Genomic DNA, 128,008 nt, shown 5'->3' with positions numbered 1-128,008 from the left:
AGTCAGTTGGTACAGTGGATAGAGCACTGGCCCTGGAGTCAGGAGGACCTGAGTTCAAATGCAGCCTCAGACACTTAATAATTGCCTAGCCATGTAACCTTGGGCAAGTCACTTAGCTCCATTGCCTTCAATAAATAAAATTTTAAAAAATGGTCAGAAACTGTCATTGGAAAAGTGTCAATTTTGCAAAACCTCTGTTAAAGATCTCAATAAGGTTTTAGTGTTGACCCAAAGAATGAAGACTCCTGAATTGGCCAAGCCCCCAGAATATTCATGAGCTAAGAATTTTTCTAGAATTTTGCAGTTATCTGCACACATTTGTTAGGAACTAAGATGCTATTGCTGAATGACCCCAAAATTCATATGTACTTGACATAAAACCCAGAAGCAAGGAGGCAAGAAGTGTCAAATTGCTTATAAAACTTAAGCCATTTGAAAGTCATTGGATAGACAATTATGAACAAGCTTGGAAAACTATCTCAGACATAAACTAATGTAGATCTAAACAAACCTTTTGTTCAATACACTGATGCCAACCTGGAAGTTTTAGGAGCTGTCTGGTATCCAAAGACCTAAGGTGAATAGAGTGACAGTTAAGACTTACCACCCCATACACAAACAGGAGTTCTTGGTTTTGAAGAGGGCTGTCATTAAAGAGTTTGCAGGTTATGTATATGAAACAAATTACAACTACAGATGGAAACAATCTACCGAACTAGATTTTGACAAGTACCAAATTAAATGTTGCTTGCCAGCAATGAGTAGGTGGAGCACTGTGAATCCAACATATACTACTGCCCAGGGAAGAATATGTAGACAATAGTTCGCATAATGTACATCACCACTCATTCCTAGAGTATGACAATAAGCTTTTGGTTGGTCTCCTTGCCTCAAGTCTCTCTCCACTCCAATCCATTATCCACTCAGTTGTCAAGATGACCTTCCTATAGCACAGATCTACGCATATCACTCTCTACTCAAGCAATTCTAGTTGTTCTCTATCTCTTTGGGGATAAAGCATAAAATCTTCTGTGTATTAGTCAATTAGTCAAAGACTTTCATAACCTATCCCCTCCAGCCTTTTCAGTCTTTTTTGCTCCCCCTACCTGGAGCACTCTGTGATCAAGTAATATTGGCCTCTTTGCTTTTATTCAAATAAAATAATTCATCTCTTGTGGGCATTTGCATTGACTATCCTTCAAGCTTGGAATGCTCTCCTTCATCTCTGCTTCCTGGATCTTTTTGACTTTCTTTAAGAACCAGTAAAAGTCTCACCTTCTTTCACAATCATTTTGATGCTAGTGCCTTTCCCTCTGTAGATTATCTCCAATTTTTTCCTGGCTATATCTTATTTATCCATGGTGGTTTGTATGTTGTTTTGCCCAGTGAACTGCAAGTTCCTTGAAAGCAGGGATGTCTTTTGCTTTACTTTGCAATTGCAGGCCTTAGCATAGTGTTTGGCACATAGTAGTCACTTAATAAATACTGGTTGTAATTGAGAAAAAAAATAAAAAGGCTGGTTCATGATGCCAGGTCCTGAAGGCTGTCACCAGAACCATGATGACAATGAAAGAAATTCTGAAAGCTGTGTGAGATGTACAAAGAACTGGATTATGATCAAGTATAACTGCAAGCTTGGTTCTCCCAACAGATGGCATGCCAGCAGTATATGAAAACCAGGATTCATTGAACCAACCTTCTTTGTTTCAGTTATCTATGGAGTACAGGCAATGTGAACAGATGGCTGAGGAAAGCCAAGGAGCAAGGAAGTGATGCTAAAGGACTCAATTTCCATTGCTAAGAAGGCCCCCTACTATTGAGACAAATTGGGAGTTATGCAAAGTTTTCATATTATACCTGATCCCATGAAGAGTACCAGGAAGCAGATGATGATACCTAGAGCACAGCACTCTATTGCCATGATAACAATGCAGGAAGATTTTAGACATAGGAGTCAAGAGACAATCCTGGAGCTAGTAAGAAAGAGAACTTACTAGCTCAATATGACTGTTGATATCACTAAGAATGTGGGACTTATATAAAAAGAAAAATGTGTATGTAGAGAATAGAAAACTAGCAAACAATGTTAGCCTTCTAATTCCATCAATAGGCCCTCTGGTATAACTAAGTCAAGGTCTTTTGACTCTCCTTTTGTTGGAATGGGTCTCCCTCCTACCCCCCATTCCTCTCCAGCCTCTCCCTGGGTTCCTTCCACCTCTTCTGCATCTGTACCACCCCTGCATCCTATTTGGAGGGCCTTACCCTTCTTTGGACAAGAGGTAACATTTCAAGTACCGGCCCTGGAGTTACCTCTTGTCCCAAGAAGGGTAAGGCCCTCCAAATAGGACACTTAATAATTACCTAGCTGTGTGGCCTTGGGCAAGCCACTTAACCCTGTTTGCCTTGCAAAGACCTGAAAAAAAAAAGAGGTAACATTTCAAATCACACTTTCTGATGGACAAGCTTATTTAAGTCAAGTGTAGATACTCATTGGTGGAGGGCTAGCTCTCTGGCCAGGCCCTCCCACAAAAACTGCTAAAAGGTTGAAATTTAGAGTTGATTAACCCAATTTTGAATTGTTTTGTTCCTCCTTAAGGCCAATACTTCTGGTAATGTTTGTCCCTAATTAAGACAAAACTTGGATAGTTAACATATTTATTACAACAAATCAAAACTGCAGTTGAAGACCCATCTTATTTGGGATTTCTTTTACAGTACCATATTTCCCCATGTAAAAGATGCACCTTAATTTTGGGGCCCAAAATTTGAAAAAAATATATTACATAAAGTTATTTAATTCAAATTTTATTCATCATAAAATTCATATAACTCCTCATCACTATCAAAACTCCCATCCATTAGCTTTTCATCTGTGTTTGATGATGAATCACTGTCTTAGGAGAGGCTCTGACTGCTATCCTGTCTGTGCTCTGGTCTGTGGTTGACCACAAGAACTCCCTGGGCAAGTCTGGTGCATGGACACATGCTTAGTCCATTCCATTTCATGAACCTGAAGCACCAATAGTATCATCCTTTGAAATCAGTAACTTCTTTTTCATCAGCAGTTCTTGCCTCATGCTAAACCTTCTTTGTAGACACAGGGATTCCAACTGCCCTTTGCTCTTCAATCCAGATCTTTAATTCCCTCTCTAAATCAGACCATTTTGCTGACTTGCCTCTCTCATGGCCTTCTTCTGCCGTGGCATTGTCAATAGGGTTTCTTCTTCCTGTAGCCAGTCTCAGATTGTTTTCTCAGTTGGAGGAGGACCAAACTGATGTTCAGCAGCACGATTTCTATTCACTTTTGCAAACTGTAGCACTTTTAACTTGAATTCAGCATTGTAAGAAAATCTTTTCTGAACCATTTCTAGGCAGAATATGGCAGAATGTAATCTAATATACTGGTAACAAATGTGAAAGAATAAGCACAAAGACAAGAAGTGTGGAAAAAAACAGGAAATGCAAGTAAAAAAAATCTATAACTACTGTGTAAGACACTCCCAGTTTTTAGACCCCAAATTTTTCAAAAAAGGGTACACACACACACACACACACACACACACACACACACACACACATACATATATATATATATATATATATATATATATATATATATATATATATATATATATGTATATATATGGTGATCTCCTTTGAGGGCAGGGACTTGTTTTTACTTTTTTTGTTTTTACTTTTTTCTATCCCAGCACTTAACACATTTCTGACTCATGGTAAACCTTAATAAAACTAATAAATCTTAGGAATTTGTTGACATTTTATGACATTTGATTCAAGATTTTATATCTGGAAGGAGATAGCAAGAACATAAATTTTTATTTAGGGGTGATTATTTCACCAGGATATGTATAGATATACCTTGCCCTCCCCCATCATACCACCCCACTCCCCAAACACAGACAACTCAAAGAAATAAAGCTAGCTTTTCAAGCATCAAAAAATTGAAAACTATACCCTGTTGTCCTTAGGGGAAGCCAGAGCCTGCCTGAGTGCTTCAGTCACATACTGATAAACATGTTAGAAACACTAAGATCAAAACAAAAATTGCAATTGAGTCATTAAAACATAGCATTTTTGGTTCACATATACAGCTCTACCTAGAATGATGCTGAAAGCTTTATACCATACTTGCTACTTGTACTTTGGAGTCTCAGAAGATAGAGAGGATCAAATATTCACAATTACATCTTTCTGCTGAGAGATCTTAAGGAAGTCTACTAACTAGACACAGTCAGCTCAGAAGAACTCTGACAGGACCAAACAATAGTATGATGACAGATTTCATTTTCAAAATCTTCAACAAGAAGATGAAGTTTTGCTGAAGAAACTTGGTATTCAAAAGATATACACATTAGCAGGTCATCGGAAAGCTCCTCCAAACTAAGTAATTGAGAAATGAGGCAATTTGCTTTTTTATAGAATAGTCCTAGAGAGTGATGGGGCTCTGTAAAGCAAATTTACTGCCACCTATTGCCCACAGGACAGTGAATTGGATTCTCTGATGAGTAGAAGGAAAGAAGTAATTGACACTTACCTCAATGTACTTCAAAAGAGACTACCCATCAATAATATAAAGATTATCTGAACCAGACACTGGCTTAGAAAGTGAGGAACATGTTGTATAACATAACCCAACAATCTTCTTTCTGATTGAGGTCAAACTTAGCTCAGGAAGAGAGGGCTGAATCCAAAGGCAGAATCTTTCCAGTCTAGAACTTCAGGTGTTAAAACTTATAGGTCTGGGGTGTCCAACCTTTTAGCTCCTCTGGGCTAAAAGCCCAACAAAAATCCATCAAGAGCAGCACACAGAATTCGATACTCATTCAGGAATACAAAGTAACTCACACTACCAACCCAGAACAACAACAACAAATGGATATGGGTCAATGAAAAGGCTTCCTGTTAGGGCTGCTGTCAAGTTGGATATATCTGCTCAAGGATAAAGAAACTAAACAAAGAACCTAGAAATCTTGATAGCTAAGCCTAGATTCTCAACATGCTTGGTTTTAGGAATGTAGGCCTATAAATTTGATGATGACCATCAAACCATACTATTAATAAGTACTACTAATAATACTGCAAATATAAGAACAAAAAGGTCAGCAGGTTCCAAGGAAAATTATCTGACCTGTGACCAGAGTAATGTGATATTGCAGGTGAACCTAGAGAAGTGGTTACATTATTTCAAGTGCTGAAACTATTTGGAAAACTCCCCCAAAAGGATTGGCTTTAAAGAAGACAAAAAACCAAATTAGGTTAAAATCCCATTTCCTGATAGTCTAGACCTTCAGCCTGGGGAAGCCTTGCTGAGGGCCGAACTTCTTGATTGATAGACCTTTACTCTGAATTTAAATATTGCCAATCTATCATCTTTAGCTTGTCCAACCAAAGACCAACACAATTCACAAGGTAAGATGGGGAAGCAAGGTACAGAAGGAGCAGAGGGAATCCCAAGAACTAGGAAGGTGGGGGGGATGGAGGTGGGAGACAATTCAGTGAAAGGAAGGGTCCTAAGACCCAACCACAAAATCTACCTCCAGGGCCTATAGAGTTGAGCTTCTGTTTTGTTTTATACTCTTTAGAGAGTTGTCTCTAAGCACCCTTTTCAAATGCTAATTAGCTGGTATCTTGATTGGACCTCCTTACTCCTCTGATGCCTGATTTGATCTAGGGAGGTTAACATGTGTTACAGAAACTAAATTCAGGACTTTTCTGACTACATAAAATGATTGACATGGTTGCACTAAACTTCCAGTTAGGTTTTCAGTCCTAGAGGCTAGTATGTTGGTGTGGATTAATGAGAGGAACAAATAAGAGATATGAAGGTTTCTTACTGCCTTTCCTCTGCTCACCCAAGGGAAAGCAGTTCCTCCTACTGATAGCAAATCCTCCTTTTTCATTTGTACTAAACTGCTCTTAGTATCTTCTGGCAGATTAGAGGATAAGATGAAAAAGTGTCAGCTCCCTTATTTCACTTTCAAGTTTGTATTCTCTAAATGATCACATAATTTTATGTCCATTAATATCGATCCTACTTAGTTGTTAAATGCATAGCTTAAAAGAAAGAGGTGGTTTTTTTTCCTTTTAACAGAAAACATTTGTTCTGCTGCAAGCTGAGGAGGATGTCGGGGAGAGAGTAGGTAGACAGGTTAGAGACATATAGAGATAAAGAAACAGAGAAATAAGAGAGACAGAAAGGCTGATTATTTTTTCCTCATTAAACCAGCCATGAGTTCCTATAGAGATACTTTAAGACTCCAAACTGTCAGTTCAGGTAGCTGCATGCTTTAGTCTGCGAGGCTTTGGGTTGGTCACTGGTTTCTCTCTACTACAAAGTCATGCTCCTAAGAGGAGGGAGAATATGTTGTAATAGACATGGGGTAGCTCTAGAGAGTCTGGGGACATGTGACCTAGTGAGTACCCCTTGGTGGTTTCTAAAGAAAATTTAATTGAATCAAATGTTTTTTTTTTCCAAATGAGGTCACAGTAGTTTGTCAGAAAGATTTACTTTTCATTACATTTTTCCAGATAAACAAGAAATGACAGGCTATAGAAATCTAAGTATTCCTAATACTATATTTTTTTAACTGGGTGGGTGCCTGGTTCCCTGGACACATTTATTTTGAGAACCAAATTCTTCTGGAAGTCTATGTGTGAATTTAGAAGCTTTAAGCACACTCAATTGAACAGAATGGAAAATTTGTGGGAGGAAAGAACTAAGAATGAGTTAGGTAAGCAAGGTGGCATGAGATCCTGGTCCTGGTGAGGTCCTGATGTTAGAAGCTGTAATGCTCAGCCTCCTTCAAATACTGAAGCTCAGTATATTCAAGAAACTGAGCAGAGAGTGCTTCCAGATACTAGCCTCTAACTGAAAATCCTACCAGGACTTTCAATCAACTATTTCATAAATTAATCAACAAATCTTTTTTAAGCATTAATATGAGCCAGAGTAGGTACTGAAGATACAAAGACAAAAATAGTACCCAAGGAGTTTAAGTGTTATTGGAGAAAAGTAACATGTAAACATGTGAGTAGATACAAAGTAAATACAAGGTAATTTCCAAGGAAGGCAAGAAGAACTAGTTGATTAAGAAAGGGTGTAGGTGAACTTGAATTAATTTGTGTAAGAGACCAGAAATTCTAAGGGATTAAGGTGAAGGAGGAATACATTGTTATTTTAGCAAAAGTAATGGCCTGTGTCAGCTAGAAATAAACCACAAGGCCAGTTTGGCCATAATGATGGGGTCCCAATTAATGAGCTCCCCCACCCCCAACATTCAGATCTACTCTGAGTGTCCTTCCTTAGTCCTTGTTAGAACTAGGAATTCTAGCTATAGTCCCTACCTCTGCTTTTGCCCAAAACATTTTTTTCTGGTTTCCTGTTATCAGTGCCCACTGCTTAGGGTCATCCTTGTCCTTTAAGCTTTCATGTGAAGATCAGGGATCTGATCTGCCTAGAGACTTAATCACTTATCAGCACCTAGGGTCTCTGATATTCAAAAGTCCTTCTTACACACATTTTATAACTTAATTATAAGTTCTGTCTCTTCTATCACTTGAGGTTGTAAACTTCTGACTCACTTCAAACAGATAATTTTTTAAATCGAGATCTTTTCTTCCTTCTCTCCCTATATGAGAATATGTCTAATCCCTTTTTGCTTCAGTATCTCCCAATTCTCAGCCACTGTGCCACCACAGTGCCCAATAAAATGCCAACTTGTCTGGGAGACAAGCCCACATCTCATAAATTCTTTCTCAGATATCCAATGCCAAACTTCAACATTTGGGAGGGTGTGAACCCCACCATAATATAGAACACATGAAGGAAAGTAATATAACAAAACAAGAAAGGTAAGTTGGGGGCAGATAGGGTAGGGAGCAGAATGTCAAACTGAACTATTTTGGAGATGAACTTTTTAAATTTTTTTTCCAATTACATGTAAAGATAGTTTTTAATAGTTATTTTTTCTAAGATTTTGAGCTCCATGTTTTTCTACCTCCCTCTGTTCACTCCTCCCTATGACTGAGAGAAATCGGTTATAGGCCATTGGTATATGCTCTTATTTTTTATTTTTATTTTATTTTATTTTATTTTTTTGGTTTTTGTAAAGGCAAATGGGGTTAAGTGGCTTGCCCAAGGCCACACAGCTAGGTAATTATTAAGTGTCTAAGACCGGATTTGAACCCAGGTACTCCTGACCCCAGGGCTAGTACTTTATCCACTATGCCACCTAGCTGCCCCGGTATATGCTCTTTAAAGAAATAGGGAGCCCCTAGAATTTCTTGAGCAGGAGAATAACGGGGTCAGATCTGAACTTTAGGAGTATCATTTTGGTATTTGACAACTAGGTGGTACAATGGATAGAATGCTGGATCTGGAGATAGGAAGGCTTCCAGAGTTCATATCAGGCCTCAAGACACTAGCTGTATTACCTTGAGAAAGTCTGACTCAGGCGGGTCCTCCTCTATAAAATGAGCTAGAGAAGAAAATGGCAAACCATTCCTACGTCTTTGCTAAGAAGACCCAAAATGGCTGATAAAACTCAAGCACAACACCATTTGTTTGGGGTATAGATTAGAAAGGGGGAATTCTTAAAGTAGGAAAAAAAACAATTAGGAGGCTATGGCAATAGTCCAGGCAAGAGTCAATCAGGCCCTGAACAAAGCCGGTGGCATCCATTAGAGAGAAGGTTTAGGCCTAAGGTATACTCGGAATTTTTACTTGTGTTAATTTGATGGGAAGGCAGCAGCAACCTATCATTTATGGGCAGCAGAATAGCTCTTTCCGGCCCCACCCCCACTTCCTTTGTTGTTCATCCTGCTCTGTGCTTTGATAGACTTACTTTATGGGATTTTTGTGCTTCTAACAGATGTCTATGAGAAGGTTATGGATAAGCTCCTGAGTGGAGGATTGATTGATTGCTAGCTACAAACTTAGTAACTGTTTCAGAGCCTGGAGCTGAGCTTAGAGTGGGCTCCATACTGATTATCACTGAAAAAGAATTATTTCTTTTCCTGACTGTAACTTTTCCCCTACAGCTCTGGAGTAGTCCTAAGCCCTCGTTTCCCCGAAATTCCCCTCCAAGGATGCCCATCCCCTTGGTGAGTGTGGAAAGCCCGGGCAGCCCTCTTTTACTGTGGCAGCGGATCATTTCAGATCAGTCCTGAAGCCAGACTCGCCTTTGGTAGTTACCAAACTAGGCATCTGATCCGAAAATGCTTCCAAATTTAAAACTGCGGCTTAAAATAGCTCCTTCTTCGTGTAAAACTTCACACCGTTCCAATACCACTATCTGGAGCAGGAGAGTTCCGGGACGCGTTTCTGGGCTGCATTTTTAAGAGTTGGGATTTGGCCCGGCCCTGGCACCTCAAGCCTTCGCCCCCCAACCCGCCCTCCACGCGACCCCCTCGCTAGGGCCCGCCTCTTCCGTCCGCCGGCCTCCACCTTCTGCTCTCGGGCTGCGGGTCAAAGGTCTCGGGGCACAGGCGCACCGAGGCCGGGCCCAGGCAGGCGTCGGGCGGGAGGGGCCCCGCGGGGCGGGGCGGGCGGGGCGGGGCGGGCACACGCTCCCTGGGCTGACGCCATGACGTCGTGACGCCGGGCCGGTGTTTGTCCGCCTGTGTGTATGTGTGTGTGTGTGTGAGTGTGAGTGTGCGCGCTCTGCGTGTTTGTATGTGTGTCCGCCCGGCAGGTCCCGGATGTTGCGGACAGTATGAGGTGAGCGCACGGGGACGGGGACCAGCAGCTGTCGCGGCCGCTCTCAGGTGAGTGGGGGGAGGAGAGAGAGGGGGCTGTCCAGTCGGAGGGGGGGCGCCTTCCTGAGGGGCTGTCCAGAACCCCCCCCCAAGACTCTCTCTCTCTCTCACACACACACACACCCTTCCTTCTCTGCCCCACTTCGGACGATGGCGTGAATCTGGCGCCTCCTCAGCCATCCGTTCCTTGCCTCCACTCTGGCACTGAATTCCCGGACTCCGGGCCCTCCCTCTTCTCCGTCCCCTTCTCCCATTCACTCCCTTTGCCCCATCCCCCCCATGCCAAATAGTGAGCTGTCGCCGGAGGCGAGGGGAGAAGGCTATACGCATGCGCGAGCGCTACCAAGGCGGGGTATGTGTTCCTTCGCTGTCTCAGGGACGCATGCGCAGCACCGTGCTGCGGGGACCTGCTGGATAAAGATCCCCTTTACCCCACGTAGCCAGACCGTGGCTCAACCTGCTTGCTGCCAGATAGTGAGCTGCTCGTGCTATCCAGAGAAGAGAAGTTGGGTTGCTTGAGGTGGTGAAGGGACAAAGCATTAGTTCTCCACTGGTGCTGCGGAGGAGGCCTCCGGGGTTACACAAGCACCAATTCTAGGGGCCAAGTCTTCTCCACCACCTGGACTTACCTGCCATTGCAGTTACTGATGGTAATGTCACCTCCCCACCAACAAAATGCTACACCTTTTGAAGTCATTACTTTGACCCTTGCCAACGTTCAGTAAATACCATTGGATGCAACTCTAGGTTGACCAGTTACAGAAGGGGGCCAGGCCAACCTGTCTCCTCTGGGAATGAAGGCAGATGTTATAAATCATGACACTATGAAATAGGTTTTCCCCTGACATAAAGTGCTTTCTTTTCTGTCTCTACACAAAGTGTGGCGTAATGGTTAGAACGGGAAGTCTGAGTCAGGCCATCTGAGCTGTTTTGTGTGCCTATCCATAACAGAATCTCCACATAAGACTTCCCTTTTAATAGTATATTGTTGATGCTTAATAAACATGAAATGATGTAGCAATTAGATTATTCATTCAAAGTCTTTTGTTTCAGTTTCATTTTTAAATTGGGAAAATGTTTTTCCACTTGTAGACTAGAGATTAAAATAGTTAAATCTCAGTGGCCTATTTCTCCTGTTAAGGAATCATTAAAACCCCCTTTTCCTTTCTGCTTGGCTATGACTGTTTTTTCCATTAACCACAAAGTAGAGTTGAACAGTGAGAGGTAAAGTAGATGAAACTTAAACTGGTCAGTGATCACTTTTTAGTAGTTACAGTAAAAAGATCTGTGAAAGTAGAGAGTGGAACACTTGACTGAAATAACTGAAAGAGGAGACAGGGCATTCTTGGTGGATTTCAGTTATCCATGTTAACTTTTCTCTCATCAGAGTTAACCTTTAGCCATACTTTCAATCCCCTGTATATTTTGCCTCCTGCCTTCTCCTATTCATTTCTTTACGATTCAATTGAAGGTAGTAGAGAGACCTTTTACCCTATTCTAGACACTGAAATTCTAATATCATATCCTTGAGCGTTGACTTATTGTTTTCTAACTTTTCTGTGTAACCTTCTCTACTCTTTGCATAGTTGACCTTCCTTTAGCACTGTTACCCATCCCCATGGTTACAGTTAGAACTGAAAGGTAAAGTCATAGAGAAAAACTGAGGGCCGCTTGGTAGAAACATCACCTGGTAGTGGCAAGCATTCCATCATTCATGGGAAAAAATTTGGGAAAAGCACCTCTCCATATATAGACACAGGGTTTTACTTTGTGATATTTTGATAGCGTAGGAAAGGATGGTATCAGAAATTTGCTTCCCTTTAAATGATTCTTCTAGAGGTCTGAATAAGATTAGATGATATTTGATGTCAATCTTCTACAGATTTACATCAGGTAATGGTTAAAAACTTTAAATGGAAAAGATAGATCTGAACCTCAATGGAGAGGTATTAAATGACCATTCTCCTTTGCAGAATTTTTCACATGCTTGCTCCTTTAAGTTGATTATACACACACATACACACACACACACGTATATATAACTATACGTAAAAATATGAAATTTTTTATTTCAATTTTCCAAGTGCTTTGTGTAGCCTGTTTTAGCTAATGTTACTAAAATTGGTAAAATTCATGGTACTTTGGATTTGTAGATAAATATTATCATTGCTTTGCAGATGGGGGAGACTGAAGCAAAAAGAGATAAAGTTATCTTCCCTGGATCACAGAACAAGTCTTTGACAGAGTTGGAAAGACATTACAGATGCCCTGAATTCCAGTTCTGCAATATAACATCTACACTGTGGTTCCTCCATGTGAATTCTTGTAAGACTAATGTTTATAATAATTTTCGGATATACAGATTTGTAATCATTTTATGGAAAACTTAGACTGGTTAATAACATTTATTAACTATTTGTGTGGAGAATACTGTTCCAAATGTTGTGTCAGGACACAGTAGAAAAAACTGATATAAATCTTTGCCTTTAAGAAGCTTAGAGTCTGCTTATATGAGACAGACATATTGAATTTTGGTGCAGCAATGAGAACAATTACAAAGCAACAGGCAAAATAATAGACTCTGAGAGCTTCCTGAATAAAGTGAATTAAGTTCTAGTTTTGAAGGAGGTGATGAATTTAAGTTGATGTAAAGAGTATGGAGATAGGTATTAGGAGGTTACAGGAGCAAAAATAGGGAAGTTTGTCATGTGGGGGGGTTGGCTATAGGAAGTGATTGAGAGGTATGGGAAGAGTAGTTTTTGGAGATTTTTGACTGAGAAATTGAGATTTAATATTGTGGGTAAAGTGGGATTCCTTTAGCTTTGAGTTATTGGATGACTTAATGAAAATGACTTTTGATAAATATATTCTTTTTAAAAATAGGCTTTTTTGATCTTTTTTGTTTTTACATTATGATTCCCCCTTGAATGCTTCCTTCTCCGCTCACCCCCCCAAGCTACTCCTTAAGTTAGACAATTTTTTTAAATAAGAGAAAGAAGAAAAAAATTGACAAAGCCAATCAATACACTAACAGAATATAACATTATATTCAATATTCCATACCTCTGAACACCCCTTTCATATTCCCACCCATACCCCTTTTGCATGGGTATGAAAAAGTATTTTTGCTCATGTCTTTTCTTTGGGGCTAAGATTGTTCTTTACAATTTCACAGTATTCATTTTGATTGTTTTGTGATGATTGTTCTTGAAAGAAGATAAATTGGAATAGACAGATTGAGCAAGAGAGAGACTTAAAGCAACAAGATCAACTAGTGGGAAAAAATCTTGGAATGAGATATTAAGAACAAATTCTTTAACTATCTTCCAGCCCCTCCCCCTTCTTTGAGAAGGCAATTTGATATTTATTATATAGGTGAAGATATGCAAAACATTTCCATATTAGTCATGTTGTAAAAAAAACTCCATAAATAAAATGAAAATAAAAGAAATATGCTTCATTTTGCAATGAGTTCACCAATCAGTTCTATCTCTGGAGGTGGATGGCATCTTTCATCATGGATATGAAGGCATTTTTTTTTTTAGGTTTTTGCAAGGCAAATGGGGTTAAGTGGCTTGCCCAAGGCCACACAGCTAGGTAATTATTAAGTGTCTGAGACCGGATTTGAACCCAGGTACTCCTGACTCCAGGGCCGGTGCTCTATCCACTGCGCCACCTAGCCACCCTGAAGGCATTTTTAAAGAGAGAAATGTTTGAATATGGTGGCAAATGAGAAGTTGCATTAAAATGACTTCAGAGTTTTGAGTTTAGAACATTAAGACTAGACAATAACTGAAAAGTATCCAAAAGGTAGTGTTTTGAGAGAGATTATAAATGTTTCTACATATTAGGTTTCAGATTAAATTAGAATATTCAAATAGCTAGCTGAAGACAAGTAAGTAGTCAGGATTGGAAATGATCTGGTAGTCCTCAGTATATTGATGATGTTTGAATTTAAAAGTGAATGAGGGCGGCTAGGTGGCCCAGTGGATAGAGCACCGGCCCTGGAGTCAGGAGTACCTGAGTTCAAATCCTGCCTCAGACACTTAATAATTACCTAGCTGTGTGGCCTTGGGCAAGCCACTTAACCCCATTTGCCTTGGGAAAAAAAAATCTAAAAAAAAAGTGAATGAACTGTCCTTGAGAAAAACAGGAGATCAAGGACTGAGCTTTGGGTCAGCAATCAAACTCAAGCACAAAAATAATCACAGATGCAAACAGGAAAAGAATTTTTAGGAATAGTATCAAGAGAGTTTAGTGTTACTCTCAGACTGATTAAAGAGAATGTTTCAAGAAGGAAAAGAGTGGGCAATGTTGTCAAAGGCAACTGATGCCTTTTAAAGGATGTTATTAAAAGATACGGGGGCGGCTAAGAGCAGTGGATAGAGCAGCAGTCCTGGGGTCAGGAGTACCTGAGTTCAAATCCGGCCTCAGACACTTAAAATTACCTAGCTGTGTGGCTTTGGGTAAGTCACTTAACCCCATTTGCCTTGCAAAAACTTAAAAAAAAAGATATATCAGTTTTTTTCTATTTCCCTTTATATAAAAAATTCAGTATGACTCCTTTTGGAACTAAATAAGCCTATAGTGAAAAATTTTGCTCAGGGTGGTAATGATGAATAGTCTTTTCAGGCTAGCAGTGTAAACTGAAAAAATCAAGGTTTAAAACTTTATATTGAGGCTATAAATCTGATGGACCTTTGAATCGTTTTCATTCTTATTTGAGGAATGAGATTACAAATATTAAAATTAATCTTGGCTCATGTTTCTGTTAAGTGTTAAACATATTTTTGTGCAGTTCAACTGATGGTTTGGACTATAAAGCTCAGATTCTCTGTATGACTCTTGAAATAAAGGCAACATCTTAAGGAAAGTATTATTTTGCTTCCTTCCCCTTTTAGACACCCTTTTCTCATCTCTTTCCTTCCTCCTTCCTTTTTATTTTTTTTGGTGTTTGCAAGGCAGTGGGGGTAAGTGTCTTGCCCAAGGCCACACAGCTAGGTAATTATTATGTGTCTGAGGTCGGATTTGAACTCAGGTACTCCTTACTCCAGGGCCGGTGCTCTATCCACTGCGCCACCTAGCTGCCCCGCCTCCTTCCTTTTTAATTCTTTCAGTTTTAATTCAGAAATGGCAGGGAAGTCTTGCCAGTCTTTTAGAAAGTAACAGTGGTGTTTTTGAGTGGAAAGGTACTCATGATGAAATTTAAAGATATATAGTGTGTTTGGAAGCTTTTGGGGAAAGTGGTTTAGGTTTTTTTGGGTCTTTGTAAGAACAGCTCTGTGTGTTTGTGTGTGTGTGTGTGTGTGTGTGTGTGTGTTTCTATATTTCCATCTCTTTCTTTTTTCTCTCTCTCTACACAACTAGAATGTTATGTAAGACCGTGCTGACAATTTTTTTTTAATACCAATAGTAGATTTTTCTAATGAAAGAAGAATGAACTTGAAATTGTTCTTAATTGGGAATTACTATATTTAGACCATAAGCTGTCATGTATATTTTACCTGATCAGGTGTTTGGAACAGTGCTGAATGCTACCATTTTCTAGTACATACTATGTGAACTCAGAGAATTTTGGTGCATCCAAGTTGTATTCTGAAAATTCACCACACTGTAGAAGAGAAGCAAAACTGAGCCTTCCTTTGTATTGGTATTAGGGGGGACAATATTGTCCTGGACCATGGCTTAATCTCTTTTATAGCTTTTGTATGCACAGTAGTTATACTTTGGGTGGTTTCTCTGACTTAATCTGAGATCAGACATGTCTACATGATAATGAACTGTATCATTACAGATTTTTACTGTATATGTTTGTGACTCATATTTGCTTACTTGGCCATTTCATTGTTTTACTTCTGGGCTTTCTAAGGTTCTTTATATACTGGTTTTATAACAATATTAGTCCCATATTAAATTCCATATATTTTCATTTATCCTTAAGCTTTCTTCTTTGTTTTAGAGGGCAAGAGGAAATATTATAGGAATTCTTTATGTTTAATAAATAAGATTGGATTAATGAAGTAATTGATAAAAAAGTTGAGAGATTATTCTGACTATTTCTCTATCCTCCTTTTCTTCTTTTTTAAAAAAAGTTCTCAGTACAGGAAAACAATTCCAAAACACAAGAATCTTTAAGGAAAGCTTTAGACCTTCATTCTTCTAGGACAAATATTTAAATAAAACTGGCAGGAGTGGCCCAGTTTGGAGTTGGTAGAACAGCCTTGGGAAGGTTGGGTTAAGTTAAATGCTAACCTCATAGTGGGAATTAAGCATTCAAATATTAACTCTTACCTGACTTTGCAACCTGCTATTCTCTTAGCTGATGCTTTAAAAGGGTATTAGTTGTTTTTTGCTGGCATAATTTTAATTATACTAATTGTTTCAAGGAAGAACATGAGGCATTTCATGCAAACCTTGAGCTACTTATGTGGTTTTTAGTGAATATATGTCTGCCATTACTTAATTTGGAATCTATGTGATATTCATTCCTTGGTCTTTAGAAGTGGCTAGGATATTAACTTAGCCATGCAGAACTATGCTTTTGATAAGGATAACATCTCATATGTAGAATAATGTAGAAATCAGTTTATTCTTTTTATTCTGGCTGTAGCATATTCCATTTTAGTTGCTGTTTGTGTTTTATTCAAATCCAACAAGAAAACTAAATTCAGGGGCGGCTAGGTGGTGTAGTGGATAAAGCACCCGCCTTGGAGTCAGGAGTACCTGGGTTCAAATCTGGTCTCAGACACTTAATAATTACCTAGCTGTGTGGCCTTGGGCAAGCCACTTAACCCCATTTGCCTTGCAAAAACCTAAAAACAAAAAAACCCCCACTAAATTCAAACGAAAACCTAACCAGTTGTATTAAATTTTCATCTTATGAATTTGACAAAGATAACTATTTATGTGTGTATATTCACATGTATACATACTCATGATTACTCTTAAATGAGTAATCAGATTTTAATGAAAATAAATATTTGCAGTAAAAAAATGTACTAATATATGATATTGGCCCCATCCCCAAATTAATTCCTTGAATGAGAAACTTCTTATGGAATCAAGCTGCTCTTTTGATTCTGAAAATCCCAACAAATATTCAGCCACCAGACTCTTTTAAGAGTCATCCAAACCCAATGCAGTGTAGGACAATCTTTTTTCTTATACTTTTGTCTGGGGAGAGGGGCTCTTGTTTTTGACATTTTTTTTTTTTAGTAAGGTTTTAGTAGATTAAGGGAGAACATAGAAATGTAGATCAGGAGTCAAGAAGCTCTAAGAGCACACTGGGCCTCAGACACTCCCTAGCTGGGTAATCATGGACAAGTCATTTCACCTTGGTCTCCCTGTTTCCTCATGGAGATAATACTAGCACCTCCCTCCCAGGGTCATTGTAAGGATCAAATAAGATAATAATTGTAAATCACATCACAGTGCCTGGCACAGGATAATTGCATATAAATATTAAATATCACCACTGTCATCCTTATTAAATAAGGACACGTTTTACACTAATGAAGTGGGATATCTCATTAGGAATTAAAATTATTCTTCAAACTCCAAAATTTATGTTCTTCTAGTTTTTCAACAATCTACAGACTCTGTAGTTGGATAGTAATTGCAAGATGGCACCTGCATTAATAAAATTAAACTAATGAGATGTTCATTTAAGTCACAGCAGATACAAATTTAAAAATCCTGGGCAGTTATATATAAGTTTGAAATTGGGGCCCTTCTGGGCAGAAATTTTCATCTTCAACTCCTCCAGAGGTGGAAGAGTTTGGTAGTTTGGCAGACAATCTCACTCTTGTGACTTAGTGATATCTATTTTAGCAGATACTATGTTGATGGCAGACCTGAAGTGGCTCAGGGGGAGCACATCCTTCCCAGCGTCAAGCAAATTATCTTCTGCAAAGAGGGGAGAAAAACAGGAAAAGATTTCTTGGAGCCTATTTAACTTCACATAAGAACTCTATTATTATCATCAACAATCATGTGCAAAATGCTGGTCACATTTTACAGATGCTTACAAGAAGAGCATATTTGCTAGAAGCAGTAGATCAACAATTCACTTATATTATACAAGCAAATCAATTTAAAAACATTAAGTAGTTGGGCTTTTCTTGAATAGTTAAATACCCAGTATCCATTTTTCCCTTATTAGGAAGCCATCCATGTGGAGAAAAAATTATTGACTTAAGTAGAATTGAAAGAATATTGCATTTGAAACTAGTGATCCTAGTTTCAATACCCAGCTCTGTCAAAGCCACCTGTGTGACCTTGGGGCAAGTCAAACTCTCTGGTTCTCAATTTTCTTACTTTTATTATGAGGGCTTGGACTACATGACCTCCAAGAATCCCCTTGTAGCTTTATATCTATTATTATAATTTCATGAGTGTAGCATAAAAGCATTAAAAAATTGAAGCAAATTTTGACATTGAAATGTGCTTAAGAACAACCAAATCTTCAATATTTTCCATGATCTACCTTTCATGTTATTAGTAATAGTATAGATTTCTTAATGTACATAAAATAGATGTTTTTAAAGTATGTTAATAGTATTTGTAAATCAAATTTTAAATGTATGAGGAAAGTCAAGATTTAAAGGACCTCTGATGTAGATTAGAGAATAGAAGTTTATCAAGTACTTACTAGATGCTGGGCACTCTATTATATTTTTGAAAATAAAAAGAATGTAAGATATGATCCTTACTCTTAAGGAACTTAAGAGTCCAGTGGGGGAAATAAAATACATACACATAAAAAAGAGTAATTAACAATGTGTCAGTTTCTGATAATGCCAAGTGAATGTAAGAACTTGAATGAGTTCAGAAGGAAAAGATCAGTGAGTTAGCATGGTTTTTTTTTGAGTGGATTTTATTTTATTTTTTTAATGTCTTAATTTTTTATTTATTTTATTTTTTAATTTATTTTTTATTCTCATTTTGTACAAATGTTTTTTTACATTAATAAAATATTCTTGTTTACAAGTAAACAAAATACCCCTCCTCCCCCATGAATATAGATAGACTTGCTTGGGCGAAAAAAGTAAAGGGGAGAGAAAAAAATTAAAATAAAAAAAATAATAGTAATAATTGTAGGTATGGCCAGGTGGCGCAATGGACGAAGCATCAGCCCTGGAGCCACGAGCACCTGAGCCCATATCCAGCCTTGTAAACCCAACAATCACCCAGCCCTGTGACATGCAAACCACCTGATCCCCACTGCCCTGCAAAAACCAAAAAAAGAAAACAAAAGACCCAAAATAAAATAAAATAGTAATGATAGTAGGGGTGGCTGGGTGGCAGACAGAGCATTGGCCCTTGAGCCAGGAGCACCTGGGTCCCAATCCAGCCCCAGACACCCAAAGATCACCCCGCTATGTGGCCCCAGGCAGGCCATCCAGCCCCACTTGCCCTGCACCCTCCCCCAAATAATAATAACAAAAAATGTGCTTGAGTCTTTGTTCCAACACCAACAACTCTGTCATGGGTGGATCCCATTCTTTATGATAAGTCCATCACAAAAGTTATTTCCATATTTTTCCACCGTTGCCGTTGCTGATCACAACTCCCTCCTTTCTTATTTCTCCACTACCATGTACTCTATTTTCTCTCTCCTTTCACTCTGACTCTGCTGTAGCGTCGCTGAGTGGCTCAGCAGACAGATCCCTGGTCCTGGGGCCAAGAAGCCCTGAGCCCCCATAGCACCCCTTAGGCCCAGAATCCACCTGGCCCTATGGTCCTGGGCAGGCCTTCCAATCTCAGCCCCTTGCAAGAAGTAAGAAAGAAAATGTGTTATATCTGACCACTCTCCCCCCATGGTCCATCCTCTCCTCCTTTATTCACATCCCCACCCCTTCCCCCTGCTCCCCCCACTTCTTATTCCAGATGTCTATACCCCATTGAGTATATATGCTGTTTCCTCTCCTAGCCATCTCTGATGAGAGCAAAGGTTCCCTCATTCCCCCTTGCCTCCCCCCTTCCATATCATTGCAATAGCTCATTGTAATAAAAAAAAATCTTATGTGAAATATCTTGGACTATTCCCCCTCTCCTTTTTCTTTCTCCCATTCCATCTCCCTTTTTTTTCTATTGACTCCATTTTTACACCATATTTTATCTTCAAATTCAGCTTTCTCCTGTGCTTCAACTATAAAAGCTCTCTCTACCTGCTCTATTAACTGAGAAAGTTCATATGAGTATTATCAGTGTCATTTTATTATGCAGGAATACATGCAGTTCATCCTCATTAAGTCCCTCATATTTCCCCCCTCTCCTCCAATTTCCATGCTTCACTTGAGTCCTGTATCTGAAGATCAAACCTTCTGTTCAGCTCTGGCCATTCCAAAAGGAACCTTTGAAATTTCCCTGGTTCATTGAAAGTCCATCTTTTTCCCTGGAAGAGGACATTCAGCCTTGCTGGGTAGTTCATTCTTGGCTGCATTCTAAGCTCTCTTGCTTTCCAGTATATGGTATTCCAAGCCCTATGAGCTTCCAATGTAGCTGCTGCTAAGTCCTGTGTGATCCTGACTGCAGCTCCACGATATTTGAACTGTGTCCTTCTGGCTGCTTGTAATATTTTCTCTTTGACTTGGGAGTTCTGGAACTTGGCTAGAATATTCCTAGGGGTTGGTTTTTTGGGATCTCTTTCTTGGGGGGATTGGTGGATTCTCTCTATTTCTATTTTGCCCTCTTCTTCTAGAATATCAGGGCAATTTTCCTGTAGTAATTCTTTGAAAATGATGTCAAGGCTCTTTTCCTGATCATGACTTTCAGGTATTCCAATAATTTTTAAATTATCTTTCCTAAGTCTGTTTTCCGTATCAGTTGTTTTTTCAATGAGATATTTCACATTTTCTTCTAATTTTTCATTTTTTTGGTTTTGAAGTATTGATTCCTGATTTCTGGTAAATTCATCAATCTCCCTGAATTCTATTCTTTGTCTGAAGGATTTGTTCTCCTTAGAGAGTTTTCTTATCTCTTTTTCCATCTGGCCAATTTTGCTTTTTAAATCATTCTTCTCCTCAATAACTTTTTGAACTGTTTTATCCATTTGACCTAAGCTGGTTTTTAGCATGCTATTTTCTTAAGCATTTTTTTTTGGATTTCCTTGACTAAGCTGCTGACTTCATTTTCATGTTTTTCCTGCATCTCTCTCCTTTCTTTTCCCAGTTTTTCTTCCAACTCCCTCATTTGATTTTCAAAGTCTTTTTTGAGCTCTATCATATCCTGAGCCCAATTTCTGTTTTTCTTGGAGTCTTTAGATGCAGGAGCTTGTGCTTCCTCATCTTTAGACCGAGTATTTTGATCCTTCTTGGGCTCATTTACAAAATATTTCTCAATAGTCTTCTTTTTGTTTCTCTGCTTGCTCATTTTCCCAGCCTGGGCCTGGTTTGGGGTGCTTCCTGAGCTTTTGGGACACTCCCACAAGGGTCTCAGTGTGTGAGGCTCTGTCCTCCCTCCTGGTCTGTGAATGACCATATGCTCCCCCCTCTGCCACAGGGCTGAGGTGGGGGGGGCCTAGACTGCGATCAGGATCTGAATGTGGTCAGAGCCCCAGAGTCCTGTTCCAGGGGCAGAGGAGCTCGAAGTTTCTCTTCACTCCCCTCCCTCAGCTCAATGGGCTCATGCCCTGGAGCCTCCTTCTTACCAGCTCCACCTGCTTCTGGGCTGCAGAAAGACCAAGCTGCTCCCTGTGTGCCCTGAGGGTTGGGCTTCACGTGCTCCCTCTAGCAGAGGTCCCCAGCTGTTCCCCCACTTTGTGCCTGATGCTCCCCGGGGTGCAGCTCAGGAGACTCCCCCGCTGCTGTGAGCCGAGGCTCCTAGCGCCCTGGGGCTGCCTCCAGGAGGCTGAAGTTCTTTGGCTCTGGCCGGCCACCCCTCTGGCAGGCCACCTCTCCAATCCCGGGGAGCAGAGCCTTTCTGCTCCTTTCCAGGTTACCTTGAGTAGGAGAACTGCTTCACTGGGTCCCTTTGTGGGTTCTGTCTCTCGAAAGTTTAGAGTCCTTAGCTGATGAGTTTTATCAGAGAGCTCCTAAGACCTGATCCCTTCTTGTAGCCATCTTGGCTCCGCCCCCAAGTTAGCATGGTTAAAGAAGGCTTCTTGGAAAAAAATGGAACTTGGGGGGAACCTTGAAAGATATGTCACATTCAGGGAAGAGCAGTGGAGGGAAACAAAGAGAAGGTGGTTATAGGGAATGACAGAAATGAGAAATAAAGAAGCAGGAATGTGCCAGACTTTTGTTGAGGAACAATGAATGGGTAATCTTTTTGTCTGTTGGTGTAGAAAGTTCTTACAAGAGCAAAATGGAAAATAAAATTGCAAAGATATCTTGGAGCTAGTTTGTGGATGCTTTTTGAATGTGAAGTCAAAGAGTTTGGAAAGTAAAGGAAAAGGAGAGGAGAGTCTTTGATTAGTCCTTAAAAGTTTAAGGGGAATGATATTGAAAATATTGTTGTTTGTCCTTTGTTCTCAAAGAAGATCATGACATCAGGGAGGTGATGCCATGACAAACAAGTAAATTGAATTGGAGTGAGGGGGTTCTGTGCTTAGTCAGCAGCCTCACTTTCTCTTCTGGAATCAGTGGCCAGATATGAATCAGGATAACTGGAGATGGCCCAGGATATGAGGCAATCAGGATTAAATCTTGCTGAAAATAATATTTTATTTATAGTAGCATATAGAACGTATTACAATCATGGATACTAGTTAAAAACTACTGAATAATCTGTGGGTTTTATTATGGCTCTCAGGGTAGTGGCAGAGGAAATGAAAAGGACACATTCTAAAATTGTTAGAAATAAATTTGACTTTTGGAGACTGATCAAATAGAGGTGACAAAGATACAATAATTAAAGATAGTTCTCAAGATGACTAATTACATTGATGTCATTCACAAAAATTAATATGTCAGAAGAGGAAGTTTTTGTTTTTGTTCTTTTGTGAAATAAGGATCATGAGTTAGTTTTCAGCATCATAAGTCTGAGGGATGTTGGCACATGCAGGTGAATATCTATTCTAGCAGGTAATTCTAGATGTTGAATTAGAAGTTAGGAAGAAAGATCAGGACATTTTCTTGTAGATTTGAACTGTCTGTCTAAAGGTGAAAGTTGGAATTGGAGAGTGCATGAGATCCTTTAGCAAATACATAAAGAGATGAAAAGATGAATGAGGACTGAACCTTAGAATGTGCTCACATTTCAGGGGCTAGAGAAAGAAGAAGAATTAGAGAAAATAACTGAAGAAGTGATAAGGATAGTAGGAGAGAATTAGGAAAGTAATATCTTGAAAATTTGAAAAGGAAAGAAATCAGAACGTGCTAACATAAAGAAAAAATTCTTGAATATTTCAGCATAAAGAGAATGATTTTACTATATAACATTTAGGTGAATTGGAGATAAGGAAATGGAAGAAACTTAAGATATTTGGCAATTAGATGAAAGGGAATTAATTTTTTAAAAGAATTTTAAAAAATACAAATGATAGTTTATTAATTTTTGTGCTTATAAATTCAGATTATCTAGTATATCAGATTTACTTAGAATAGGGTATAGCACTATTATAGTGAAATAATTTTAATGCTTGTCTTGGGAACTGAACTAAAATAGAGTATAATTTTATGTAATATGGTTATAATTATGGATAGATTCTTGCCCTCAATGTATTTATGAAATAAAGACCCATATTATATCACAGATTTATCATTATGCCTTACTTCAAACAAATATATTAAAAAAAAATTTTAGTTGCAGTGATTTTTTTTTACTTCACTTTAAAGGTTTACATTAGGGTCCCTTTAAATCAGACATTCTTAAACTTTTTGTGTGTCATTAATCTTTTTAGCTGTCTAGTGAAGCCTAATGAGCACTTCTTTAAATGTTTTTAGATGAATAAAACCATATATATATATATATATATATATATATATATATAATTACAAGGAAACCAATTATATTGGAAATAATTATGAAAATATTTAAAAAAACCAAATTCATGGACCCTGGTTTAAGACCTACTTTAGATAGCTCATTTAGTACCTTTAAAACATTGTTTGTAAAAGTTTTACATAAGAGGCAGCTCGGTGAGGCAGTGGATAGAGCACTGGCCCTGGAGTCAGGAGTACCTGAGTTCAAATGTGGCCTCAGACACTTAATAAACCTAGCTGTGTGGCCTTGGGCAAGCTATTTAAACCCCATTTGCCTTGCAAAAACCTAAAAAAAAAAGTTTTATATAACCTTTTATAGAATCATGGATTTTACAAGGAATCAAATTAGAAGAAATCTCTGAAGCCATTTAATCCAAACTCTTTGTTTTACAGAGGAGGAAACTGAGGCCCATGGAGATTAAGTAACTTGGAAGTTATCAAGTATATTTGTGGAAGGATTTGAAACTAGCTATCCTCTTGAACCCAGATCCTCCTACTTCAAAGTCAGTACTCTTTCTCTAAATTATATAGCTCAAGAACACTCATTATACTGTAAAATAACATATAAATCTTCTACTTTAACCTTTCAGGTGCTTGATACAATATCCTCCATATATCTTTTTTAAGGATCTGAGAAAATGTGAGAGCTGAGAATTAAGTAGGGAGCCAAATTTGGTTCCTTCCTTCTAATGTCTATAAAACGTGATATTTCATAGGCAAGGCATATTTTATAGATTTATTTCCTTATTCTTATTTAATTCTTATATTTTGTCCCATGGTACTAAATTTTTAATAATTTTTAATTAATTTTTTTTAATAATTTAAAAATTTAGCTGAAATGGGACTCCATAAGAATCTTATAAAGGGGAAATATTAAAGAAGTAGGGAATCAGGTTGCTGGGGAGACTTAAGTCATTCAGAATCACATGACCAATAAGATGGAGGACTAGATATTTTCTTTGATCCTCATGATTTCTCAGCCCTCTCTAAAATAGAAATTATATGCAAGAGATAACGCAGTTTCAGCTGTCTTGGATGCTAAGAACCCAAATGAGGTAAAAACCTGATGAGCTAACAATAGAGAAAACTATTGATCCATAAACCCTAATGTACTTACTCACTGAGCACCCCCTTTCCTGCTGCTATCAAATTGCAAGCTTGCAACAGAAATCAGCTTTAAACCTGCCCTTCTTCCATCTTTCTCCACTTGCTTCAGAGATTCAAAGTATCAGACTGATAAAACCATTGCAGCTGCTTGTCAGTACTCTGCCACAATAGAACTCAACCAGAGAACTAAGAAACAGGATTCTAGCAGGACATGTGTATATGGCTATGTGGCATTCCACTACAGGTCAACCAGTATTTATTGCAGGACTAAATTATAGCATGGGAGGGTACATAAAATGAGAGAATGAAGAAAGAAGTTAGTGGAGGAATATGTGATGACCCTAATCAAAGCAAACATTTAACAATTAAGGAAAAATATCTCCTGTAATCCCTCAGAAAGAAGAGAGTTTATAGGAGAATGGGTAAGAGACCAAGAAGCAAGGATTGAAAAAAGGAGCAAATCTTGTTTCAGTGGTAGGGAGGGAAGTACCATTGCTGAATGCTTCTATGGAGAAGAGTTAAGTTCTATAAAGAGAATTCAGGACCTTACAATAGGCATAGTCTGCAGAGATTTGCTGCCTAGAGAGATCACTCATCCTGTTTTAGAAGAAGAATCAAAACTCCAGGGGTAGTTGATACTTAGAAGAGAAGGAGGGAATGCAAGCATGAAGGAAATTTTGGGGCAAATTTGGTGGGGAGGGATGGCCAAGAGGAGATCAGTGGTCAATAATGAACTGCACAATCAAGAAAGTAGGAAAATTCCTGTCATGGGGGGGATATGTGTCTAATAGCAGCAGAACTTAGAATTTCTAAGGGTGAGATACACAGAAAATAGGGGTGTAGGGGGACAATATCTACAAGACCAATAACAAAAAATGATTTAGAAAAAGGAACCCCAAATGAGTACTTGAAAAGCTTTAATTTCACAAATAGTATAAAGACTTAAGAAGGACTAAATAAAGATAGGGATTATGAAAGAAAGGGAAGATAAGAGAATGATGGACAAAAAAAATAAAATGTTAAACTTAAAGCAAGTTGAAGGGAAAGTGAAGAAAGTGAGTTTTATTTTACTACTTAACTGAGAGGGGGGGAAAGGGGGAAAGAATTCAATAACTGGTTAAGAGCAAGAAGAAAAAGAATTTAATAAGCAAAACTCCAAAACTAGGAAAAGGTGTAACAAATGGGGAAAGGAGTAAAGTTAAATATGAGGGGAAGAGAGCCAGTGAGAATAGACTTGCTTTAAAAGAGATTAAGCTAAGATAACCAAGGAGACATAATATTGTGTCTATAGAGAAAGATAGGCAGGAATCCTAATTTTTTTTTTTTTTTTAGTTTTTTTGCAAGGCAATGGGGTTAAGTGGCTTGCCCAAGGCCACACAGCTAGGTAATTATTAAGTGTCTGAGACTGGATTTGAACCCAGGTACTCCAAGGCTGGTGCTTTATCCACTACGCAACCTAGCCACCCCTAAACATGTTCTTTTAAAAAGACAAAATACACTTTTAGCCAATATGATAAAAAAAGAATAAAGCAAGAAAATCAAATTAGCGGAGCAAATGAGTAAGGTGAAATCAGCAAAGCTGCAGGCCTCAGAATATAAACCCTTAAAAATCATCTGCATATCCATATAGTAATAACAAAATTCAAGAGACAGTAATAGAAAGGGAAATTCCATTTCAAATAACTACAAAATGCATAAAGCATCTGAGAATCAATCTACTAAAGCTCACACAAGATAATTGTGTAGATTCAAATATGTTATTCTCCTTTAAGAAATAAAGAGCTACTTAAATAGTTGGCTTGCATATACAGTGCTCATGAATATCTTGTCCTAGTATAAAAAAATTACAGTACTACCGCAGTTAATTTGCACTTTTAATGTTATACCAATCAAATTATCTAAGAATACTTTATAGAGTATGATTAAAGAACATCAAAATTCATTTGGAAAAACAGAAAATATGTATTATCAAGGGAAATGATGGAAAAGAGATATTAGTGAAGGGTGATTAGCTCTTCTAGACTATTATATTATAAAGCAGTAGTCATTAAAACCATTTGATATTGGTTAAAAAAAGAGAGGTAGATCAGTGGAACAAACTGAATAAGGGAGAATCAGAAACAATGAAACTCAATAACCCAGTGTTCAATAAACAAGGAAACTGCTGGGAAAACTGGAGAGCAGTCTGGCATAAATTAGATTTGGACCAACACTTTTTACCATAATGTACAATACATTCTAAATAAATATATTAAGCTTATTAATAAAGATCATGCCATAAAAAATTAGAGGAGTAAATAATATATTTCTCATAACTTTGGGTAAGAGATATATTCTTAACCAAAGGACAGAGGGTAATTACAAAAGATGAACTATTTGACTTAAATTACATGAAATCTGTATAAATAAAATTAACACACCCAGCATAAGAAGGGAAATGGCTGAATGAGAAAAAAAATCTTTGATCAAATTTCTTTGATTGTAATTTAGTTTCTCCAATATATAAGTAATTAACATATGTGTATGTCTGTGTATATATGTGTGTATGTGACTGTTTTTCTATATAAATACATACAAATACCCCAAATGCCATTTTCTAGTAGATAAGTAATCAAAGGATATGGACCATTTTCAAAAGAATTGCAAACTATTAACAACCACATGAAAGAATGCTCCAAAGTACTAATAAGAAAAGTACAAATCAACACAACATACAAAGGAGGTAGATAAGATCAGGGGAATTATATATCAACTAAATAAAAAATACCTTAATCTATGGAAAAGTATTCTTCTGCTTTGATACTTGATTTTTTTTGATCAATAAAACAGTAAATACTCCCATCTAATCTTTTCATGAGTCCTCTGCCACTAGTTTTTAGAGAAAAGAATTGGAATGAATAAGTTTTTAATACTAGAATTATAAAAGCATTATCTTCAGTATAAAATGAAACCAAAATGTAGAGTCCAATAAATTTTATATTAAAATAAATTTATTGTCAACGGATTATAAATTCAAAGATGGAAATGAGCTTAGAGTTCACCTCACATAGCCCCACATTTTACAGATACATTATGAAAGTCATCCATGAATGGTAGACATTAGAGATACAAGTCAAAACTTTCAGTTTTCAGTTTAGTGACTTAAGTTTTGACAGTTGGGAAGCCAGTTATGAAGGCATTATTTGCATATGTAATCTTATTGGTTAACAATAAAAAAAATAATGAGTTTGGGTGGTACCTGGATAGCCAATGAATATATAGTTCTTGAACACAAGACTGTCTTCAGCCAATCATAAGTTATTGTTCTCTTTTATGTCATAGAAGTAGTTTGGCCCTTAACTTAGCAACCCAACCAAACAACCTTTCAGTTTGCTCTTGATCACAAAGAGCAAGTGAATTGTTAAATTGACTGTCTGGATTTATTAGATTAGATTTTAAGTAATTTTTTTTCTAATATTTTTCTGTTCCACTGCATCGGTTCAAGAATGTGTGATGCTCAAGTTTAAGAAGCAGAGCAACAAACATTTAGAGAACAGTGTGAGTTTTCAAGAACTTAAATTATCTCATTGTAACTGAAATGATTTGCTTACCTCTTTAGTTATGTGACTGTAGTATTTGTCACTGATGCTTTAGAGTTTTGTTTCTAGGTTAGGCTTTGATCTGTTAAATTCAGTCTAATAAGTGTCTTTTTTCTTCTTCCTGGAATCCATTAGGCAGAATTTGCCAGAATTGGAAGACTGTTGAATTTTTTATTTGAATTGCATTCCATCTTAAAGGGTCACTTACCAGGATCATATGTCTGCCTGGTAAGGGTGTTTTCTTTTAAAGTGCTCCTATTAATCTCTTCTGTTTTGGTTCTTGATGCTTGGTGTTAGAAATTATTTCTCTACTAAATCTTGGAGCTAAAACTGATAATTTCTACAGTCACAGAAATAAATGATTTAGACCCAAGGTCTCTTCCTGCCCCTGGCAATGTGGAAATTGGAGAAAGGACAGGAATGAGAAACCAAATTAATCCACTTTGATTGGAATGTAAATATATGTGAAGGGGAGTAGTAAGAGTCAGCCAGGCAAAACCTTGACAGGTGAAACCCTAATTTGCTCTCACCTCTCACTTAGATCAATCCTAATTCATCATTATATTCATTTATTAAGCACCTACGTGTGTGTGTGTGTGTGTGTGTGTGTGTGTGTGTATGTGTGTGTGTGTGTCTGTCTGTCTCACTGCTAGGGTTACACAGACAAATATCTCATATACCTTGAAGATGCTTAGAGTTTATTAGAGGAAAGGTTGTATACATATGCCCACTCTAAAGCTGAAAGGAGGGAGGGAAAGAAGTAAAAAGAGAGATCCAGGCAAAGTGCAGTGAAAATTTGAAAAGAGAAAGGACACTTTTACTTGAAGTCAAATAAGGTTTCCTTCCTGAAAGAGTTGGCAACCTGAATTGAACCTTGGGAGCCAAGGGATCTCTTTGGGAGGGATTTCAGTAGATACTGATTGGATGGTCCATTTCAGGTATGGAAACTAGCTGACTGTGATTTAGGACAACAAGAGCAGAGGACTAGGAGTAGTTGTTTGACTGAAGGTAGGGTGCACAAAAGGGGAAATAAGGATGAGAAAAACCTGTTAGAGCTAAATAGTTTGGACATTGTCTATCTTCCTTTACCAAGGCTTTTAACCCTTGTAAGCTAAAAACTAGTGAAAAAAACTTGAGTAGCCTCTGCAAAGATCTGAAAGCCTCCAACCTTTTGGATATACTACTTGTGGAGTTTGCACTTATATAAGTCTGTTCGTTATTGGAATGTTTGTTTCCTATTAATAACATTTTATTTAATCATTTTGTAATGTCTGCAAATTTGTGGTGCCACAATTCAATTCTTAATTTTTTTTAATAAATGATTTTGGGGTAATGTTAAATCATACTTTGCCTAAACCTACCTTTTTAACCAAAGTTCTCAATATTTTCTTATACTCTGCTTAATAGAGAAGATTTTAGTGGTTGTGATTTGTTCACTTGCCAACCACTAGTGGTTTATTTTAACTGCTGCCTGATGTCTTCAATGGAGACTGTTAGCTTATAAAAAGTTTTTGGAGAGTTTGATAAGATATAGATCTTTGCAGATAACTGGTTACCAGGGTAACTAGGCTTGTCAGTTGGTAGTTTCAGGAAGAAGTGAGAACAAGATATCACAGGACTGCCCAAATTTTGTGAGTTTGAGAGGTGTTGCTTTTTAGTGTAGATTTTTGTCTGAATCCACAAATTTAAGTATAGAATTCCATAATAGTAATTTGATCATCATATAGCAACAAACTCCAAAGTTCCATGGGGGGGGGGGGGTTGTGGTATTATTGGCTTCTCTACTATAAATTTTTATTTGGTCTACATAGGATAATAATCTAGAGAGTAGGCAGTATTTTATTTGACTCTATTGAGAGAGGCAAAGACTTCAGTTAGAGATAGTAGAAAAATTGATTGTTTGGCAGAAGGATTCGTTTTCTTGATGGGAAGCTTTCACTTTTTGAGAAGTACTAGTAAGGAAGTCTCTTACTTTTTATCAAGCCTTTTCATATATTCTCAAGGTCAAAATAATTTTTTCCTCTTACAGAGGTAATGGTGACATTTGGCAATAAGTCATTGGGATTGACCACCCAAACTCTTTTCTTAGTGGAATTTGCTTTATTCTGTGGAACTACTTTGAAATGTTACAGTTATGCTAAGCTTGTGTAGTATCCATGCCAATAGTTTCGTTACCTTATAATCTTGTAACCAGTTTCCCTCTTCAATAGAATATTATAGTTTTATTTTTTCAGACATATTGATTAAATGAACATTTGGATGTTGAGTATATGTTCTCTGAACCTCTTAAGGAAATGATTAAAAAAATTCAAATTCCACTCGAGAGAGAATTCTATTTGTGTTTTTAGGACTTATTTAAAGGGAAATCTCTTGAAGCCAGATGACCATGAAATTCACAAGACCTCTTTAGACCAAGAGAAGAAATTGATCAACTTATGTGGTGGCCTTGAACTACCTCTCAAAATGCTTTCTGGGAATAATTTCTTCTTGGATGTATAAAAGTGTCACATCATATATGCAAAATGTGTAAATTTAAAAGTTCTGAGCAAAAAGAGGAAAAATAGCAAATTGCATAGTTCCAGTGATTATATGACTCATTGGTTTCTCTGTCAGTCTTGGTTTTTGGATGCCTATTTATAGTGTGAATACTTTGCTGTGACATAGCTTGATTCTAGAATCTTGTCATCATGCTGTTGACAAAACAATCATTTCTAATTAGCATTGTAGAGCTAATAAGGACCACTATAGTTGACCTTTCTAACATTCCTTGAGCTTAGTTAAAAGGCTCCCATAGTGTATACTTTGATGTCTGTCCTCTCTTGCATGATAAAATAGGAAGATATATTTAATTTGGCAATATACTGTAATATAAAAGATCAGTGTACTGAAAAATAAAACATTTTTCTTTTCCGTATCAGTCATCTTAGATCCATTCATTCATCTGCTTTGATTCAGGTTTCCATCTTTTACCTCTAGACTTTTCCTAACAATAACTGTTCAAAATTCAGTCAAGAAGCATTTTAAAACTCTTTTCTAGACTTTGTGATGCAGATCTGTGAATACAGGTAAAAAGCAAAAAATATTCCCTGCTCTCAAGAAGCTTATACTTTAATAGAAGAGAATGTGTATTTCAAGATATATACAAAATAGATGCAAAGTAACCTTAGAAGAGAAGGCCATAGTAGCTGAGAATACTGGAAAAGATCTGCTTCATGAGATGTGGTGGCAAGTAAGCTAGGTCTTGAAGGAAACTAGAGATTCTTAGAGACAGAGGTTGAAAAGGAGGAACAGGGAGAAGGGAGATGAGGAAGAGAGGGAGAGAATCAGAAATTTGGAATTCCTGTACAAAGGCACAAAGATAGATATAAAATGTGTGATAACACAGAGAATAGACCAGTAACTGTTGAAGTGCATAAAGAGGAGGAATGTTTTAAAAGACAAAAAAGACAGATTATCAAAGATAACAAAAGATGGAATTGTCAGTGTTGAAAGAATTATACAAAAATAGGCATACTATTTGTTATTGAAACTATGAATAAGTGCCACCATTTTGGAAAGGATTTTGGAATTCTATAAAGTGACTAAAATACTCTTTGACCCAGAAATTACACTAGAACTTTATCCCTTTACCCCAAGGAAAGATCAGGGATAAGAAACCCAACATATATATGCATATATATGTATATACATTAAAATATTTTTAGTAGCATTTTTGTAGCAAAGAATTGGCAACAAAGTTGATGCTGCATTATCAGTTGGGGAATTGCTAACAAATTAGTACATGGATATGATAGAATATAACTAATTGTAAGAAATATGAAATAGGATGAATACAGGAAAGCATGGAAAGATATGAACTGGTACAAATTGAAGTAATCAAAGCTAAGAAAACAATATATACATTGATGATAGCTATGCAAATTCAAAGAACTACCACTATAAAATTATTAAAAATGAATACTGCAAAATTTCAAAGAATAGTTATGACCCCAAAGAAGAGATACAAAAAAATACTGCACCCTAGTTTTTTGCCAAGGTGTGAGATCTGTAAGTATGGAATATTGCATTTTTTTGACATATTGATCAATTTTACTAATAGTTTTCCTTTTTTTATTTAAAAATATTATCATTAAATGATACCATGCTCTGGAAGATGGAAATAAACAGGGGAGAGATGCTGGAAAGAAATTTAACCAAAGTAAAAACAAACTTTCAATAAAAATATGTTTAAAAAACTCAATCAATAAAAGCTCCACAGGACAGTTGAGAAGAAGGTTTGGGTGTATTTATATACAAATTACATAGTCTCTACTTTTGACAATTTTAGGGAGATATTCCTCCCTTCTCTTCCCCAGGCCCTCCTTCCCCAAGCTCTGCTATGATATTTTTTATTATGGAAATCCACTTTTAAAAAATCATATGGGGAGCATGGGACTGGAATGATTGGAAAGGACCAGGTTGTAGAGAATTTTAAGTGCCAAACAGAAGAGCTTATATTTGAGCCAAAAGGGGAGACAGAATGTTATTAATGGGAGGAAGAATGGATTTGGAGTCAAAGGACCTGGGTTCAAATCTTGGCTCTCACATGTACTACCTTGTGTGATCTTTGATAAGTCACTGAATCTTAGTTTCTTCCTCTGAAAAAGGAAGTTTCAAAGATCTCATTGAGCTCTTGATACTCAAAGGAAAATATTGGAGTTTGAGTAGGGGAGTGAACATAATTAGATAAAGCTTCAAGAAAATCACTTTGGCTGCTATCTGGAGCACAGGTTACATTAGGGAAAGACTAAAACAGGGAATCTAATTAAATGACTATTTCAGTAAAATAAGTGAGAGATGATTAAGCTCTGAGCTTGGGGTGATGACTGTGAGTGGAAAGAAGGGAATGTATTTAAAAAATAAAGACAAAGAATAGCATTAACTTTTATGAGCTTGAATGACTAGAGGTTTATTGATGACTAAGAGATAAAAAAAATTGGGAAGAAAGGAAAGATAATGACTTGCAGTCATGTTGATATTGAGATAATACCTATAGAATACCCAATTGTCACAAGTGGAACTGGAGCTTAGAAGAGAAGAGTAAAGCTGGATAAATAGATCTAGGAATCATCTACCTAGAGATAATTGAATTGATGGGAAATGATTAAGTTATTAAATGAGAAAATATGGAAAGAATAGGAAGAAGACCTAGAACAGAGTTTGAAGAATATTCATAGATATTACAAATGAAGATCCAGCAGAGTAAACTGAGGAAAAGTCAGACTAGAGAACCAAGAGGGAACAGTCATGAAAACTCAGAGGGGAAAGAGTATCCTGAAGAAGGTGGTCAACAATATCAAAACATGCAGATAAGATGCCATTATATTTGACCAGTTCAGTGAACATTGATAATTTTGGAAAGCCTAGTTTCAGTTCAGGGAAAAAGTTTGGAAACTAGATTCAAGAATCATATAGAAGAAGGTGAAAATTGAAAAGAGACTGAGATAAATAACTTTTTCAAGATTAGCTGATATGGTCACTGAGATTTTCCTAAAACTTAGGTCTTATCATGTTACCCCCTATTGAATAAACTCCATGCTGCCTCCAGAATCTAATATTAAATGCTTTGCTTAGCATTTCAGAGTCCTTCAAAAACATAAACTGTTTCTCTCACTTTTATATAACTAGCATTTAGTGTAGTGCCTGACATAGCAGGTACTTAATAAATGTTTATTGATTGAAAAGGAAAATGAGCATGATATGATCTTAAGAGAGCTTTTTTAATGGAAATAACTTGGACATATTTGTGGACAGCAGAGGAGAAATCAGTAATTAAGGAGAAACTGAAGATTAGAGAGTATGATGATATATAAGTGATTTGAAATACATTCTTTTTATTTTTTATTTTTTATTTTTTTGCAAGGCAGTGGGGTTAAGTGGCTTGCCCAAGGCCACATAGCTAGGTAATTATTAAGTGTCTGAGGCTAGATTTGAACTCAGATATTCCTGACTCCAGGGTGGGGTGCTTTATCCACTGTACCACCTAGCTGCCTGAAATACATTCTTTTTAAAAAAATTTTTAAATATAAATTTTACTGTTGTCTTTCATTTTTAAATGTCACATTTTCCACTATATCCTTTTCTCCACCTCTTCTCAGAGATTCATTCCATAGAACAGGGGCAGGAACATATCTTTGCCCAATGACCGTATAAGACCTGAGAAATTATTTGGTTTGGTGCTGCCCTGGCAACCATAGGCGGCACTCGAAATTCAATAAATCTTAGGAACTTTTTAGGGGTGAATTAAATGTTTGACCAAATATCAAATGCCAATGTTGTTTATAAGTATTCAAATGATGCTTTGGCAGAAAAAAAAAGTTTGCTCATCTTTGTCATAGGATAAAGAATAAAAAGGAGGTAGAAAAAGTTCTCCCAAATTTATCAGCATATTTTAAGTCTGATGGTGTTCTACATCATGGACCTTTTCACTTCACACCTTGAAGAAAGGAGTGGAGGAAATAGGAAGGTATCTTTCATCTTCAACCAACCTAAGAAATTTTTAAGGATAGTTGGTTTTTGGTTTTTTTTTTTTTTTAGGTTTTTGCAAGGCAAATGGGGTTAAGTGGCTTGCCCAAGGCCACACAGCTAGGTAATTATTAAGTGTCTGAGACCGGATTTGAACCCAAGTACTCCTGACTCCAGGGCCGGTGCTTTATCTACTACCCCACCTAGCCGCCCCCTTAAGGATAGTTTTAACCAAAGATTATATTTCACTTCTGTGCTTTAACTACAGAGCCTATATCCCCATTCTTATACTCCCAAGATAGGAGTTTCTTTCTTCAACCCAAGCTGTAAACACAAAGCAAAAAAATTATCTTTCTTCCAAATCAACTCCCTCTCCTTAATTTCATTCTTTCTTTGATAATAGCATTTGGTCATTTGAATGAAAACCTTTGTCTCTCTTCTCCAGATCCATTCAGCCACCAACATATTTTGAATGTTCCTTAAATCCATTCCTTCCTTTCCTACTCTTGTTTAAAATCCATAGACTTCTTGTCTATGACTACTTAATTTACAAGTCTCCCTTGCTTTTGATCCATATTTCCTCTAAATCTATTGTATTTGAAGTCAAAATATGTCATGAACCTCTAATTTTGTTGTAGAAATTCTTTCCACTGTCTAATTTGGACCATAGATGAGAATGATGGAGGGCAGTTCCATATCAATCAGTTCTTATATAACTTAATAAGTTTTAGCCACTGCCAAAAGTGTGACATGACTTTTCTCAAATCTGTTAAAGCATTCTGCTAAATGTTGATGGGAACATAATATAGATGTAAACATCTCAGATTACTTGGTTGCTCAAAAACTTTGAACTCCCCTTCTTGGCTTCCTTCTCATCAGATCCAAATTTCTAAGACCCTCTGATCTATCTTCAACTTTCTTCTTCCAACCCTAGACTCTAGCTAACCTATTATATATCATTGTTATTTAAAGGGGTTCTCACCTTTGCTCATTGCTAAGTAGAATCCATAGGCCAACTTAAAGAGATGCAATCAAACGAACAACAGGCTTTATAAAGCAGTCACTTGAGACCAGCCAGGTGCTAGCTAGTTCCCAGAGTATAAGTCAAACTGAAATAGCTTGTGGCATCAAAGATCTTACATTCTATTGGGGGGCAATAAACAGGACACATCCAGATATATAAAAAATACATATACTAAAAGACTTGGTAGTTTGGAGAGGAGGAGGCAATAGCTATCCCAAGATTTAGGAAAGACCTTATAAAGAAAACTTAGGTTATCTAGGCTAGCCAACCACTACTTGAACAGGAATTGCTTTTTCTTTGTATCTCCAAGTCTTGGTACACAGTGCCTGGCAAAGACTGCTTAATATGTTTATTGATATATTGATTATAGCATTCCTGACTCCACTTGAAGACTTCCAGTGAGCGCACTCTGCTTATCAGTTTAAGATAGAGGGCAGTTATTGTCATTATTATATGTGGCATAAAATGCCTCTTAACAGTCTTTGGACCTTTGGGGTCAAACAAATCAATTTGACTGGAATGTCATTGCCTCTTCTCTCTAGGGAACCTTCTCTAACCCAGATCACAGTGATTTTTCCTTAAAATTTTTTAAAATTTAAATTAACTGTCATGAATATTTCTGTATTCAAAAGTGAGAGAAAAAATACAAAATACAAATAATCAAGTTCAGCATGATATATACTATAGTGTTGCTTTGCTTCTCTACCACCTGAATATTTCTTCCTGTTCCTTTTTGAACCTATTAAAAAATTTTTCCCCCAAATTTAGCAAACCCAACAAGAACATTTACATATATAGATACAAAAATAGTAGTATATATGAAAATATGTACCTAATATATTCAGGTTGCTTTTTTGAACTCAGATTCTGCTAACACCAGGGCTGGTGCTCTATCCACTGCGCCACCTAGGTGCCCCCTCAGGTTGCTTTTTTGAAAAACAAGTGTAGGGGCGGCTAGGTGGCGCAGTGGATAAAGCACCGGCCCTGGAGTCAGGAGTACCTGGGTTCAAATCCGGTCTCAGACACTTAATAATTACCTAGCCGTGTGGTCTCGGGCAAGCCACTTAACCCCATTTGCCTTACAAAATACTTAAGAAGAAAAAGAAACAAGTGTATAACAAATTCAACATGTTAAATTCAAAGCTATCATTTTTGTGTTCATTCTTAGATATTTGAATCAATTTCTTTTGTTTTATATATGGGATTTGCTTCAGAGAAACTAACTGTAAAGACTTCTGATTTTGACTTTTGATTTTATTTAATCGAAAGTGTCCTTTTTATCTTTTATCTTCTCTGAATCTGCTTGGTGGTTTTCTCTTGCCTATAGGAAAGTTTTTTTCTTGTTTCTCCAATTTGCTTATGATGTGAACCAAATGATATGAATTAGGTCATATACCCATTTTTAGATTATTGTGGTCCATGTTACGAAGTAAACCATCCTGGAAAACTGTTTGGAACTATGTCTTCCAAATGATTAAATTTTGCATATCTTTTAATTCCATTGATAGTATAACTAAACCTATATAATAATTGTACATATTTAATATAATAAGCTTTGTTTATAGAATGTTTTATAAATATTAACCTTACCACAACCTTAGAAAGTAGATATTATTTTAATTTTACAGATTAGGAAATTGAGGCAAATAGAGATTAAGTAATATACCCAGGGTCCCACAGCTGATAAATATCTGAGACTGGTCTCTGGGTTTCTTGACTCCATGTTCAACTCTTAATATTCTTTGCTAACTATCAAGAAGCTTAAGAGATAATCAAAGAAGGAAGAAAAAATATACACATATACACAGTATTTAATAGGAGTTCTTACTATGGTGGCAAAGAACAGGAAACTAAGGGAATATTTGTCAGTTTGGGGAATAGTTTTGTAGTACAAAAAGTGAAGAAAATGCTTTCAGAGAAACCTGGGAAAACCTGTATGGACTAATGCCGAGTCAAAATGAGCAGAACCAGAAAAACAACTTATACTACATCATAAACTTTGTAAAGACAAATAAGTTTGAAAGACTTAAGAAATCTGATTCCAGAGGACTGATGATGAATAATGTCCACCTTCTGACAGAGAGGTGATGGACTAATATGCAGAAGAGACACATTTTTAAATGTGATCAAGATGGGAATTTGTTTTGCTTGACTATGCTTATTTGAAGTTTCTTTTTTTCTTCTTCCTCCAGGGAAGGATCACACACACACAAAAAAAGAAATTGTGATAGTTGAAAAATTAAAATCTCATTATAGAATAAAAAGAAAAGAGGGAAATCTTGGTTTAATTTGTTAGACTCCCATCCATTTTTCCCAGCAGTTTTTTTTAATCAAATAGTCTTTATCTCAGGAGCTGCAAATCTTTAGGTTTAATAAACACTAGTCTACTGAGGTTTGCTTGCTTTTGTATCTTGTGTACTTAGTCTGTTTCATTGATCAACCTCTGTATTTAAAAATTAGTGCCAAATTGGATGATGTAGTATGATTTGAGAACTGATACTGCCAGGACCCTTCCTTTCCACTTTTTGTCCATTATTTCCCTTGAGCTTCTTGGCCTTTAGTACTTCCATACAAAATTTTTTATTTTTTTCCTAGTTCTGTGAAGTGTTACTTTGGTCTCATGTGATTTTTATTGTCAATTTTCCTAAGTCTCCAATGTTCTTTTCTTTGTGCTCCCTTTGACATGTTCAGTCTTAAATACTCTTTCAAGGTTTTTGTTTTACTGTTTACTCCTAGTTCTAGCAGATTGATCTTTTCAGTTTTATTTTGTTGGCTTATCAAGTCATATTCATTAACTATGGATGTATTTCTCAAGGTGCTGATCTAAGCTCTTTTTTTTTTTAAATGCTATTTGTTTTGGTGATCTCATCAGCCCTCTTCAGCTCTATTATCAGGACTCTGCAGGTGAATCTGAGATTTATATATCCAGTCCTAACTTATCTCCTGAGCTCCAGTGTCTCATTCCTTTTTCTTGAACATCTCAAAACTCATTCTCTTTTTCCCCAAACTCTCTTCCCCTCTTCCTAACTTCCCTGTCATTGTTAGGGACACTACTGCCTTCTCAGTCTCCCTGACTTCCTCACTTTCTCTAACACTATATACCTAATCTGTTGCTAAGTCTTTTTATTTCTACCTTCAAAATGTCTCTCTCCTCCCTCTCAGTCTCTCTGTCTCATTTTCTTTGTCTCTCTTTTTTCATCCCCCCCCCCCCCAGCTTCCCCTCCTTCCCACCTTTTATATATCTTGTACTTCAATTTTTTGCATTTCATATAACCAATTAGAAGGTGAGCTCTTTAAGGGCTGGAACCAAGTTTTTGCCTTGCCTGGCTTCAAGTTCCAACAAAAATCTCATTTCCTGTAGGAAATTTTTCTCAACTCCTTTTAATTCTAATGTTTTTCATTTTCTATTTGTTCTTTATATAGCTTTCTTTGTTTCTATTTGCTTGCATGTTGTCTCCTTCCTTAGACTGTAAGCTTGTTGAGAGCAGAGACTATCTTTTGTTTCTTTTTGTATCTCTAGTACACTTAGCTTGGTCCCAAGGTACATGTTAGGTACTCAGTAAATGTTTTTTGATTGATTGATTACCCTTCTTTGTATTCCCTGTGATTACCTTAGTGCCTGGCATATTTTAAGCACTTTGTAAATACTTGTTGATAAAAATTTGGAAAAAAGAATGTTAAAAAATTTTTTATGTAATTGGAAAAAATAGAAAAAAAATGCTTCTTGATTGATTGGGCAGGTGTGTCCCTACATATTAAGCAATTATGTTAGGATTTCTAAACTGTAAAATAAATCCCCATATTCATATTTTTTATATTGAGCCTTATTTATCATCCTAGCAATTTGTTTTGTTAACCTCAAGTAAAGTCTAATCCCAAGTGTGTAGTAGAATTCTGGAGATAGTTTTGAAAGGGGCCATAGAAGCTATCTAGTCCCAAGAAGGTTGTTAACAATTTATTAATATACATATAAAACAGGAGGCGCAGTTTAACATTCAGAAAGTTTGAGAGTCATAGGACCTGGGTTCTAGCCCTAGCTCCACTGAAAATCCTAGTCTTGTGAACTTGAGTAAGTCACTTCTTTTCTATAGAGGTTCATTTCTTCTTCTATTGGAATGAAAATTTCTTGAAAGCAAGGGATGACTGTTATGTCTTTGACTTTGCATATCCCCAATTTCTTATATAGTCCCTAGTATGTGGGAAGAACTTAATAAATGCATCTTGATTGATTTATCTGTAAAACGAAGGAATTAGACTGATTTCTGAGGTTCCTTCAGTTCCAATGCTATTCTATATCTGAAGTATTTCAATTAACAGAGGTTTATTTTTGAACAGAAATATGATGGTTAAATAATTTAGAGGGTTGAATGGCTTAGAACCTAAGCACATAGATACTTTAATCATTTATGTTGTAATTATTAACTGGTATTGACAGTGTGCAAGACATTAAAGTACTTATTCTCCCTCTAACTGACATAATGACTGATCACTAATTTGCATACTGACTTCACTAGAATACCAGGAGGAAAACTATATAAGACAGATACTAGTTTAGTTGATTGAATATATTTTCAGTGACTTAAATTTCTTCTTAACCTTTCTTCAGGAAATAGTCATCAAAAGGGGAGAGAAAATACCTAGTAATTCAGATAAGAACATAAATATTTTTGGACTGAAGCCATCCTCTGGGTTAGGCCAAAAACTCCTAGGATCATATCACAGCCTTAAAAAGACATTTTGATTTCCTTCCTGAAATAGACATTTTTTAAAATAATTCTTTATGAAGTTTTCATATATTGATTTGCCTAAGCCTGTTTTTGAAGCTGTATCTATTTTTGGTTAATCTCACCTTTTGTAGTAATATTGAATTCTATGAATTTAGTACCTGTTAAGATAAAGTGGTTCAGTATTCCTTTTATTTCTTCTAAATTTGCCTTATTTCTGTTTTCCAGAACTGCTTCCCCGGTATATTGGGATCTAGTTAATCTGTCATTGTTAGCCTGACCATCATCACCATTTTTCATTCTATAGATTGTACCCTAGTTTTTCTTCTCTGTTTTTCAGTCCCTCCTCTCCTCCCACCCCGAATTTGCCATCTTCCTGTCACATCACCCATTCTACTGACCACTGGATCATTTAACTTGTTTTTCTATTTTGCTCTGAACCAAAATGCATATATTACTAGTATGATTTGTGTATGAATAGTATAATATTCGTTTTGTTTCTAGTATCCTTCTGGATAATGCCCTATTTTTTATCAGTATATTTGATTTCAGCAGCACATTGCTCATATCTTCAGGAGTCAGTCTCTCTCCCTTTCTGGTTGTCTCTTCTTATTGTAACATATGAAGCCCCATAATCTTTCAAGAGTTCAGTTTAGTTTTTCCCTACATATATTACCTTAGGTTTTGCAGTTCTTTGAGGTATTATTGAAGCATATGGGCTGCTACATGGAACATTGGATAAAGTACTGGGCTTGGAGTCAGAAAACCTGAATTCCAATCCAGCCTCAAATACTTGCATGGCAAGTCACTGAACCCTGTTTACCTCAATTCCTAAATCTGTAAAATGAATTGTAAATGGATATGGCAAACTGCTTCTAGTATCTTTAACAAGAAATCCCCAAATGGCATTACATTTATTTGGATATGATTGAAATGACTCAACACAAACAACATGGTGAAGTATACCCATTATTGCTTCAGTTTTGTTTTTGTTTTTTTGGCATGCGTGCATGCGTGTGTGTATATACTTCTAGACTTTTAATATGAAAAAAAAAACAGGTACAAAAAGAAATTATGCAACTTGCCCAGCCAATTAAGTGGGATTAGGAATTGAACCCAGGTCTCATTTCAAAACGAACATTCTCTCCACTGCTCTACTCTGAATACAGTATGGAATACTAGGACTAAATACTGTATAGAATGCTAGGAGTGAGCCTGCAGAAACTAAGATATATGTAATTTGATATTATATATTTGTGATTTTGTTGAAGTTAATAGTATAACTCATACACACTTTCTTGTTTAGAGCATAACTGGTATTCTATGGCAGGGGCTCTCAACCTGACTTCTTATGAACTTCCTAAAATATTTTGATAACTATTTCAGTATAATTTATTTCCTTTGTGATTGTATGAATATTATGGATTTCAAAACTGTATTCTGAGAAGGGATCTATTAGCTTCACCCTGACATACACACAAAGAAAAATTAACCCCTATTTTAAAGGATTGTGCCTTGAAATTGAAACCAGAATGGACTTTAATGCCTTCTTATATATGTGCATGCAATAAGAATACCTAGAGAGTAAGAATCCACCCATACTCAGAAATTATAACATTTCTTTTTTTGGATAGAAAGCTCAAAAGGCCTTAAAACTGGAAAAAGATTCTAAGTTAAACTAAAGAAGTAAGTGGATGGGGAGTTACCATGGTTCATTACTTTGTGTGATTTCAGAGATTGTAATGCTGTGTAACTTTCTATGCACCTATTTTGTGAAAGGCAAGTATGCTATATTCTGAAGGGAATGCAAAAACAAATTAAGAAATTCCTGTCCTCAAAATTTAAAATCTTGAGTCAAGCTAGTTATTTGATGATATATTTATAATACATTTTATTCTTTTCCATCATCCCTACCAGTAATTACCAATTGAAAGCCACCCCTTAAAATATGAAAGGATGAAATGAGTTTGGTTTTGTACTTCTTATTTGGTGATTAATAATTTGTTATTCGTAATCATTATGTTAAAATTAAGGAAATAAGACCATTTTTCAACACTATTTTTAACCTTGGGGTTTTACTTTGTGCTATTGAAATCTTGTTTTAAAGACCCATTTTCTTTAATGTTAACTTCTTGTTACCAGTGCTAGAAGCTCAGTGACAGTTGAAAGCGACAGTTGGTCAGTAAGAGGGAAGAATAGAAAGAAAAAGACACCACAAAATAGAATGAGTTAGGGATAGAAAAGGTAATGAATTTTGAAGAGGAAAAAAAGCTAGATCAATTTTCAAATAGACCTAAAATTCAGTTAAGTTGTATTTTTATTATATCCTTAGGGACCTATTATGAATAAGTAAACTTTGATAGAGGAAAGGAAGTTTGAGAGGATGCCAAAATGAGATTAATAGAACCACATTAGGGAAAAGAGGGAGAACTAGTATATTTTAAAGGATTAAAAAGGTAAAATTAGAATAAAAAGATTCAAAAAGAGATGCTATACAGATATGCCTTTATAATTTCTGTTCCATTAGTGTGCTATCTTGTTCTTTTCACTTATTTCCTTACAGTTGAAATCTCAGACATGGATCTCATATATTCTAACTTATTCCAGTATATTTTAAAGCAAATTCAAAGTTAATGCATATGGTATACGTGTTAATGGATTTTTCCCTGTCCCTTTTGTCTAAGTAGCAGCTATTTCTGAGTAGTAATGCCATCTAATCAGAGAATATATTTACTAACAAAAAGCCAGGACTTTAATAGTTTGTGCTCTTTGCAGAATTCCCTGGAATTCTAGATTTGAGTTATACTCTGATTACTATTATACATATGTATATATATATCTATACTTATATACATAATTTGTATATGTGCATGTTGTACATATGTATATTATAAATATGAGGATTATTGGATAGTGCCCAAGAATGACCTCAAATATGAATTCTCGTTTACTTCATAACCTTTGACATTTCCCATTAACAGTGGAAGGGGGGATGTAGAAAACTTTATATACTTGAAATTCAATGGCTACCAAATTTCAGTTCCCTAAAGAACTCAAAACTTGACAAAATTTGGCAGCCTCTTAATTGAATTTTTATGTTGTACATTCCTCTCATTTATTATCAATAGCCATTTTCAGCTTCATTAACTCCAAACATTCACCCTTTTGCCTCTCTTCTCCCCTTGCATCTTTTGGCTCTAAAAAGTCTTCCCATTAAAGCATATTCATTGATTTCCAGGCCACATTTAGGGATTTTTTTTTTTTTAGGTTTTTTTGCAAGGCAAATGGGGTTAAGTGGCTTGCCCAAGGCCACACAGCTAGGTAATAATATTAAGTGTCTGAGACCAGATTTGAACTCCTAACTCCAAGGCCGGAGCTTTTTCCATTACGCCACCTAGCCGCCCCTAGGCATTGATTATTTGACTTTAAAAAATATAACATGATCCTTAGTTGAATTTTTCTAAAATGGTTTATGCTGTAACTCAGTAGAATTAGGCATTTAAAAAAATTAACATCTGCATTGTTATCAAACTAGAATAGGGGGAAATATATGTTGCTCAGAGCCCATATATTTTATTGTCTAATGATTTACAATTCTTTTTGTTTTAATTAGGTTGTTTTTTTGAGATCTTTTAATTCAAAACATTAGCACAAGCTTAGTAATAATATATTTAAAACTAAATAAGGTCTTTGGTATACTTTTCATTTTTTCATTTGTTTTTCTTATAACCAAAATCCTCTTCAGATCTTTGAGCACTTGGAAATCTTCAAGTGTCACAGATAAAAATTGTTATTTTTCTAATATGCCATTTGAATTGGACTTTCTTTCTTTTCATTTAGACAACCACTTGCCTAGTGAATGCACTGACAACCTTTCAGAGTCAGTTTTGTGCTCAGTATATGGGTTCCTTTTATTTATCAGAAAAGATCTTGAAATTGAAATTAGAGTAATATATGTAGCAGCGGTAGAATAACTAGTGCCCATATATTTGTTGTATTCATAGACCATTAAAATTTATTCAGTTCTTCCTCAGTCCAAGTCCTTGCAGTGAGTTTGATAGTGTCATCTTTTATGTTAAAGTTTCTAATTTTAGCAGTTATCTTATGAAAGCTATGTAATATGTTCTCCTGCCTTTATGATGCCAGTGTTGCAGAATAGCATTGATTTCTTTTTTAAAATTTATTTCTTTTTAATTTTGCAATTCCCCCCTCTAATCTCAATTCCCCCCCCCCCCCAGAAGTCAGTCTGTTAGTTCTTACATTTTTCCCATGGTATATATTGATCTAAGTTGAATGTGATGAGATAGAAATCGAATACTTAAGGGGGAAAAAAAGTACAAAGAGATAGCAAAATTACAAATAATGAGTAGTCTTTGGCCCTTGTTCAAACTCCAAAATTCTTTCTCTCGATACAGATGGTATTTTCCATTACAGATATCCCAAAATTGTCCCTGATTGTTGCACTGATGGAATGAGCAAATCCATTAAAGTTGATCATCAGCCCCATGTTGCTGTTGGGGTGTACAATGCTCTTCTGGTTCTGCTCATCTTGCTCAGCATCAGTTCATGCAAATCCTTCCAAGCTTCCCTGAATTACCATCCCTCCTGGTTTCTAATAGAATAATAGTGTTCCATCACATAAATATACCACATTTTATTAAGCCATTTCCCCATTTGATGGACATTGACTCAATTTCCACTTCTTTGCCACCACAAACAGGGCTGCCATAAATATTTTTGCACAAGTGAGATTCTTACCCTTTTTCATTATGTCTTCAGAGTATAGACCCAGTAGTGGTATTGCTAGTTCAAAGGGTATGCACATTTTTGTTGCCCCTTGGATGTAATTCCAAATTCCTCTTCAGAAAGGTTGGATGAGTTCACAGCTCCATCAACAATGTATTAGTGAGGGGCAGCTAGGTGGCGTAGTGGATAAAGCACAGGCCCTAGACTCAGGAGTACCTAGGTTCAAATCCAGTCTCAGACACTTAATAATTACCGAGCTGTGTGGCCTTGGGCAAGCCACTTAACCCCATTTGTCTTGCAAAAACCTAAAAAAAAAACCCCAATGTATTAGTGTCCCAGATTTCCCACATCCCTTTCAACATTGATCATTGTCTTTTCTGGTCAAGTTGGCCAGTCTGAGAGGTGTGAGGTGGTACCTCAGAGATGCTTTAATTTGCATTTCTCTAATAAGTAGTGATTTAGAGCAATTTTTCATATGACTATGGATTGCTTTGATTTCTTCACCTGTAAATTGCCTTTGCATATCCTTTGACCATTTATCAATTGGGGAATGGCTTTTTTTTTTAATTTGACTCAGTTCTCTGTATTTTTTAGAAATGAGTCCTTCATCAGAAATACTAGTTGTAAAAATTGTTGCCCAATTTACTACATTTCTTTTGATCTTGGTTACAGTGGTTTTGTAATCGAAATTAATCTAGTTTGTATTTAATGGTGCTCTCCATCTCTTCCTTTGTCATAAATTGCTTCCCTTTCCATAGATCTGACAGATAAACTAGAATAGCATCAATTTTGATAATAGTTTCCTCATTTGTAGTCTTAATTTTTATGTCTATTTTGACCTCATTCTGCTCTTTTTTTTTTCAATTTTCTCAATTTGTATGTAGTTATAATCAGTTAGCAATAATAACTGGGGAAAAAATATTGAAACTATTCTCTGAAAAAAGACCTCATTACTCAAACGGAAAACAGTCAAATTTATAAAAAAAAAAAAGAACCATTCTCCAGTTGATAAATGATCAAGATATATGAACAGTTTTCAGATGAGGTTATCAATGTGATCTATTTAAATCATTTTTTTAAAATATCCTAACTCACTATTGATAGGAGTAATTGGTTGCAACAATTCTGAGGTATACTACCTTATACCTATTAGATTGGCTCATATGACAGGAGAAAAAGACATGTTGGAAGGGATGGAGGGAAATTGAGACATTGATACACTGTTGAAGGAATTGTGAAATGATTAAACAATTCTGTAGAACAATTTGGAACTGTGCCCAAGCAGTTATAAAATCATGCCTACCCTTTGACCTAGCAATGTCACTGCTAGGTCTATATTTCAAAAGAAATGGAATACGGGAAGAAAAGAACCTGTATGTATAGGGATATTTATAGCAGCTCTCTTCTGGCATTGGAGAGGTGGAGATTGAGGGAATGCCCAATGGTTGGGGTATGGCTGAACAAATTATGATTGAGGTGAAATGCTGTTATATTACAGGAAATGATGAACAGGATGCTCTCAGTAAAAAACTTACATTAGTAGATGAAATAGAAAATGTTCTGTATACAAAGTAACAGCAATATTATTGCAGGATGATTGGCTGTGAATGACTTATCTTTTCTTAGCAATGCTGTGACCCAAGAGAATTCTGAAGGACTTAGAATAAAGAATACCCAAAGACAGAGCTGATGGTATCTGAAAACATTGAAGCCTACTTTTTTTTAACTTTATTTTTCTTGAGGTCTCTCTTTTCTTCTGGGTGGGGGTTATGTTTACTCTTAAACAAGACTATTGTGGTAATGTTTTTCATGACTGCACGTTTTTAACTTATATCAAGTAACTTGTTTTCTCATGGGGGGGGTCAGGTGGGAGGAAGGGAGAACTTCCTCCTCCCTTGGAACTCAAGGTTTTGGAAGTGAATGTTGAGGCATGTTTTTGCATGTAACTGGGGAGGAAATAAAGAGAAAAAAATGTGTATGTAGTTAAAAGAATTATGAATTTTTATAAGGTGGAAGGTAATGTGGCATAGTGGAGGTAGTCCTGGATTTATCATATATCCTAGCTTTGATGCATGTTGTATTTTCCGTGGAGAAATCATTTCATCTCTGAGTTTTACTTTCCTTACCTATATAAAATGAGGAGAATAAATACTAAACTGTTGTTATGAGAAAGTATTTTTAAAATTTAGTATGTGTATATGTGTGTGTGTGTGTGTGTGTGTGTGTGTACATAACATATAGGAACATTTATTAGATATCACTAGGAAAATGTATCCAGAGGTTTTTTTAGAGATTGATATTCAGTTCTTAAGACAAAATACAGCTTTTCTAACTATAGCCACCCCTATGTTCTAACTTGGATCTTCCTGGATGTGATTGTATTTTTCCCTTCTGTAATTTGATTTTTTGATGGTGAGACATAATACACATTGACTTTTATAATAAAATATAAGAGCCCTTTTGGCTCAGGGTTCAAAAAAAATCAAATCTTGAAGGCAAAGACTAGACAAAAAAGTGACATAAATGGGGGAAATTTTACTTTTTGGTAGTCATATTCATAAGATTGCCATTGGGAATAGGCAGACTGGCAATCAGGTTGAAAAATGGGCTTTGCCACAGGTATAAAATTTAAAGAGCCCCCAAGGTATATGGGATTGTCTAAAGCCCAAGTTCTTAAGAGGGAGGAAAGGAGGATGGACAGTATTCTGTACTCTTTCCCTCCATTCTGGTCTAGGAGTATAAGAGAGTAGTATCCTTTTTCTTCAGGTTACTTTGTTTATAGTACTGTGAGAGTTTCTCACCAAAGTGAACACTAGGGACAGAAAGTTGAGGTGTATTTAAATCTTCCCACTAGGAATGAACTGGCTACCTGGGTACAGTGAAGAAGGAAGGAGAAAAAGCATATAAAGGGATGAATCTGAAGGAATTGGGAAGCCAGGATCTGCAGAATGTGGATATTTAATTCCTACACTTTCCCTTCCACTTTTATGACACTGTGGTCAATACAATACAGTTTCCCCAGACTGATAGACAATGTAAGATCCTACCCATCCACCCATTGTTTAGGTGAGACTATTTAGTCCCCTAGGTTTAGCCTGGGATCAGGTCATCTGATAAATTCCCATTGCTTTTTTGTTTTTCTTGGGATCCTGGCTCATTACCATCCCATGCTGAGATTAAAACTTAACCATTCTAAGTTTGAGCAAAAAATGGACCCCAGAAATAACCCATTATTTAAAATATAAAGTTGTCATTTTATATTCTTTCTTTTACAAAACCAGATTCTTAGAAAAAGCCATATGTACTGGAGGCCATTCTAAGTTTGAGCAAAAAATGGACCCCAGAAATAACCCATTATTTAAAATATAAAGTTGTCATTTTATATTCTTTCTTTTACAAAACCAGATTCTTAGAAAAAGCCATATGTACTGGGCCTCCATTTCTTCTCCTCCCACTTACTTCTACTTACTCTTACTTATTATCCTTTCCTGTGTGGTTTCTGACCTCTCCAGTCAACTGAAACTGCTTTCTCTTGAGGTTCTCAAGGCTCTATTATTTGCTAAATCCAGCAATATTTTCTCAGTCTTTATCTTTCTTGACCCCTTATAACTTTAAAACTAATTATTATGAATTTGACAAATATCAACAAACATGAATATATCTATATACAAAGTACAGAAAAAGGATTATATAAGATTGTGAGACTATATACTACCTGCTTAACAAAAAATATATAGATTAAATTTAACAGTTATATTAATATGACCTTTTGTGTGTATCCCTTTCTGAACTTACTGCTTTCTCTTGGGTATTTTTAGTGTTTCATTGATACTAATTTCTCAGCCTCACTATCAGTATCTCCTTGGGCCCCCTACACAATACCCTTAACTCTATCTTCTCCCATTCTCTGGAGCTTTTGATCCTATTGATTTCATGATGTTGCTCTCTCTTGGTTCTCCTCAGTTTCCTTTTCTGTATATGTGTCCCACCACCAATCATGGGAATCACTTGGACTGTGTACTGGACCATTTCATATCACTATATCTTCTTTTTTGGGGGAAATATCATTCATTCTCCTAGGTTCATCTATTATCTTTTATACAGGTGACACCCAGATTCATCCCTAATCACTCTTCTGAATTCCAGCCTTACAAACTAACCTTTTTTGGTGTCTCCAATTTGATACCTCAAACTCCACATGTCCACAATAAAACACATTAGTCATACATCCCCTCCCAAACTGCACTCTCTCTCCAAACTTACCTATTTCTGTTGAGGGTTTTTCTATCATTCCAGTTAGCCTAGTTTTCAGTCTCATTCAAATACAGCTATTTCTTTTCATTCATCTGTCATATTCAAGCAGTTGCTGAGTTTTGCAGATTCTAACTCCATGACATCTCTCATATTCATTTTTCATGTGTCTACCATTCTTGTCCAGGTCATTGTAACATTTCATCTAAGTTTATTTTGGTAGCCTTCTAGCTAGGTAACTATTAAATGTCTGAAGCCAGATTTGAACTCAGGTACTCCTGACTCCAGGGCCAGTGCTCTATCCACTGTGCCACCTGGTTGCCCCCATTTTGGTAGCCTCTTAATTGAATTTGTGTCTTCCATTTTATCTTCTATACTCCATCTGGTACATGTTGCCAAAATAATTTCCATAAAGCACACTTAACTATTTTACTGCCTTGCTCAAGAACCTGTCATAACTCTTTATTGTCTCCAAAAAACAAGTCTCTCGATACTTTAGGACCTACAAAATCTAGTTTCAGTCAAGTTTTCTAACTTTATTTTGAATTACTGCCTTCTTTCCATTCTACATTTTAGCCAAACTATCCCACTAGCTATTTTCTGAACTTAACATTCCATTTCCCCATCCCTTTTCCTTTTCAAAAACTGGCCCCTATGCCTTAAATGCACTCTCTCTCATCTCTACTCCTTAGAAACATTGCTTCCCTTGAGGCTCCTACAGGAGGTTTTTTCTGATGTTTCTTGGATGTTCACTGTTTTCTCCAGCCACAAATTATCTTATGTACTTAACTATTTCCATGTTGTATCCTCCCAATAAAATAAAAGATCTGAGGGAGTTTACATTAGATTACATTTTAATGAATATTTATTAATTGGTTGGGAACTCCTGAATGGTCTATAGTTTTATATAGGGTCAACTTCTCCTACCTCCTATTGGTATCGTAAGATCTCCATTCTCCTTGCTTCTCTGCCAACCTCCCTTTGAATTGGGGTTAACTTTCTTAATTCTACATTAGGATATAGAACTTCCTAGTTATGACACTGCCAGTACTTGAATTTCAGATCAGGCCATGATCCTGGGATTACATTAATAAAAGGTCTTTCAAAATCACTCTTTGCTCTCCTTATTTTTTTAAATTTTTTTAAAATCATGTTGAATACCCAGGAGAAAGGAGAAAGTATCTAGTAATGACTAGAACTAATGTTATTGCTTAATCAATCTCTCTCTCTCTCTCTCTCTCTCTCTCTCTCTCTCTCTCTCTCTCTATATATATATATATATATATATATATATACCATCTGTGTTTCAACAGAAATCCTTCCCTCTTCTTGCCTTGCATTAATTTTTCACTAATCCATTCATAATCATATTTATTTAATAATGATCACATAAAGATCTTCCCCATTAGCTATATATTAGCAGCCATAGGGAATCTGACTTTCCCTAAGTATATACTACTTGAATACTTGTAAGGTAGATGGCAAAGGGGATAATTTCATTTCTCTTTTGCAGATGGATTAAAATTTGGGCTAACCTTTTTTGCTTTACTCACAGACCAACTTCTAAGTCTAAACTTAATGTATCCCTGAGCCATGCAATTCTGAAAACTGATAAACAGATCATAAGACTGGCAAAATGGACCTGTTTAATGTATAGAAGCAAATAGGAGCAACTGTAGTAATTTGAACCAATAAATCCCAGGATGCCTTTTGTGAAAATTTCCCCTTTTATTTCAAAGAAGTTCAGATTTCAGTTGTCTTATTCATTTCTATTTTTTTTTTGTTTTGTTTTGGTGAGGCAATTGGGGTTAAGTGTTTCTCATTTCCATTTCTAACAGCTTGTTTTAGATCCTTCTGAGAAAGTTCAACATATGAAAATAATTAGATTTTTGTTTTAATCAAATTTCAGAATTAGTGTAACTGTAAGGGCAAAAAAAATGAAGTGCATAGAAACTGTTAATGGTCTCAAAAAGTGGCATAGTGGAAGGAACACTGAATTTTAATTTAGACCAGGTAGGGTCTGCTGCTTTTACTAGTGTGAACTTCTGGAAGTCATTTACCTCCCATACCCAACTCCTTCCCATTTCCCCACTGCTTCTTCATCTGTAAAATAATGTCACTGGTTTAGATGATCTCTAAGGTCACATTCAACCCAAAACTTAATATAAAATAAAATGTCGCTTATACTCCAGTTTACATAATAATGCATGTCATATTTCCAAACATTGCAGATAGTACACAGGATGTTTTGATAACAAAGAAGGATGTATTTTAAATATTTTTCTGTCTTAGCCTAGAACTTGTTTTTAGTGGGGGGAGAGAGGGAAAGAGCAAAGAGGACAGAAAAAAGTTTGATAGAAGAAATCATTGTTTTTATTTCAATTTTCAGTTGATGACAATACATGTTATTGGAGACCTTGGAGTAAAAACTATTTTTCTCACAGAGTAACTCTATAAATGGAAATGCTACCTTAAAACAATTCATGTGTTTCATTCTGCTCTATAAAAAGAGTTTGACTAAGTAGATTGCCTTATTTGTATGTTTGACTTACAGCCTCAGCTCTCTCTGTGGCCTGTGTAGTACTTGGCATCTTGATTTTACTTGTGATGAAAAGAGGCTTTTGCTTAAAAATTGTATGCAGATTTTCGTAATTGCATTGGATGAAGTATGTGTTACTGTCTCTTAATCTTTTAAACTCTTTTCAAACTAACAGAAGTCAGGAAATTCAGTTAATAACCGATGTGCTGCCTTTACTTTCCCTAGTTTGTATATTGAATTTTGTAATGAATATTTTTGTAGTGAATTGTCCCTACATTTAACATTAGAAAACTAATATTAACCCCTTCCCTCCTATACTTTCTGGTTTTTTGTTTTTTTTGCAAGGCAAAAATGGGGTTAAGTGACTTGCCCAAGGCCACACAGCTGGGTAATTATTAAGTGTCTGAGGTCAAATTTGAATTTAGATCCTGAATCCAGGGCTGGTGATCTACCGCACCACCTAGCCCCACCTTCTCCTATATCTTTAAAAACAAAACTCCAAACTTTTTGTAGAAAAAGAAATGGAAACTTCATTAATGGTGTTTTCCTAGCTATTGGGAGTTTGTATATAGCTGCCAGATTTCTATGGTTTAAAGAAGGAAACCTTATGGTTTAGTATATAGAACAGATTAAAGCCACATAGAGATCTGATGTTTTCTTTTTCTATAAAAGAAAGTTCAGGTGTCTTAAGCAAAAAAAAAATCCTTCTGGGGATTATTAACTTCTATCCTTTAATGTATTTGTAGATAATACTAAATCATAATTCATTATCCAAGTGGCATAATGGGTCCTAGAGAGAGGACGTCAATATTTCAAAAATAGCAAATTGTAAGTAATAGAGATTCTGTAGTAGAAACTCAGCCGAAACTCAGTGTCTCTCTTGAGATGAAATCATAGGGACCTTGTCCAACATAGTTAAATTGTATTAGCAAGAAATAGTATTTAAGCATAATTTGATCAAGGACCAGAAAGACTATTGCATTTGGCATCTTTAGATCTCAAAGGACTCAAGAGATTATGCAACCTCTGTGTTTTTGTTGCAGTGAAATGACTTTTATATTTTCTAATCTCTTTCACCTTGGACACATTTACATAATGTTAGGGCCCAAATATTGAATCTTTTTGTCATTTAGAATTTCTGAGAACCCATATGAACTTGGTTTAGTAGAAAGGAGACTTTTGATTGAATCACCTCTCTACTCTCAAAAGAATCTTTGGCCTATAATAATTGTAAGATGAATAAGACCTTTTCTGTTGAGGAAGTTTTTTTCTTTGCTTCTTTTCCAGCTCTTATTTTGAATTAAGTGACTTTTTTTTTAGGTTTTTTTGCAAGGCAAATGGGGTTAAGTGGCTTGCCCAAGGCCACACAGCTAGGTAATTATTAAGTGTCTGAGACCGGATTTGAACCTAGGTACTCCTGACTCCAGGCTTTATACACTACACCACCTAGCCGCCCCTAAGTGACCTTTCTTAACCCAGAAAAAGGAATTCTGTCAATGTGTGGGATGTATTAAAAATTTTCTTTCAAAAATTTTTAATTCCTTGTTGTCAATGTAGGATTTTGAAGACCAGTCATTCTTGTAGAATCTACATGCAGTTGCAATTTTGAAAAAAACTGATGGAATGTAGTTTGCACTTTTTAACTTCAAGCATTCAGAGAACTCATTCACCTTTTAATGAGAAATATATGACTCCTTTTACATCCAGGGTATTTCTTTGACCAAATATTTTATTTCAGATGCTTCACCTGCAGTGGATTCTAAAACTGATGTTTTCAAATATTAATTTGAAATATTAATTTTATAAGTGCTTCAGATTGGCTTTTATTTTTTCCACCTGTCAGAGTTTTTTTCCCTAGATTTCTGGTATAAAAAAGCAGCAGGTCATATACTGGACATTGTTCACAGAGACCCTGGGAATAAAGCCTTTGCTATTGCATCACTAGATGCTTCCAAGTGGATGTTTTAAAAAATTTATTTAGCTTAGTTATTAAGAAAGCTTAGAATAAAAGTAAAAAAAAATTAAGCCACAGGTTTAAGATTTGTAAGGTTCAAACTGAGTAAATATCACTGAGCTTCAAAGTACTAGAGTAGTACCACTAGAGTGGTACAAGAGGACCCAGAGCAAACCCCTTCTTTATTAATTTACTATTGGAGAAACCTTGGACAATTCACTTCAGCCAATCTATCAGAAAGTACTTCACCTAATATGTTATAGGCTCTCTGCTAGGCACTGGACAAAATGAAAATTCCTGCTTGTAAAAAAACTTATATTTTCTAGGCCTCATTTTCTCATCTATAAAATAAAGAGTTGCTTTAAATGGTCTTGGGAGGAACTCTTCCTACTCTTAAATCTGTGGTCCTCTAATTTTCTGCCTTGTGATGTTGTGAACCTTCATATTTAAAAGCTAAGTGTTACATTATCCCTGTGTATATTTTTGGGGTCAGGGAGCTGTGCCAGTGTATTTAGATTGACAGCTAGTTTGTGCTGGGTAATCCAAAAGGAAAAGAATGATTCTGAGACAAACATAAAAAGATGACCATTTCCCTTTAAATTGCAATAAAAGTTTTTTTTCCAAGTTTTCTTTGTTTTGTGATGGGAAAAAAGTTTGTCTCTTAAGGTGAGAATTATTTCATATTTTAACTTTTGAGCTGAATGCTAAGGTCCCTTTAGGGACAAGGGCTATTTGCAGTTATTTATATTCTTGAGAGAAGGGCACTAAGTCTATAAACAGCTGGCTCACACATAGACTTTAGGAAGCACTGTGGAGTGTTCTGTTGCTAATCCCTCCTGACTTCCGTGGTTTGGGATTTCTTCATGTACCTTCTTATATTATATTCTGGTTTTGTCAGGAAGAGCCTTGCTGCCCAGACTACTTCTATAAAACTGTATTATTCTTGGATTGGAAGTGAAAAGTAACCTGAAGATTACCCAGACTTCTTTGTTCTCTGAGTTTCGGAATCCAGGCTTAGAAGAAAATAGCTGCAAGCTTGGGGAGAAAACTTCTTTAGTACTGACATATGCAAGTAACCATGTACTTGTTTTGAAATTTTCCTTATGTTTGACAAGAACAATTTAATTCTAATAACTGAATATAGATCTGATCATATAAGGATGGAAATTTGTCCAAGGCTATTATCTTGATTTAACTTTGGAAAAATTCAGCAATATGATATGTGTGTGTATGTGTGTCTTTTCCACAGTGTTTTGTCAAAGCAAAGAATAATGGAATGGTACATTCCATGGGTTGGTTTTAAAGGCCAATGGATATGGAAATTACAGATCAAATTCCAGTGCAGTAAACTCAGGGTTTGCCAAATTTTTGCATTATACTGGAATTTTATTGCTTTGACTGTGACTTGAAAATGGTCATTGACTGGTTCTTTATTCTTATTGATTGTAAATCATATTTTTTTGTTAAAGGATGTGACTTGTAATATATATATTAGATATTATACATATACTTAAATATATAATATATATACACACACACTATGAAGTTTTGACAGTATTTCTTGTATATTTGTGGGCAGGATATTTCCACATATCTCTGTAAATTTTTCTTAGAACATTCCTCTTCCCATTTTCTTTTATGACATGGATTATTCTAATTGCCTCATTTATCCTCATTGTCTTTTTTTTTTAATTTAAGGCAGTGGGATTAAGAGTGACTTGCTCAAGGTCACACAGCTAGGTAGTTATTAAGTGTCTGAGGTCACATTTGAACTTAGATCCTCCTGACTCTAGGGCCGGTGCTCTATCCACTACTCCACCTAGCTGCCCCCTGTCCTCATTCTCTTAGCAGAATGATGTAGAAATAGAATCTGTTATAGTTAAAGTTAAGAGTTAGATAATTTAGTTCAAGTTCATAATTTTCTTTCAGGGGTTCCCATAGTATTAAAATTACCTATTATAGCCATGAGGCAAGAACCTACTATGTTAACTTAAATCTCATTGAGGAAATATACTACTTCAAATGTATCATATTTGAACCACTTTGTAATGTCTCTTTTATCAGATGATCATAAATTATCCCAAATTTTAAAAGAAGCAGCCATCCTTAACTAGAACTGTGTGTATATATATCTATATCTATATCTATATCTATATATCTATATATCTATATATATATATATAATTTTTTTTTGCAAGGCAATGGGATTAAGTGACTTGTACAAGGCCACACAGCTAGGTAATTATTAAGTGTCTGAGGCCAGATTTGAACTCAGGTATTCCTGACTCCAGGGCCAGTGCCTCTATCCACTGTGCCACCTAGCCACCCCTTAGAACTGTATATTCATATACAAACAATAGTACATCATTCACAAAAAGTGTACTTACTTGATTACTAGTACTAAAGTAAAAAACTAGTTCAAAATCTTCTGTTATCCACTTCACTATTTTATCCTGTATTGATAAGTTATGTGATTGTCCTCAGTTTCATTTTAAGAGGTGTCTGAATTTTAAAAATACTGTTTTCTGTAAAAAGAATCCATTAGGCTGGGTTGAACTGCCAAAAGTTTGCCCTTAAAAGTCAGATGAGCTTTTCAACAAAGGAAGTCAGTGTGACCTGTAATAATCTGTCCTTGGGGATAATGAGAAGGAAGTTATTGCACCCTGGACTATATTATTGAGTACATACAAATAAAAGAACAAAGAAAACTCTGTAGGTCATATTAATCCTTAAGTATTATGGTTTGTCTTCTTCCATGTCTTCTGTTTTTCTTTATCAACCATCTTTTTGGCATCTTCTGTTTTGAGAAATGTGTCTCTCAGTTTTAAAATAGTTATGACACTGGAATTTTTCCTTACTTGAAAACTGAACCATATTTTAAGCCCAGACCAAGAAAGTGCTATCTTTTTTAAAAGGAGAAAAAAAATCCCCAATACTGAAGATAGCTGTAGGAATATATTTCAGACCATGCATTTCAGTTTGTACACTGATTCCATAGTTTCATTAATCTGGATTTTTAAGACTGACTCTAGTATAAAGATCACTTATTCAGAAATCTAATAAGTTTTGCCAGTCAGTAGAGTTTTAGATTCCAAGGATGAATGATTTGAATTGTGGGGAGTTCACTCAGGAAATAAAATGAAAGACAAAAATGACTGCAAAATCTGTCTGCAATACTTTGCAAAGATTGGTCTAGCCCAGCTATGACCACTGCAGGAAAAACTACTGGTACTTTATTCCTTCTTGTATAACATTCTTTTGCCCCAGAAAGAATCTCTAAGCTCAGACTCATTTCCTGATTTATACTAGGAGTTGAACTCCTTGGGTCTTCAAGTGAAGCAAGTTATAGTATCTCTGTAATTATCACCATCTTTTTTTAAATTTTTCATTTTTAGCAAGGCAGATGGGGTTAAGTGGCTTGCCCAAGGCCACACAGCTAGGTAATTATTAAGTGTCTGAGACCGGATTTGAACCCAGGTACTCCTGACTCCAAGGCCCGTGCTTTATCCACTACACCACCTAGCCGCCCCCTATCACCATCTTTTCAATCCTCTCAGCATTAAGGCAAGTATTCCTTCATAATTAATAACTCAACATAGCTCTGGCAGTTAAAACTTTAGGGGCCAAAATGGCATCAAGGCCTAGTATACATCAAGTATACATCTCATCCATTGTCAGAGTCCAAAGAGCCTGTGATAAGAATTTGAAGTAAAAACAAGAGAAAATGAGTTTGAACAGAATTTGATATTTCGTAAACTATACAAGTTTCTTTGAAAATACATTTTGGATCAGGAAAAAGTTAGTTTAAATTTTTCAACTACTCCTTTATCCTAATAACTAGAGTTAGAATTCATATGACAATATTCCTTTTTTCATCTTAGTGTCAATCTAACTTGAACTGTTACAATACTATGTTTTCATATATCACCATGTAGGCATTTTGGAGGAACATATGGGGATTGCTATTAACCCTTTGAAAATGTCTTCACATTGGATAGCTACCCACACTGCAGTGTCCCTAGAAACAGAAGTAAAAGAGATAATAGTGAGGGCCTAGCTATGAGAAATTCTCCAATGTTGAAATATTTAAAACATTTTTAAAAATTTCAAATAAAATTTAAAAAGCATTTAAATATATTTTAATTATCTTTCACCAGAGAGAACTTTGATCTTTTTTAAATGTTTGAAGCCAGTAATATATTTTACTGTTTCCTAAAGTTCTTAAAAAGATGCACCGTTCCCCCCCCCCCCCCCAAACAGATCTCTTTATTTTAAAATTGTTTCTCCACTGGGCATCTGTGGCAACTGGCATGGTATGCTAGAGAGTTCATGTAGCACCAGGATTCTGCACTGATGAAGCACTTTACCGATGGTCCCTGCTATGAGTGAAATTAATTAGATCTGTGCTATCCTACTCAATTTCCCTCTCAGCAGGCATTGTGGAAAAAGCTCATCATTGTGGGAGGCAAAGTCTAGTTCAGCCAGCTGCTGTATTGGACATGAAAAGAAAGAGAAGAGTAGTGAGTAAAGGAGGACAGGGCAACAAGCAAGAAGAATCTAAAAAGAATTGAAAAAAATTCAAAGAAACATCCACAATAGAATTTCTTCAATTTTTATGTATGTACCTTAACTTTAGATTTAAGTAGATGAGTTTTAGGAATTTGCCATTTTATTATCTTCAAAAGTTATTTAGTTGTTAAATGAATTTGGTTTTTTACTTCCAAATAACTTTGGACTAACATACAAAAAGCCTGACCAGTTAGTTGGATACAGTTTTAGTCTGCGCTATTCTGTTAATCTAATACATGAAGAAGTTGCAGCAATGTAGGCTACTACTTCTGGATAGTTCTGTTTCAGGATTATACTTGCAAGTTCTTTTGCTTCAAGGATTAGAGAATATCCCTGAAGATAAATAATTTTGGGGAATGCTTTTACTGAGTGGTTAAATTTGTTTTTTTTTTTATAGCTTTTTCTTGTAGACTTGAAACGAAACACTTTTGACTTAAATTAGTATCCTTTTGAGAATAAAATGGGTAATTCTAAATATACACTGAAATTGATATTGTCATATTTTATAATTGTAACAGAAAATTAGTTTTAAAAAATGTTAGTTTTCCATGTCCAAGTAATTCCTGTTCATCTCTTTGCTCCAAATGAATGCTATTTTTAATTAAAATTTCTGACATAGGTGATGCTGGTACCAAATAACTTAGTTGTAGAGCTCATGGTATGGGATAGCAGTCAAAAAAACTTCATGCATAGGTCTGGTCATGTCACTCATTAACAATAGTCCTTTTGTCTCTAGGATAAAATATCACTTCTTAGCTTGGCATTTAAAGCACTTCCCAGTCTGGTTTTAGCCTGTCTTTCCATGCTTATTTCACCTTACTCTCCTTCTGTGTGCACTCTCCTTTCAAGCAAGGCCTACTTGCTGTTCCCTAAATTTGGAGTTCTATTGCCTGTCTCCATGCCTTTGCATAGGCTGATATCTTCTTCATGCCTAGAATGTACTCTTTTCTCACATTTATCTCTTAGAAACTTTAGAATAATCAACTTTTACTGACCATCCTTTCATTTTACAGATGAGCAAACAGGTTCAAAAAATTGTGATGTATCCAAGGCAATAGTTTGTGTCAGAGGTCAAATTTGAATCCAGATCTTCTGATAGAACCACTTCTCTTGCCTCCACCCCCATCTCTGTACTAGTATAGACCTCTTTTTACTATGTTATTGCTGTTCTCATTTCAATCAAAGCACAGCCACACCACCTAGAGCACTTTCCCTGCTTTCTCAAGTGGTTAGTGCTTTTTTTCCTTCTCAGATAGTCATGTATAAATCAATCATTTCTAACTCCTTCCCCCAAACTATCAACTTTCAAGGGTCTTAAAGAGGGGGAGAGACTTTGTTTTGTATTTATCTTTAAGCTCTAGCACAGTGCCTGGCACATAGTAGGCAGCTGTTGTATTTAAATTTAATTAGCAGCTAAATTGTACTATGTGGATGCATTTCACAGGAAATGCAAGCTGTCTTCCTCTTCTTGGTCATAAGAACATCAGATCAAAGAATTTTGAGTTGGAAGAGACATTAGAAATCATCTGTTCTATCACTTTCATTTTATAGATAAGGGAACTAAAGTCCAGAGGACATACAACTAGTAATTATCAGAAATAGGATAGTAATCATAGACAGGCATCCTATTCTCTTTATGATAATATAATTATAAATTATAGAAACCAGAAAGGCCCTCAAAATCACTATGTTGAAGAAAACAGTATAGGTTAGCCTTTGGCTGGTATAATTGGGATAGATAACCAAGTTTTACAATTGTATTATTTCTTGGAATGTATATTTGTATACACGTGAAAGGTAGACTTAATTTTTTGTTTTATATAATTCTTAGCATCCTATAGGAACAATATTTAGTTTCATACATTAAAGGTAATGTATGTAACTCATCAAGTGAATGTTTTTTCATTTATTTACTTATGAGAAGGGTCTTATCCTCTTTGAAGGCAGCCTCAAAGGCATTGCTACAGCTAAAAAATAAGTCTTTTCTCTGAGACCCATTCTTTTCAGTGTAAAGTTGTCATCCCTGTCCTTGCCTTATTTAACTAAGATAGGTGCTGTCTTCTAAGGAGTAGCATTTTAACTTTTTCTGTAGTTTTATTTCCAAATTGACCTTCATGTTGGCCTCATTCCTTTATAGGAATAGTCTCTGATGAGGTCAGAATTAACATTGAAAATATATTGAAATTTAACCCATCAACTAACTACCATGCTTTCTCAGGACCTCCAATATATCTAAAATCTTTGTGGCAAAGTCCAGACTCTATAAGGTGCTTCCTGGGGCCATCTAGGAGAAAAGAGATGAGACAACATTGTCTTTTTCTTTTTTTAATCTTTCCCCAGTTTCTTCATCTATAAAATTAGAGTGCTGGATTTAGTGACCTCTAAGATCCTTCTAGCCCTAAAGCCATAAACCTATTGAAAAGGGAACCTTAGCTAAGTATAGGCTTTTTTTCCTATTTTATTTATTTCAGGCAATGGGGTTAAGTGACTTGCCCAAGGTCACACAGCTAGGAAATTACTAAATGTCTAAGGCTGGATCCAAACCCAGGTCCTCCAGATTCCAGGGCCAGTGCTTCATCCATTTAACCAACCTGGCTGCCTCCAGTGTAGACTTTCTTCAGGGAGATCCCTTTTTGTTTACACTTTGCCACCAAACCTCATTTCTAACAACCCCAAAAAAGTGCCTGAACCCATTTTAGCAAAACCTATTTTTTTATTTTAGTGCCATTTGACCAGTAAAAATCCAACTTTTTTATTATTGTACTTAGAAAAGTAAAATAATATGGGAAAATGAAGCCCCAAGAAGTGGGATTTAGCCTCATTGGATATTTAAGCCCAGCTGGAAGTAGTTACATGGTATCCATAAAACTATTATAGTGGTTAGTGCTTTTCAGGATCAGTGTTTAGTGAATATGTCATTAACTGCTTAGTGTGAAAGCATTTGTTATCTTCTCTTTGAAAGTCACACTTTTTAAAAATTGATGTAAATTAATTAAATGGAAGAGTCTGCTCAATGTTCTTTTTGTATCTCTAGCATATGTACGGTTTAGTGGGAGAAGATCTAAAGTTTAATTCAAAAAATAAGTTTCCTGCTTTCAGGGTCTAAGACAGATAATAAGGAATGTTCTGGAGTTTTAGTTAATCTTGTTTCTTTGGATTGACAGAGTGAAGACTGAAATAGAAAGGTCGTTTGTTTTTTCTTCTAAACTTGGAAATCGATTTTAACCTTCAAACTGGCGATGTCAAGGGTCCCGAGTCCTCCTCCTCCGGCAGAAATGTCGAGTGGCCCTGTAGCTGAGAGCTGGTGCTACACACAGGTAAATTAATTTTTTTATAGGTTGATCTGAGAGGATTTTAGGAAGTAAGAAATGTGAAATTCTTTCCTATCCTGAGACTTAAAATTTTAGTCCTTAAAGGGAAGGGATTATGCCAGGAAATGTAAAGAGAAAAAATATGCCTGCTACCATGATCTTTTCAACTTTCCAGACAGTTGTGTCACACAGCAGAATCTGCTTGAATGTTTTAAACTTGATTCTACAAACACAGCACAAACTGTTTGGAGAAAAGGCAAAGAGTTTAATGGGTAGATGCTTCATTTACTTCATTCTTTTGCCTCAGTGTTTTTCTCACTTTCAAACAAGTGTTTCAGGTATTCTTGAAAAATGTTGTAAAAGCGATCAGTAGATGTTCTCTGCATGTTGAGGCTGCCCTCAACTCTACTTACTTTCTCCCTCGTTTTACCACATGGCTGTACCTTGAAGTAGGCATTAAAAACAGAATAAAGAGGGAATATCTGAGCTTCTTGTATTTGACAATTTTTCACTGATTTGCTTTCTGACTTTCTGTCTATAGATCAAGGTAGTGAAATTCTCCTACATGTGGACCATCAATAACTTTAGCTTCTGTCGGGAAGAAATGGGTGAGGTCATTAAAAGTTCAACCTTTTCATCAGGAGCCAACGATAAACTAAAATGGTAAGGAACACATATCAGCATAATGTAACTTTTAAGAATTGTTTTCAGCTTGTCCATTATTAGGGTTTATTCAATACAGATACTGGAGAATGCAGTCTTTAAAAAGTCTTTAATAGGTATCTACTCTGTGCATAGGACTGTATAAGTGCTTAGAGAAATGTTTGTTCCTTGGCATTTTATTCAAATTCATGCTCTGGCAGAGTATGTGCTTATGATTTGGGTAGCATATAGTCACTGTGAAAAGAGGCATAGGGTTAGGCTCCTGGCCAGGAAGAGGTGCTATAACTCTGGCATGGCCTAGAGGGTACATATGGCTTATAGACTGAATGTGGTAGGAGCAGTGCTTGAATTCACATGGTATGGATTCAACTTGTGACATTTACACTTTAGATAGAATCATAACTCTCCAAATAATTTTTGTTTTAATTCATCTATGGATTTGCATCACTAGTTATCTTTGTAAATCCAATTAGACACCATATCTATAAAATCATTTTCAGAGGAAATGTAATAAATTCCCTGTAATCTGAATTACCTTCCCTACCCCTCCTCCCTCAAAAAAATCTTTTAAAAAGGCATTCATGGGGGCAGCTAGGTGGTTCAGTGGATAGAACACTGGCCCTGGAGTCAGGAGTACTTGAGTTCAAATCAGGCCTCAGACACTTAATAATTACCTAGCTGTGTGGCCTTGGGCAAGCCACCTAACCCCACTGCCTTGCAAAAACTTAAAAAAAAAGTATTCATAATCAGATTTGGTAAATTTGTCAAATTATTAAATACTTGATATATTTCTGAAAGTGGAATTTTTTTCTATCTCCTGTCCAGATCTACCAAGAAAATCCCCAAACATGTATTAAGCCCTCGTTGTATACAGATAATTGTGCCAGGCAATGGGACAGATGTTTATATCAAACACAGATCTTAACAGGGAGGAATTGGAAGGAGGGCTTGGCACAGAGTACTAAGAAACCAATAAACAAAAATAGCTGTAATACATATTACATAAATGCATTGGATAAAAGATGAAGTGATCTAAAATTAAATCTCATCTACTAGAGAGATTCAAAGAAAACTTCTTAGAAATGATATTAAAAATGTGCTTTAAATGTTGGTAATTCAATAGGCAAAAATGAGAAGGGAGAGAATTCCAGACAGAAGGAACAACCTTAGAAAAGGTGGAAAATCTTAGTGAATATTCAGAGTGTGGAGAGTTTCATTTTGGTTTGAGCATATGGAAGGCAATTATGAGAGATAAGACTGAAAAGGGAGTGTGGGAACCAGGTTGTGATCTTGAACCAGAAAAGTCACTGAAGAACTTTGAGGAGGGGATTGACATGACCAGGTCTCTGCAAATGTAAAATCCTGGTGGTGGTAATGAGGGTCTAGGCTAGGGGATTGGTATTGAAGGCAGAAATAAGAGGACAGATGTGAATATGCTATGGAAACAAGTGACATGACACTTTGAGTATATTTGAGAAGTTAAGGGGTTAAGGAAGAATCTAAGATGACCTCAAGATGTTAACAAGCATTAGAAAATGGACTTTACAATAGAAGTTAAGTCAGTAGGGCCAGAGTTTTAAGGTAAGATGGAGCAGTTGGAGATGCTATAACTCAGGAAAAAAAGAGAGAAAGAGTTCAGTGTCCTCTATAAGGTGATAGATAAACCATGAGAAGATTGATATAATTAAGATTGATATAATAGAAAAATATGAAAGAAGCAGGAGACAGCAGAAAAATCACTGGGAGTAGAAGAGAAGAGAGGGAATATTTGAAATAGTCATCATGGAGGAGTAGTTCACAGATAAACAGTTCTCAAAATAGAATTGCTGCTTCTCTGAAGCTATAGAAAAATGTTTGCAGTAGAATAGAGATGGTCTTTAGTGTTAGACTCTGAAGAAAGGCTAAGAGTTACTAAAAAAGACCAATGGATTTGGTGATTAGATCATCATATAGCAGTTTTGATAGAAATGATGTCAAAAACTTAATTCCAGGGGGATTGAAAAAGAGTGAATATGAAGTATCATCTATTAGGTAACTTTTTAAAGAAGTTTAGTAATGAAAGGGAATTAGAATGGTGTTTGGATGGTGTTATTTTTAAAGATTAAGGAGATCTGAACATGTTTAGAAAGATGAAGACTACTCTAGGAAAAATGGGAGACACATGAGAGAGGAGTTGATGACTATAGGAGCAAGATAGAATTGGAATTGGGGCACAGGATTAGGCTTCGAGTAGAGTTTAGATTGAGAAATAAGAATATCCTATTTGTGGCTATAAGGAGGGAAGAGAATAAAGGGACAGTGGTGATGTTTGAAGAGTAAAGAAAGGGACCTGAGGGAGTCAACAATCAGTTAACTTCTTGGTAAAATAGGCTGATCCTCCAAGAGTGTGTTGGTGGTGCTGGTGGTGGAAAGACAGTATAATTGCATGTAAGAGAGGAGAGGAAAAGTTTGAAATAGTCTTTGGGGGGAAGGAATAGTTCACAGACATCCAATTTGCAAAATAAAAGAATTGCTTATTTTGCATCTAGATACTCCCCTTAAGGAGTGCTTTTTTGTTTGTTTTGTTTTGTCGTTGTGGGGAGACATCTTATACCTGTGATATCATTGATGTAGAAGATTCCTTCCCCTGATCCTTTCCAACATTGTGAGGTTAAGTGATATTAATCAGAGAGAGATAGGACCTGAATCTAGAAATCCTCATGACTCTTGAGGCCATGACTATTTCCACCAGCTGTAGTTAAATACCAGCAGTAGCCTTCCCAAGGATAGAAAAAATTAATTGGTCTAAAACAGTGAGATATTTAGTGGAAAAAAAGAGGAGAAACAAGTGATTTTGGAGGATTATGGAAAAAAGGAAAAGGAAAAATTCAACTACTAAATGAGAATTAGGACAATCAAAAAAGCCCCTCCTCCATATTTTATTAATAAATGAATAGATGGGCTATGGTCCTCAAGGGAATGTTCCAAGTTACAGCTTGAAATGAGAGCCATGAGAACACAGCCACTTTTAACTTCATATCTTGTCTGTTCTGGGTAGGTGTTTGCGGGTGAATCCAAAAGGGCTAGATGAAGAAAGCAAAGATTACTTGTCACTATACCTGTTATTGGTCAGCTGTCCAAAGAGTGAAGTTAGGGCAAAGTTCAAATTCTCCATCCTGAATGCCAAAGGGGAAGAAACAAAGGCAATGGGTAAGTCTACTCTTCTTGGGTTGTTTCAGTGCTTTGGCCTTAGTGACTCCCTCTGCAGTTAAGTTACAACTTCAGACTATATTTTTGAATCACCTTCTTGATGTCTTTTTGTAGAGAGCCAGAGAGCATATCGGTTTGTCCAAGGCAAGGACTGGGGATTCAAGAAGTTCATTCGTAGAGATTTTCTTTTGGATGAGGCCAATGGTCTCCTTCCTGATGATAAACTCACACTCTTTTGTGAGGTAAGTCCACTGTGAGTCTGGCTATTTCTAGAACTGGCTAGAATTCTTGGGAAACCACTTGATTCATATTGGAGAAGAAAAAAGGGGGACTCTTAAAGGGGGTAATGCCTTTGATTAGAATTGGAATGAGAGAGGCAGCTAGGTGGATATAGCACTGGGCCCTGGAGTCAGGAGGACCTGAGTTCAAATTCAGCCTCAAGACACTTAATTACTTAGCTGTGTGATGACCTTGTGCAAGTCACTTAACTCCATTGCCTTGCAAAAACCAAAAATAAAAAATAAATCAAAATAATTCTCATAAAAAAATTTTAAAAAAGAATTGGAATGAGAGGATCTGGGTTTAAATTTCACCTATGTGACCTTGTGGCAAGTCACTTCACCTCTGGGTTTGCCTGTCTATAAAATGAAGACGTTGGATTAGATGATCTCTAAATTATATTCTAGCTCTATGATTTTATAAAACTCTGGTTTATGGAATCAATTTCAAGGCTTCTGGACTGAAATGCCCATTCTTGCAAAATTTAAAAGCAGGGACTTTATTGGTATTTATAATGGCTATATTCTTTGCCTCAGCATCCTGAGACTTTTCATTGAAACCCTTTTTAGGCATCCTTTTGAAGGGACTATCACTGACAATAAGCACCCTCATTTGTTTATAGAAATTTAAGGGTCTTATTTCAAGGATGTGTATGTATGTATGTATGTATGAGTGTATATACATGTGTATGTATATACACACAGGCACATTTTTGCACATGTACACATACACAAAACATATATGCTTGTATAATTACAAACAGTTGCTTGCTCTCCTTTTTTGTACCCCAGGATTCTAGTTAGGATTTGAGTACTTAATAGTTTATGCTGTTTAGGAACATCTGTAAGGTGGGAAGGTGAGAAACAGTTCTGATAAAAGAGATGCTCTAGGGTGCCACTTAACCTGTGCTAAGAGATGCCAGCTGTCACCTACTAGGAAAGAAGTCCTTAGACTTCAGTACTTATATTTTTCTCTGTCACGTGGTCTGTGAGTCAGTTTCTGAGGCATGTGAAGCTGCTGTGACACCTTGATGATGACTTCTTATATGCAGATAGTTTCCCAACTCCTCATATGAGAACTGTGCAGTGGCAAGATCCAGTCTTGAATTAGAGGTATCTGGTGGCTCAGTGGTTAGAAAACTAGCCCTGGAGTCTAAAAGATAAAAGACTTCAAGAATTCAAATCCAGCCTTAGACACACACTAATTGTGTAACCCTAGGCATTTTACTTTAACCTCTGTCTCAGTTTCCTCATCTTTAAAATGGAGATTAACAGCTATATTGAGATAAGGATTGTATAAATGATAGTTCTTATTAAGTTAATGTTCTCATCTGGTCAGTAGGTAAGGAAACCTTGCCTCTAGTGATCTATTTGAGCAACAGAGATCAAAGCAGCAGTACCTATTTTGTTTTCCTTATCACAACTGTCCTTATTCTTCTAAGGAAAATTTGATGTCCAGTATAAAATTTGGGGAAAAATATTTTTGACTGTTCTGCTTATATAAGTGTGGTTTTATGGGATAGTTATTTCCTCTTCCTTTTATTGCTGGGGCAAAGGAGGAGGAGACAGTCCAGAGAGAAGGGGGGGGGTCTAATTTTGGAGAATGTAGAAGTTGCTCTATATCGGCTGTTTTATGAAATTTGAATTCCATGTATGTCCAGCTGGTCACAGATCACACTCAGTTGGCTACAAGGAGGAAGTGGGGGAAACAATCAGGTAGTTTATTGTGAGGTTGGATGTAATTAAAAAAAAAAAGCCCATGCTCAGGCTTTCAGTTTGTGTGGTTACACAATCTAATCCAAGGAAATTATGCTTAAAAAAATCTTTCCCTATCTTGGAGCTTTTTATTTCAAAAGCAACTAGAAATGGTAGAAGAGTTTAATCCTACTGGAAATGAAAGCAACTCACTGAACCCTTTGTTTTTTGAAGAGAAACAATCTTCTTAAGTGTCAACTCCTGTTTTTTTAATTGGCATTTTTAGACAATGCCATAGCCATTATTTGCAACATTCCAGAATTTCTCAGTGGAATAACAGCATTTTCTCTCCCCATCCATAGGTGCAACCTCTACACATTTTCATTTTTCCTAAACCCATTCCAGTTGCTTTCAGCTTGCCTTGTTGTTGACAGTCTTGATTAGGAAACCAGTTTGCCTAAATCCTCACGTGGCCACCTATTTTTCTGCTTTTGGGTCCATGGCTGTTCTCCAAATTAAAATTCTCTTTGCCCTCACTTTTCCATATAAGTTTCCCTCAGGAGGAAAAACCTTATGGTTAAGTTTAGCTTTGCTTTTGCTAACTTGGGAGGGAGGCGAGATTACACTTTGGGAGTTGGAAGATGTTGAGCTGGGAAACGTCTGCTGGATTCTGCTGACGCCATCAGTTTCTTCCCATCAAACCAGGTGTGCCATATGTTCCTCTCACACTTTTTAGTTGGCCACAGGTGCAGAGCTCTGTTTCTTGCTTTTGGATTTGTGCCCAGTGAGACTTGTTTCCTGTTCCAAAGCTCTCTATGGACTTTATAACATTCATCATTGCAAGACGGTAGTATGTTCATCCTTGGGTTTAAATTCCAACTCTGAGATCATTGCAGTTTCCTACTGCAGTTTCCTTCCTTACATGGAATTTTTATTTACATCTATAATGTTTATTCATATTCATATTTAATTTATATTGAGTGACCCTTATTAGATTGTAATACTATACTGAATACTTGTGGTCCCATTGCCAGTTTACTGCTTTGTTCCTATCTCTGGATTACAGACCTACTGGTTTATCATGGTATCTATAATGCTTTCATGGTGACTTTGTCACATCTAGAATCTACCAGAAAAATCTCAAGGTGAAAGATTGAGAAAACTGATCACTTTTGTTTGTACATTTTGGAGTATTTGTAGTGGAGTTTAGATAAATTATAAAATCTTAAGGCATGTGAATAAACTGTGTTGTCTTTGCACATAAAGGTATAGAATCTACTTTTGATGGTTAAATAAAAAAAAATCATTCCTTTTGTGTGAAGAAATGCAGAGACCTTAATTGAGGAGTAGGTTTTCCTTTCATTTTACTTGGCCTAGTTCATTTCATTATTATAAACATTCATGTAGCATTCTAAAGGTCACTTTGCAAGAATCATGAGAGTTCTATTTCTTTTTTATGGGTGAGAAATAGTGCCTGGAGAAGTCAGCATGCTTAGTATCATACCAAAAATCATGTTATGGAGCTGTGATTAGAATTCATAGCCTTCTGGTTTTTCATTTGTTAGTCAAAGTTAATGTTAACTGACATTGGGACAATGAAGGAGGGAAATAAGGAGCTGTACCTTCCATTTGCCCTTTTGTTTTTGTTTATTAAAATTTATTGATTTTTTTGTTTTAATAATATATAATGAAGCCTAAAAAAAGAGGAAAAGGGAAAAAAAGGTAAACTAAAGTCATAAACCTCTAACATAATATATAGTGGTTGAGACCCATAGTATTATCACTACTACAAAGAAGCTAGGGACAGCCTTCTTATAACTCTTGTTCAGAGGGGAGCTTGGACATGTTAATTGCACAACCTTTGATTGTTTTTTGCTTCTGTTCTTTCAATATCCATTGTTGTAGTCATTAATATAATATTAACTTCCTGGCTCTATTTTATTCTTTCAGTTCTAGTGTGTCCTCTCCTACCTTCTTTCCCCACCACCAGCTCCTCTTTATTAATTGTATTCACCGTTTCTTACTTGACAGTGATATTCCATTGCATTCATTATATTCTCTTAGCTATTCCCCCCAGTCAATTTTCCTGAATTTTGAACCTTAGAAAACACAGATAAAATCATGGTTTGACTCCTGAATGTTTTTGCTTGTGTTGATCAGTGTTTCTGCTACTGCAAGCTTCTTAATGTTGAAAAACAAGCAACTACTAGCAATGAAGATACATGTTTTTCTGCCTGCTAGATTTGTGTCTTTGAAATGAGAAGTTTTAGTATGTACTTTGCAGTGTTGTGATTAAGATTAAGGTGACCATCAGTCTATTTCCAGGAGCTTTTAAATTCTTTTAAAACATTGCTTTTGGCTTTAGATATAACATATCCCTTCTTAATTATTCTGCTCAAATTTGAAATCTTGCCCATTTTTTTCTCTAGATTGTATTTAAACACAGATATTAAACAAAATTTAACTTTGTTGAGGTTTTTTAACTCAAGAAAAATATTTTCAATGTGGCAGACTATGCTTTTTAATGAAAAGTGGAATATATTTTTGAAAAGAAACTCTTACAACTTTAAATTTAGGTTTACACAACCTCAATGAGATATTTCATGGAGCCGTTTATAAGAAAGAAAATGTTACATTTGTGTTAGGTTTACTGCTATAATTTGAATCTCTATAGTTGATTTTATGGGCATTGGGGGAAAAAAAACCTTTGCTTATCCCCAAATTGCCTTTTTATCATTTGAAAAGAGAAAAATGCTTTTTAAAATGAAAGATTTGGATTCTTTTAAAATTCTTGTTAAATATCATTTAAAATTTATTTTTATTTAATTGGATTTAATGATAGTAAAAGATACTAGATCTGAGAGACCCTGGTGATTGTAACCATCTAAATTGCTACAGAACAAATCCAGTCTAGGTGCCCATACTACAAAATAGCTTTGACTATTGTCTTGCTTTCTGAAATTCAGTGGTGACTTCTCCGGTTCATTTCACCCAATCTATTAAATACTACATAGTATTAATGATTGTGATTTGCTGCCAACTTAGTTTAATTTAAACTGATAATCCAGTTACCAGATCTCCAGTCTCTTTGTCCTCAGCCCCATAAAGCTTCTATTTCTACTCATGTAGAAGTTTGGTTAAATTGATTTTTTTCAATCCAGTCTCCTTTCTCATCAGTGTTTTTGGTGCTATAACTGGAAACAGACGATGTCAGGTGTTTGGCATTTAATGTCAAAGGACAAGAACTGTTACCATGCTTATGCACAGGTCAAGAGGGAAGTCTCCATGGGGTAGATTTAACTGTGCCCCTGGCTATCAAAATAATGCTATAATCTTTTCTGATTAATGTGCTGCTAAGCACATCCATAATTTATTAACTTGGCTGCCTCACTGCCCAAGACCATAATGACTAGTTTAAAACAAATGAATAAATTTCCAGACATGACAGTAAATATCCCTCTCTTGCACAAAAGAGACTAAGGGTGAATTGGATGAAACATTAATTTTGCTTCTGGGTTTACAGCAGGATTCAGTGGATGACTTGATTTTAAAAAGCAAGTTGGGTATTGGGGGTATCTCTGAGCTGTCTATTCCATACTACTAGAATTGGAAAGAGAAAAAAGTGGAGAAGTAGAAATTAGACTTCAAATTCTGTTTTCATCTAAATAGGGATGACTCTTTAGTAAGTGGCTTCATCTTACAGCATCTATTTTCTCATTTCTTTAAATGGTGATGACCACATTTATTACCTGATTGTTTAAGAGGTATTGCTGGAGACTGGCTATCAACAAGAGTAGAGCTGCAAAACCCTAGTGTCTATTGTCAATTGATTGGCATTTATTAAACACCTCCTATGTACTAGGCTAGGAAGATACAGAGAGGCAAAAAGCAGTCCCTTGATCTCAAGGAACTTCAAGTCTTTTGCAGGAGTCAACATGTAGAGCATTGTGTACATAGGCTATAGACAGGATAAAGTGGGAATAATCAAAAGAACAAAGGCACAAGCATTGAGAAGATGGAAAAGTAGCTTATAGAAAATGGTATTAGAGTTGGACTAACGCTTGCAAGCAAGCAGTGAGTTAGTCCTATTCACCTTTTGTACGCTCAGGGATTTACCAAAATTTCTTAAACTAATCTTGGAAAAAAACCTTTACTTTATTGTCAGTGTCTAGTTAGCTTAACTTAGATGTTTATTTTTTTAACTAAGATATTTAAAGCATGCTGTTATTAAAGAAGACTTAGTCCTGATCTTGATTTTACTACAAATTGATTATTTTCATATTATTCCAGTCAGCCATCTTGCAAAGGTGTGCCATTTAGTACATGTACTGGTCAAGAGAGTGAAAATGGTTCAGCATAATGCAATTACCTTACTTTAATGAAAAAAAAAACTTCAATCCATTTACCCTGCATGTAAAGGATAAATCTTTAATACATTTGCCCTGAGTCTGTAATGTCAGCTTCCTTTATGGAAGAATGGTACATTTTATTTTCCTTATTCTAGATCCTGAATTAGATAGGATATCCTTGGGACACTGCCTTTAGGTTAAGAAATTAGTATCAATTCTACCAAGGCATCTGATTCAAGCATAGTCTTTGCAGGAGCTCGTGGTTCTGATATTTTGCTCAAGGCACCATAAGGTGGGTGCTAATTTTTTTTTCTGTCATGTTTACCTTGTCCCCCCCCCCCCCCGATTCTTTGCAGAACTTAAAAATCATTGAAAAGGTCTTGACTAAGATTAAGTTTCTAGACAGTATGAAGAGTTCAACTTAGGAAATAGAGGGAGAAGGCACTGTCCCACAAGAGGAAAAACAAGAGTTAAATTTGTTTTTGAAATTATTTGATTCAAAAAGGTAGAAAGGGTAGGGCTGATTTCAGAAGAATATAGTGAGTCCATATTATCATGTCATTGCCGTCCAAAAGCTTAACTCCCGTTTCTCCAAAAAGAAAATTGACAGAAAAAGCTTTAATGTTCATTTCCTACCTCTCACAGGTGAGTGTGGTACAGGATTCAGTCAACATTTCTGGCCAGAATACCATGAATATGGTGAAAGTTCCTGAATGCCGGTTGGCAGATGAATTGGGAGGACTCTGGGAAAATTCCCGCTTCACAGATTGCTGCTTGTGTGTAGCTGGCCAAGAGTTCCAAGCTCACAAAGCTATCTTAGCAGGTTGGTATTAATTCCAGGGGTGAGCTTTAGTTACAAGGTAAGATCTTGAATATGGCCAGGTAACCTTCTAACTTTTGGAATTCACTTCAAGAAGCATTTATTTAATGTCTGCTTTGTGCAAGGAACTATATAAGCACTGAGAGTAATATAGAAATGAATAAGGTATAGGCCCTTTCTTCAAGCCCCTTAGTGCTATCAGGGGGGTGGAGATGAGATGTTAGGGGTGGAAAACAAAGGCATAAACAAACATAGCACAATGAAAAAATAGAAAAGATACAAAAATACAAGAATTCAAAGGCAAGGTTGTCCTGTTTCTGCTAGTTGGAAACAAAAGCAGGGTGATCAGAAAGGCTTTGATAAGTGAGCTGATCCAAAGGGCTAGTAGGTGATAAAACAGCATTCCAGGCAAAGGATGAGAAAAAGCCCAGGGGTGGGGAAGCATACACTGACTTGGGAAAGGGCAAGTAGATGATTTTATATCATTTACTTTATGACTTTATGCGTGACCCCTGAATATCTGGCATGCTTCATTTTTCTCAACTTAATAGAAAACAATCCTTAAGGTTTATTCCAACTCTGTTATGCTGTGAATCTCCAATCTTTAGAAAAATTTTGTACTGTATTCATTTATTTGTTTTTAGGAACATTTATCATCTCTCTCATTCCTCCATATTGAACAATGCCAAAAAAAACAAAACAAATCCTCAGAGTCTAGCAAAACAAATTTTCATACTGGTCATGTCTAAACATAGAGGTCTCATTGTGGATTTTAAGTCCATCACCTCTTTGATTTTATAGCTTGATTTATTTTTTAGCCTTCTGGACTTATGATTATATTGAGTTCTAGAGTCTTTCAAAGTTGTTTTTCTCTGTAATATTATTGGCATGTGTAATTATTTTCCTAGTTCTGCCTGCTTTATTCTTCATCTGATCAAAAAAGTCTTCCCAGGTTCTTCTAATGCTGTCCATTTCATCATTTCTTTTGGCATCATATTATTCCCTTCATATACTGCAGCGTTTTTAGCCTTTTCCAGTAAATGGGTACACTCCCCCTCTCCTTAGTTTCCAATTTGTGGCTACTTTATAAAGATTACTGCTCTAAATATTTTTTTACATAGGGTTCTTTTTCCTCTTTTTTTTGATCACATTGGAATATGGATGAGTCTAGTATTAGTAACTTTTTGAGCCCAGTTTCAATTTAGTTTCCAGAAGGACTGGACTGATTTTTTAGCCTAGGATTCCCCTTTAGGAGACAGGCTGGAAGCCACCAAAGCTTTTTGAGCAAGGCGTGACCTCATCAGACTTGTGTATTTCAAGGATGAATTATGGCCAATGTTAGCCAGATGGATTAGAGCAGAGATGAAGTTGAGTTATTCCTTTTAAGAATCTTTTAGTGATCCAGGCATGAGAATAAGAACTTATATGAAGAGATTGCGGTGGAATTGGGGAGAAAGGGATAATTGGAGTGAGATTGAGAAGGTAAACCAGAATAGGACGATAAGGATGTGAGGGAGAAGGAGGCATCTAAAACTTTAGTTTGAGGAATGTATGACCAAATGTATTTTTATAGCATGGGTTGGCCCTGTTGCTTAACTTCTTTCAAAGATCAACTTTCTTAGTACCAGGAAAAGAAGCCTTTCCTGATTCCTCTTATTGTTAATGTCTCTTCCCTCTCAAAGTATCTTAAATACAATTATCTGTGTAATTTTATTTTTTTCCTATGCCAAAATGGGAGTTTTTTGATGACAGAGATTTGTTTTGTCTATGTATCCTTAGCACTTAGTCCATTCTAGTGCCTCATATACTTAACAAATGCTTCTTGAATTGAACTGAATTGTTTCTTCAGGGTTGATGATGACAGAAATTCCACTTTCTTATTTATACCTCTGGTTCAGGACATTTTTCTGAGGTGCAAATGAAAAAAAATGGTTTTTAGGCCTTTGAGAGATTGTAAAAGTACATGGAATCTGATTTAATTTAATATCAAAATATTTTAAGTTTTTCAGAGCTGTATTGCTTTGCAATGCAGTATGAATTTAATAAATGTTTGATTTTGAATTTTTTTTAAAACAGGTGGTACAGTGGATAGAGCACCAACCCTAGAGTCAGGAAGACCTGAGTTCAAATTTGGCCTCAGATTTACTTGTGTGACTTGGGGCAAGTCATTTAACCCCATTACCTTGCCAAAAAAAAACCCAAGACCATAAAACAATATACTAATAACCAGGTCCATTAGTTGTTTGAGTCTACTATAATGGGTTCTTAAACCTAGTGTCCATGAACTTTAAAAAACTTCGAAGATAACTGCATTTCAATGTAATTGGTTTCCTTTGTAATCTTAGGTATTTTATGCACTTAACAACACGTTCTGAGAAGGCATTCATAGTTGCCAAAGCCAATCAGGACACACAAAATGTTCTAGATTATTAGTTTCTTGAGTGCAGAGATCTTGTTTGTATCTTCCTAGAAGTGCCTAGCACTCTGCCTCTCTACACAATCTAATAAATTTTTATTAGACTTTCAGTTTTTGAAGTGACAGTAATGAGAGATGAGCATAATCATAATAGCATTATAGAAGATCATCTACTCCATTTCCATCATTTTATGGCAAAAACAGGTTCAGAAAGATCAAATGAGTTGCCCCAAGTCACAAGCTTGTTGGAACCCAGGTCTTTGTACCACCTTTCCACAAGGCAGCTTTGGTCGTGTTTGGGGCCGAGATTATTAGTAACTTAAATTCCTTTTCTTTGACAGTAACACAGGAAGCAGATTACATGTTTTGTCATCACTGGATATAGAACAAAGCATTTCAGTGCTTATAGGTTAACTTTCTATTCTCTTTCACCATAGCTCGTTCTCCTGTTTTCAGTGCTATGTTTGAGCATGAGATGGAAGAGAGCAAAAAGGTATGTGCCTGATGAGATGCGGAAGCATTATTTTAGACAGGTGACTAAATCTCACATCATCTGCTCAGCTTTCAATTATCTTTGTCAATGGATGAGATAACCCAGGATCTCTTAACATTTATTTAGAAATGCAGGAGAAGGGGTGTCTAGGTGATGCAGTGGACAGAGCACGAGCCCTGGAGTCAGGAGTCCCTGAATTCAAATCCAGCCTCAGACACTTAATAATTACCTAGCTGTGTGGCCTTGGGCAAGCCACCTAACCCCATTTGCCTTGCAAAAACCTAAAAACAAACAACAGAAAGACATTCAGGAGATTTACCTTCCTAAATTCTATTTGTTGGCTTAATATGAAAATTCTTCCATCAGAGTTCTCCTTGCATATGTGTCATTTTGGTGTGAGGTTACTCATTATTTTCCAAGACTATGTCATTGTAGCACAAGATCCTATGAAACTGGGAAGGTTTAGTTTGTGCCTAGGGATAAACTCTGTGCCTGTCTTGTATCAGCCAAGCTAACTTCAGAGAGACTCTTCTCCTGGGAATTTGGACAGAGCCAAGTTATTTTTGACCATAAATATTCAGGAATTTAAATCACAGATTCTCAAAGCATTGAAATATATTAAAATTTGTTCAAATATCCATACATAGTAATTTGAGATCTGACCCTTTTTAGAGGTTATCTGGGAACTACTTTACAAATTGTTTTGCTATTCATCATGTTTCAGAGAGTACTAAGGGACTCATATTACAAATCTCTTTGAATTTAGAATTAATAATGAAAGTAGCTGATGAATTGTTCTGTTGAATTCTCTTCTCTGTTTGGAATGTAGAACCGGGTGGAAATCAATGATGTGGAGCCAGAAGTTTTCAAGGAAATGATGTGTTTCATTTACACTGGCAAGGCCCCCAACCTAGACAAAATGGCTGATGATCTTCTAGCAGCTGCAGATAAGGTGAGGCTGGTATCTTAGAGGCTCAAGTGTACTCTGATTTCAATGGAAGACCTTTGTTTTTTGCATTATCAGGAGAGAAGCATGAGTTTGATGTTCCATACCTTTCCTACTCTGCCTCCATTCCCAAACAGAACCATATGAAATTAACTATCCAGAAGAACCTCAAAAGGTGGCGGTGGGGGTGGGGGGAGAAGTTGGTGAGAGATGAACAGAATCATTATAACATTTAGAAAATCAACTACTCTATTCCCATCATTTTATGGCAAAAACAGATTCAGAAAGTTCAGATGAGTTGCCCCAAATCACAAGCTTGTTTCTTAGGTGGCATTTCAGGATTTTCTTAAGTAGTCGAAATATTTGCCAAATAATCTAAGGCATCTTGAATATACTAAGGGCATACTTCTTGAACTTCTCCCATAATAGCTATCTATTAGTTCATGAAAGTGGGATTCCAGGAGGAATGACTGGTGAAGAAATAAAGAGTAGCCCTTTATTGTTTGCTATCCTGAAAATAATTCTATTTATGGAGGAATTTAAAGGATTCATGTAATTGCAGTATTAGACTTTGTTGATAGAAAAGGGTGATTTTCTGTTGAGAGCATCTTTTCTTCCTGCTCTGATACTGCAGAACTCATCAGAGGGAAAAAGATGGCTCCAGCCTAAAGGCTCAGAGCCTTCCTCAGCTTCCTTAACTTTTGTTTAATTGAATTGGGGGCTGTCTTACAGGTTGGGTACATTGTTTAATAAAGGTAAGCTAATGCTGATATCTGTGATGATTTGACAAGACCAAAGATATTTTCCTGTATTAAAGTCATTTACAAATATGCAAGCTATACATTATAGAAATTTGTGGCTTCAAAATACAATCCTTTCTTGTTCTTCCTGTGTGTCTTCAAATGTTTGGTGTTTGTCAAGTATAAATCAAAAGAAACATTTTAATTTTAATTAAAAAAATATTTTGAAGGGAATAAGGCTCTAGAGGTTCCTCAAATTATTCTGCCTGCCTGAGGAAATCACTTTCTAAAGAATCATAGAATCATAGTGTTACAGCCAGAAGGAACTTCCCAAGTCATCTAGGCCATTTCCTTTATTTTACAGATGGAAAAATGAGTTCAGAGTAGGTTTTAGTAGTTGGTCACCTGCATCCATTGTCATCTAATGAATAATTTGTCCACTAGAAATTAATACTACCTTTCACACCTGGATACTTTGTAATCATTGGATAATTTTATCCTAAATTTCATGAAACAAATTGACACTAATCTCAGTTTACAGACAGAAATAATTGACTCACTTGTCCAAAATTAGGCAGCATGCCATTAGGTAGAGCCAAGATTAGAACTCCATGCCTTTAGGTTTTACTTTGGTTAGTCAACCAGGGAACTATGTTGCCTTTGACCTATTGCAGCTCCACAGGGGAATAGCTTTTGCAGCTATTCCCAAGTAGGATATTGTCAGCACAATATGTTCACTGGTATTAAAAAAAATCACTTAAAGACATTGAATTTCAGCATCTCTTTTCATTCATGAAAGGGAAGCTGACAAAAAGTAGAATTTTCAGGTTTTACTTACAATGAACCAATTTTTTGGATCTTGCCCCAGCAAATTTTAAATTTCCTTGTGAGCTTAGGGAAAGTAGAAAAAAGAAATCATTCATGGAAGGACCTAAACCATCTAGTGTTTGCCCAAGAGGCTAAACCAGCTTCTTCAGAGCTTTTCTAGTCCCTTGAGAATATGTGTAATTAGACCAAAAACAAAGCACATCACGTCTGCCAGACCCTGGAGACCCAATTTCAATCTCTTGAGTAAGTACTGCTATTAAGGCAGGTTTTTCAGAAGCATAATTAAGAAAAAGAAACTTGGTCCCCCTGGAGACCAAAATGGCTACTTTTGTCTAATTATGCATTTGGGACCAGAGCTATTTGTAGTACAGGTCCTTATAATACATATATGGAAGAAGAATGGGTAGCTGTAGAGAACCACTCTGGACCCTCACCCTCAAGCCATCCCAGTTTAGGAATACAGAAATCTCATCCCACTTATCTGTTGTCATTCTTCTTGCACTAAAACTGTTTTCCCAGTTGCACAGATGTAGAGTCTGAGGGGGAGCACCAAAGCCAATAAACTTCTTTTCCTTTCTCTCTCTCTCTTTCTCTCTCTCTCTCTCTCTCTCTCTCTCTCTCTCTCTCTCTCTCTCTCTCTCTCTTCTCTCCCTCTCTCTCTCTCTCTCTCTCTTTGCTCCTGGAGATCAGAGTGCCCAACAGATTTGCCCTCCTTATCCAGAATTCATAAAAATATAATTGGCCTTATTTTTATTGCTTAAGGGGATGTTGCCCCATAGAATTCTAAAGCTCCAAAGACAGGTCCCATAAAGAACTTCTTTGTGCCCCCATGGCACAGGAACCCACCAGGGAATCCTGCTGAATTACATTTATATTGTGCTAACTTGGTTTTTTCCTTGGGTCTGAGTCAAGTCATATACTCACATTAGGAACTAAGCAACAGTATTGCAATGAAACCAGCCAAATAGATTGTGTGTTTTATGCCTAAGCCACAACCCAGCTTTTCCCCATATCCAGGGATAATTAGACCTTTTATCTCAAAAAAATGAAGTTTAGAAACCAGGATTGGAGCAGAAGTGGGTGGATGAGTATCTTTTCTGCTTTATCCATGTATCCTGTGAATTTTAACCTTAGTTCCAACAGAATGGGAATCCATTTAACCTTTACTTGTCAAAAAAAAGACCTTGAATGAGATCAGTAATAGCAGAAGTTATGGTAAAAAGCCACTGTGGGGTTCTTTTACCCATTTGAAATAACAAGTTGAATTAACCATATTTCACCTCACTCTGGTTCCAAAGCAGTATGTAGCAGAAGTTTTAAAGTAAAATTACTTCTGAAATGTGTAAACAGTTATGATACAATATACTCCTTTGGGGTGGTTGAGGCTAGGATACATTTTGATGAGAGAGATTTCTTTGATAATTTCCATTTTGCTATAGGTAGACTTTAGGATTTCCAAACAAGAATCTTTGTATGACATATACTTAAGTCTTTTTGAATACCCTCATTTAAAACTTAAATACTTGATTCTCAAAATGTGCCAAACTGGTATGAACAAGTCATCCAGTATTTTTTGTGGCCTATCAGTGTGTGCAACTCTATCCCTGTGTCTAACGGACTCTGAGGTCTATCTGGAGGAGGTGAATTGCCAAGAAAAGCAACTTAAAGATTGTTCTGCCTATAGCTCTTACTGCCCTGACCATGATGGTATTTGTGTCTCACAGTATGCTCTGGAGCGTTTAAAGGTCATGTGTGAAGATGCGCTCTGCAGTAGCCTGTCCGTGGAGAACGCAGCAGAGATTCTCATCCTGGCTGACTTACATAGTGCAGATCAGTTGAAAACACAGGCAGTGGATTTCATCAACTAGTGAGTTGGCATCTTTAAGGGCTCTTTTTTGGGGGGGGAAAGGGAAATTGATGAGAGAAAACTTTTAGTGCTGATGACTTCATTACTCCTTCAGGTAGCAGGTAGGGATTTGTATATTTTAGGAATTCACCTGGCAGTCTTTTTTTTTTTTTTTTAGGATTTTGCAAGGCAGTGGGGTTAAGTGGCTTGCCCAAGGCCACACAGCTAGGTAATTATTAAGTGTCTGAGACCAGATTTGAACCCAGGTACTCCTGACTCCAAGGCCAGTGCTTTATCCACTATGCCACCTAGCCGCCCCCTCACCTGGCAGTCTTAAAAAAACCTTTGTGGGTATGATCTTTATGATGTCTTGAAGTTTTTTTTTTATCAATTTTTAAAGGGAACTACATTAATTTTTTTTGTAACTGACTGACTTGAAAGAATATTGTCTCCTCAGAAAGTAGTTCTTTTACTTCTTTCTTACTTCAGTACTGTTATCCAGATTTATCTACCAACATGAAGTAGGGAAAAAGAAAATTGGGCTAATTAGAGATATCAGACTCAAAGTAGACGTAATTCCATCAGATCTATTCTCTTATCCTAAGTGAAAAAATTAATCTGACCTTGAAATAATCTCAATTAGCAGTGAGTGACCAATCAGGTACATGAATGAGCTAGGAGAATGTCAGTTTTCTTTGAGCAGCAATATTTCATCTTGCTCTCGGATAGATATATCTCACAAGCAGCAAACTCTGGAGATGATTCATTCAAGAGCTGGGAAAGGACAAGACATACTGAGCAGAAGGTATAGAGCTTCTGACCAGGGTTCCGATAGCACACCTGATAATACTTTGGCCAGAGGAGCCAATAAAACCTGGACATTACATTATCTTTTAGATAAAAGAACAAATGTATTAAATTTCTTTAATAGTGTTTTATATTCTAAAAAAATGACTTAGCTACATGTAAGATGAACTTCATTAACTTCATTAATGAAGTATCTGTAGTAGCATATTTGTGGTCTTCAGAATCTTAGACATTAGCCTTTTCTAGACCAAATATATTGAGATTTTCTTCCCTTAAACTTGTGGCTTGCCCAAGGCCACACAGCTAGGTAATTATTAAGTGTCTGAGGTCAGATTTGAACTCAGATACTCCTGACTCCAGGGTGCTCTATCTACTGCGCCACCTAGCTGCCCCTCCCTTAAACATCTTGATCAGTCTCTCTAGAGATATGGGTGATCAACATCTGTTACTGAAAATCCTGAAGACAGAGAAATACAGTTCTGTGATTATCCATGATACCATTTTTTCAAAACAGTCACTCATTGATGCAGGAAGTTGCCATTTTGAACATATAGAGAATTGTAAATGTCAACCACTAGCATTTATTAAGTGCTAGATATTAGTGTTAGGGAGTGGTGATAAAAAGATAGAAGGGGCAGCTAGGTGGCACAGTGGATAGAGCACTGACCCTGGAGTCAGGAGGTCCTGAGTTCAAATCTTGTCTCAGATATATAATTATCTAGTTGTGTGACCTTGGGCAAGTCACTTAACCCCACTGCCTTGCAAAAACTAAAAAAAACTAAAAAGTCCTCTGTTAGAGGGGAATGGCTCTCAGGGAAATTGAGGGATATGGCAGTAGAGGGTGAAGGAGAATTGAAGTGCGATAGAAACAAAATATGTCTTTAAAATCCATTTAAAGAGGAACAAGGCCTGATGGCAATGAAACAATCTCTTAGGGGTAGCTAGGTGGTGCAGTGAATGGAGTACCAGCCCTGGAGTCAGGAGGACCTGAGTTCAAATCCAGCAACAGATAATTAATATTTACCTAGTTGTTGACCTTGGGCAAGTCACTTAAAACCTACTGCCTTGCAACACCCCCCCCCCCCAAAAAAAGAAAGAAACGAAACAATTCTTGTCCATCAAGGAACTTCTTATATTTTTTATGCAATTATATAAAGAAGTATGTGAAAAATTGATATACAAAATAAATACAAGGTAATGGGAAGGTTGAGAAGGGACACTGGGAAATGAGAGGAGTTAAGTTAAAGCTTCCTGCAGAAGGTGATGTTTGAGGAATCTTAACGACTGTAAAAGTGAGGAGAATGAGTTCAAGGCACTGAAAAAACATGGAAAATAGAGATGAGAAATCATAAGTGAGGAAGTAGCAAAAGGGCTAATTTGATTGAACTGTAGTCCAAGGAAGTAAAATTATAATAGGCAGGAAAAGTAAGCCTGAGTTGTAAAGAGATTTAAATGTCAAACAAGAATTTATATTTTATCCTGGAAGCAATCAAGAGCTTCTGGATTTTTACTGAGTAGGGAAATGACATGGTTAGGCCTACATTCTAGGAAGATGTTTTTAGTAATTGTACAGAGGGTAGAATGAAGTGGAAAGAGCTTTGAGGCTGAAAAAAAGAATTAGTCCATTGCAGTAGTCTATATGACAAATAGTGAGGATGTTAACTAGGGTAGTGGCTAAATGAGTAGAGACAAGGGATCATATGGGGGGGGTGGGGGGTATTGTGGGAATAGAAATGGCAAGCTCTGTGAACTGAATGGACACAGGTGGAGTGAGGGAGAGTGGAAGGAAGGTGGTGAACCTCCAAACAGAAATAGGGAAATGCAGAAGGAGGGTGGAGATTGGAGGAAGAGAAGAGTTGTGGTTTTAGATGTGTTGAGTTTAAAATACCTTTAGGACATTCAATTTGAAATGTCCAGTAGGAAGTGGGTGATTCAGAAATGGAGCTGAGGAGAAACCCTAGATAGAGCTGTACATAGAGATTTGAGAGTCATCTTAGTAAAGATGAGAATTGAACCCATGACAAATGACATCAAATGAAAGAACATAAAGAGAATAGGACCCAGAACTTAACTCTGAGTACACTGTCAATTTAGGGAAAATATGGGTGATGATTTTGGCAAAAGAGACAGAGAAGATGGGGCGGCTAGGTGGCGTAGTGGATAAAGCACCGGCCCTGGAGTCAGGAGTACCTGGGTTCAAATCCGGCCTCAGACACTTAATAATTACCTAGCTGTGTGGCCTTGGGCAAGCCACTTAACCCCATTTGCCTTGCAAAAACCTTAAAAGAGAGAGAGAGAGAGAGAGAGAGAGAGAGAGAGAGAGAGAAGAAATGGCCAGCTAAATAAGAAGAGATTCAATAGATAAATGTTTCACAAAACTCTAGGCACAAGAGAATCTGGGGGCAGATGGTTAATGATGTTTGATGCTACAGACAAGTCCAAGAACTGAAAAAAGTCATCAGACATGACCTTTGAGGTCATTGCTAACTTTTAAATAGTCTCCTTGTTCAAAGACCTGAATTTCAGAGAAGTACAACAAAATGTAGTAAGCAAAACTTTGAAATGGTTGCTGGCATATCTCCATAACAAGCCAGAAATGTGAGACCCTGTAAATCTTTCTACTTTTGTTATTTTTAAAAGATTAGACCAAAGGTGTACTCGCCTTCTCTCTTCACCATTAACTGATCCATCTCTGTTTCTTCTAGTCATGCTTCAGATGTCATGGAGACCTCCGGATGGAAGTCCATGGTGGTTTCACATCCCCATTTGGTGGCCGAAGCATATCGTTCCCTGGCTTCAGCACAGTGCCCTTTCTTGGGGCCCCCACGGAAGCGCCTGAAGCAGTCCTAAGACCCCTGCTTGTGGCAAGACCCAATTTTTTTTTCCCAGAAGCAGCAGCACGTTTGCTGTCCTTGACCACTACATAGAGACAGCTCAGTCTGTGGAGCTTTTACTCTATTATGGGGGAAAAGACTGTTTCATGACACCCTGACTTTTAAAAACAGCACCAAGTAACTTGAGGGGACATGGGGGAGGGGAGGGCCTGGGGCTCGGGGCAGTTCATCCTAACGAAAACCCTGTTGCTGCATTGTCTGTGTGTTCCCTTCAGCTTGGACAAGTCGATCCTCCAGGGATTTGGTTTAGGTGCTGACACCCCACAAAGTCATCCAGAAGGTGGTTCTAGGGTATAACCCATCTCTGCATCTGACATCACAGAACAGATCATATCGTCAGGTGCCTGGAGAGGAAAAAAAAAAAGGACGCTTATTTTTTAAGAGAAGGGATAAGAAAAAAGGAAGAGGAAGAAAGAATTTTTGATGGAATTTCTGACAAAGCTGTTTCTGGAGGATTCCAGTAGTATTTATGTTGAGAGAAAGAAACTTCAGCCCTTTCAGCTGTGCTAAAAAAACTGGGACGTTTACTGGACGCCTTATGGTCATACAGCAAAGAGAAGAGCAGTTCTCTCTTGTTATTAGCACTTAAATGTTGTTTGCAAAAACGGAAAACAACCTTTATCGTTATTTGGGGAAGAAAAAGACATGAAGGTGAGAGGTGAAGAGGAGGCCCTCTGGTCTGGGAGACAAGAACTCGGACATGGCGCCCTTTGCAAAGAGTCTTTATTGGTTTTGAAGAACTTGGGGGAAACAGTCCTTCATCCCTATCTTGTACTTTCTTGACAAGAACTGTGGTTCTCTGTTTTTAGATATTGTGGAAAATGTGTTTTGGCATTTTTCTCTCATTTTATTTTTCCCTCCTCCTTCTCCCCAGTTCCCTTTTTTTAAAAGGGTGGAGGAAAAAACTTAACACATTGTTAGTTGTTCACTAACACTGCGTGGGGGGAAAACACTGAAAACATTGACACACAGTGTTAATTGTTCACTAACACTGTGTGGAATAAAACACTAAAAACACTAATACGCAGTGTTATTCACTAACACTGCGTGGAAAAAGCAACCCACTAAAAACACTAATATGCTGTGTTAGTTGTTCACTAATACTGCATGAAAAATTCCTGGTCCTGAAATGCTCAGTTCTTTGTACCTGACTTGCCGCCTGCGTAGGAGCCAGTCCTGTTCTTTCCTTTCCTGCCTCCCGTGAGGAGAATTTCCAAATGGTCATTTTTTTTTCTTTTTGAAAATATAAATAATTACTATTTTGTACTGTGTGGTATCCCTGGTTTTCCTTTTTTTCTTTACCCCCCCCCCCCCCAGTGGCTTCCTTGGCTGCCTTCAGGATTGGAGGCACCTGTTCAAGGGAATTTCCAGGGCTGGTTGGCTCCCCCAAGCTACAGCTGGCCTAAGTCACTCTTCAAGCATTCTATTGAAAATAGCGATTCTGATCTTACTGTGCACAGACTCAATATCTTTTCATGGAAACTACGGTCAAAGTTAGCTTTTCAAACTGCCAGCCTCTGCCATCCTTTTGCCCTTGCACCACAGTGCTGCTCTTTCATTCCTCTGTTAGGGTGAATTTAGGTAATTACTCCTTGCTGTTCTGTCCCTTCTGATGAGATCCTAAGATCTGAGTCCATTCTCTACAGCAAATTACAGAACTATAGAAATTATAGATCTTGTCTAGTAATGAAAGAAACAAGTTGTAATTACAGAATCACTTGGTACTTGACATAGGTATATTCTCAAAAGAGATAAACTTCCAAAATGCTTCTGGGCACCTTTTATATACCCCCATTCATAGCAGTCATGAACAATAAGCAATGAATTTGCTATGGGCTAGCAGGGGTTTTATTCAGTTGTTTTTGAGTTTGGGTCAAAGTTAAACCTTAATTTGGTTTTAGTGTAGACTCTAACCTAAAGTGGGCATTTTAGTAGTCATTCTTTTGTTTTTGGTTTTTGCAAGGCAGTGGGGTTAAGTGACTTGCCACAAGGTCACACAGCTAGGTAATAAGTGTCCTGAGGCCAGATTTGAACTCAGATAACTCCTGACTCCAGGGCTAGTATCACCTAGCCACCCCAATCATTCTTGACAGTATAGGGAAGGGAAGTCCCAAATAGTTATAAAGATGAGTATAACCAAAGGCAAGATTTGGAGTCTGCTCATCTTCTGCTACCAAAACTAAAGTCTGATCTCATTCTATAAACAATACCTTTTTAAAGGAATAAGGAAGTTCTCTGACTTGTAATTTCATGTCTCCCCAACCTTTGCAGTTGATATTCAGGACAAGCCAGCAAGATGTTTGGCATTTATTCACACTATCCTTGCATATCTAATAATACATTTGTTTTGTGCTGTAAGATTTTCAAAGTCCTTTTATGTGGTTTTTTCCCTCATTTGATCCTCCCAAAAGGTCCAGAGAGTAGGGATTGTTATCCCAGGTTTTACAGATAAGGAATGGGAGTGATTTGCCCAAGCTCCCACCTCTGGTTAAGTGACAGATAACAGGATAGACCTATCCAGGGCTCCAAGACTCAGTATTAATCAAAGGAAGCTTCATTCTTGGTTGGAAATCTTGATAGGGAAATTTTTCCCCACTGGAACAGCAAGAATGATTCTGTGTGGTGATTTCTTAGATGATTGCTAGTGAACAAATCATATTTAAGAATTTGATTTTATGTTCCTTTACTTAAAAAATGGAGATTTGGGCAAGTAAACAAGGATTTGTATAACTTCTGGAAGTCTGCAATTCTGGGACTCTGCAAAAGATGTGTTTGTTTCTTCTGGGATTATCCAAGGTTTGTGAAAATTACAATTTGAGCTTTAAAACAGGGAATCAATATAATCCAAGCATCCCAGGTGAAGCTGTATTATAGGTTTCCTATTATTATTGGGTGGTGTTTGTTTTTTTTTTTCCCCTAAATGATAGTTGGAACCATCTGGTAATGACAACATCAGAGCCACAGCATACTGTTCATAAACCTCCCACTGTCACTGGCCCCTCCCTCAGCTCCCTCACATCTGAAATTTAATTCAAGTTAACTCCACAATCTGTGGCATGTGCTGTCACTGCAGAGATGTCCGTGCCAGTAGAACAGTTGGAGATTTCAATTCCACAAGGATATGGCTTATTTATCAAAACAATATTTCAGGCAAGTGGTTTCATAGCACCTTAGGAACTGTGTTTTTGGGTCCAAATGGAGCATTGAAGTCTGTTTTTAGGCTTTCTCCCTTTTGCCCCTTTTGTACCCTGTCCCCTAACTCGGGCCCTTCTCATTCTTTCTAGAGAGCTATTACTCATATTTTTCAAGACTTCCAATTCCTTTTTTGAGGTTTTAGCAACATGGTAAGTCCGTTTACTTAAGTTACTGGCTTTTTAAAATGAGAGATGAGACTCTACTTTGTGTTTTCAAGGACTTGCTATCTTTAACTGCAACCGTGGACCAAATCACCAATGCTTGTAACCACTGGCTTGCTGCTGCTGCTTAAGCTGTTCTGAGTGTTCTTTCATTATCTAGACAGATCCTGGGGTGCCTGAGGTGGAGGTTCTCTCCTCCTTGTGTGAGCCTTGGTAGATGAAAAGAAACAGCTTGTCTGTTTATGAGGATGATAACAAACAGAGGGGGAGTTCGGCCGGAACTTTGAAATGGTCTGTTGCTTTATTTTGGCTCTTAAACTGCTGTTAAAAGAACAGCTAAAACCCCATAACACGTCTGCCATGGCTCCAGAGTCCTACTATATTTTCCACAAATAATTGTTTAATAATTGTGAATCCCTCTGTACTTTTTTACCCTGTGATTTTCATTGAATTCTGCCACAAAATTGGGACTAGATTATCCAGTAAACCATTAGAAATTAATTAGTGGACAGGTGAATCCTGTAGGACTTATGTCCTGTATTTGCAAAATTAATTTTTCCCGACTTTTGATTTTAAGGGGGAGAATCTAAATAGGACATACTGAATAGGAAAGCAGCACTCCATAGGAACAGAGATTAAACAAGACCCACCACAGAATTTTGACTAGTATTTCAGATGAAGCAGAAGGGTTGAGTTCAAGGTGTGATTGAGCAAATGAAAGGGAGATTTGAATAGTGTTGACTCTGATTTTTGAGTCAGTAAGCCAGAACAACCACATCCTATTAAGATGATCACCATTTTCCCTTCCCAATTTGAATGACTGGTTTGGGAATGGCATCTGGATTTTTGTTTGGTTCTGATTTCTACAGTGCCAGGAAAAAAATAGTTTCAGGCTGGAGGGAATTCAGAATAAGCAACAGAAATGATTAAGGGTTTGGGAAGGATCAACTCTAGGGGAAAACATGAAAATGAAATCTGTATAACTTGGCTAAAGGCTATAGCAATGGTACCTTCAATTTCCACAATTCCTAAAAAGCTCAGAGCATTTTTTGATCATTTTTTTTTTATTTAACTCTGGGTACATCCTGAGGAGACAATCTTCCCCAATGTATATATTAGGAAATTGTGACTTCAACATTGGCTTTTGGCTTCAATGGTTTTGAGAGCTGAGAGCAGAAAACAAAGGGATTGTGTCCTGGCACCTTGGAATAGTGGACCAAAATGAGAGTGAAAATCCTCTGTTCCCCTGATAAGTCAATACAGAAACTATTCAGATGAAATAAAAGCTCCAATATGGAAGACAGTAAAATGTGACATCACTTAAATAAAAGGATAGATACCTAAATGGGGCTTTCCTTCCTATGAAAAAGATTGTAAAAGTTGAAAAGGACCTTGTTATTCATGAAGGCCATCCCTCTCATATCCCAGATAAATGAGCCCAGAAGAACTCAGATCTTCAGTCTTATAGCCCAGGATTGTTTCCACCACAGCATATTGCTTTGTCTACTCTGTTAATACTTTAACTGTCCAAGTATAACCATACAGCTACCTAAAAGAAGGCACCTCAAGATGATAGTGGAATTCTCTTCAAATCCTATCTCTATTCTGGCCTAGTACAACCACCTAACAATAAGGAGGAAACTCAGGATCTTTGTTGCCTGTTGACTGTGTTCTTGGGCTAGTAGTTGTAATGTTTTTCATGGCTTGTTAGTGATTCATGAGGGTCCTCCAAGTGGTGTCATGGAATGTCTCATAAATTTGACAATTGTCAGTGACTGCTTTTATTTTTAGCATGGTAATGCTATTGTGCCAAAAATGACAAGTGGTTTCAACAAAATAATATACCACACTTTTAATAGATACTTCAATTACATTTGTAATATAAATAGTGATGTTAGACTATTCTAGCACATATTGAGGAAAGTGGTCAGCATTAGTTTTATTAATTTCTGAGTATGACTCACAGTGGAATACTTTTTCAATTTACCTGTCTTTCAAGTGAATTGAATATACAGGTATATATTTGTGTGTGTGTGTGTGTGTGTGTGTGTGTGTGTATGTGTATGAAGATATATACACACTCACACACCCACAGACTTAGGCTCCAATTTACTATGAAAGGCTTAAGCTGTCTGTAGATGCCTAGATTTGGAACTTGCCTCCATTGACATTGCCTTCTACATTTTCTAATATCTTAAATTGATTTAATGTTGTCAGATCATGCCATTTTAAATAGCACATATCACTAACAGCAACTAATGGACTTGTTGCATCATAGAATAAATTTGTTGCATTTCTGTGTGTCTATAATTACCTGAATGTTAAAAAAAAACAAAACCAAATATTACCATGCTAGGGCCATTCTTTCCATTCACTTGGTAAAACCTTCAATTCCTCACCATTTTTTTTAGGTTGTTTGCTATTTCATCTTCACTATTGTATTTACAGTTACAGATCAGCTAATCATTACCTTCTACATTAATGACTCTCCAATCTATAACTCCACTCCTGGCTTCTCTGAGCTTTAGAAGTCAGATTTTTAGGGGATGGTTCTGTACCCAAGTACTACTGACACAGTATACCACTGTGCTTCTGAAACCAAGCTTATTATCTTTAAGGAAAAACCTTCCCTCTACTGACTTAGTTCTTTCTGTGGTACTCCTTACTGTTCACCCAATTTCCTGTGTTCAAAAACCTTGAGTTCAGGCAGTCAGTAAATGCTGATTAAGCACCTTCTGGAAAGTACTGTTAAATGCCAAAAGGGGGCAAAGAATAGTTCCCTGCCTTAGGGAGCTCATATTCTGATGACAAGAAAACAATTATGTACAAGGAAAGTCTGTCCTGGAAAAGTAGGAAATAATTAACAGATGTAGGGTTCTAGAATTGAAAGGGATTAGGGAAGGTTTCCTGAAGAAGACTGGAACTTAAAGGAAGTCAGGAAAATCAGTAGGAAAAGGTAAGTTGGAACATTCTAGATGGGGAGGCCATTAGAATGTCTAGAGCTGAATATAGAGATCAGGTCTTCTCTGATACTTGTTCTCAACTTTTATATCCATCTCAAGTAGCCATTCCTTTGCTCACAATTATCATTGATGCTGCAATTAGATCATCATTATAACTGTCTTGGATCAATATCCCCCAACAGGTGTTTAAGAGCTAACACTTACAGAGCATTTAGTATTTGTTGGGCACTGGATAAGTCACAACAACCCTGGGATTTAGGTGCCATTATTACCCCCATTTTAAAGATGAAGAGACTGAGGCAAAAAAAATTTAAAATGACTTGTCCAAGTAAGTATTTGAGTCCAGATTTGAACTCAGGTTTTCCTGATTCTAGACCAAGTGCTCTATCCACTACCTAAGAATCTAGATTTGTTCATCTTGAATTCTAAAAGGTAGTCAGCTTAAATTACTATAGGAAACAAAAGTTTATAAAAACTTCCTTATTAGAAGACTTGTAAATTTTCACCCAAATGTTGCTGTACAATCTCCTTTCCTAAGGATTTTTAGTGGGATAAAAGAATATATAGAGAAATATAAATAAATCTATATTCCTTCCAGGTGTATATTCTCTAGAATTTGCAAATAGTTTCAAAGATATCTCTCAACCCTCACAGTAAACCTGAGAAAGAGGATAGGTAGTATCCTTGTTTTATATAATTATACTAAGATTCCACAAGGTTCTGTGACAGCAAGTAAATGACAGAAGAAAACCAGGTTAAAGCAATTTTTCTTGTATTTTAAATTTACTTTGGTTGGACGTCAAAATCCTCTATATGCCACCTATTCCAACCACTTTGACTCGCCATTAGAATTCAATCCATTACAATTTATTCACCAGGCATTAAGAGCCTACCATGTACCCAACCTCCTGTGAGGTACTGGGGAAAATGCAAAGTTTAGATCCAATGAAGTCTGTCCCCTAAGGGAACTTAAAGCGGTTATATTTGACTCAGAATTGGGGCAGGGATCAAGGCTAGGGAAGGCTTCCTAGAGGAAGTGGTATTTGATCTTTCAAAGACAGCTAGAAACATTATAAACCAAATGGCATTCTAAGCATAAAGGGGATACTGTGACCAAAGACATGAGCTCAGAATGGCAGCATCTGTGCAGGGGAAGTAAATAGTTCAGACTAACTGAAGCAAAAGAGTTTGGGAATGAAGCACCATGAAATTTGACTAGAAAAGTCAAATGGATAGATTATGAATGGCCTTAAAAGCCAAGAAAGTCATTTGGGTTCAGGTGATAAAAGGAAGCCAACCATTAAAGTTCACTTTTTTAATATCAAGAATTTTTTTTTTCAATTCCTTTTCTATTCCTCCACCTGCCTCCTTCCCCTCCCCCTCCATGATATTCATAATGAAACTAAACAGATTCCCATATTAGCCATGTCCAAAGATATTTCATTCTTCTTCACCTCTCTACCCAGAGGTAGGTCACATCATCTGTCTTCTAGAATCACAGTTGGCCAATTTGTTGTTTTGAGTTCTTAAGTCTTTCAAAGGTGTTTATTCTTACGTGTTTCAACAAATATTAATTTTGATAAAACCAAATATTTATTTACACCAAAGAATTTTGGTTGTTTTATTTTGCAAGACAATGGGATTAAGTGACTTGTCCAAGGTCACACAGCTAGGCAATTCTTAAGTGTCTGAGGTCAGATTTGAGCTCTGGTCCTCCTGACTACAGGACCAGTGCTCTATCCACTGCGCCACCTAGCTGCCCCACACCAAAGAATTTCAAATAGGAAGGACAAGTATGTGTATACACATACATATATACATGTATGTTCTAAATATGTATGTATATATCCACACAGCAGCAAGGAATGTGGAATAGTACTGGAACAAGGATGCTTTATTGTTGTCAATGATTAATATTCCACAACTATAGATTTACTGCTTCACTTTCATTTTAGAGAGATTTTGCTTTGCTCCTGCTTCTCAGTTCAAGTATTTATTAATCACCTAGATCCTGGACTGGGGGCTGGAGTTGCAGTGACCAAGAATTAAATAATCTCTCCTCAAAATGAAATGAGAAATGTTATGACCAAATATGTACAAGTTTTTCTACAAGCAATATGATTTTGAAGGAGAGAATGGAGATGAGAAGAAGAGGCAGAAGTTCAAGTATGTGAACTTTTATTAAGTTAACCTTTTATTAAGGTAATGAATGGCATTGGGAATGGTGAAGTGGGTGAAGATTTCAGAGAGGCAAATTTCAACTCAATGTAAGTAAAAACTTCTTGAGAATTAGAGCTGTCCACAGTTGATGTGTTGGTTGCTTTAGCTGAACTGCATTTATTCTCCTTTACTATTCCAGGAGATGGCTCACTGGGTAGGAGAAGGGGGAGGAATCTATAGGGAAATGAAGAGAGATTTAAAAACAAATGATATGAATAAAGCTTTTCAAATTTGTTTTTGAAAAGAATTGGAGCTACCCAGATATTAAGTTGGCTCAAGAAATATTTAATTTCCCATTTCTGGATATCTTTGCAGAAGTGTGTGTGTGTGTGTGTGTGTGTGTGTGTGTGTGTGTGTGTGTGTGTGTGTGTGTGTTGGGGGTTTGGGGAAGATTATTGTAGAGGAAACTTCTATATAGGCAGGAATTATAGTATAGCTAACCTCCAGCATCCTTACAAGAACTGACATCCTTTAGATGCAAAAGACATCTCCAAGATATAATTAACAGGTCTTGGTAACTTTGATTATGTAAGGTGAGGAAATCCAGAGGGTCCCAAGGATTTGAACACAGGCTAGCCAGTGGTTTCACTGAAAAATAACATTTTTTTTAAAAAAGGATTAACAGGAAAGATGAACTCAGTTTTGGACATGTTGATTTTGACATATTAGAAGGATCTTTGGATAAAGTTGAATTGTAAGCAGGGAGATTGTGATACTTTAATGAGCTACTGAGGGAGGTTGCAGATTTTGTTAAAAGTCCCATCTTGGATGGTATTGGTCCTGCATTAGAGGGATGCAATGGAAAGATATTGATTAAACATTTCCTATTTATGTTAAGCATGGGGTTGCAAATAGAAAATTGAGCCAGTTCCTGCTTTCAAGGAACTCAATATTCTTATTGGGGAAAAATAGATAAAAAGCAGGATCATGGTTATGTTTAATTCATGGCAGATGAGGTCAGGCAATATTTAGGCAAGGAAAGTAGTGGGGCAGAAGGCAAGGCTTAGAGGATCTTGGGGAGTAAGGCAGAGGTAGATTTGTCTCTTACCAAGAGGGGATTGGGATAAGGGGCAACCAAATGGGATTCTAGGGCAGCTAGGTGACAATGTATAGAGCAAAGGGTCTAGAGTCAGGAACATTCATTCTCCTGAGTTCAAATTTTACCTCGGGCATCTATTAACTGTGTGACCCTGTCTGTTTCAGTTTCTTCATCTATAAAATGAACTGGAGCAGGAAATGACAAACCACTCTGGTATCCTTGCCAAGAAAACCCCAAATGGGATCATGAAGAGCTGGACACAACTGAAACGGCTGAACAATGTTTTGGAAAGAATAATGACGAAGATTTAAATTCTGAGGTCATTGACACTTGATGACAAATTGGAGGTTTCAGAGGAAAGACAGGAAGGATACAGTTAATAGTATTTAAGATGTGCTCCTTTCTCCATTTTTTTAACATTGTGGCAACATTAGTCCATTTAGATAGTACCTTAAGGTTTTACAAAGTATTTTCCTCTATGAGATACTATTTTACCTACCATATAGATTAGAACACTAAGGAACAGAGAGGTTAAATGACTTGTCCAAATTTATAAATGTCAGGACCAAGATTTGAATTTGGGTTCCCAGACTCCAATAGGAGTGCTGTTTCCATTTCACCATCTTTAAACGATCAAATATGTGGGCTTCCTCAGTATCTATCTATTCCAGAGTGGAAAATAAAAGAGAGATAAGACTCTCCCAGGTGAAAAAAATCTACATAGAGAAAAAGGTAAAGTCAGTTGCAGTCAAGAATTTGAACCCAGATGTCCTGCTTCTGGGACTACTGCTTTCTTCTGCAAAGGGTATGGAATCAGTGTAAATCTGCTTGATAGAAAATGTTATCTCCACAGAAGCTCATGTCCTCCTCCTGTTTCTTCTCCCCCCCCTCTTCCTTTTGTTGCCACCTCCCTCTTCAGTGCTCTTTCTTTTCTCTTTTCTTCTCTTCTCTCTCCTTCAACAGTATTGATGCTTCCAGTTTTCTAATTTTTTTTCTTTCAGGCTTATATCTCAGACCTTCTACCTCCCCCTCAATTTCCTGTTCTGCTCAGTGGAGTGACATCCTGAGCCAGATCCTCTGCATTATAAAAAAAGGGGGGGGGGGGAGAAAAGCTACAACAAACCCGCCAGATCTGATCTCTGATATGATGTGGCAGATGGCAGAATCAGAATGAGGCGGCAGCAGGCCCTATCGGAGGTCTGGAAGCAAGGTGAATGGAAAATGGGGTGTTATTTCCCTCTGCTCCACAGTTCCATCCCCATTCCTATCCCCAATTACACAAACAAGTAATTCATTCCCTCTAAGATAATGTGACATTGCCTAATGCAATTTTTAAGAACTGAATTTTTTGCCCTTTTTCTTTTTAGATAATTTTCTTTCCATTTCTTCAGCCCTCTTAAAAATATTTGGTTAAAAGACATCAATAAGTTATTTTTATATTATTATAACATAAGAGCTTTATCTCTCACTATAAGGTTTATAAAAATGATTTCTTCACATCATTGTTAGCTCCATTTTACAGAGAAGGAAATTAAGGCTTATTTTAAATGACATATATGAATGGCCATAAGTAGCATTCAAAACCATATCTCCTGGCCTTATATATAGCACTATTTCTTTTTTGAATTGTTTCTCAATGAACAAACATTTATTTTATCTTTCCCAACCTCTTCTCTTCTTCTCCTGAAAAGAAAAAATAAAGGAGAAAAAAATCCTTTTTAACAAATATGTCTAACAAAACAAAATGCCACATTGGCCATATCCACTCTTTCCACTATATCTGTGTGGATTGAACCCAACAAGCAGGAACAGTCAACAAACATTTTCTGAGTTACTTACAAAGAGTTATTCCCAGACAGGAACAAGTGAGCCCCAGGCTGCTCTCCCCAAGGGTTTTCTGATTCTCTAATAGGCTCAAATTCCAAATCTGTTCAGGTGATGGTTTGTTTTCACTGCTGTCAGGAATGAAAGAAAGTCTTTCCCTTAAATTCACAGAGATGGGGTTCTTGAGTAACTGAACATGACCACCACCCTGGAGTCTGTAACCTGGCAGGCTGGCCTTTATTACTGGATTAGGGGTTCCTTGAGGCAGGATTTCTAAAGCCTCTACTCACTATGTGGTTTTTTTTTTGGATTGGTTTGATTTATCTGCTTCTCCTTGAGTTCTGTGTAAATCAAGGAGCTCCACTAGATAGATTGCTGAAACTGAGTTTGACCTTAGACCCTCACTAGCTGAGTGATCCTGGGCAAGTCACTTAACTCAGTTCTCTGTTTCCTCATCTATAAAATGAGCTGTTCAGGACCTAATACTAGGTATTGAGAAGAGAGAGAAAGAGCAAAGAAGCAATGAAAGATATAACCTTCATTCCTGGAGAAAGATCAGGGAGAAGAGACACTGTCCAAGTTCCTGTCCTCAAAGGAAACACACAGTCCCCATCAAGTGTGAGGGGAATCCTAACACCTTACCCCACCCCAATCAGTGCTGCTTGCACTGTTAATGCTCTTCTTGGTGGACTGGGATCTCCCCCTCTTACCAATCACCTTACTTCAGTTGGGAGTTTCAAAGCTGTGTGGTTGCAGGTCTTAATTAAAGGGTCTTAATTAAATTAGGATCCCATCTGGCTGGGATGAGCCAGGCCCTTAATGAGGATCTTATGTCAACTACACTGGAAAGTAGATGGGGACCTAGCTGAGCAGAGACTGAATTCTGAGGCTAGAATTATTTCAAATGGAAATGGTGAGAAGATTGTGGGTGGTAAATAATGCTTCTGAACCCTCTGAGGCAATGTAGGAAGAAGCTTTGGATGACCTGGTCCAGAAATAGAGGTGAAGGGTATGAAATGTATCAGGAGAATATTATATTTAAAAGCAGTCTCACTTTAAAAAATTATCATCTTAGCAAACTTAAGGTATTTGGTAGCATCAATCTTGTTTTACAGATAGGGAGATTGAGGTACAAAAACAAAAAGTGGTTCACTCAAGGAGTCACATGAGGACAGAATCAGTAATAGAATCCCCCTTTTTAGTCAGACACACTGGAAGTGAAGCTCAAGATATTGAAAACTCATCTCAGGAAGCAAAGAGATTGGCTCTTCCTTTTACCCAGAGCAGTTTTCCAAACCAGTTATCCTGGCCAACCATCTGGGGGGGGGGGGAGAAACCTATTTGGCTGCCTCTCTGGCCCAGGAGGTGCCGGATTCTCTTTGCCTTAGGCTGTCTGGCTAGGTTCCACTTGGATAGTAAAAAATGAAGAGACCTTACTCTCCTTTCACCATCCCCAGATCTCTAAGCTGCCAAGAAACAAGCTCCTTCTCTCTAAGCGCCCCCCCCCACATTCCACTTCCCTCCACCCCAGGAGCCAATCCCTTCCAACAGACAAATCCCCAATCCTACTTCCCCAGCAACTTGTGGGAACTGAGTTAGGACAACCCAGAGTTCCACGACTTCAGAATTAGTGTGGGTAAAGGCTGCTGCTGATTCCCTGGTGACTTTGGAGTAACTAGTAAATGCCTTCTCATTTCTTTGAGCTCAGACTTTATGGGGTTAGGGGGCATCCACATTGCTATATGTCATCCCCTTGCCTATCCTTCCACACATGCACACACACACACACACACACACACACACACACACACACACACACAGTCACCAGCTCTGCTGGCAAGACCACAGGACTAGAAATCTTCGGAAGTGACATTTCTCTTCTCCCACTCCCAACCTCGACATTGGATTATCTCCCAATCTGGAACAACTAGCTCATTCTGTACCCCGACTTCCTTTCTCACCACTCTCCTCCCCTCCCCACATGAACACCATGACCCAGATGTCCAAGCATCACGATCCTTCTCCCCCAGCCAAGCTGCCCACCCACCCACCATTCATCTTTCTGAGAGCCAGGGTCCACGTCATAGAGAGAAAACCTCACCACAGGAGCTGTGCCACAAGCCCAGGTCACTGATGCTCCTCACTAGAGAAGGGATGTGAGTGACTCAGTTTCCGCTTGCTCATCTCCAGAAAGAATAGAATGGAGAAAAGACATCTAGCTCCACAGTAATTTCTCCCTCAACATTTACCAAGAGGAACCATCAGAGTGATTAGCAGTCAGAGTTTTCACATCATATCACCCACTTAATATCCCATAGGACAACAGTGACCCATACAGTTACATATTGGGAAACTGAGACCCAGAGAGATGATGTCATTTGTGTGGGGTCACACAGCAAGGGAAGGGCAGATCTTTCGTATATATTGGGTATTGACTTATCTGTGTATATATTGTTTCTCTTTATAGAATGGAAGCTCCTTGAAGGAAGCATCTGTTTTGTTTTGTCTTTGTATCCACAGTGCCTTACACATAGAAGGCCCTTAATAAGTGGTTATTGAATGAATGAATGTTCTGACATGTAGTCTAAGGGTTCTTGCTATTAGAACTGAACTTTCCACCTCTGGGGAGCTCTCATTGGCTGGCCCCAGCCAACAGGGAGCACTCAGTCTTAGACACATGAGAGAACAGGTAACAAATCCTATAGGACCATGTATAGCAATAGTGTAAGGCAGTAACTTTCATTTGGGGGAGAGGAGGAACAGAACAAGACATTCTCCTGAGTACAAAATACAAAATTATGGCTAGAAAGCCTGAAGTACAGAGGAAGGGAAGTTAGGCATGGTATTCCCCAGGATCATCTCTCCAGGTGTAGAGACTCCTTTCTGGGGTCTCTAAAGGAAGAGGGTTTTGAAGGGAGTGTTTCATTGGAAATACATGGAAATAGAGAAATAGGCAGTGTCAATCAACAAGAATTGGGGATTGACACAATATTGGGTGTGGGGAAGAAGAAATATGATCAAGAAATGGAATAGGGTCATAGATTTGAAGCTGGAAGGGCTTCTTTCAACTAACTCATTCCCAGGGAAATGAAGTACTTGCCCAAGGTCACACAGGTGGAATTTGAACCCAGATCCTCTGATTCCAGAACTAGGGCTCTTTCTACTGGACCATACTGCTTCAAAGGAAATGGAACAAGAAGAGGCAGGGTGAGAATGAACATTTTTGGCATTGTTGGAAAAGGAGGGGTGGACAGGAGATAAGAGCATCATGGGGTATGAAATGAAGTAATTGAAATGCGACAACCCCCTGCATGGTGAGCATTTGTCGGGCACACAGGGCTCTGGATGTACAGCTGTTGCCAGCAGCTGGATCTCTGCAGGTCTGAGAAGTAGGATGAGGGTCAAGAAGAACAAGTGAAGTATAATTCATTTTTCAGGTTGGATCTCAGAGAGTTGCAGGCGGGGGAGGTGGGGGCTCTGAAGATGCGAGAGGAAAAGCAAATGGATTATCATTTCCACCCTCCCTTACCCTAACACCCCATCCCCTGATTCCAGTCCACAGGAAACATGTCCTGGTTGCCTCTGAATGGAGAGCATTCTTGGTCTCACCCAATAAGTAAAAATAATGTTTTAAGCTCATTTTAATAAGTGAAGGAGAATGTCCTGATGTCTGAATCCTCCAGACACTTGTTAAAGGAGCTATGACCTAGGCTAGGTTTAGAGTGGTTTCCTACATTTTCTCTTTCCCATATTGACCCCTGAAGCACCTCCCTCTGCTCCTTGGGGCCAGGGGTCAGAAGGCTGATGGGCAACACTGGTTGCCTAGTAACCACAGTCTCCCAGACCCCATTCTCTCATCTGCCACTGACAGGCAGTACTAGGTGGTTGACTTCCTTCGGATCGCCCCTCACTGCCTGTTCCTTTGTTGACACATCCTTTGATTTCATGCATCTCCTTTCAGAGAAAATCTGATGGCACAAGCCCTTGTGACTGCCTTAACTCTTCATACAGCATTGATAGTTCTTCCTTTGGATAGTGTGGGAATAGTGATGGTGGCAAGCAGAAACAACAGCAATGATAATAATAATACAAAAATTGAGGAATAATACTTTCTGCATTTCAAAAACACTTAGAATTACAGATTTTCTAGAAACATGTGAGGTCCATATCTAGAAGGCCCCTGTCCCCCCTCCCCCCAGAACATCTTCTAATATAAGAGATAAAAAAACATTGGGACAATTTCAAAATAAAGGAAGCAACTTGTCCAAGGTCACACAGCAATTCAAAACTCAAAGCAGACCCTAGATTTCTTTCCATGAGTCTATCTTCCTTTCTCTCTGCATTTCTAAACTCCTAGGAGAATAGTAACAGCATGAATTTTTCTTTATCTAATTGACCATGTAGGTATGCCAAATATCCTCAAAACAGCTCAGTGATCCTTGCTTAGTAATTTCTTATCTGTATGATAGTGACTCTTGGAAGGATGGGAAGAATGAAGGAGGAATTCTATAGCCTGCAGGTCACCACCAAACACTTAACCAGGAATCTTTTAGCTCCAGTCTCTAAGACAAGAAATGCTGAGATGGACCAAATAGGGTTAAGGAAAGGCTGTGGGGATGGAGTTTGGGTAAAGCAAGTGTCATTTCTCTCATTTAGACAACTAAGATTCCCAAGTCCTGGGAATGCTTTATTCTCTGTTCCAAAAACATGATTCTGCAAACAGAAATTGACAGTCAAGGTAATTTTACAAGACATCATCCCCTTACCCCCCTTTCATCCCACTGTAACCCTCCCCTCCCCCCCAATATAGACACCACGGAACATCTGAAACAGAGACCCAGTACCCTCTGTCTTATTCAACCTTGCTCCTTCCCAAGTAACTGGCAACCCTTTAGAGCCCTGGATGGAGGAAGCAAAGGTTGCAGAGGGGACTCAGGTGTTCCCTCCCCATTTCTTGGGGAAATATCCAATACAGGAGGAGGGGACTCAGGGGGCATTGGAGGGCAGAGGAGGAGAGATCACTAACAATACAATGTCTGAATGTCTTTCCATTTGTGCCCAATGAATCTTTTGCTGGGATTAGAAGACTCTTTTCCCACACCCTAGCAAAGCCTATCCTATCAGAGTTTGCCTCCCAACATTATCTGAAGAATGGGAGATAGGATCATTTTAGGGATCCTTATTAGCAGGGGAGAGTGACTTTTAAATATGAGCTGTGTGTGTGTGTGTGTGTGTGTGTGTGTAATGATGATTGACAGTTATCCCTCCCACTTCACTCTACTGACCTTCAAAGACTAGGAGCTGACAATTTTCAACTACTATGAAGGTGTTTGTTCTAACTCCAATTCATCTTCAGTGTTTCCACACAGGCTGTTGGAAATGCCTTTCTCTTCACTGCAAACTTTCCTGAGCTCTTTCAACTTTTTTTTTTCTGAAGATATTCACTATCTTATGTCTATCTTTTCTTGAGTACAGTGGCCAAGGATCTAAGGTTCTAAGTGCCTCTACATCACTTTTGATCCCTAGAGATATTTGACTCTAGATCTTTGCCAAAGGCTTCCCTAACCCCACCCCCCAGACCTCTGGAGCTCAATGTCTAGCCACAACTCAATCTTCTGTGAGGTTCAGCTACCTAGAACCCATCCCTTCTTCATTTCTCATGTTTAAGTTTAATCAATAGCTCCCACTTCAAAGCTCTCTTCCATTCCTTTCTCCCTTAACTTTACTCTGATTATACCCCACAATCCAGCTTTCACTATCCCTTCCTGCCTGAAAATCCAGTCCCTTTTCCATCCCATACCCCCTAGGTCTCCTCTTCTTCTGACGGTACAATCTCCTTCAGCCCCTGGTGGAGGGAGGGAAGGTCCCTAAAAACCCTCCCCTCTACCCACCCAGGGCATCACCCAGAAGGATAGTAGGGGGCATCACTATGGTAATTGTAGTCTGGGCACACCTTCTGGACCAGCCGATAGTCTGTGCTGTAGAAGGCGATATAGATACAGATGACTTTGAAGGGCTTGGAGCAGTTCCAGGTAGCTGAGCTCTGCGTGTGGTCCCGGGAGCAGGTTTTGGCAGGGTCATGAGTGCAGAGTGAGGTTCGCCGACCCCGATCCACCTTCTCCCACTCCACCCGGCAATTGAAACTCTTGGATGCTTTGGCTTCAATGAAGATCTGCTGCTCTTGGTGGAACTCCACAGCCTTGCTGGGGGGGACTAGGCTGACTGAGATGTTCCCTTGACCAGTGGCATTATGCTGGAAGTGGACACTGAAGGTACCATTGCCATGGTCCACAATCTTCCCTGTGACCAGTAGATTCAATGCCACTGTCTTGATGTTGGAATAGAAGTCGCCCCAGCCAAAGATTTTTTTCAGCTTGGCAGGAGATGCAGCACTATGGTGGGTATGGGAAGGGGGCTGTCCTGGATCCCCCCACGACTCCCCTGGTGGGGCTAGCAGCCCAAGGAGTGTGGAGCTGGTAATCTGACGGGATTTAGGAGAGAGATGTCCTCGTTTCCGAGGCACCCTGGACCGAGGTTGTCCCTCAGCATCATCATGTTCAGGGTCATCAGAGCCATGAGGGGAGTCATCTTGGCCACAGATGACCTGGGAGTTGGAAGGAGAGAAAGGTGAGAGTCCCATCTATAGGAAACCTAAATGACCAAGTTCTTGCTAACTCCTCCTCTTCCTTATAACTGACATCTCTAGTTCCATGAGTCCCTCTTTCTTGAAGAAATAGCTCAAGTGCATCTTCTACATGAAAGCTTTACTAAGCCCCCCCCCCCAAAATGAGTCCTCTTTCTGCTAAGCTACTTTGTATTTAACAGTTTCTTATACATTAGTTTTGTTTTTAGGCTTTCTATATATATGTATATACTTTTTATATGTATATGCTATGTATATACTTTCTAAGTATTTGTTGTCTGTCCCATTTAATTGTAAATGCTTTGTTTCATTTCTTGTGCCTACCTAGCACCTAGCTGGTACCTAGTATGTACAATAAATGCTTATTGATTGATTGATTGAACAAAGGAACTTCCCCTTCCCTCCCATGTTAATCCTATATCATATGCCCTGAATTGAAAACTGCCCTTGCTTGAATCTTGATCTCTTCTACCACTCATATTCCCAATTTTCAACCCCTCTATGGTAGAAAGAATATTGGACCTAGAGTCAGAAGAGATCTGAGTTTGAGTTCCAACTTGGGACACCTACTAAGCTATGTGATAAAAAAATTTACTTTTTCTAAGTTTGTTTCTCCATCAATACAACAGCAATAATAATACATGATCAAACTCAATAGTTTATTATAAGAAAATCCTTTGTAAATCTTAATGCAGTATATTTGAGTTTTAGCCACTATTATTATTGTCATCATCATTATTCTGCCTTCAATTCTGGTGCTCTTCTTCCTGAAATCTTACTAGCATAGTAGTACAGCCTCCAGCTTGAGAGAACACATACAGTCTACACCAGGAGATCCTTCTTGGAAAGGGATGCCCAGACAAAAAAAAAGACCAGACAGTGGAATATCAACATGGACCAAACCACAAAGAGCTTGGATCCGTGACTGGAGAGTGTATATGGATACATGTGTATAAACATGCCCATATATATCTATATATCTATATATCTATATCTATATCTATATCTATATCTATATCTATATATATACTTCTGTATATGGGGAGAGAGGGAGATGGAGAGAAATACACACAGAGAAAGACTGATAGAAAACAAGACAGAGGGAAGAGTGAGAGTGTCACCTTCCAAGCAGAGCTGAGCTAGAGAATGCCAATTTTCCCACTCCCTTGACTAATCTTTCTGGAGGAGAGAGGGGAGGAAAGGGTGCTGCTAGAAAAGGATGTCCAAGCATATGGACAACCTGAGGGAATCTAGCCCAAGCCTGATAGCCTGAAGGTAACACACAGTATGTGTGTAGGGTATTTTTGTAAGTGTGTTTCTGATGAGCTAGCATGTGTTTTTCCGGATATTGACTTGGGTCCACTCTATGGCATGTGGGAAATGCTGGACAGCTCCCTTATCCTAACTTGGAAAAGAGTCAGTAACAAAAAAAGGTTATTTAGTGATAAAGGGACAGATGTCCATACCTTTCTGAAGGAAGCTACTGATCCTCTGGAAATACCTTTCCTTCTTCCTACTAGTGTCAGAGACTGTGCATCCATCTCCATATCAATAGCACAGTATCTGGCACATACCGGGGCTTAATGTTTTTTGACTAACTGGATTCCCCTTTCCAGGTGAGCCTCCTGGATCTGGGTATAAAGGATGAAGAAGACATGGGTCCCGGAGAGAGGTTAAATGTTAGGAGTCATCGACCCCGATGTGTCTGACTGAGGATGGAGGTGTGTGAAGCAGAGATGAAGGCCACAGGTGGCTGATGTAAAGGGAGGACTGTTTTATGTTGGATGGGGGAGGGGCGGGCTTAGTTGCTGTGGCCCAGGGCCAGAACGTGCATCTGGGGATCCGGCTTCCACGTAAGATTTAGGGAATGATGTGGGGAAAGAAAAGGTGACATTGTCAGGGAAGGTCAGGTAGGGATTGGGAAACAAGTAAGAGACTCTCCTTGCCCAGCCAGGGGGGTGGGTCAGAAATACAGAAGTGGCGGTTAGGGGAAGACGCCCAGGAGTTTGGGGAGGGGGACAGGTTTTCGTGGCGATGGGCGGAAAGCAGGGAAAAGGGAACAGGGAACCAGGGAGCTCTGCTCAGCTGCCGAGAGAGCCCGAGGCGGGGAGCCGGCTGCCAGGGTCCTGTGGGGCTTGGGCTGCGCGCAGCCGAGAGAAGAGAGGAAAACAACAGGCGGAGAGGAAGGGAGGGGAGTGAAGGGGGGAGAGAGAGGCAAGGAGGTGGGGGCCGGTCCCTCTCCAGATCTGACTCCACGCTGGGGGGCTCCCCTGGAGCGTGGAGGGAGCGGTAGAGGGGACGGCCCTCGATTCGAATGAAAATCGAGTTCTTCCATCCCACCCTTCTACCTCTATTCCCGGAGGGCTAAAATCAGTCGCCGGGCGGGGATGGGGGGAGTAGAGGGGGTGAACCCCCAGGCTAACACCCTTGGTCTGTCCCAGACGTGAGGGGGCCATCATCTTTTAGGACTTAAATCCTCCCCCTCCCCCTTCCATTCCCCACTCCTCCCCCTCACCCGGGGATAACTGGGGGGGGGGGGACGTGCCATCCGACCCTTCGGGTCCATTAACCCTTTCTTGCACAATTCTTTGCTCCAGCCCCGGGACTCTTTCTCTTCTCCACGTCCAGCCTTGGCAAGTTGGGAGGTGGGGGTGGGAGAGAAAGTTTGCGTCCTCGGAAGCTTCCCGCGCCGCAACCCCGCTCCCTCACGCCTGGGGACCCGGGGCCCTCTCCCCCGCTCCCCGCGGACTACTCACCAGATAAAGGCTGCCCTGCACCAGGAACACGAAGCAGCAGCGGGTGAGCCGCATCTTCTCCCCACTTCCTCTCGGGGCGCCGCCCTGCCCCCTCACCCGCCCCTCTCTTGGGGGCTCACGGCTCCATACTCCAGCGCCCCGCGGGAAGCGCCCCTCCTCTTCCAGCTGTCCGCGCTGGTCCCGCCCCTGCCTCGGTCCGGCCGCGCGGCCACCCTCTGCTCCGCGGGCGGCTGCTGGGGGGCTGGCCCGCCCCGCGCCCCGGAGTCCCGGCGGAGCTGCGTTCTGGATGCGGCCGCGCGGCCGCTCCTTGGTTCCAGATGTGCGCCCTGCGCGCCCCTCGGCTCCAGCGCCGCCACCCGTGGGCCCCCGCCGCTCCCTTCCAGATGTGCGCCGGACTGGCTCGCACCCTCCCCTCCCTGCAGCCCGCCCCCTCGGACCGGCGCGCCCCCCTGGCGTACGCGCCCCCTCGCCGCCTGCCCACTCCCGGCTGAGCCCTCCCGCTCTGCTCCGGGCCAGAGTGCGGGCCCAGACTGGAGCGCTCCCGCCGCCCCGCCGGCTCCCCGGCTCCTTGTCCCTCCCTCTCTCCCTCCCACCGGCAGCGGCGGCGGCAGCAGGTACCGTGAGCCGAGCCGGCACCTCCGGAGTTAACTCCTCCCCTGCCGGCCCGCAGGCCAGGGGACCCAGGACGCCCTGTCCTCCCAGCCAGGAGTCAGGATTTGGGGCTAAGGAACAGCTCCTGGGCAGTAAAGTGGTCCTTGTGACCTTATTCAGCCAGTCTTCTGGATTTGGGTTCTCTAACAAGACAGTAGATCTACAGATCCATCCCCACCCATCTCTAGAAGAGGCATGGTGGATTAGAGGGGCTTCTGGATGGAATTCAAATTCTCTTCTGACCTATACTAGTTGTGTGACCCTGGGTCAAAGTGTGTCACTGTGTGTGACCCACTACATTCCCGAGAGTGCCTCCATAAGAGATTAAAACACAATTGGAAAAATATTTAACAAAATAAACACATTTGCAACCCCCCCCCCCCCCAATAACTAGTATTTGTTTTCCCTGAATCAATGAGTGACTTTCAGGGATCCTTATGTATAGTTTGGTGACCTCCATTTCTTTCTGAGTTTGACACGGACTGGTTTAAGCAACTCTAAGACCAGGTGTTGACCTGTATTGGCAGACGGAATTTGTTCACCTTGGAGTCCCTATGCCAATGAAGTCTAGTCCTAACTCCATAGGGGAGAGTAGATATGGAAGGGAAGAATGGTCCTACTGCTGAATGAGGTTTCCTTAAATTCATCCATATGGAAAGACCATCCTGCTGCTGAACTGGGGTCTCCCTAAAACCATGAAAAGTGGACCCTTCAGATGATGAAAAAGGGTGAAAACAGCACTCGTACAAAAATATTCATAGCAGCCCTGTTTGTGGTGGCAAAGAATTGGAAATCAAGTAAATGTCCTTCAATTGGGGAATGGCTTAGCAAACTGTGGTATATGTATGTCATGGAACACTATTGTTCTATTAGAAACCAGGAGGGATGGGATTTCAGGGAAGCCTGGAGGGATTTGCAGGAACTGATGCTGAGTGAGATGAGCAGAACAGAAGAACATTGTACATCCTAACAGCAACATGGGGGTGATGATCAACCTTGAAGGACTTGCTCATTCCATCAGTGCAACGATCAGAGACAATTTGGGGCTGTCTGCAATGGAGAATACCATCTGTATCTAGAGAAACAACTGTGGAGTTTGAACAAAGACCAAGGACTATTAACTTTAATTTAGGGGGAAAAAACCCTGATGTCTTATTGTCTGACCTTTCTATCTCTTATACTTCATGTTTCTTCCTTAAGGATATGATTTCTCTCCATCACATTCAATCTGGATCAATGTATACCATGGAAACAATGTAAAGATTGACAAATTGCCTTTTGTGGGGGTTGTGGGGGGAGGGAAGTAAGATCAGGGGAAAAATTGTAAAACTCAAAATAAATAAAATCTTTATAAAATGAAAAAAAATTAAGACCCTTCAGAGATGAAAGATACTTTCTCCCTTTGGATTCTTTTCAGAATTTTCTATCCTGGAAGTCTAGGCTAAGTCTTTGCTACCCCTTTGACCAGTTTTGCTCTTTTGTTTTGGGCAGAGCTTCCCTCTGATTTAGAGATAGTAATTTCATTACACCCCAGTCTTCTCAATCACTCCCAATTTGGGGACAGGTACCATCTTTTCTGGACCTCTGCCCTGGGTTTTCATCTAACCCTGTTCTAAAGGTTTCCTTGGGCCCGAGGCTGAGGACAAGACTCTAATCTTTGGATAGAGGCATTCTCTCATATGTCCGGTGCTCAATTCAAGTTTTTTGATGAAATAGTAGCTTGGTAGGTCAGAACTGATGACCTTGGACTTCCTGGGAATGTGGCTGGATGAAGGACTGGGACTGGAGGCTGGACAGACCTCCTTTACCTTCTCTTTCTTTGTTCTTTTACTGCTTTTTGCTCCCTGTGGCTCAGTCACCCAAGCATAGAGATTGCGGGATCAACCCTCAGGTTTTCAGCAGTTTCAACAGAACTGCCTTCCAGAAAGTAGATCTCCCAAAGCAAATTAAAAAGAAAAACAAAATGAGGGCACTTTAATAATTTAAGATCCCCCCCCCAAATAAGGACTAAAAGCCTTTACCTCATACACTTACTAGCTTCATATTTCTGAGCTAATCATCCAAGGCACTCTCTGCCTCCATTTCCTCATCTGTAAAATGAAGAGATCAGGCATGATGGCCTCAAAAGTCCCTTCCCACTCTTCATCTGTGTCTCTCTAATCCTTTCCTGACCTTTATTTAATTCTGCTATTTATTTAAACTGTTGTCTCATATGGTGGAGTGGTGGAAGGTTTCTGTAATACAGTTGGAATCTTAGAAAGTAGAAGATATTGCCATCTGATCTCTGAGGTTTGATGTAAGTCTCAATATTCAAAGTCCATCTCCCTAGCCTGAGAAAGGGGCCCTTTCTCAGAAGGGATCAGAAAGTCCTTTCCCAGTGCTTGGCCTATGGGTTCTGTGCTTTGTGAATTGTCCAAGGCCAGGGTTTTATCATAGGATCACTTCCCCCTGCTCCAGCCCCCAGCCACCTCCCCCCACCATCTGTCAGTCTGTGTGCGTTCAGGGAATGCAGATGAATCTTAATATCAGCTTGAGCTAGTGTAATGAGGAAGACAAACAAAAAAGTGTTTTAGGATGCACTGCCAAGTCCTGGTTTATTATTATTATTATTATTATTATTATTATTATTATTATGCCAAAGCTTGGATGATCAGGACCACAGCTCCCTGGGGAGAAATGCTGGGTTAGGTGAAGAGTTATAGATATTGTTTTAAAAAATGACCTCCAAAAACCATAAGAAGGAACAAAGATATTCCAAGTGAAGGTGGCCATTGGGGATATCTGAGAGGAAAGCTTCAGTTTGGGGCAGCTGATAGAGGCAACTCAGCCTGGTTTGCAATTGTACCTAACAAAGGGTCATTTCTAAGACCACACAGGGAGGAAAACTTTGCTCAATCATTACCTCATCTAAGGGATTTCCTCTTTCCCAGAGTAGTGCAAAGAGTTCTACATTTGGAGTCAAAAGACCAGGGTTCAAGCCCCCAGCTCTGCTATTCCCTGGGTGTGTAACCTTAGGCAAACTGCTTGCATGCTCTGAGTCCCAATGTTTCTTTCCTGTAAAAATGATCCCTTCTCCCCACAAATAACACCAATCACTTGGTTTAGTGACTGCTCCCCCCTCTCAATTCTCTCTAATTCTTTCTTTCCCTCCCTCCCCCTACCCCATATCTCTGTGTGTGACTCTACGTCTTTGACAGGCTGGCTGTCTCACTAATATACACATATATGCATATATATATATATATATATATATATATTTATATATATATCCCCATACACCTCAATTACTACCCTTCTCACAAAGAATTCTCCCTTGTAATAAAAATAATAATCATAGCTAGTATATAGTGATTTTAAGATTTGTAAAGCATTTTTTTACTAGGTGTGTTGTCTGGGCAAGTCACTTAACCAAGTTTGCCTCCATTTTATCACTCATGATATGATCTGGAGAAGGAAAAGGGCAAACCACTCCAACATCTCTGCCAAAGGGGTGGCTAGGTGGCGCAGTAGATAGAGCACCTGCCCTGGAGTCAGGAGTACCTGAGTTCAAATCTGGCCTCAGACACTTAATAATTACCTAGCTGTGTAGCTTTGGGTAAGCCACTTAACCCCATTGCCTTCCCCCCAAAAAAACAACATCTCTGCCAAAAAAAACCCAAAACAAAATGGGGTCACAAGGAGTCAAACATGACCAAAACAACTTAAAAATAGCAAAAATCATTTTTACATATATTATGTCATTTGATCTTCTTAACAAGAATCTTGTCTAGGTTATTATTATTATTTCCATTTGGAAGTAGAGGAAATTGATGCTGAAAAAGATAAGATGACTCTCATAGCCACACAGCTAGTGAGATTGTCTGTGGCAGAACCCAAACCCAGGTCTTCCTGTTCCAAGTGCAGCATTCTGCCCATGATGCTGTCTAAGTAAGGACCAATATGTTGAGCTTGTCTAAGATTTGCCTCATTCTTCACCTGTAGTCCACCATCTTTCCTCTCTGATGAGAAGAGGGAAGTATTTTTCACTAAATCCTCTGGGAGTAAGCCCCTCTCCCTTCCCCACTTCTGTGGAGTTTACCCAACTGCCTCCACTTCCTGACATCTCTCTTTTGCTCTAAATCCCCTCAGCATCGAGGATATAGATTGGTTGGACACTTACTACAACAACTTATCTTTCCTGATTTCATTACACACCTTTACCAATTCTATGCTTCTGTCAAATTTCTGGGAATGAAGGGTAGGGAAAGAGTGAAGAAAGGGGTATGACTGAGAATTCTGGGAAAAATTCTGGGAAGGTTCACTAAAAGTAGGTAAGAAGTTTTACTAGGAAATAATAATAGTTTCAGACTCTTTGTGATCCCATTTGGGTTTTGTTTTGGGTTTTTTTGCAGAAATACTGGAGTTTGCCATTTCCTTCTCTAGCTCATTTTACAGATTAAAAAACTGAGGCAAACTGCATTAAGTGATTTGTCCAGGGTCTCTAACTAGTATTTAATTCCTGCTATGTGCAAGGCACTATGTTAAGAGCTTAACAAATATCTTTTTTGATACAAAAACCCTAGAAGGGAGTTGGTTTTTTAACCCTTATTTTATAGATGAGGAAACAAAAGTTAGTATTTGCCCAAGGTCCCACAGCTAGTAGGTTTCTGAAGCCAGATTTGAATTTATTACTTCTTGATTGCAGACTGATGCTCTCTCCACCGAGTCAGCTAATTTATCTATTAGCTACCATCCTACTACTCCACAATTCTGAAAAAGAAATGGCATATGTGATATATATTTTGGAGTTTGGGGTAACATGGGTTTCTGTGAAATGATAAGCACTACTATGCCAAGATCCCAACTCTTTTAGAAAGTCCAAAAGTCCTTTGCTGATAATAGAATAAATATTTTACTTAGTTTTGTGTAATCACTTCCCCTTCCTGGATCTCAGTTTCTTCATCTAAGCAACGAGAAGGTTGGATTGACTAATCCCCTTCAACTCTGACTTCTATATTATTCTTCTATATTATATTATTCTAAAAGTACAGACAATTTTGGTTTGAAGAAGTCTATTCCTATGCATGACTCTTAATACAAATGAGACTGCCCCTTGAAAGGCTTTGAAAGGTTTGAAGAGGTGCACACATCCTAGGTGCCCTTAGGATGTTTCTGCCCATCCAGATTCAAGTTAACCTTGGACAATTTTGCTCAATCATAGATAAGAAGGTTATAGTCCCATAAATTTCAATCTAGAAAGTCATAGGACCTTAGAGATCATTTAGGTCAGAGATTCTTTTTCTATTATGGACTCCATTGGCAGTCAGGAGAAGCCTATGGATTTCTTCTCAGATTAATGCTTTTAAATGCATAAAATAAAGTATCTAGAATTACAAAGGAAAGCAATTATAATAAAATAAAGATGTAATTGTTTTCCCTATCCAAGTTCATGGACCTCCTGAAATCTATCCAGGGAATCCATAGACCCCAGATTAAGAACCAATTATCTAATCTTACACCCTCACTTTTTTTAAAAGATGAGAAAACTGAGACCACAAGAAATTAAGTGACTTGTCCAAGGTCATACAAGTAGGAAATGACAGAGGCAGATTTCAAACTGAAGAACTTAGGGCCCAATTTTACTATTTCTTCCTCTGAATCATGGCTCCTTCTCCTCAGACAACAGACTTGCAGTTCTCACTAGACTCATAATTGAAACCTTCCTTTCCCACTTGACAGAGTCTATCTTAGCTTTTCCTCTGATGGCATTCACAAGGTCACAGGTTGATAATTAGTAGTGGTTTTAGTGAAAATGGGTTAAAATCCTACCTCAGTCCATTTGTGTTCATTTTTTGACTAACCACCAAGTTGTTATTCACAAGAAAGATTCTTTTGAATTTGAATCACTTGGTTTTTGCTTTGACAAAATAAAAAAAAGGCATCAAAAATATATGACAAACAACTGCAATGATATAATTAATTCATTCTTGTTTTAAGATGAAATGGGTGTTTGGAAGCTTCCAGGCAAAGTTATTAACTTTACTAAACATCTGGACAGTCACTGCCCTCCCCAAGTTCCATTCAAGACTTCAAATGAGAAAAAAAAGGAAGGGGGTTTTGATGGTTTGTTTGCTTTTGGTAGAAGTAAAGAGAGGAGAAAATAGGGTATAGGAACCCTGCCTATTTCATGTTCAAATTTTGAATTTCCCAATTGGTCTTATAATGTGACTTGATAAATGTAAATAAATAATTCGGTATAACCCAGTAAAAAAGAGTGGAATCCTAGCAGCAGGTTGCATGGACCAGCAGAGTTAGAATCGCTATGGAACACCTATACCTAGAATAAAGATTTCTGGCAGTCAGCCCTGTGCTCCTCTAGCAACCCTAGGTTGGCGCCACCCAGTCCAACGGGACCTGTATAGTCAGTTTGTACTTGGCACCTGGTTCCCCCAGGGGGCGATGGAGAGTCAGTGTCAGGGCTGGTGAAATGTTACATCACCATTTGGAGGGGGGTAGGTGTTAAAGTGAGGCCAGATCGCCACCTAGTGGAAAATTGGGATCCAACACTCAGGACCCAGCAACTTCTTGTCATCAAAATGGTAAACAGTGCACTTTGCAGATGTGGACTAGGTAAGAGTCTCAGTCTCCTCTAGAGAATTCTTAGTTTCTATCCATCCATCCATCCATCCATCCATCCATCCATCCATACATCATTCATTCACTAATTATTTACTGATTGGCCACTAGCACATTTTAGCACCATGGGGATTTAAGGATTTTGTTCCATTCCATTACAGTGACTGTCTTTGGATCTGGAAATACACACTATAGATTTTTAAGAATAGAAAAGTCTATATTAAAGACCTAATTAAGAATAACTGTAATAGATGCTATTTGTAGAGGGTTTTAGGGTTTAACAATTATTTAGATACATTATCACATTTAGAATATATTATATTATTTAAATCCCTTCCCACAAAGTTTTGTGGGACAGTGATACAAATATTTAGTTCCATTTTTCAAATGAAGAAACTGAGGTGACTTATCCAAGGTCATAGGCTGATCAAGCCAATTCAATTCAATCCAACAAATATTTATTGAATGCTTACTGAGTGTAAAGGACTAAACTGGAGGAAGGGAAGAGACTCAGAGAGAATGGAGAGGAAGAACTGCATGAGACAGAAATTGTGGAGGTAGAATCAAATGGAATCTGTTTTTCCATGGTCATTCAGATTCTGCATGATCCCATGTATTTTGGCAATGATCCTGGAATGTTTTGCCATTTTCTTGTCTAGTTCCTTTTACAGATGAGGAACTGAGGCAAAAAGGGTTAAGTGACTTGCCCAGGGTCACATAGTCAGTAAATGTGGGATGCTGGCTTTGAACCCAGGAAGAGTTCTGACTCCAAACCTGACTTTCTATACTTCTAGCTGTTGAATGGATTGGGCAAAGATCCAATATTAGATGAGAGAAAAGGAGCAGCCTAAGATTTTGAATCCTGATGAATTACTCAATTAAATAACAAAAATTTATCAAGCAAGGTACAAAGCACTTTATAAACATTATGTTATTTGATCCTCACAACTCAGGAGTAGTTACTGTTATCAATCTCCATTTTACACTTGAGAAAACCAAGGTCTTAAGTAACTTGTCCTGGTCACACAATTAATGTCTGAGATTTGATTTGAATTCAAGACTTCCTGACTAGCTGAGGGTGCTAAGAGTTCCAAGAGGTAGAAGTGAATAGGGAACAGGAGATAGCAAAGGCATAGAGGAATGAGGTAAGATGTTATATGAGGGAAACTATAAGGAGATCAATTTAGGCACAGCAGAGTATGTATGAGGGAGAGTAATGTTTAATCAGTCTGGAAAGATAGACTGGAGTCAAATTGTAAAGGTCTTTAAATGTCAGCTCAGGGAGTCTGCATATTAAGGGGAAGCCACTGAATTTTTTTTTAAGCAGAGGATGGGTATGGCCTAACCCAAGTTTGAGGAATATTAATTTGGAAGGTATATAGAGGATGCATTAGAAAGGGGACAGATTGGAAACAGAGAAACCAGTTAGAAGACTATTGCAATAATCCAGGCAAGAGATGAGAGCCTGAATTAGGGTAATTATGATTTGAGTAGAGAGAGAGAGAAAAGGGAATGTATGCTAGAAATATTACAGACTTGAGATCAACAAGCCTTGGCAACAGCCTATGTATGAGAGAAGATTTAAGGGCAGAAAAAGAAGATAAAAGGTGGGGTGAATTTAAGGAAGGAAAAGATGAACTTTCTTGTATCATACATGTTGAACTTAAAATTTATATAGGATGGTGCAGTGGTAGTGGATAAGTGGATAGAACAATGGGCTAGGAATCAGGAAGACATCTGAGTTCTAAGATCTTGAACAAGTCATTTAACCTTGTTTGCCTCCATTTCCTCATCTGTAAAATGAGCTAGAGAAGGAAATGGCAAATCACTCTAGTATCTTTGCCAAGAAAACCCCAAATGGAGTCAGGAAGAGTTGAATGAGACTCAACAATGTCAATGATGATGGGATGATCTAGTGATGATCTCAGGCAGATAGTTGGAGATGTGGAAATGGAGTTCAAAGGAGAGATGAAGCTGGCAGGATGCGAAGATTCTGGGATCATCTTGCATGGAGGTGCTAGATGAAGCCATGGGAACTAATGAAATCATGGAAAGAGGGAGTATAGGGCAGGAGTAAAGAGAGTATAGAGGAGGGCAAAGCTGGAGGTGAAGCAAGGACCAGATAGGAAGGAACACAGCCTATTTAAGAAAAGGTGAAGATAGTGTGATGGAACAGAGACTTCCTGTCAGGGAATCGTGGGGGTTAAGGCAGAAACAATAATCTAGGGTTCAATCTTTGGAATGTCTTGAATGCCAGGATTAAAAATATTCACTAGGTTATGGGAAGTGATGGAAGGGATTTAGAGTGCTGGAGGATCTTTCACTTGTGCTTTAAATTTAATTATTTTTGAATTAACAAAAAACAAATTTCTCTTCCTCCTACCTTATTAAATAGGATCAGAAGTAGGGAGACAAGTTGGGAAACTACTACAATAAAACAGGAATGAAAAGAGATGGACTGGTATTAAAAGGGAAGGGATAGATTTAAAAAAAATGTGAAGGAGGAACTGCCAGGACTTGGTGACTAGAGGTAGACACTGAAGGAGAGGTAGGAGTGAAAAATGACTCAGGTTTCAAGCATGAGTGACTGGGAGAATGTGGTATCAATAGCAGAGACTGGCAAGTCTGGGGGAAGAGCGAGTTTTGGAATAAAATGATAGTTAATTTGGAAAATTCTGAGTTTGGGATATATGAAGGACATTTATTTAGGTGAAAAAGTCTAATAAGCTTTTGGAGAGGGGAATATGAAACTGAGGGAAAAGATTGGAGCATTAGATTGAGATCTGGAAGTGATGATTTGCAAAGAAGTCCAGACCTAAAGCTAAGGGAACTAAGTGTGAATTCTAGTTCTAATTTATGGTTGATTTTGCATTTATGAGCTTCAGTAAAATTGAATGAAATTTAATAAGAATTTATTGAGTCTCTACAATAAACCAGGGACTATTATAGACTAGATGCAGGAAATATAAATACAAAAATGGAAAAGCTCTCAAAAAGTTTATATTTGATTGGGGGGGGAAATTGTGTCTGTATGTATGTGTATATGCATATGTATGTATAGACATACATGCACATCAAGATCTATATAGACAAGCAGCCCTGACTAAGGCCTCAATTGAACTAATACATTTTGGTCTCTAGAGAGTGGACTCTCAAAGTTGGTCTCTCAGAGTTCTAATAGTAATATTGAGGAACTATTTTCTAATAATTTCACTTAAAAGCCCCCATGGATATGCTCTTCATTAACAATTAGCCCAACAGCTTTTTTAAAAAAGGTATTTCCTAATGGGTAATTGCAATTATATTAAATTTGTACTTTTGTACAAGCAAAACCAATACAACCAAGATTAAAAGAAATCTGGGAAATAAGTTTTATAGACAGTGTTTCTGATAAAAGTATCAATTCTAAAATATATAGAGAACTGAGGCAAATCCTTAAGAATAAAAATCATTCCCCAATTGATAAATGGTTAAAATTTATGAATAGGCAGTTTTCAGATGAAGCAATTAAAGTTATCTATAGTCACATGAAAAAATACTTTGTCACTATTAATAAAATACAAATTAAAACAACTGTGATGTACTACCTCACACCTATCAGACTGGCTAATATGAGGGTAAGGTTCTACCTTGATGGACTCGTTTGTTCCATCAGTGCAACAACCAGGTACAATTGGGGCTATCTGCAATGGAGAATACCATCTGTATCCAGATAAAGAGCTGTGGAGTTTGAACAAATTTCAAGGATCATTCTTTTTAATTTAGGAAAAAAAAACTAGATATCTTATTGTCTGATCTTGTTATCTCTTATACTTTTTGTTTCTTCCTCAAGGATGTGATTTCTCTCTCATCACACTCAGTTTGGATCAATGTACAACATGGAAACAAAATAAAGACTGACAGGTTGCTTTCTGGGGGGGGGAAGTAAGATTGAGAGAAAATTGTAAAATTCAAAATTCAAATAAAATCTTTAAAAAAAAACAACCAGTGATGGAAAATATCATCCATATCCAGAAAAAGGACTATGGAACCTGAATGCAGATCAAAGTAAACTATACCTTTTTAATTTTGTTTTTGCTTTTCCCTTTTCATAGCTTTCCCTTTTTGTTCTGATTCCTCTTTCACAGCTTAACCAATATGGAATATGTGAAACACAACTATACATGTATAACCTATACTAGATTACTTGCTATCCTAGGGTGGGGGAAGGAAGGGTAGGAGGGATAAAATTTTACAAAAAAATGAATATTGAAAATTATCTCTACATGTAATTGTAAATGCATATAAATAAATACTTTTTTTAAAAAAAGTATTTGCTAAATAGGCATAGTAAAAAACAATTCACCTTCTCCCTAAACCCAACAAATCTGAGGTGCATTCTTCACCAATACCACCAAACACCAAATAGTGTTTATTGAGTGTGGGGTGAGGAATAGTGAGTGTTTTTCTTGTATTTCTCTCATGACAAGGAGTCATGCTCTCTGAAGCTTCTTAGCATTCTCAGATAACTGTCTTTTCACATCCATCTGTAGTTACTTCCTCTGATGTTTCTCTCTAATGCTCTGGTGGCTACTGCTCCAACTACTATTCAGCTTGGATTGCTAGTGAGACCTCCAATGGAACTTCTACCACAATCTCTCAAAAACCAGTATTTTGGACTATTTCTAATTTTAAATATCCACTTGTGTAAGATCAGGAAAGTATAAACACAGATACAGAGGTAGCCATGTACTTTCAACAGCTACCATGACTGGAAGGGAAACAAGGGAAGTCAAACTTCTCCACCCAAATCTCTCAGCCACAAAGGAAAGAAATTGACATAAGGGCAGGCTGCTCCTTTTTTGGTATTATCACTCAATTCTGATTTAGCAATCCTTGAATCATGAGTTCCTCTGACTCCACAACAAATTAGAAGACTTTAATTCATCACATGGTACAGGTCTTTTGGTTTTAGATGGCTGGAAAATAGCCCTAGCCTCCCAAGTTTCCATGTTGTTGCTTGGTCTGGAACTGATCAGAGAATCTCCACACCTGTTTCAAAAATTCTCTCCCAGAGGTCATTCCACCCATATTACTTACAGAATGATGAAAAAGTCATATAAGGGTAAGGAGGAAGGGAGAAGAGCACTAACAATTCAAAGAATTAGTAAATATCTCCAATATGAAATTAAATTGATAGAAGCTGATTCTAAGAGAAGGGAGAACATTCCAGACATGAGGGACAAAGGCAAAGGGTTAGATGAAATGCCTTATATAAGGGAAAACAAGTAGACATTTGACTGGAATATAAAGAATGTGGAGAACAGTGAGACAAATGAGTTCATATTTTATCTAAGAGAGACTATTGGGAACCACCGAAATTTATTGGAGGAAGCTAGATGGATTAGTGAATGGAACTTTGGGTCTGGAGTCAGAAAAACCTGAATTCAAATTTGACTTCAGATCCTTTCTATCTGCATGATACTGGACAAGTCACATAACTTCTCTTTGCTTTTGAAGACAGAAATGGCAAGACATTCCTTGCCAAGAAAATCCCATGGACAATATTAGTGTGATATGGTCCGTGGGATCACAAAGAGTTGCACACGACTGAACACTAACAAAAAGAAACTTCATGGCAGGGTACTGAGATGATCAGACTTGTGCTTTAGGAATATTAATTTGGATGAATTGGAGGGGTGGAGAGATTTGAGCTAGGGAGACCAATGAAAGGCCATTGCAATAGTTTAGACAAAAATAGTGAGGAACTGAACTAAGATGAAAGTGTAGATGAGGGAATACATATATGAGAGATGTTTTGGAGATAGAATTATAGGATTTGGCAATGCATTGGATATGGATAGAGAAGAAGATCCTAGAATGACTCCTTAGTTATGAACCCTGGATGACTGAAAAGATGATAGTGTTCTTGACAAGATCAGGAAAAGCATAAGAGAGGCCAAGTTTTGGGGAAAAGATCATGAGTTTTGTTTTGGTCATGATGGTTTTGAGATGCCTTACGTCATCCAGGTAGGGCTGGCAATGAGATAAACAAGATAGATGTACTTTGAGAAGAGGATTCAGGGAAGAAACCTTGGATGTAGTCATGGAAAGGGAGTGGGAAATGGGTGATGAGTAAGCAAAATAAATTTGAGGGAAAAAAATGTTCATACAGGAAGGAGACCCTAGAGAAAGATGTGTCACAAAACCCAGGGCAGAGGGAATAATTAGGAAGAAACAAGGGATTAAGTAATTAGGAGATCATTCCTTAGAGAAAGTAGTTTCACTTGAGTACTGAAAATGCAAGCAAGATTACAAAAGGTAGAGAATCAATGGGCAAGTACTAAAAAAGCAATGCCTATGGGCCAGACACTATGCTAGGTGGCTGAGATATAATACAAAGAATGAAACTCTGCCTACTCACAAAGAGCTTTTTTTTCCCAGGAAAACAACAGACATGTAGAAAAATACATACTGTATAAATATAAAATTAATAAACACAAAGTAGTTGGGGTGGGGGAGCAGGAAAGTCTTCATGAAAAAGATGGTGCCTAAACTGAATCTTAGAATGGCTAGGTTCATAAAGTACCTGGCTTAGAGTCAGGAAGACCTGAATTCAAATTTGACCTCAGACATAATACTAGCTGGATGATCCTGGGTAAGTCACTTAACCTTGTTTGCCTCAGTTTCCTCATCTGTCAAATGAGCTGGAGAAGGAAATGCAAATCACTCTAGTATCTTTGCAAAGAAAACATCAAATGGGGTCACACTGACTCAATATGGGGGGGAGCAAGGGGGAAGGAGTGATTGCATTCTGTACATGATATACTATGAAAGAATAAACTAGAGGGGAGGGGAGGAAATGAAGTTAATGAGGCATCTACATTGTTAAATGGGTAGGATGATATTGCTAATTCATGAAAATACTGACTTCATAAGGTGAAGAAAGTATGATAAATCTTAGAGCACTGTTAAAAAATGTGAGTTATTATTCTTGTAGCAGATTTATGGCTTTCTCTCCTTCCTCTTCTTCCAGAGAGATTAGGGATAGAAGTGCTTGTTAATCAGGACTGGAAAATGAATAGTGTCTGCTCAGGGACATGGCTAGTGGAAGACAGACCTGGTAAGTAGAGTTAGATGGGAGAGGGAGAGGTGAGAAAGGGATGGGAGGAAGGGTCAGGGATTGAGGAGCCAAGGAAAATACGATGGTCCTTGGCATGGTGGCCTGTTAGCTACTGATATCTTAATGAGAAAATAGAGGCCACTCACCAATAGTATTCTCCATGTCTCAAAATGCCTTCTCCTTCTTTAGTCTCTGATTAAAGAAATGACCTATCTCTTAAGCAATAGTGACCCCTCTGGGTCAATGTATGTTCTTGAGCTTTTCCCCTCCCATCTGCTCCAGAAATCGGTTCCATGATTTTCCCCAACCTCCAACTTTCAATCTCTCCCATTCAACTGGTCACTTTTCTGCTGTCTACAAACATGATAATCTCCCATCCCCCACTCCCATCCTTAAAAAAAAAACAAATGAAAAAAAATCCCTCAAATAGTCAGATGCTGGAGCTTGCTTTGTACTAGCTATGAGAATCAAGGCTGAATTTTTTACCGTAAGTATTTACACTTTGGAAATGGGAAAACACTACAAATCAGGACTTGGTTTAATGTTTTGTTGATTGTCTGGACTTAAGAAAGAAATGGAGAAGTATTAAAAATGCAATTAAACTGAAAGGAGTGTCTTGTGTTTATATTTTTCCCTTGAGCTAGCTTTTAAACATTTACCAACACATCTCTGCCTCATTAGATCCTAATAGTAACAGCAAGCATTTATATCATTCTTTAAAATCTGTAAAGTGCTTTTACAAACATCTCATTTGATTTTCACAACAATCCTGAGAGGTAGGTTCTATTATTATCACTATTTTACAGATAAGGAAATTGAGGCAAAGACCAAGAGACTTTTCCAAGGTCACACAGTTTAGTGTCTAAAACTTGAATCTGTCACCTAGCTGCCTCCCACCATCTGAAGTTGTCATCTTTCATCTCTCCTTTCATAAAGACTCCTAAAGAAAGCCGTCCTCACTTATTGACTTCATTTGTACTGTTTTTTTTAACATCTCAACCCTTTGAAATGTGCTTTTTGACCTTGTCCCTCAGCAAAAATTATACCCTCCAAAAATTACCCAGTGCTCTATGAATTGCCACATCTGATAATCTTTACTTCATTTTCAACCTTCTTAATCTTTCTGCAAGCATCAGTGAACTCTCTTTCTGGCTACATTCTCCTCCTTGTTTTCATGATACTTTTCTCTCTTGACATTTTCTTTTCTATCCTGACTACTCCTCAATTTCCTTTTCTAGCTCATCATCCATATCACAACCCCTAACTGTGAGGGTTCCCACTGCAATTTTAGGATCTTTCTCTCTGTGTAGTCTCTAACTTAGTGACTTTATCATTTTCTTTTTGGATTTATCACCTCTATGCAGATGACTCCCAGATCTGCACATTCCATTTTCACATCTCTCTTAAGACCCAACACTATGTTACCATCTGTCTGTCAGACATTCCAAACTGGAAGTCCCAGAGACATCTCAAATTCAATATGTCCAAAGCAACTAGTCACCTTTCCATCCAAACCTGCCCTTCTCATCTTTACTTATTTCTGTTGAGGCTATCACTTTCCTTTGACTTGCCCAGATTCCACCCTCCACCCCAGTTTATGTAATCACCAAAAGCAGGGTGAATAACAGAGATGATGAGTTATTAGCAGGGTTCTAAGATCCACTGATCCATTTATAATGAGTAAATACCTTTCAGAGAATTAAAGGAAGCAAGTTGGTTGAGCAAACTAATCAAAAGGGGAGGGAGGCCTGAATGCCTTTTACTACCCTCTAATTTCCTGCCATTTCCTCATGGATTTCCCCAATTCCACAACATTCATAGACAAAGTCACAAAGTTAAGATGATTTTTAGGGTCATTTTGGTACCTTCTCCTCAGAGTTAGGTGAGGTTAAAGCTAAAACGTCCAAGGTACTCCTCCTCATTCTGATTACCAATCAATCAAGAAATATTTAGTGTCCAACATTGTACTAGGAGCTAGCTGTACAAAGACAAAAAGGAAATAGTTCCCAATCTCAAGAAGCTTATGTTCTGTTGGAGGAGATATGTCAATAAATAAATAGATGCAGCATATGCACAAAATAAATACAATACAAAAATAAACCACAAGTTCAGAGGATTAAAGATGAAGTGATTCCTCTCCCCCAGTTCCTGCCAGAGAAGTGATAGATTTAAGATGAAGAATGAGACATACATTTTTGAACATAGTCAATGTGAGATTTTTTTTTGCTGGACCATATTACATATATATATATATATATATATATATATATATATATATATTTCATGAAGCCCCTCCATTTTTTTAGGTATTTGCATTGGCTCTGAAGTGATGGAAGGAAGGGAAGAGAGGATAAGGGTTCTTTATTATATTTCCCTTGAGAGGGTTCTTATGTTACATTCTCTTGAGATCTACAATGGGATCATAGGATTTTCATCTAGAAGGCACCTTAAAGATCATCTAATTCGATGTTATTTTTACAGGGAGAAACTGTGACCCTGTGAGATAGGCCAGTATGCCTAAGGTCACCTAGGCAGTGAGTAACAGAGCTGAGCTTCAAACTCTGGTGTTCTGAATTCAAATCCAATATTCTATCCCTTTTACCTATTTGAGGGTTTCAGTTTTACTATTTCTATTTTAAATCAAAGTTCTTTATGTGGTCTATTAGGTTTCAAGGGAACATTCTGGCTGGCTGTGTGTGTGTGTGTGTGTGTGTGTGTGTGTGTGTGTGTGTGTATGTGTGTGATAATATCCTCAATAGAACAAGGAGGGGAAATTGTGAAAGACATGGGTTAGTGAAATTAGGAAATAAGAGATTCAGGAAAGTCTAATAATGGAGACCAAGATGCTATTAGTTTTGAGAAGGAGGGGATGGTGAGAGGCAGAGGAGAGTGAGGACTTGGAAATGGTGGAAGAGAGGACTTGATGACTGTTCCCCCACCCAGCCCAGGCCACCACTTCTGTACCTTCAAAACTTTTTGACCTCAGCAATGCCGTGGTGGAGAGACTGAAACCTGAAAAGAAATATCTGGATGGTCCTTCCTTTAAGAAATCTTGCTGGAGCAGCTAGGTGGCATATTGGATAAAGCACCGTCCCTGGAGTCAGGAGTACCTGGGTTCAAATCCGGTCTCAGACACTTAATAATGACCTAGTTGTGTGGCCTTGGGCAAGCCACTTAATGCCGTTTGCCTTGCAAAAACCTGAAAAAAAAATCTTGCCCTCTTGGATTAGGTAGGCTGAATTGTTCAGGCAGAAGAGTCAACCCTCATTGTCTTCCCTATTGCTGGAAGCTCTGTTCTGACAGTCAGATTCTGGAAATTGATGGCTCTCATTTCACAATATTTTGAGAAGAGCCTAGTAGGGCCCCAATAACTGGTCCAAGCATCAGCAAGACTGGATTCCAGTCTCAATTTCTTTCCTTGCCTTTAGTACTGTCTGACTTTTCTCCTTCTGTCCCCTTGGAAAGGAGGCAAAGGGGATGAGGAAGGGTCTCTATGAAGGAAAAATCCAGCTAGTGAAGAGAGTAGAAAGGAAGGCAGACAGTGAAAGGAGGGGGGAGGGAACAAGAACACACTGAACAGGGAGAACAGTAGACCACTTAGTTCATTCTTAGACTCTTTTTAGGGTTTGTACTGCCCTCTGGTGGTCAAATAATAAAAAAATTTCAGACCATTAATTCAGGAGAGAGAGAAAGGGCACAATAGTAGCTAGAGAGCTGATCTTGAAGTTTGAAAGTCTTTAGGTTAGGTCCCATCTCTGGCACATATTAGCTTTTTGATCCCCAACAAGTCATTAACCTCTCAGTGCTACATTCAGCACTATGAGATTAAAAATTCTGTTCAAGTTGTCAGTCTGCATCAGTAAAGTTTCTACTTGTGGAATTTCTTGGACTGGACAAAAAAAGAGAGTTAAGGCTATGACTGGGAGAGATATTGAGGGAGAAGCTGAGAGATGTTGTGGGAGAAGGACAGGGGCTAGAGGGATAGTGGGGAAGCTAAGATAGGATTGGAGACTCAGTGGGGAGAAGGTAGTAAATTTAAAACTGGACAGAACCTTACTGGTCACTCTGCCCAACCCCTTCATTTTATAGCTGAGGAAACAGTTCCACCAAGGTTTAGTCACCTGCCCAGGGTCATATAGTAAATATATCAAGTAATAAGTGACAAAGACAGAATTGTAACCCAGATCCTCTATTCTTTCCTATAACAAGGGAGGAAACTGAAAGAATATTGAGGGAGAGAGAAGGGATTGTTGAGACAATGAGGGAGAGGAATGAGGGCCAGAAGAACCAGCTGTTTATTTCATCTTTAGATAACTAACATGTAAACTAAATGTAAACCAATCTGCAAATTCAGGTGACTTTAGAGCAGGGGTTTTTAATTTTTAAAAATTGTTTTTTAAATTTATCATTTGCTTTTTTTTTTTTTTACAAGGCAATGGGGTTAAGTGGCTTGCCCAAGACCACACAGATAGGTAATGATTAAGTGTCTGAGGCCACATTTGAACTCAGGTACTCCTGACTCCAGGGCCGTTGCTCCATCCATTGTGCCACCTAGCCACCCCTATCATATGCTTTTAACATTCTTTATAATTTTTTTTCAAGTTCTAAATTCTGTCCTCATCCATTTGGAAGGCAAGAAATATGATAGTAATTATACATTTCAAACATGCAAAATATATATTATCCATATTGCAAAAAAAGTAAGAAAAATAAAGTAAAAAGATTATGCTTCAACTGAAGCACCTCTCTAGAGGTAGATAGATTTTTTCAATATGAATTCTTTGGATTTGTCTCAGATTATTATCAATTATTATCAATCAGAATAGCTAAGTCTTTCCTAGTTAATTATCATTACAATATTTCTGATCCCCTGATACTGTTAACTTCTGCCTCAATTCATATAGGTCTTTCCAGATTTTTCTAAAACTATCTTAGAGCAGGGATTCTTAAATGACATCTTAGAAAAGTCACTGTTTACCTCAGTTTCCTCATCTATATAATGAACTGGAGAAGTAAATAGCAAACTACTTTAGCATCTCTGCTAAGAAAATCTCAAATGGGTTCATAAAGAGTTGAACACAATTGAAATGATTCAGCAACAAAAATTACTAGTACTACTACTAAATGCAAAATGCTTACAAATGTCTCACTTGATCCTACAATAATCCTTTGAAGTAGGTACTATTATTATCCCTCTTTTGCAGAGGAGGAAAGTGAGGCTGAGAGAGGTTATGTGATTTGTCCAGGATCAAAGAGTGATCCTGGTTAAATGTTGAGAAGGGATTTGAATTCAGGTCTTCTAGACTACAAATTCAGCATTCTATCTACAGGGCTACTTAACTACTCTTTATTTTCACTAATCCTTTACAGAAATTTATAATTTCCTCCAATTATTTAAAAACATTATTCTGAGAAGTCCTCTATAGATTTCTTCAGAATTTCAGCGGCCATAACATATACATAAATGTTAGAAACCCCAACTATAGAGACAAGAGTTCTCATCTTCAGGGTTCTTTGTCTTTTGCCATCCCTTGGTTTCTCTCTATCCCTGCCTTCAGGACAGACTACAGGGAGACCTCTCTGGTTCAGGCAAATGGAAGATAAGGTATTTAGGCAAAAAGTATCCTGACTCCTCAAAGAATGATGTTTCCAAGCTAGACCTGAGTTTCCAACTTCATATCTCTGATGCTATGACCATAACTAAGGCAGGCTGATAAGAGTTTTGCCCAAGGGCAATAAAATTTACAAGGTGCTGACAGATTTATATTCTTTTTTTTTAGGTTTTTTTGGGGGTTTTTCGAGGCAAATGGGGTTAAGTGGCTTGCCCAAGGCCACACAGCTGTAATTATTAAGTGTCTGAGGCCGAATTTGAACTCAGATACTCCTGACTCCAGGGCTGGTGCTCTATCCACTGTGCCACCTAGCTGCTCCCAGATTTACATTCTTAAAACAACTGAATTTACTTAATACCATTTTAGCAAGAACAATGAGTAAATACAGGAAATTATTAGCTGGTAATATTGAATTTCAGGTGAACCTCCTCTTCCCAGCATCCCAATTCAAAATTCAGAAAACTCATTTAGTGCAAAAGAAAGTAGCTCAGCATAGAAATAATACATTTTGGAAGTCTGTAGCTTGTATACTTCTGAAGTTATGAAAACTGGAGTCAACACCAGGATTTTTGGAACACCCTATATAAGTATCCCTTGCTACTACAGTGTTGGGGTTTTTTTTTAGGGTTTTTTTTTTGCAAGGCAGATGGGTTAAGTGGCTTGCCCAAGGCCACACAGCTAGGTGTCTGAGACCGGATTTGAACCCAGGTACTCCTGACTCCAAGGCTGGTACTTTATCCACTATGCCACCTAGTCGCCCCTACTACAGTGTTATTTGAATCATGGAACATGCACCAAACCAAAGCACCAGGCGCATTATTGCACTGTAAGAAATGATGAATATGATCATTACAGAGAAGGATGGAAAGACTTACACAACCTGATGCAGAGCCAGGAAAACATCATAAATGATGACTATGGCAAAATAAATGGAAAGAACAATCACCATAAAACAGCAGAAAGTGAATGCTACAAGAATTATATGACCAATTTTGCTCAAAAGAAAAGATATGAGAAGACATCCTCTATGATCCTCGCCCAGCTCTGGTTCCTTTGTGGTGATATGGAGGAGTCAATGATATGATATATGGGTATATGGAGAAGGAGTCAATGAATGAAGAACATGACATATAATGTCAGATTTTTTGGATATTAATTTTTTGTTAAATTTTTTTGCAAGACAATGGGGTTAAGCGACTTGCCCAAGGTCACACAGCTAGGTAATTATGGATTTGAACTCAAGTCCTCCTGACTCCAGGGCCTGTGCTCTAGCACTGTACCACCTAGCAGCCCCAGGAAATTATTAGTTTTGCTAAATTTTGTCTCTTTTTCCTCTTCTTTTTTCCTTAAAAAATTCTTTATAAGGGATGATTCTCTGGAAGTGGGAGGGGAAAAGCTATGAGTGGAACTCTAGGTAATATAAAAATAAAAGATATTAATAAAATCTATTCAAAATTAAAAGCTAAATTATTGATAATCAACATAATAGGGGGAGAGAGAGGAAATGTATAGGAGAATCAGAAGGTGGGGGCTGCCTTCTGTGGGGGGAGACTAAAAAAGAGGTTCATTGAGTCTGGAGGAGTGATGTTGTTTTTTCATTTCAGAGGATCAAAGACAGAGGTGATGTTCTGACTCCTTCATGAATCCCATTTAAAGGAGGCAGAGATGCACTGTTATCAGTTTCAATCCAAGGTTATCCAAGTCTAATGGCAAGTCTAAAGTCAGGACAACTGGTGATACACCAGAATCCTGTGGATACCCTGGTGTCTTTGATGTCTGACCAAGGTTAAAGTATTCCATACTGCTTCAGCTGCCTTCATAGCTGTTGAAGCAAATTAGAACATCTACCCATTTGTCGGGGGGGGGGAGTCTCCATGTATGTGAGGTAGACACCCCTCTAATTCACTGATGGACTTGTGGTCATGTCCGTTACTCTCAACTTGGTTTAGCCCATCTGCCGAGATGATTTTCTGGTTGTGGTTGCTGTGCATGCTTCAGCTTCTTGGAGCCTCAAGTAAGATTTGAGCACCAGGTAGAGACCAAAGGTGGATGAGCAATCCTGAAAAAAGGCATAGCAAAGATGCCAGGTCTCCTTGTATACTTCATACATGCAAGGAGAAGGGATAGATTCTGATTCCATAGCATATTCAAAAGTGGCAGAGGGAAATAAGCATTGACTTCATGACAACTCCAATATCTTAGAACCACCAGAGGGCACTCTTGAAACTCAAAGGAGATAAATTTAGGACAAATAAAAAGTATTTTAGCCAACAGGTATCAAACCTTATTTTAAGAGTTGTTCTCACAAGAGGTGAAGTAGATGGAAAATAGTTATAGATTTGAAAAAAGTTTAGTTTACAAGAATATAAATCATTTCCCAATTGATAAATGATCAAAGGATATGAACAGGCAGTTTTCAGATGAAGAAACTGAAGCTATCCTAGTCATATGAAAAAAATGCTCTAAATCATTATTAATTAGAGAAATGCAAATTAAAAAACTCTGAAGTACCACCTCACACATATAGCTTAAATTGACAAAAAAGGAAAATGATCAGTGTTGGAGGGTATGTGGGAAAACTGGGACACTAATACACTATTGGTAGAGTTATGAAATTATCCAACTAGTCTGGAAGCAATTTGGAACCATGCCCAAAAGGCAGTAATACTGTGCATACCCTTTGATTCAGTAATACCACTACTAGGTCTGTATCTCAGAGAGATCATAAAAAAGGGAAAAGGCCCATATGTACAAAAATATTTAAACTGGTTCTTTTTTTTTTGTAGTGGGAAAGAATTGGAAATTGAGGGGATATCCATCAATTGGGGAATGACTGAACAAATTATGGTATATGAATGTGATGAAGTACTATTGTACCATGAGAATTCATGAGCAAAAACACGGCTTCCAAAATAATAATGAGCAGGCAGACTTCAAAAGAGTTTAGAAAGACTTGTAAGAATTGATGCTAAGGTGAGCAGAACCAGGAGAACATTGTACCCATTTACAGGAACATTGTGTGATTGATCAACTAGGGTGGACTTAGCTCTTCTCAGCAATAGAGTGATCAAAAGTAATTCTTAAAGACCTTTGATGGAAAATGCCATCCACATCCAGAGGAAAAAACTCTGGAATTTGAATGCGGATCAAAGCATACTATTTTTATTTTTTAAAATTTCTTTTATTTTTTTCTTTCTCATGGATTTTTCCCCTTTAGTTCTGTTCTCTCTTTTACAACATGACTAATATGGAAA

General features: G+C 37.8%; 2 protein-coding genes across 6 annotated transcripts; one reads left to right on the top strand and one right to left on the bottom strand.

Annotated features, from left to right (window-relative positions):
• The first annotated feature begins 9,609 nt into the window (after window positions 1-9,609).
• Window positions 9,610-85,249, top strand: SPOP (speckle type BTB/POZ protein). Of its 5 annotated transcripts, XM_074224224.1 has the most exons (12): window positions 9,610-9,786; window positions 11,955-12,102; window positions 24,096-24,205; window positions 61,863-62,015; window positions 62,551-62,672; window positions 65,710-65,861; window positions 65,976-66,103; window positions 72,829-73,006; window positions 75,857-75,912; window positions 76,742-76,864; window positions 80,151-80,293; window positions 83,785-85,249. In XM_074224224.1, the coding sequence occupies exons 4-12, from the start codon at window positions 61,938-61,940 to the stop codon at window positions 83,927-83,929; spliced, it is 1,125 nt and encodes a 374-aa protein (XP_074080325.1). In that variant the 5' UTR covers window positions 9,610-9,786; window positions 11,955-12,102; window positions 24,096-24,205; window positions 61,863-61,937; the 3' UTR covers window positions 83,930-85,249. The 5 variants fall into 5 exon arrangements, with proteins under 5 accessions (XP_074080325.1, XP_074080326.1, XP_074080324.1 ...); XM_074224225.1 differs by lacking the exon at window positions 24,096-24,205 and having other exon boundaries at window positions 9,610-9,739; XM_074224223.1 differs by lacking the exon at window positions 24,096-24,205.
• Window positions 85,250-100,194: 14,945 nt separating this feature from the next.
• NXPH3 (neurexophilin 3) lies at window positions 100,195-104,889 on the bottom strand. Its single transcript, XM_074220594.1, has 2 exons — window positions 104,775-104,889; window positions 100,195-101,979 (listed from the first exon to the last, which is right to left on the bottom strand). Exons 1-2 carry the CDS (start codon window positions 104,826-104,828, stop codon window positions 101,275-101,277), a joined length of 759 nt encoding a protein of 252 aa, XP_074076695.1. The 5' UTR covers window positions 104,829-104,889; the 3' UTR covers window positions 100,195-101,274.
• Between the last annotated feature and the right edge of the window lie 23,119 nt (window positions 104,890-128,008).

This window comes from Macrotis lagotis, chromosome 2, assembly GCF_037893015.1.
Source record: "Macrotis lagotis isolate mMagLag1 chromosome 2, bilby.v1.9.chrom.fasta, whole genome shotgun sequence".
Lineage (NCBI taxonomy): Eukaryota > Metazoa > Chordata > Mammalia > Peramelemorphia > Peramelidae > Macrotis > Macrotis lagotis.
Note: the sequence above shows the minus strand (reverse complement) of the source record. Positions and strands in the feature narration are given on the sequence as shown.

Excerpts from the sequence above, each read along its gene's own strand:
- SPOP (XM_074224225.1), top strand. The coding sequence starts at position 61,938 with ATGTCAAGGGTCCCGAGTCCTCCTCCTCCGGCAGAAATGTCGAGTGGC. Across the intron at positions 76,865-80,150 it reads TTCTAGCAGCTGCAGATAAG|TATGCTCTGGAGCGTTTAAA; the intron begins GTGAGGCTGGTA and ends TGTGTCTCACAG. Across the intron at positions 80,294-83,784 it reads GCAGTGGATTTCATCAACTA|TCATGCTTCAGATGTCATGG; the intron begins GTGAGTTGGCAT and ends TGTTTCTTCTAG.
- NXPH3 (XM_074220594.1), bottom strand. The coding sequence starts at position 104,828 with ATGCGGCTCACCCGCTGCTGCTTCGTGTTCCTGGTGCAGGGCAGCCTT. Across the intron at positions 101,980-104,774 it reads TGCAGGGCAGCCTTTATCTG|GTCATCTGTGGCCAAGATGA; the intron begins GTGAGTAGTCCG and ends TCCAACTCCCAG.